The sequence below is a fragment of the Nothobranchius furzeri genome, chromosome 2 (genome assembly GCF_043380555.1).
Source record: "Nothobranchius furzeri strain GRZ-AD chromosome 2, NfurGRZ-RIMD1, whole genome shotgun sequence".
Classification (NCBI taxonomy): Eukaryota; Metazoa; Chordata; class Actinopteri; order Cyprinodontiformes; family Nothobranchiidae; genus Nothobranchius; species Nothobranchius furzeri.
Genome location: NC_091742.1, coordinates 95,557,070 through 95,680,590, shown reverse-complemented (window position 1 = coordinate 95,680,590; position 123,521 = coordinate 95,557,070). Strand labels below are relative to the sequence as shown.

The 123,521-nt window shown below is 43.9% G+C and overlaps 8 protein-coding genes and 1 long non-coding RNA gene across 15 annotated transcripts in view; 4 read left to right on the top strand and 5 right to left on the bottom strand.

Annotated features, from left to right (window-relative positions):
- Positions 1-5,880: 5,880 nt before the first annotated feature.
- LOC107395478 (zinc finger protein 250) lies at positions 5,881-11,565 on the bottom strand. Of its 2 annotated transcripts, none has more exons than XM_054737408.2 (10): positions 11,116-11,565; positions 10,606-10,689; positions 10,395-10,533; positions 10,095-10,321; positions 9,938-9,988; positions 9,678-9,834; positions 9,305-9,435; positions 8,958-9,193; positions 8,710-8,777; positions 5,881-7,436 (listed from the first exon to the last, which is right to left on the bottom strand). In XM_054737408.2, the coding sequence occupies exons 1-10, from the start codon at positions 11,342-11,344 to the stop codon at positions 6,215-6,217; spliced, it is 2,544 nt and encodes an 847-aa protein (XP_054593383.2). In that variant the 5' UTR covers positions 11,345-11,565; the 3' UTR covers positions 5,881-6,214. The 2 variants fall into 2 exon arrangements, with proteins under 2 accessions (XP_054593383.2, XP_015830358.3); XM_015974872.3 differs by having other exon boundaries at positions 10,095-10,285; positions 11,116-11,563.
- Positions 11,566-12,648: 1,083 nt separating this feature from the next.
- LOC129160562 (uncharacterized) lies at positions 12,649-14,402 on the top strand. The gene is made up of 2 exons (XR_008561153.2): positions 12,649-13,844; positions 14,261-14,402. It is a non-coding gene; the product is annotated as an uncharacterized lncRNA (long non-coding RNA).
- Positions 14,403-21,769: 7,367 nt separating this feature from the next.
- Positions 21,770-40,753, top strand: LOC107395475 (uncharacterized). The gene is made up of 11 exons (XM_015974870.3): positions 21,770-22,169; positions 25,174-25,306; positions 25,394-25,503; positions 31,949-32,175; positions 32,324-32,379; positions 34,213-34,325; positions 34,597-34,829; positions 34,914-35,055; positions 35,227-35,456; positions 35,537-35,592; positions 38,929-40,753. The coding sequence occupies exons 1-11, from the start codon at positions 21,947-21,949 to the stop codon at positions 40,013-40,015; spliced, it is 2,610 nt and encodes an 869-aa protein (XP_015830356.3). The 5' UTR covers positions 21,770-21,946; the 3' UTR covers positions 40,016-40,753.
- A 132-nt stretch (positions 40,754-40,885) lies between these two features.
- LOC107395477 (uncharacterized) lies at positions 40,886-60,012 on the top strand. Its single transcript, XM_015974871.3, has 10 exons — positions 40,886-41,566; positions 41,663-41,716; positions 41,784-41,952; positions 42,425-42,552; positions 45,667-45,902; positions 46,043-46,152; positions 46,217-46,335; positions 46,408-46,652; positions 56,987-57,069; positions 57,140-60,012. Exons 1-10 carry the CDS (start codon positions 41,338-41,340, stop codon positions 58,365-58,367), a joined length of 2,601 nt encoding a protein of 866 aa, XP_015830357.3. The 5' UTR covers positions 40,886-41,337; the 3' UTR covers positions 58,368-60,012.
- A 225-nt stretch (positions 60,013-60,237) lies between these two features.
- LOC129164253 (uncharacterized) lies at positions 60,238-67,236 on the bottom strand. Of its 2 annotated transcripts, none has more exons than XR_008563856.2 (2): positions 61,105-67,236; positions 60,238-60,918 (listed from the first exon to the last, which is right to left on the bottom strand). XR_008563856.2 is itself a non-coding variant. In XM_054743732.2 (2 exons), exon 2 carries the CDS (start codon positions 65,778-65,780, stop codon positions 61,629-61,631), a length of 4,152 nt encoding a protein of 1,383 aa, XP_054599707.2. In that variant the 5' UTR covers positions 65,781-66,603; positions 66,790-67,236; the 3' UTR covers positions 60,238-61,628. The 2 variants fall into 2 exon arrangements, 1 of the variants encoding a protein (XP_054599707.2); XM_054743732.2 differs by having other exon boundaries at positions 60,238-66,603; positions 66,790-67,236.
- Positions 67,237-70,658: 3,422 nt separating this feature from the next.
- On the bottom strand, positions 70,659-74,716 carry LOC139062092 (uncharacterized). The gene is made up of 4 exons (XM_070542415.1): positions 74,615-74,716; positions 72,242-73,357; positions 71,637-71,924; positions 70,659-71,582 (listed from the first exon to the last, which is right to left on the bottom strand). The coding sequence occupies exons 1-4, from the start codon at positions 74,714-74,716 to the stop codon at positions 70,659-70,661; spliced, it is 2,430 nt and encodes an 809-aa protein (XP_070398516.1).
- Positions 74,717-76,125: 1,409 nt separating this feature from the next.
- LOC139062091 (coiled-coil domain-containing protein 1-like) lies at positions 76,126-85,091 on the bottom strand. The gene is made up of 5 exons (XM_070542406.1): positions 85,001-85,091; positions 83,920-84,045; positions 83,140-83,630; positions 77,010-77,631; positions 76,126-76,801 (listed from the first exon to the last, which is right to left on the bottom strand). The coding sequence occupies exons 1-5, from the start codon at positions 85,089-85,091 to the stop codon at positions 76,797-76,799; spliced, it is 1,335 nt and encodes a 444-aa protein (XP_070398507.1). The 3' UTR covers positions 76,126-76,796.
- Positions 85,092-89,475: 4,384 nt separating this feature from the next.
- sgms2b (sphingomyelin synthase 2b) lies at positions 89,476-99,380 on the bottom strand. Of its 2 annotated transcripts, XM_070548659.1 has the most exons (8): positions 99,154-99,380; positions 97,906-98,047; positions 94,534-95,316; positions 92,075-92,192; positions 91,763-91,820; positions 91,488-91,583; positions 90,720-90,886; positions 89,476-90,287 (listed from the first exon to the last, which is right to left on the bottom strand). In XM_070548659.1, the coding sequence occupies exons 3-8, from the start codon at positions 95,064-95,066 to the stop codon at positions 90,114-90,116; spliced, it is 1,146 nt and encodes a 381-aa protein (XP_070404760.1). In that variant the 5' UTR covers positions 95,067-95,316; positions 97,906-98,047; positions 99,154-99,380; the 3' UTR covers positions 89,476-90,113. The 2 variants fall into 2 exon arrangements, with proteins under 2 accessions (XP_070404760.1, XP_015831717.3); XM_015976231.3 differs by lacking the exon at positions 97,906-98,047.
- Positions 99,381-108,408: 9,028 nt separating this feature from the next.
- The window catches only part of LOC107396468 (zinc finger protein 665), a 23,905-nt gene continuing 8,792 nt past the window's right edge, over positions 108,409-123,521 (top strand). For 2 of the 4 annotated variants that reach the window (XM_054734359.2, XM_070548518.1), the window contains exons 1-2: positions 108,608-109,529; positions 109,661-109,727. Coding sequence is in view for 1 of the 4 variants with exons in the window: in XM_070548520.1 (XP_070404621.1) it covers positions 115,828-116,181 (354 nt within the window). In the remaining 3 variants the exon portion in view is untranslated. Of the gene's footprint in view, positions 109,530-109,660; positions 109,728-110,256; positions 112,260-112,387; positions 116,182-123,521 lie in introns of those variants that run through there. The other 2 variants (XM_070548520.1, XM_070548519.1) reach the window with 2 other exon arrangements.

Sequence of the window (123,521 nt, the reverse complement as noted above, 5' to 3'; positions counted from 1 at the left end):
CTCTTCTAGTGTCATTTTAAAGGATTTTATTTATTTATTTAACTGTTACTAGATTACCAGCAACAGAAATGCTACTAAAAACACGCAATTATGTGAAGCTGGAAAAATAAAAATGCTGTACAAATTTACATCTATTTCTGTAATTCAACTAGACTGAGAGACCATTTAAAGGCTCGGGAACCTTTACAGGTGTTTCTATTTGCACTTTTTAATTTTAGCTGATTGGGGTCTTGTTAAATATCACACAGTGACCTTTTAATAGTCTAGATAAGTGCAATGCTCCTGTTAGTAGTTCCTCCTGTTAAGTGCTTATTTATTAAAATTATTCAGGTTTATAAAAACATTTTGACATACATTTTATTATGTTCCAGTCATTAGTCATTTATATTTCACTATTGTAGTAATTCTTGCATGCTTTAATGAAAAAAGTAACTAAGTAGTTATATTTCTTGGTAATTAGTTACTTTTATAATCTTGTAACTCAGTTAGTAACTTAGTTACTTTTTTGACAAAGTAATCAGTAACTATAACTAATTACTTTTTTAAAGTAACGTTCCCAACACTGAAAATGGCGAAATGGCCATTCTGTAGATGCCTCTTCAGATTTGTTGTGTTCTTTCTTCTGAAGGACAGTCCACTCTCTCGGCACAGAGTTTTGGTTTCAATGCTATCATAAGAAAAATGACTCCACACATCTTCTCTTCTTTTTCGCCCAGCTGTTAACATTTTCCTCTACTCCTTCTTCTCGTGCTGTCCATATATTCAGTGAGCTTGGCTCCCGCCGGGAGCTGATTTAAAATGGTAGGCCTAGCGTCACCTCTAAACAAAGCGGACTCTGGTTCTCTTCTCACCTAGTCCCGCCTGTTCAGTTTGTTCATTGGTCCTTTTATTTGCGTCAAGCGTGTTTCCAGTCTTCTGATTGGATATTCGTCATTGTGGATTTTCGTCTCGTCTTTCATTCGTTGACTAAAATTGTCAATCAATTTAATTACTGTCTTCATCTTTTTCCAAGCTTTTATTTTGAAATTTTGTTTAATTTTCGTCTGTAAATATATTTTCGTGACGAAAAAAGACGAAAATATTTTGTCAACAAAATTAACACTGCCTTGGAGACAGTGTCCTGCTCACGGCCAAAATCACACAGATTAAATATCAGGCTTAATAAAGCAAACCATGGAAATCTCAAAAATATTAGAACAAATTCAACTGAGCAGAAAATTAGAAAAATTAAATGTGGGCTATTGAACATTAGGTCTATTTTTTCCAAGACTTTGTTAATGACTTGATTGGTGATAATCATATTTCTTTGCTCTCTCTCACAGAATCCTGGCTGCAGCAAGAGGACTATGTTAGTTTAAACAAGTCGACCCCTTATAATTATTTAAATCATCATATTGCTCGACATACAGGGCGAGGAGGAGGAGGAGTAGCAACCATTTTTCATTCTGATTAATTAATCAATCCCTTACCAATTAATAGCTACAGTTTGTTCGAACATCTGATTCTTAGTTTTCCTTATCCAGATTGCAAAACTGTAAAACCACTCTTGTTTGTAGTTTTATATCGTCCACCAGGCCCTTACTCTGAGTTTTTGGATCAGATTTGATTTTTTATCTGATTTGGTGCTAAATACTGAGAAGGTCATTGTAGTGGGGGATTTTAATATTCATGTGGACATTGAAAATGATAGCCTCAATGTAGCCTTTAGTAATATCTTAGACTCAATTGGTTTTACTCAAAGAATACATAGCTCCACCCACTCCTGCCATCATACATTGGACCTTGTGCTGACTTATGGCATAGAGTGTGAGGAAATAACAATCTTTCCACATAATCCAGTCCTCTTGGACCACTTTCTGATAACCTTTGAGTTTTTTATAACTGAGTTCTCGAGACATGAAAGTACATTTCACTATAGTCGGTCTCTATCTGACAACGCAGTTGCGTCTTTTAAATCAACTGTTCCATCTTTACTGTCCTCAGCATCTCAGAGGAATGTAGCAGAGGGCAATATTTTCATTTCTAGCCCCTCACAAATTGATGCCTTAGTTCATAATGTTACTTCCTCTTTACGTGTGGCATTAGATGATGTTGCCCCTTTAAAAAAGTCAAGTCAAGTCAACTTTATTTATATAGCACTTTATAACAGCATAAAAGCTGACCAAAGTGCTTAACAGACAAAATGAACAGAATTTCCTCAAAAATTCTAAAAACAAGATAAAAAGTTCATCACAAGGTAAAATCATGATAAAACAAACATATCAAACGGACATAAAAGCTACTAAAAACAGATGCATTCTCAAACTGAATTAAAAGCAACTGAGAACAGATGAGTCTTTAAAAGTGATTTAAAACCCGACAGTGATGAAACCATCCTAATCTGAATCGGGAGTGCATTCCACAACCTTGGAGCTGCTACTGAGAAAGCTCTATCACCCCTGAGCTTTCTCTTTGTTCTCGGCACCTCCAGGAGAAACTGGTCGGCTGACCTCAGTGACCGAGACGGGGACAAAGTTACTAAAAGCTCACACAGATACTGCGGAGCAAGGCCATGTACAGCTCTAAAAGCCAATAAAAGAACCTTGTACTGGACCCTAAAAACCACAGGCAGCCAGTGCAGCGAAGCTAAAATTGGGGTGATGTGCTCCCTCTTCCTCGAACCCGTCAATAGGCGTGCTGCTGCATTTTGCACCATTTGAAGACGGGACAGGTGAGACTGAGGAAGACCAAGGTACAGTGCGTTGCAATAGTCTAGACGTGATGTAATAAATGCGTGAATCACCGTCTCAAAGTCATGACTTGAGAGCAGACGCTTAACCTTGGCAATCCTCCTTAACTGATAAAAACTGGCTTTGGTGACAGCACTGATTTGCTTTTCCAGAAGCAGATCACTGTCAAGCCGGACTCCCAGACTGGTCACTACAGGTTTCAAGAAAAGGGCTAGTGAGCCAAGGTCAGCAGAACATGGCCCACTGGACACACTAGGACTAAAAAGCATGACCTCAGTCTTGTCATTATTAAAATGTAAAAAATTTGCAGACATCCAGGTTTTAATCTCATCTAGGCAGTTTAGAAGAGGATCCAAAGAATTGGGTAGGCCATGTTTAATGGGAATATAAACCTGGGTGTCGTCTGCATATAGATGAAAAGAACACCCATGTTTTGTAAAAATAGAACCCAGAGGTAGCAAATACAGAGAGAACAATAACGGACCCAGTACCGATCCTTGTGGAACCCCGCAAACTAGAGGTGAGGGAGATGACGTGAAGCCACCTAATGACACACAAAACGACCTCTCAGCCAAATAGGACTTAAACCAGTCCAAAGCAACTCCTCGAATCCCAACAGACTCTGCTAACCGTGAAATCAGGAGACTGTGATCCACGGTGTCAAAGGCTGCTGACAAATCCAATTGTACCAGAACCACAAAATCCCCAGAGTCAGTAGCTAAAAGAATGTCGTTTAAGACTCTGAGCAATGCAGTCTTTGTGCTATGTCCCTTCTTAAAACCTGACTGGAATTTTTCACAAATATCATTTGCATGCAAAAACTCCGTCAATCGCAAATACACCACCTTTTCCAGAACCTTTGAAAGGAATGGAAGTTTTGAAATAGGCCTGTAATTAGACACAGTAGAGGGGTCAAGACTGGGCTTCTTAAGTAGTGGCTGAACAACAGCATGTTTCCAAGATTTTGGAACCACACCAGATGACACTATAGAACCCAAAAAAGAAGGTAATTAGGGACAGGAAGTTGGCTCACTGGTTTAATTCTCATTTACGAGCTTTAAAACAAAACTCTAGAAAATTGGAGAGAACATGGAGCTCTACACACCATGAGGAGTCCTACTTTTCCTGGAAAAATAGTCTTGTGCTTTATAAAAATAAGCTTCAACAAACTAGAACTGCTTATTTCTCAGCGTTATTGAGAATAAGAATAATCCTAAATTTCTTTTCAGTACAGTTGCCAAACTTACACAGACTCATAGCTCTGAACCACCTATTCCCTTAGCCCTCAGCTGCAACGACTTCATGGGATTTTTTACAAGTAAAATTAATTCTATTAGAAACAAAATCTTTAGCATCCTCCCTAATGCGATTTCTTCTTCCTCAGTAAGTGAGGCAGCATCAGAGGTAACTGTAGAACCTCATCTGTGTTTGAACCGTTTTGATCCAGTTGAGCTTTCAGAGTTATCAAAAATATTAGCTTCAACTAAACCTTCCACTTGCATTTTATAGCCAATCCAAACCAAATTATTAAAAGATGCATTTCCTTTGGTTACTGCCCCCATTCTAGATATAATCAATCTATCCTTAGTAAATGGATATGTACCACAGGATTGTAAGGTTGTTTTAACCTAACCTTCACTTAAGAAGCCTTCTCTGGATCCAAATGACCCAATGAATTATAGACCAATATCTAACCTTCCATTTTTATCCAAAGTCCTGGAGAAAATAGTGGCCATCCAAGTATGTGAGCATCTAAACACTAATGCTCTGTTTGAGGAATTTCAGTCTGGTTTTAGAGAGTATCACAGCACTGAAACTGCATTAGTGAGAATTACAAATGATATTCTCATGGCCTCAGACAAGAATCTTGTGTCTGTTCTAGTCTTGTTAGATCTCAGTGCTGCCTTTGACACAGTTGATCACAATGTTCTTTTAGAAAGACTTGAACATGTTGTAGGGATCAAAGGAACAGCGCTAGGCTGGTTTAAATCCTACCTGTCTGATAGATTTCATTTTGTAAATGTACATGACAAATCTTCTTCATACTCCAGGGTTACTTGTAAATCCCACGTTAAACAGGTTTGTAGGATTTTCTTTTTCCACCTTTGGAATATTGCTAAGATTAGAAGCATCCTTTCCAGGAGTGATGCTGAAGAACTAGTTCATGCATTTATTACATCAAGACTGGATTACTGTAATTCATTACTCTCAGGAAGTCCACAGAATGTAGTTAAAAGTCTTCAGCTTGTCCAAAATGCTGCAGCTAGAGTTCTGATGAGAATTAAAAAGAGAGATCACATCTCTTCTGTCTTAGCTTCCCTACATTGGCTACCTGTTAAATTCAGAATAGATTTTAAGATCCTTCTTCTCACATAAAAAGCTCTTAATAATCAAGCTCCATCTGAATCCGTCTCAAGTTGTAGAAATGTTAGCTGTAGCTGCTGACACATACCAGGCTGCTCCTCTTCCTCACCAGCAGCCACCACCTCATGGCTGCGCTGATCTGGGACCAGCTCTTTGTGTTTTCAGACACAATAAAACAACATGTCAGATGAAACGTTTACCTCCACGTGTCAGTAATGAACCTTCAGAACAGTCTCTCAGCACCACCTCCAGCCTCCCACTGACCTTCTGAGGAGTTTGACCCGAGGCTGCAGGAGCTCCAGCTGCCTCCTCTGGCGGTCCACCTGCTGCCTGAAGCCTGAAGCCTCCGCCTCGTAGTCGGTTACGATCCTCTCCACCACCGCGAAGATCTCCTGGGCGGCTGTGGTCAGCTTCTCTGTGATGTTTGCTCTCACAATATCGGTTTTAGACCCGCTGAGCGGCTCCGAGCCGCCGCTGCTGCAAAGAAACAACTTCGCCTCTGTCAGTGCGCCCCAGGGCAGCTGTGGCTACATTGTAGCTCATCACCATCAGTGTGTGAATGTGTGTGTGAATGGATGAATGATACACTGTAAAGCGCTTTGGAGTCCTTACTCTGAGAGGCGCTATACAAGTGCGGGTCATTTATCATTCTACACGCTGGTCGGAAGCGGAGCGACCTACTTCCGGCTTTTGGTCCGACCGGTAAAGGCGTCCGTAAGCAAACACGAACGATGACTCAAAATTACCCCGTCTTCACGCCAAACGAGACAAATTGAAAGGACAAGAGTTTAAAACATAATTTTAATAAAAGTTTAGCCAAGTACAGCACGATGTCACCTGGAACCAAAGACGAGGTTAGTTGTAGAGCTGGAAGGAAGGTAAAAATAAACTAATATTAGGAATTGTGTTGAATGCACGGTTCTGTTTAAAGTCTCGGTGCCTCGGCCTTCAGGAGGAATCCAACCTACGGACCGATTATATTATGATCTTTAATTAGCCTTTCCAACATTACAGGTACAAACTGAAATTTGAACAATTTGAATTTAAAAAGACAAACTTGATGACGTAAACTAACTCGGACTTAATGACGTAAACTAACTCGGACGTGAACGTCGAGTCTGTCACTTGCTCTCAGGCTGACAGGGTTCAAGACTCGGTTGGATGGGGGTCTCCTGAGGATCCAGGACCGGGACTTCTTCAGTCTGGTGACTCTTGGCGTGGGTTTTCAGACAGTGGCTCTGGGTGAAGGTTTTGTCACACAGGGGACACTTGTAGGGTCTCTCTCCGTTGTGGGTCCTCATGTGGACCTTCAGGTGTTCCCGCCGAGAACACTCCTTCCCACACATGGAACAGACGAACTGCCTGATGCCTAAGTGGATCTTCATGTGGCTGTCCAGGTTGGCCTTTTGTCTGAAGAAGCGCCCGCAGTCCGTGCACTCGTATGGCGTCTCCCCGGTGTGGATCCGCGTGTGTTTCTTCAGCTCCGCCTTGGCCACGAAGCTCTTGCTGCACACGCTGCACACGAAGGGCCGGTTGCTGCTGTGGATCTTTATGTGGGCCATCAGCGTGGTTCTGGAGAGGAAGGTTTTGCAGCAGACGTGGCAGAGAAAAGCCCGGTCTCTGACCGTGTGGGTCGCCATGTGCGCCCTTAGCGTGCCCTCCAGTTTAAAGTGCTTCTGGCAGACTTTGCAGCTGTAGAGCCGCTCCCCCGAGTGGATCAGCCTGTGCTGGGTCAGAGATCGGCGCAGATTGAAAGACTTGCTGCAGATGTCGCAGTGGTACTTGTCTCCGCTGTCGTGCGCCTTCCTGTGCGCCGTCAGCTGCGACAACACCCCGAACGTCTTCAGACAGACGTCACACTTGTGAGGCTTCTTTTCCACGTGGACCCAGCGATGCAGGTTGAGGGCGGACAGGTTGGTGAAGGCCTTTCCACAGACGTCACATACGAACAGACTGTTTCCTGTGTGCTTGGCGATGTGCTGGTTGAGCGTGGCGATGGACACAAACGTCTTGGGACAGTGGGAGCAGCTGTGGACCGGCTGGTGATTTTTCAGGTGCTCCTTTAGCTCCTCCACGGACTCTGACTTGTCTCCGCAGACTCCACACACGTCCCGCTGCTCCTCCACGTGACTCCAGGTGTGTTTGATCAGACTCCCGAGGAACCTGTACCAGACTCCACACACCTTGCAGGCCGTTTTAGTGTCCTCGCTCTTCTTCACGCCGCTTTTAGCCCTTTTCTTCTGGGGTGGTTGGAGCTTCTGCTCTTCAGGGTTCCCGTCGTTGCTGGAGTCCACGTCTCTCTCTGCTCCAGCCTCCGGGGTCTCCGGCACTTCTGATGTCGAGCTGCACGACAAAAACACCCATTCTGTTAATGGTGGACGAGGCTGGAAGAGGAACACGAAACCTGTTTCCTGCTGCTCTTCAGCGTCGTGTGGACCCGGACACGGTAAACGTTTTACAGACACGAAGATACGTTGAAGCTTCGTGTCTCACTGGTACTTTCTTACAACCGAAGCAGCGCCAGCTGGTCCTAGCTTAAGCTCGTCCTAACTCGTACGCCAGACTTAGCCAAGTCGGACGTAAGGACTGGAGCTCGACCCGAGTGCACCAAGTCAGACCAGGACCACTCGCGGCTGCGCCTGGGCGTATCGTGCACGTTCACGAGGATACAAGCGTAGCTGTGCTCGTTGCCTAGCAACGCATCGCCCCAAGCGCAGCAATGATGGAAGAGGAAGTGTAACACCACACATACGAAGCAAAGCGAGCGCCGCCTGGAAGATGGCGGCAGCCATCAACGACGAGTCTGACAGCGGAGTGCGTACAGGCGAGGGACAAAACCCCAGAAACGTCCGGATGAGCGGGGACAAGTCTGCTGACTCAGAGGAGGGCTGAACATGACGGGAGTCTTACTTCCTGATATTTGGACATCTGGTCTCTGATTGGCTAACAGCAACACGCCTTTACCACTGACCCAGTTTGCTCTGCGACTCGATGCTTTAACGCCGCCTCCCGGTCCGCGTCAGGTCGGGTTAAACTCACAGCACATCACTCCGAAGGTCAGACGACATCCAAACGCTTTCTAGTCCGTATTCGTTGGTCCAACAGAAGATGATGGGCGACACGGGTCTGACATGCGCCGATCCACCAATCACAGCACTCTCATTGGCCCTGGGATGCACCAATCAACAACATGCTGCGCTGTGATTGGTTCGAGCTACACATGGGGAAAGGGGGCGGAGCTTTTGACACATCACCCAAACAGATGACGGATTTGCATACGAGTGTGAGGCCAGCATTACGACGATGCTAATGGACGTTAGCGTGAGAACATCTGAAGCAGCTTTGTGACGTGTTAGCGGTAGCTCTACAGCGTGGGACTGTGGACAGAAGACCTGCTGTGGACCAACTCTTATAGGACAGTAGCTGGACCCTTGTGGACGCTCCAGATGGTTCTGTTCTGGCATGAGGGTCGTAACGCTGCGTTAGACTTTACTTTCCGAGTTAAAGCGTGTCTACGGGTGTGGTTGTCCCCTAGATTAGCACAACCGCGGTCATCCGGAGCGCCCGAGCTTTCTAGAGATGCACGAGTACGAACATCCTGATGAGTAGGTTCTACCTGGGGTCGGGTCCAGCCGCATCCTTCTGCAGAACCGAAGAGTCCGAAGATGGACCGTCGTCTCCTTTCTGAAAGAACAGAGTTAAACAATACCACCTTAAATCAGGTCACATGTTCTGGGTTCTCCCTTAAAACATCAGGCTTTACTGCGACTGAGGGCAGGTTCTTCTGCAGCTTCAGAGGAACTAAAGCAGGATGAACCCAGAGCACCGTTCATCTCATCCGTTCCCAGAACCCGTCCAACACACCTTGAGACGGATGTAGATGGACAGCTTCCCCGTGGACCTGATGGTGGAGTAGATCTCCTCTGGAGTCAGGGCTTTGACCCTAAGGGGCAGCAGCCTTCTGCTCTGGTCCGTCATGAAGATGTCAAAAGGTTCTCCGTCCTCCAGCTGAGGGAAGGTGGACCTCAGCAGGTCCAGGAAGTCCGACTCCTGCAGATCCCGAGGACACTTCAGACTCTGGACTGGACTCCTTTTGTAGACTGGCACAGAGGAAGGAAAACGTTTATCCGTCTGACCAAACGGGTTCTGGTTCTGTTTAGAAAGTGGACCCGAGGGGTCCAGAACCCCGCAGCAGGACTTCGGAAACCCACCGGCCTTGCAGAGCACCTCGACCCGCGGGTCCTCCAGCAACCAGATCCTCAGGTTCAGATGGTTCTGCCGATCACTGATTCGGGGTCTGCCGGGCCTCTTCCTGACGGGGTGGAGTCTGGAGGAGCCCGACCTGCAGGAGGACAACAGGTCAGATCTGACTGGACCGACGTCTCGAAGACTCTTCAGTTCACGTTCGAACATCCGTGGAGCAGGAAGCAGTTGGAACACGGTTTTCCTCTCCACTGTCGCTACGTGGACAGCTGCAGACTCAGACACAAGTCAGTGACTCGATGCAACCTGCTGGGTTCCTTACATAAGAACTAAGGAAGTCAGGTGGACCGTTCACGGTGTGAAGAACCTTGAGACGCTGACCTCGACGGGGTGTCATGGTTGGGGTCGTAGTCCGGGTCATCCAGGTCTTTCTGACTCGGTCTGAAGATGGACTTGAGCGGTTTCCCCTCCTCCTCCTCTTCTTCCTCCTTGGTGGTCACAGGCGGCAGGTCCAGGCTCTCTGCTGCTTCCTCCTTATCTGGACACCAAACAGCCAGAGTTTGTCTCTGATCTCTGATGTGAACAAACATCTGAGTCCGTCTCCAGCTGTAGAAATGTTAGCTGTAGCTGCTGACACATACCTGGCTGCTCCTCTTCCTCACCAGCAGCCACCACCTCATGGCAGCGCTGATCTGGGACCAGCGCAATAAAACAACATGTCAGATGAAACGTTTACCTCCACGTGTCAGTAATGAACCTTCAGAAGTCTCTCAGCACCACCTCCAGCCTCCCACTGACCTTCTCTGAGGAGTGTGACCTGAGGCTGCAGGAGCTCCAGCTGCCTCCTCTGGCGGTCCACCTGCTGCCTGAGGCCCGAAGCCTCCGCCTCGCTCTCCACCACCGCCAGGATCTCCCAGGTGGCTATGGTCAGCTTCTCGTTGATGACGGCCCTCAGCGAGTCGGTCTTGGACCCGGAGTCGCCGCCGCCGCTACGGAACCGCAGGATGTAAGAAAGAGTCGATACACTAAAACATCACCATTGACTTTTAATAGCAGCACATTGATTACTGTGTTGAGAACTTTACTAGGACTCGTCACCTGGGTGGGATCTGACCGTCTGGGTCCTTCGGGTCATCTTGGTTTGGTCTGGAGGTCGCTGTAAGCGGTTTATCTCTTCCACCTTCCTCACCATCGCTGGTCCAAGGTGGAGGGTCCTGACACTCGGCTTCCTCCTCACCTGGAAACAAAGCAGGTAAAGCCGGTCTCTGGTCTACAAGCTGTTTTCCAGCGGCTGAGCTGCTGAGAGTACCTGGCTGTTGAGTCAGCTGCTGCTGCTGCTCCTCTTCCTCGCTCACCACCACCACCTCATGGCTGTACAGATCTGGGACCAGCGCTTCGGGTTTTCACACACATGGAAAGAAGACACGGTCATATCTCTGCTGCAAAATGATGGAGCCTCCAGGTTTTCTAACGCAGATTTCAACATCCAGCCCCTCTGGGCGTGATAAACACCGGAAGGCTTTCATTTTGAAAATCCCCAGACTAACAAGGGACGTCCCAGCGCATCATTTTGTCGGGATTTTATCACATGAAACCGTCGGTGAAGACGAATAAAACCCGAGTAGGACCATCGCACCGCCAGGAGACGTTAGCTTAAACATTCACCTGCTAACCGGCGCGCGCCTGGGACACAAACACCAGTCAGACATGTTGGACTCTCACTTGTTCACAAGCTCGGCCCAAACGGGCCCGAACCAGAACTTTACTGAACATTTCCTGACGTACGCTTTACTCTGAACACGCGACGAGCTCAATCTACCTCCTTTGTTTGGTTTGACCCGAAGCTGCAGGAGCTCCAGCTGCCTCTTCTGGTGCTCGAGCTGCTGCCTGAAGCCCGAAGCCTCCACCTCGTAGTCGGTGACGACCTTCTCCACGGCCGTGAAGATCTCCCGCGCGGCCGTGGTCAGCTTCTCGGTGACGACGGACCGCAGCATGTCGGTTCTAGACCCGCAGAGCGGCTCCGAGCCTCCGCTGCTGCAGCAAAACATCGTTATCTCTCTGTTCGGAAGAAGTTTCGCTCAGTGGCGACGCTGATCTACTTCCGGGAGAAACGTCTCCTTCCAGGAGGAGGGTATCACCTGCAGACCGGAGACCGCAGATTCAGGCCGCTGCAGATTCAGGCTTGTACTGTTTCGAGACAGCGCCGCCCACTGTTTGCTAGCGTTCCCAGATGGAGCACGAGCGGATAGAACGTGGAGAACAGTATTGTTTAATTGGTAAGAAGGAAGAAAACCAAAAACCTAATGCAGCTTGGTTTTAAATAACGTTTTACTTTAATAAAATGTATTGAAGTAGCCATTGCAAAGTTCCACAGCATTCTGCATTTAATTAAAGGGCAGGTCAAGCCTGCCTCAGAGGCCTTCTCCACCAGTGTTGCCAGATCCAAAATCCCACAATATCGTACAGAGAGGCCTAAATTATCGTTTTTCAGTACAAATTATCGTACATTATAAATTTGATAATAACGTTCTATAAACAACTTCTCACTCCAATATAATATAACAAAGAAGGTGTTTTATATTGCCCTGTTTAATAAACATCTTTAAAACCAGTAATATAATGCCTATAAACATGCAGAGTGTGTTGGCACCACTCTGTCCTATTTATGTCATTTCTACATAGGTTAAACGCACGCGACAAAACATCACAGCAGTGGAAAAACTGACCCAATAAATGACAAAGCAGCCTACTCACCTAATTGCTGATCTCGATCTCCATTTGATTCACTGTCTGTCGCAGCAGAATGCCTTTAATCACCTGTACTACGTGGTCTGTGCTTCTCATTGCAATGTTGTGCTCGGCTAAAAAGCCACATAGCTTGATTTCAGCATTTTTCACATAATTTTCAAACTTCTCTTTTTCATTAGTTTGCTGGAGACATTTAAGTATAGATGTCTGGTTTGGCGCAATGCATTTTACCCGTTCTTTGTGTTTAGCTCCTTTTGCGTGATTCTTGAGAACGGTGATCTCTGATACCATCTGGATGTTGCAGCAATGACAGAAAGCCTTGGTTTCGTTCCCTGTAACAGGTGCAAGCCATCCTTTGAAAATAGGGTCCAACTCCCACGCAGGACGATAAACTTGTGTCCGGTGTTGCTTTGCTTTACCTTCATCCGTCCCTTCTCTGGTTTTTCTTTTAAGATTAGAAGCCATTGTCTCATCGCTCTGTCCTCCTAGCTTAGACCTAACTCGGCGCGCTCGCGGGCAAACAGCAAAAACTGGCGGGACACTGCCACATTATATAACATTACAGTTTCTCGCTAGAGTAGGCCCTATCGATGTGATTGGGCTATTTATTGTACAGATCCAGTCAGTTTTTGTAGTAGACACAATAGCATAAACCTGTAAGCACTGAGGTGAAATCTGACTTCAGAACAGTTTAAAATTATGTAATTGACTTGGGAAAGCCACAGCAAACGACGGTGATACTAGATGCAATGTGAAATTATCGTACATTTGAGGATTTTTGAAACTATTGATCGTACATCGTACAGAGCCAAAAATTATGGTACAAATACGATAATTATCGTACATCTGGCAACACTGTTCTCCACCCACATATCAATTTTGAAAACTGCAACATTGGTAGGCGTGGCCTGGCGGACCGAGAGGGCAGCGCGGCAGTGACGAACACGGATGGGTAAAGCCGGGCGTACACTGCAGCATTTTCACTCGTAGCACTCAGCTTCAGCTCAAACTGTACGACTTCCTCGCAGGGCAGATCTCACGAGTCATGCGCTCACACTGCACGGCCCAGTTCTCGGATGCAATCTGACTGCTCACACTGTACGTCTGGTAGCAACACGTCGGACCTAAAATATGCTAAAAAAATAGCAGTTTTTACTCAACACGTCAGACTTTTTGGTCTTGTTTCGCCTGTTGTCCTTCGGGAGTGCTGCAGGAGGACACACAGGGATTTATGGGGGTTGGATGAGGAAAACAAAATAAAGTAAATCTGTGTTTTGTGATCAGTTTAATTTGACATGAACACGACAAACACGCTTTCTTGACAATCTTTGTGAGTAAAAAAACGTGTAGAAATTAAAACGAACAGCGTGTTTTATTAGGGAAATAGCGGGCGAGCGGTGTTGATGCATGATTGCGCATGCGCCGTGAGCGGTTCTGATACATTTTGGGTCGCAGCTGCTCGCAGCGCCGCTTCAACAGTGCGATACCCTCACGACTGCTGATCGGTAGCTGGTCACGTGGTGTTAATCGTCTCTCGTAACCCCCTGTACACTACACGACGCTCGGCGCAAAACTCGCCCCGATCTCGTGGATTCTCGCACGAGTGGAAAATCGGCTCAAAAAAGTGAAAAAGTCGCACAGTGTAGCCCGGCTTAACCAGACCAAGCTAGCTCCCTTCACTCTGAGCAGTCATTAGAAGCGGAGGACGTTTCTCCCCCTCCTTACCCAGACAAGGGAGAAGAAAGGGACCAAGTCTATTTGGAGGAGACAAGCGGACCTGAGCCTTATTGTTTTGAGCTTGTGAGTTGCTTGAAACTACTGGAACCGACCCAACAGAACCAGTTCTTGGTAGCCGTTAGCCATAGCATTAGATTAGCTGCAGGGTTTGGTTCCACAGCCTTGGAGAGCTGTTATCAATCATGTTTTAGAGGCTTATCTGCTTCAACACACCTGATTTTAGTAAGCAGCAAATAACTGAACAGCTAATCTAACATGTTAAAGCAGGAAAACCACTGAAACGTGCTGGATACTAGCTCTCTAGGACACGGCCACCTACCTTGGGCTGAAGTTACTTTCTGCTGCAGAAAAAGTTATAAAAATACCTCATGAGAAAATTATTCTGTCATGTCTTCATTTTTGTTACACAATCACAAACATCCACCTAAAATTGCCCTGATTTCATTATTTACTGATACCAGCTGCTCTCTTGGTCGTAGGTGATCCTCTGGTGTCTGCAGCTGGTCTCCTCTGGTGGTGTCGTCAGGATCAGGAGCTTCCAGAAGAATGTGCCATTGAATGATTCCTTCCCCCTCTAAACAGTTATTTGTTATATTAATTAAATAAATCACAACTTATATATTTCCTGTTTTTGTTCATGTCTATATTTAAACACGAGTTCAAAATGAGCTTTTAACAGTGAGGTGCAAATTTAATTCATCACAATAGAGCTAGTTAAACGTGCAACAATGGGATAATTCAATTAATGTAATTTATAAATATCCATTAAAATATAAAAACTGGAATCAAAATGAGACATTTGGCAGCACAAATAACTTGTCAAACACAATATTTATTATAATAATTGTAGGCAGACAGGAGACAGAGCTGATGGAGGTTCTCAGTCATCGAAGGATGGCTGAAGGCTTTCCAGGAAGAGGAGATGTGGTGTTGTCTCTTCTCTCTCTATTCTGCCAGATGAGCTGATAGGTTACAGGTGTGTGAGGACATCCTCATGCGGTCATAACCAGATGACATGAGTTATCAGGTGATCAGCCAGGCTAATGATGAAATGCAGAAAGAAAAATTCAGGACAGTGTACAGTAATAATAATAATCTGTGGTGTTGCTCACCTCATGTGCTCTTATAGAATATTAACGCATGCCTGCCTCATGGTGTCTACATCAGAGTGAAAGTCATCGCCTCTACCAGCTGAGCCATGACAGCACTTACTAAAGGTTGAATCAGATTTGTTCTTTAGCTATTCCCATTGTGCTCCAAGAGGAAACCAGTGGGCCAATGAGGTAGAAGGTAAGGAGCGGAAAAAAACTTGCCAATCAGAGGACAGAAAAGATCAGCAACAGGCCACGCCTCCAGAGTGCCAAAACTCCCCACAGCCAAGCGAGCAGAATCAGAAACCAGCGTGCAGAAAGGCTGCCACACGCGCAGTAAGGCTGCCACACGTATGTTTTCCTCTGCCGTGTGCTCGTTGGCCAACGCGCGCACGCAAGTTTGTCACTTGTGCACATCCTTGTGAGCTCACAGACACAGTTTGCTCCCTCTCAGTATACAAATAACCTCTCGCCATGTATATTTTCACTCGAGAGGTTCTAACTTCCAAGCGCGAGTCCTGTTCGCATGCGCGGTGTGGACCCATAAATGTGTATTTTGGCACCCATCTGACGCCATAACTCTGACTCAATGCTAATGCTAACTACAGCACAACTCACTTGCGGCTAATCTGAGCCTCGACTGCTGCTACAAGGCTGGCTGAGACCGGTTGAGACCGCGGTGCTTATATAACCTACAGCCAGAGCTGCTACGTAGTATGTGTGTTTTGGTCCATCAAGGTGTTTTGAAGTGGTTGATCTAAGGATGTCAAGAACCAGGAAAATTGGAAAGTTTTTTTTGTTTGTTTCTACAAACATTTTCAATTAAATAAATATGATTAAAAACTTTTGTTATTAAAAGTTACTCAGAAGTTTTCTAATTTTTGTTCTGATAACTACTTCACTGAAGCTTTAACAACGAATAAACTATTTTTAATAAGCTTCACCAACAATTACACATTTTTATATGTAACTGTTAAACAGTAGAAGCTTGAATCTGCAGCTGGCGTGAATCTGCGGTGTCCAAGTCTGCAGCTTTGAATCTGCAGTTAGTCTTGAATCTGCAGTTGCAGTTACACGTTAGTCCTTTAGAGGTCGCTGTCTCAAATCCAGTACAAGCCTGAATCTGCAGTCGGCCTGAATCTGCGGTCTCCGGGTCTTCAGGACAGCGATTGGCATCACTGAGTTTGCGGCCGCTGCGCAGGGGGAGGGGGGAGAGGGCTGAAGCAGAAACTACCGTTGTTAAAAGAAATGTGTTTAACTTTGAAAATGTGGGCGCAATTTTAATTGTCAAAAAAACAACCAAAGCGAACCAACCGAACCCCCCCCCACCCCCCGCCGCTTCAGGTGTATGACGTCATCAACGACTAGTCAAAGTCGACTCGATTTTCATTACTTGACAGTCGACTTTTAAAAGAATTAAGTCCTGCAGCCCCTACGTGCTATAGTGTTAGCTTGTGCATGCAGCTTACAGCCCGGTCTATGGATGTCAGCAGCATCACGCATTTGATCAGTTATAAAGTGGCCAAGGTATTTCACCTTCTCACACACATTAAGATCATTATCAGACAGTTTGAACACAGGAAAGTTTAGCTTTTTATCCTGCTTGGTTCTACATATCAAGATAGCACTTTTAACAGCATTATACTGGACATCATACTGTACACCATATTCAGAGCAGATATTTAGGAGCTGCTGTAAACCAGCACTACTTGGACTGAAGACCACCAGGTCATCAGCATACATCAGATGGTTGATCAGAGTTTACCAACCAAACACCCTGTGTTACAGGCTCTCAGCTGCACTGACAGATCATCACCATACAAATTAAATAAAACAGGAGACAAAATTCCACCCTGCCTGGATTCTCACAATAAACCCAGGGACCCCCCGTTGCTTTAAAGTAATAAAAAGTTTTCTGTGGTTTACACGATCAGAAGCCTTTTACACCGGGGACACACCGGCCGACGAAGCGCCGCGAATCGGGGACCGCCTTCAATAAAACACATAAGGACAGAAGAATTTCTTTTTCTATACCAGTTGACCATTTCTTTAAGTGCGTATGTACACATGTCAGTACCATGTTTTGGCTTAAAGCCAAACTGATCATCCAAGGAACTGAGGTACACAGTGATTCTATCAAACAGGATTCCTTCCAAAACTTTAGACAAAACACCGGCTAGCGGCTAGTGCAATCGGCCCATAATTATCCACACTGGTCACCTTCCCAGATTTGTTCTTAATGACTGGAACAAGCAGAATTGCCATCGAGTCTGGTACTATGCCATGAATCATAAACCTTGTAAAAGAAAGAGCTAAAAGGGGAGCTAGTCTAATGTGATCCAGACCACAAGCCTTATTATCAGCCAGCTTCATGCACCTCATGGGTCGTTAAACATATAGATTCATCGTTAATAACAGAGCCATCCTCACACCCATCACCATGAACAATGCATAATAATGTTGTCTCCATAATGCTGCAATATTATCTTCATCAGAAACACCTTCAACAGTACCTGGCAGAGATGATTTGCAATTATTAATTGTTTTCACATCTTTCCAAAAACCATTGACATCATTACTCATAAATTTCCTGGCCATAGAATCTGCTCTCATGATCTGCTCATTTTCTGATATAAAACGAACAGCGTACTTATATCTGGCATTTGCACGTTTTTTCTGTTCACATTCCATACCCTGCCTAGGTCTCCCGACCATATCCCAACATTTAAAAGCTACCTGTGCTTCATCCTGATACATGGCAACATGTTCTTTCCAGCCAGGCCTGATATGAGGTTTCTGCTTATTCTTACCTTTGACATGAAATGGTCTACCACTTTCATACAGAATACATAGTGTTGGTCTTTTCTTCTATGAGACCAGACAGGTTCGGAGTAAATGGAGAGAAAAACCTATCATTGGTAGAGAGTGGAGACAAATAATCAGAAAGATCGATCTGTTTTTCGCCGCTGCAGAGGGGAGAACACGCAGCTCTTTAGCTGAATCCGCATCCAGCTCTTACTGCTGCACCCCGTGTTCTGAAGCTCTCTGACCATACAGCTGTATTTATTGAGAAATAATGGAATGTAACATACGCAGTTTGCCATTTGCACACGTCATTAGTCTTGATAAGCAGGAGCTAATTGCCTTGTTAGTCAGGAACTAATACATCACAAGGACATGTAATTCTAAGATAAGCAGGAACATCCTTGATAACAAAGACACACGCTGGTACCGAGAGGAACTAAGAAGAGATGGAATGTTTTCACTCCCTTTTTGTGCAGGAGAAAATATGCAGCTGTTCAGAGCTTGTGCAGAAAAATACTGAGAGGCACTTGTAACGTGAGGAAATATGGGTTTTCTGTCACAATGGTGGTGTTGGACTCAGCTGTGTCAAAGCTGGGTCGCTGAGAACTTTCACCCACAGATTAAGACCTGAACGCCAGCGAGTCTGGGAGGAAACCATAACATCAGCCACCTGCGGTACCAGAAGATGTGTTTACATGAGTTGTACCCAGACCAAGTCAAAACATAAAGTTTAAACTTCTTTTTCTTGATTTTAATGTTAAAATAACATTATCATTTTGCTCATTATAAATGTGTTTAATCAAATGAATGACTATTTAGCTTTGGGGTAATTATAATGGATTAATGAAGCCATTCTTAAATAATGTTGAGAATGTTTGTTACTGACCTTCACACACACTCAAGCACAAACATTCACACACATCCACACACACCTTCCCACAGTAAACTCCAGACACATTTGATGACGCACATGTTTTGCTTTGAGAAGAGAAAGGTTTTTGGTAAGTTTCAGTCTTTTGATTCAGTTCGTGTTGGGCAACGAGAGAGAACAGACCTGAAAACCAAAGGGGGGGCAGAGCCTGTTGGCTCGTTCTTCCCCCCTTTCACGCTGTTTCTGCCAAGCCAGGCAGAATAGCTGAACCGCGACTTCTAACGAAGACTCATTACCGAGTCTTTTGATTTCTGAGTGAATTAACTTAAGAAAGCGCATCGATAAAACGCTCTACCATCCACGTGTACCGAGGGCAACTCTGGACCGGTTCCGTTCGACACCTATGTCTCCTGGCTGGCTCGCCATTAAATGTAGCGTTATGGATTTATGCTCTTTTATGAAAGAGAAACCATGCTACGTATTAATTCGGAATATTAATTTTAATAAATCAATAACCAAATTTTATATTGTTCAGAAGACTCAAAGGTTGTTTTCATCGATAAACTGACGATAATATCTGAGTGTCTGTGTTTCAGTTCAATGAGGAAACAAGTTTGAAGGATTAAAAGTTTTAATTCTTCAAATTAAACTAATGATTTTGAAAATTGACAAACAGGAAATAACAATCACATTGGCAACTTTGTGGGACAATCTTTTAACAGTTTATATGCTGTTCTTGCTCAAATAGACCTTCTGGTGAATTTATGAAGATTGAGAATGTTGTGACATGAATGCGTGTGTGAGTCTGATTTTGCTTCAGGAAGAAACAGGTGTCTGAGTGAAGTGATGGTTTGGACAAACTTAGGTCTTATCAGAGAACTGCATCAAACGCTAAAACCGTGCTCTGTCTCACCGAACTCTTGTGGACCCTCTTTCGGATCCGGGCCGTGGAGGATGTTGTGGTTCATCCAGATGACACCGGCGGCTGACAGGAGACGAGGTGTCGAACGGAACCGGTCCAGAGTTGCCCTCGGTACACGTTGATGGTAGAGCGTTTTGTCGACGCGCTTTCTTAAGTTAATTCACTCAGAAATCAAAAGACTTGGTAATGAGTCTTCGTTAGAAGTCGCGATTCAGCTATTCTGCCTGGCTTGGCAGAAACAGCGTGAAAGGGGGGAAGAACGAGCCAACAGGCTCTGCCCCCCCTTTGGTTTTCAGGTCTGTTCTCTCTCGTTGTCCAACACGAACTGCATCCAAAAGACTGAAAACTTACCAAAAACCTTTCTCTTCTCAAAGCAAACGTGCGTCATCAAATGTGTCTGGAGTTTACTGTGAGCAGGTGTGTGTGGGTGTGTGTGAATGTTTGTGCTTGAGTGTGTGTGAAGGTCAGTAACAAACATTCTCAACATTATTTAAGAATGGATTCATTAAACCATTATAATTACCCCAAAGCTAAATAGTCATTCATTTGATTAAACACATTTATAATGAGCAAAATGATAATGTTATTTTAACATTAAAATCAAGAAAAAGAAGTTTAAACTTTATGTTTTGACTTGGTCTGGGTACAACTCATGTAAACACATCTTCTGGTAGACTGCAGGTGGCAGATGTTATGGTTTCCTCCCAGACTCGCTGGCGTTCAGGTCTTAATCTGTGGGTGAAAGTTCTCAATGACCCAGCTTTGACACAGCTGAGTCCAACACCACCATTGTGACAGAAAACCCATATTTCCTCACGTTACACACTTGATATTATAACAGGATTCCATAATGTATAAAAGAGCATATATGAGAGATACATATATTTTCAATAGAGCATAGATCACTTTTATGTTTGAGATTCTTACAATTGACATCTTTACACAGGATAGCCTCTTTAGCCACAGAGATATTGATTGGATATTAATCTGTATTATTACTATAAGACAACATGTCTTTGTCACTAAATGCTGCCCATTCTAATTTTATATTATTATCATTACTGACATAATTAACTCCCATTGTATCAGGCAGCTGTTCCAGATTTATAGAGAAAGCAAGAGGTATATGGTCTGACACAGCTACCCCATACTTTATAGTCATGCTATCCAAAGCTGCATGTCCATCAGGTGTACTAATACAATGATCCAGCCATGATGTAGTATGCCAAGCCTCACTAATATATGTGTAACTGTCTTTTGGCAACAACACTTTGCTAGATAGAATAAGATCATTGTCTTCACACAACTGTGTTAAGTGTTTAGCAAACTGAGATTTTTCATCTGAGAGATCAGCATTAAAGTCGCCCACAACATATATACTATAAGTACTGTGGCTTTGAATAAATGCATTAATAATTGCCAACCTACCAAGATATTCCCCTTCATTTCCAGCAGCTTCGTATGGAGTATAAATATTAAGGATAACAAAACTGATGTTATTCAGGATATGCCAATACACCAGTCTACATCCAGTCTAATTGGCTTAATTACAGCTTCAATTGTTTTGTTCCAAAGCACAGCCACTGCTCCTGATATTCTGCCTCTGACTACAGCTGTGCTGAGATCAGTAGTTGATTCCCCCACTCCGAAAAATTTGGGATTGAGGTAGTTAAGTTTGTTTAGGTCTTGTTTAGGCAGAAAAGTCTCTTGTAAACACAATATTTCACATTCTTCAAGCAAACTGTCTACAACAATACGTCGAGCTCTATCCCCTGCATCCTGGCCCAGACGCAGGCCACGACAGTTACAGGACAGCACCCGAAGAGACATGAAATTACACTTAAACAGAAGAGTTACAAAAACATCCACCCCCTCAGAGTTATCATGGATGTAAACTAGATCTATTAAACCTAAAATGATTTTTGAAAAAGGCTGTAAAGACGTTTATTTCTGCTGTGACATGAATATATTTAACATGAGAGTCCATGAGGACTTGCTCACTTCTGGTGCCAGCCCCTAGTGGATGAGGGTGAAACGGCTTGGTACCCTTGCCCTAACCATAACCCTTTAACAAACATAAAAGTCATCCCACACAGAGTAATTTCATACATTAAAATTGTGTGGTTATGGTTAGCGTAAGGGTTAGGGTTATTTTTTTGTAAGAGGGAACTCAAATTGACATAACACCGGCGCGTGACGCAGGGGAAACAAAATCTAGTGGGGATAACTACAGTGCTACAACACCGGTGTTTGAACCGTAGGCTCTAAAAAAACGGGCATATTTGCTCACCCTGTTGGCTCCTGTTGGGTTTGGAGAGTGAAGAGACCTATCCAAAATGGCGGCAACGCTGTAACGCTTTCCGTCGTCGTCGTCGTGGCTTTGCCGTTTCCTTCCGCGGGTCACGTGTTCACTTCCGGCTCGCGCCTGTTTTGGTGCTAAGCTAAGCAGCTAAACTGGAGCTACACAGACATCACCATGGAGCTCGTCTCTTCCGTCTGGGCTGAGAACGTTTCTAGGACCGACCTCATGAGAGGAATCATCACCGAGAAGCTGACCACGGCCGCGCGGGACATCCTAGCGGCCGTGGAGAAGGTCATTAGCGACTACGAGGCGGAGGCGTCGGGCTTCAGGGAGGAGATCCAACGGCAGAAGGTCCAGCTGGAGCTCTTGCAGCCTCGGGTCAAAGAGGAGCCAAAAGGTGGGATCAAACATGCTCTCTGGATGTAATTCTTTAAATTAAAAACAGAAAAGTTTGAATCAGAACTTTATAAAAAGCACAGAAGTCGTGACGCAGACCACGTTGGTGCAGCTTCTCTAATGTTTAGTTGGTAACATCTTGACTTGATACAGTAGACATTTTTAATAAAACAGCAGAGAGACCACCACGCCAGAAGCTCGTCCCACAGCGGTACAGACCAGGACACACAAGGGAATCCAGATGCTATTGTAGTTCAGGTTGTCAATCAATCAATCAATCAAAGCTTTATTTATAAAGCGCCTTCCGCAACCCTGTCAGGAAGCCCAAGGCGCTGAACATGGTACAGTAGAAGTACAAATATAGTGAATAAATCAAAAATAAAAGCAATTCAGAAATAAAAGCTATTCAAATTACAAAATACAAATTACAAAAAAAGGTGAAACATTCTAGTACAGGACAGATGGGTAAAACAAGGGATAGAGTGAACCAATGAAAACTGTCAAAGAAATTCAAGATAAAAGAGGGCCGAATCAAACATATTCAGGAAACGCCAAGCGGAGGAGGTGTGTTTTTAGGTGACTCTTAAAGGCTGGCAGAGATGGGGACAGCCTGACTGAGGGTGGCAACTGGTTCCAGAGTGACGGTGCTAGGACTGAGAAAGCCTGGTCACCGCGAGTACAACACCTAGAACGAGGGACAGCGAGCAGGCCTTGTTCAGAGGAACGCAGAGCGCGTGATGGGGAGTGTCTGTTCAGGAGTGTGGCTAGATAAGGGGGACCACCACCCTGGAGGAAATGATAAACAAAGACGAGGATTTTGAATTGTGAGCGATAGCAAACCGGAAGCCAGTGCAGCGAGGCCAGAACCAGACTGATGTGGTCCCAGTCAGGAACCTGGCTGCGCTGTTCTGCACAACCTGTAGGCGAGGCAGTGATGACTGACACAACCCTGCATATAGAGAGCTGCAGTAGTCAAGCCTAGAAATTACAAAGGCATGCAGTACCCGCTTCAGGTGGGCTCTCGACAGCATATGCTTGATTTTTGCAAGGCGTCTCAGGTGAAAGAAACTGGACCGGATCACAGAATTGACGTGAGCATCAAATTTAAGTCCTACATCAAGTTTCACCCCCAAACTGGTAACAACTGGTTTTGAGTAGGGAGAAAGAGGGCCAAGATCAACATAACGATCCACATTCCTGCTGTTGGGGTGAAAAACAATGAGCTCTGTCTTTCCCTCATTCAGATGTAGATAGTTGGCCATTAGCCAAGACTTCACCTCGTTAACACAGGAGACAAAGGACTGGATAGAGTGACCTTTCTCCTGACACGATGGAGAGTAAATCTGGCAATCGTCAGCATACAGATGGAATGATAGGCCATGTTTACGAAAGATTGACCCCAGAGGAAGCAGATAAATGGCAAACAAAAGAGGACCAAGGATAGATCCCTGCGGGACCCCCCAGCGGAGCCCCTCCCAAGAAGAAAAAACATCACCCAGTTTAACACAGAATGTCCTGTTGTGGAGATACGATCTAAACCAGTCCAGAGCTGACCCTTTGATCCCAACCCATCGTTCCAAGCGATCGAGTAGAATCGCGTGGTCAACTGTGTCGAAGGCTGCTGTCAGATCTAACAACAGAAGCAGCACAGGTGTTCCCTGATCTAGTGATAGATAGATGTCATTTAGGACCCTCAGTAGAGCTGACTCTGTGCTATGGCCAGACCTGAACCCTGATTGGAAAACCTCAAACAGATCAGAGTCAGCTAAATGTGAGACCAGCTGCTGATAAACGACTTTCTCAAGCAGCTTCGATGTAAAAGGCAGGGTAGAGATAGGCCTGTAATTTTCTATCACAGAGACATCAGCACCAGGTTTCTTCAGGGTCGGCCGAATAACTGCTGCTTTCAAAGCAGCTGGGACCACACCTGTGCTGAGGCTCCCATTGATAATCTGACCAAGTGAAGGGCCAAGACACGGAAAGGCAGCCTTCCAGAGACGAGGCGGCAGAACGTCAAGTGGAGAGCCAGATGGCTTCTGCCTCGCAACAAGCTTACTCAGCTCAGAGTATGAAACAGTATTGAGGGAGCTCAGGGTGGGTGGTGATGGAGGAACTGGAACAGGGGCAACAGAGTTACCAGAAATAGCTGCTCTAATGCCTGATACTTTGTGAACAACGAATTTGTGAAAATCTCCAGAGTTTCCAGCAGCTGTAGGAGACATGAAGCTAGGCTCCTGATACACCAGAACAGTGTTCAGTGTTTTGTTGAGAATCTTGGATTCTTAGAATTTGTTTCAATGATGTCTGCAAAATAGGCCGTTCTGGCAGCCCTCACAGCATCCTGGCAAGCAACCAGAGAGGCTCTGAACAACTCACGCGAGACCTGTACGCCATCCTTTTTCCACTTTCTCTCAGGTATTAGTAAACAAAGGTTCACACTCAGGTAAAGTAAACAAAGGTGAAAAAGTACATGTAAAAGAAAAAACCTAAAAGTCACACAAGCCCAGACAGTCCAACAGCGCCCACACTCCAGTCACGATATCACCAACACCGTCTGACCCATCATCTGTGAACTCGCAGTTTTATTTTCTGTCAGACTTGATCGAGTCCCACAGATCTCAGAAGACCCCATTGCCATCGTAGGGCTCTGTTACCATCAGCGGTGGTGTTCTCCATCCTCACACCTAACGCAGGACCTTTATTCTAACAATGCGGCCTTCAGCGTTTCCAGTGCTGCCCATCACCTGGAGGTTTGTGTTGGTTCTCGTGAGGTCCCTGTCCCAACGCTGCTTGCCTCCAGCCTAGGGGGTATAGATTGTTTAATTAGGTAAATTACAGTAAATCGTTTTTGCAAAAAAACATATTGGTTTTATCCTGAGAGATGGTTTCCCAACTCATCACCGGGCCTAGAGTAGGACCCTGTGGTACACCAGACCTTGTCACAGACATCACATGTTGTTTCTGTCACATAATGAGGCCATCTTAGTGGTGTTATTGTCTTCTAGACAACATGGAGATCACCCAGAGCTTTGGGAGCTTCTTCAACACCAAGTATGCTGTGAAGGAGGAAATCCACACAAACTTCGAGGGAGTGGAGAGTCAAAGTGTCACGGAGCAGGATTACGACATGGATTCAAGGTGAAAGAAACATTCTCATCGATGGATGTCTCCTTTGTAAGTCTTATTTATTCTGCTATGAATTGACGATGATCTTTGTTGTTGTAGGTTCTCGACTCCAACATGTCAGACTGATGTGGTCAGAAGCTTGGACAGTCCCATAGATCTCAGGATCTGCTTCCTAAACGACTGGAAGATCGAGACCATTTCAAAGAAAAGTAAGAGCTGAGGAACTCAATCCAATAATCGATGCGTAGATATTTGACTGCAGAGCTGCTCTGAAGACATTAAAGGCTAATATAAGGACCCATAACAGGTTTAATCCTCTACGTGGAAGAGAAGACTCGGGCGTGTTTGATAGGTTTTCAGTATTTCATAAGGGTTTGTCAGCGTCTGCAGAGCAGGTCTGAGGAAATGTGTTGTTCTTTGACTTTGTCCTAAGGACTGTTGTGAGTGAAGAGCTTTTGGCGGTGGCATGTTGGGTCCGACATGTTTTTAAAATAAAATAAGAAGCATCTATTGGTGAAAATGAACCCGGATGAAATCATGGTGATTAGGGCTGCTGCTATCAAATATTTTTGTAATCGAGTACTTTATCGAGTCTTATCGATTAATCGAGTACTCTAATAAATTACCCTTTTGTGTTTGTAAACCATTATATCAAATAGCATGTTATAAAATATGAAAGACCTCTCAAAATGAGCAAGCAATTGCCAGTTATTCTTCAAGTTTTATTCAAAATTAGTTTTCAAAACTTCAGCACTTTAACTTTACTTCACAGTAAACAAATATCTGTGCAAAACATAAGTATACAACCTGAGCCGATTTTCCCCTCGTGCGAGAATCTGCTAGCCTGCAAGCCAGACAAAAACTAGGAGGATAACTGTTGAAGTAGCGCTGCGAGCGGCTGCGGCCCAAACAGAACCAGAACTGCTCACGGCGCATGCGCAAACATGGCTCGCCGGCTGTTTCCCTATTAACACACGTCTGTTTTAATTTCTACACTTTTTTTTGTCTCACACAATAACAAGGATTGCTGAGAAAGCGTGTTTGCCGTGGTTTTATCAAATTATACTGATCACAAAACATTTATTTACTTTCTTTCGTTTTCCTCCGTCACTCATAAACACCCGTGTCCTCCTGCAGAAACCCCGAGGGACAACAAATATCAATAACAACACGGTAAAAAGTCCGTCGTGTCGTGTAAAAACTGCTATTTTTAGCACATTTTTAGATCCGACGTGTTGCTACCAGACGTACGGTGCGAGCTGAAACTGAGTGCTACAAACGAAAAAGTCACGCAGTGTCTGCAGAATATATAGCGGACCTCCGAGTCCGCTTGCAGAAGAGACATTTACATGTGGATGTTTCCTGGTCATGTGCGGCAGCACGGAGGATGTGGTGTTGTGGTAGGCTAAATCCATTTTACAGTATTTATACTGGACTACGTTTTCCGCCTTACGGCGTGAAAAATGGTCCCACACCTTTGACATTCTCTGTCTTTTTCGCACTCCACCGGGGTCCACGTTGTCCGCCATGGCTTAAGAGAAAGTAAAGTTACATTCGCTACTCGCATGTGCATTCAGTGCCGTGTGTATGTATGTGCCATTCGAGGCCGTTTGCTCAGCAGATTGCTCTCGTGTGCGGCAGGCTTTACACACCCACCCTAAAACACCGAGCCAGCAGCCTGGATGACTTCTACTTCCTCTCAATCTGTCTCCTCCCTTAACACTGATCAGAAGATCAAAGAACCCCTCAACTCAACTCCACCACCCCTGCCACATCAAAGATCTGTTGCTCCCTCCACCCGTTGTCACGCACAGCACCCCGCTGGGCAGCTAGACTATTTGCCCCTCTGAAACAATCAGTGCATTTACATGGAGCGTCAGAGGACCAAATCACTGCCTGAAGTCAAACGCTTCACATGCCTGTTTACACCTTGTTCTGGCTGAAGTTGAAGCTAGCTGACCTGGGGCCTCATTCATCAAGCTTGCTTACGCACAAAATGGGGTCTGAAAACTGCGTAAGCAACTTTCCACGCAAACTTTGGGATTTATGAAAGAAAACGTAGTAGAAAAATGTGCGCAACTTTAAGCTGACTAAGGACCTGGCTTACACACATGTTGGACATGGAGAGCACCTGCAGTGCTGCTGCTGAGTAGATACAATTATGAAATCCTGCAGCATTATCACTTGTACCGCTTCGTTTTCACACAGAGCAAGACCCCCCCCCCCCACACACACACACACACAAACACACACATACACTGGTTAGCATGCGCGACTTTCACTCGGGAGTCTGTGGATCGAATCCTAATCTGACCATATTTTATATTCGCCACAGATCTCTCTGACGAACTCACAACTAGGGCTGCAACTAACGATTATTTTCATAATCGATTAATCTGTCGATTATTTTTTTCGATTAATCAATTAATCGGTTTGTTATTGTTTAGCTATTTAACCTATACAAGTGATGAATACATTTCAGTTATGAAAAAGAAAAACATAAGAGAATTGTGCAGTTGACTGCAATCTATTTTATTGCACATGAACACAGTCAGCGGTGTAAAATGAGCTAAACAGTGCAAAATATCAGTCCAGAATAATTTTTTGGCATCAAAATATAAGAGGTAAATTCCATAAAAAATAATGTAGAATCTAGAATAGAGTTTGTAAGTGGTATGCATTTCTGGGGGGTGAGTGTCTTGTTCCCCATGTAGTTGTCCATCGCTACTTGTTTTTTTCTGCATAAGAAACACAAATAAACTGAAATAAGTACACATATAAAATAAAGCAGCACACACACTACAACACTAAATCCATATTACATTATTTGAATTAATTAACAATATACAGTGATCATTTATTTTGACAAAAATGTGTTGTGAGGCGTTTTAAAGCGTTAGTAAAACAGCCTTTTAATAGTAAAAAAAAATGACTTTCTGAATTTCTCCTGTATTTAAAAATTGAAAGCGTACAACTATGCCGCGTTATATTCGCCTGGACACAGCTCGTCTGTATATTTTTCTCCGCGGAGTTGTCCTTTTTTGAATGAGGAACATAGTTATGGGTTTGTGCCGTTTTTCTGTTAACGAGAACATTCTTATAAACAGACGTGCTAAATTTGGCAAGCGCATGATACACAACACGGAGGAGATTCACGATTGCATCTAGTCAATCAGAAGTAGAACACGGTAGACTGACGCGGCAAAAAAACATGTTTAACATCCACTATAACGAACTCAGCTCCCAAATTTGATCTGCGTTAGCTTGTTTATTTTCTGTTACTTACCGGACTTTCCTCTGCTGCATCAGCCCCCACATGTTTTCGTCTCAAATGTTCACTTAGGGAAGTCGTGCTTCTGTGCCATGCTAGATGGTTTTTGCATATTTTGCAGGTCACCCGTCTTTTCATGGCATCTAGAGTGAAGTGCTCCCATACTCGTGAGGTTTCTCTTGTTTTGTCGCTTCTATTTTTCTTCCGTATTTCTTCTTGTTCTGCCATCTCTCACAGCAAGATGCGCGTCAGTAACGTGTTACGTCGTGAAAACCGAGGGCACTTACTGGCTCGTTTCTTCTTCTACGGCTCCACTGGTAGATCAGTGGCTCATTACTGCCACACACTAGCGGCAAAAAAATAGACTTTATGCGGTAAAATATGATTATTAAACAACTAATCGATGACTAAAAAAGTTGTTAACTATTTTAATAATCGATTATAATCGATTAAATCGATTAGTTGTTTCAGCTCTACTCACAACTTTGACGGCTTGAGCAGCGCTGTGTCACTCCATGGATTTTCATTATTTGTTTTGCAAAAGCACTTCCTTTTGGTTTTCCACCTCACCCACAGGTACCTCAATTTCTGCTTCTGTGAAATTGAGCTTCCTTGATCTGCCTTGATCTACGGTCGCCATCGTCATTGGCGGAGCGCTGCAACAGCCGGCTTATGTATATGCACGAGATCCACAAGGCACTTTGCATTGACTATTTATGGCAGTAAGTGGGCGTGGTGAGGGCGGGATGTGACTAAAATGCAGCTGAGAATCATTCTCGTTAGTCTCTGATTTATGAAATGGAGATTGCGTGCAGCTGTGCTAGGGCTGGGCGATATGGCAAAAATAGAATATCACGATTTTTCCAATATTTTATCACGATTTCGATTTTATCACGATTTTTTATCCATGAATAGCATAACTTCAATTGCGTATTAAAGAAGAGAAACATTGAATGAATAAACATTTATTCATATTAGGGATAATCAGCACAGTGCTAACACACTTATATTTTAAACTCACACCAGAGATGATAAAAGCCCTGAGAAACAATTACAAAAATCAGTTGTCCTCGTTTTTCAAGTAACTTAACATAAATTAAAATCGTAAACATATTTAAAGTGCAAACATGTCAATTGCAAACGTATTGTGCAAACATTTAACTTGTTCAAAATACTATGTAGCTCCCAGTTGCTCATGTAGTGGATAGTTAAGCTCAAATACGGCTCTGATGTGCGGCTGGACCAGAGATCGCTTGTGGTAGCAAATAACTGCACATTCTGAATATTTTCTGCAACAAGTCTCTAAATAAAGTAAAAAATTTTCCAGTGCAGAGTGGAGACAACCCATAGAAGCACTGATTTGATCTCATTTCAGAGAAAAATAGAACAGGTTAGATGCACCTAATAAATAAAATTACTAACAAACTCAGGAATCTTTCTTTGCTTCACTGTTCTGATGCTGAAAATATCACTAATGCGGATCAAAGGAGATACACAGATGAATGCACCTCTTATTTATTATTTGGAGACTACATTTACTGCAGCTGGCAGAGGCAGATATTGTTTCTATTGATACACGAATTTACAGAATCATTTTAAATGTTAATAGGGGAAGACTGCAGGAGGGAGCGGTAAAATACAGGGGGTCCCCAACAAAAACAAGAAACTACGAGTCTGATGAAACCCGCTGGTTTTCCATCAGGCAGTCACGGGGCAGCTCCAACGACCCAGTGACCGAGCTCAGTCCGGTACCGACACCGGCTCGGCAGAGGGTGGACGAGCCGAGGCGACGTCGTGCTCTGCTTAAGAAGCGGTGTTATTTTCCTGCTTCAGAAGAAGCGTCCAACGTGTTTTTACGCTTTCTCCGAGACATGTCACGTCACTAAGTTGTTAGCGCCGCGCGCTAAGGAAACCCTGCGTTCCTCTTCGGAACGTGTCGCTCAGCCGCGGCGAAGCCATGTTTGTTCACACACAAATGAAAACAAGCGGGGCACTAATATATTACTATGACTCACTCTGATTGGTTAAGGGTCAAACAAAGGCGTGTCATTCGCCTGAGGTAAGTTCCATTTTCATTCAGAGGCAGAAATTCAACAGCAGAGCTGTGAATCGTGATAAAAAGGTCTCTCAAAAATGACAGACCGTCAGATGTGTAGATCGTAAAACGGTCTAAAATCGTCATATCGCCCAGCCCTAAGCTGTGCGTACTCCATGTTTGATAGATCACAAACCTACTTGGCGTAAGTACATTTTTTGCTGACCTTCAGTACGGTTTTAGTAAGGATTCTACCAATGTTTGATAAATGAGACCCCTGCTCCTAGTCGAGCTTAGATACCCAGATAACGCATTCTGGATAGAAACAATGTTCCCCCTTAGCCGAGCTCTGGGGCCTGGGCACTGTCCCTCCTAGAAGGGACGGGACCATGGAAGCGGTCTTCTGATGATGTCACAACTACAGGTCTCTGTTTAAGTTTGACTTACAATTTGACCATTGTTCACATCCTGTTTTACTTTGTTTACCACACGTGCTGCTATAAGCTAACCTGGAGAATACCAACATGAAAGGGGGCGTAATGCCACCTACTGTTTTACGCAAACTAGTATAATAGCTCCAAGTCTGGGGGTGGTATTAGCTTGATTATTATTATAGCCTGACTTGGATATACCTGCACTGACTGTGCTGAGCAGCTGTCTCCAGTTTTCATGTCACAGACCCTCTACTGGCCTGCTGCAGGTTGCCTACAGGGCCAACGGGTCTGCAGACGATGCCTCCTCTGCACAGACACCCCCACCCCCTGTTCAGCATCAGCACTGCTCAAATTGCAGAGCTTAGTGACCCTTTGAGCCGTTTACAGACAAGCCACTTTCACTTTGGGGAGGCACGAACCAGACCCGAAAGAGTACGTTTTGTTCAGATCTCGGTCATTGTTTCGTTTTCCTGTCTCCTAATGTGGCCCCGCCCACACATTAGAGACTGTTTAGCTGAAATTCTCGCCTACTGCCTCCGATTGGCGAGTAGAATCAGCTAGCGGGGGCTTGAATCCATTTTGTTCCCCTTAGCACACAACAGCTTGCTGTAGCGTCACAAACGCTAGTCTTTAATGATGCTACATGGTTAAAGAAGCGTCCCGATACGTGGACGTCCTTGTTACCACATCTACGCGCCTGTCCTGGACATCGGCACACCTGTTGCTGGCCTGGTGAAGAGCATTGGGAGAACCGATGTCAGCAGGAAACGAGCGCTTCAGCACCACCCTAGACCAGTTGTGGCATATTGACGACTTTGGGATTCTGGTCCCTGGGATGTCCTCAGCTGTAAGGCGTATGTGTTGTTGGACAGTTTTGCTCCAGCCACTTGAATGACGTTTCCTTTGTGTTTCAGTGATGAAAAGCCTACCGTTTCAGCTGCTGCAGTGTCCCGCGGGCCTACAGGAAGCAGAGTTTTTTAGCCTGTTGAGGTCCAGCTTTCCTCTTCTGGCAGCTGATGGACCCTATGACTTCTTTGTAACCAACAAAAGCGGGAAACTACAGCTTCTGACAGTGGGGTCCATGACACCAGAGCAGGTCTACGGGGCTGCCGGGACATCTGACCTCTACCTCCGACCTAAGGTGACTGTCTGCTCCACACCAGCTTTGAGGACAAGCCTCGGGGCCTGGCTTAGGGGCCCAGAGGCCTCGGGGCCTGGCTTAGGGGCCCAGAGGTCTGCAGACGGATGTTTAAGTAAAAACTCATGAAATAATGAAACAAATGTTTCAGCTTCCAGAGAGAGTCCAGGCCCAAGGGGACGATGCTCCAGCTTCACCCTCCACCAGGTACGCTGAGCACCTTTCTCCTAAACCTGAACAGGATGGTCGCTTACTCGGGGTATCCGCAGGGTCTTAAAAAGTCTTAAAAGTCTTGAATTTAATTTTGAGAATCCTCCATATACAGTCAGGTCCATAAATATTGGCACAGTGCTAACATTTTTGGCTCTATACACCACAATGGATATCAAATGAAACGAACAAGGTGTGCTTTAACTGCAGACTGTCGGCTTTTATTTGAGATATCTACATCCAAATCAGGTGAACGGTGTAGGAATTACAACAGTTTGCATTTGTGCCTCCCACTTGTTAAGGGACTAAAAGTAATGGGACAATTGGCTTCTCAGCTGTTCCATGGCCAGGTGTGTGTTATTCCCTCATTATCCCAATTACAATGAGCAGATAAAAGGTCCAGAGTTCATTTCAAGTGTGCGATTTGCATTTGGAATCTGCTGCTGTCAACTGTCAAGATGAGATCCAAGGAGCTGTCACTATCGGTGAAGCAAGCCATCATTAGGCTGAAAAAACAAAAGAAACCTATCAGAGAGGTGGCAAAAACATTAGGCGTGGCCAAAACAACAGTTTGGAACATTCTCAAACAGAAGGAACGCACCGGTGAACTCAGCAACACCAAAAGACCCAGAAGGCCACGGAAAACAACTGTGGTGGATGACGGAAGAATCCTTTCCCTGGTGAAGAAAACACCCTTCACAACAGTTGGCCAGATCAAGAACACTCTCCAGGAGGTAGGTGCATCTGTGTCAAAGTCAACAATCAAGAGAAGACTCCACCAGTGTGAATACAGAGGGTTCACCACAAGATGTAAACCATTGGTGATCCCCAAAAACAGGAAGGCCAGATTAGAGTTTGCCAGACAACGTCTAGAAAAGCCTTCACAGTTCTGGAACAACGTCCTACGGACCGATGAGACCAAGATCCACTTGTACCAGAGTGATGGGAAGAGAAGAGTATGGAGACAGATCCTAAGCATACCATCTCATCAGTGAAGCATGGTGCTGGAAGTGTCATGGCGTGGGCATGTATGGCAGCACGATGAATTCTGAAGTGTTTCGGGCGATATTATCTGCTCGTATTCGGCCAAATGCCTCCGAACTCATTGGACGGCGCTTCACAGTGCAGATGGACAATGACCCAAAGCATACTGCAAAAGCAACCAAAGGCTTTCTGAAGGGAAAGAAGTGGACTGTTTTGCAATGGCCAAGTCAATCACCTGACCTGAATCCGATTGAGCATGCATCTCACTTGCTGAAGATAAAACTGAAGGGAAAGCACCCCAGGAACAAGCAGGAACTGAAGACTGTTGCAGTAGAGGCCTGGAGAGCAGTACCAGGGATGAAACCCAACGTCTGGTGATGTCTATGTGTTCCACACTTCAGGCTGTAACTGACTGCAAAGGATTTGCAACCAAGTATTGAAATGTATACGTTTGATTTATGGTTCTTATTCTGTCCCATTACTGTTGGTCCCTTAACAAGAGGGAGGCACATATGAAACTGTTGTAATTCCTACACCGATAATCTGATTCTGATGTAAATACCTCAAATAAAAGCCGACAGTCTGCAGTTAAAGCACATCTTGTTTGTTTCATTTCATATCCAGTGTGGTGTGTAGAGCCAACAATGTTAGCATTGTGTCCATGTCCCAATATGTATGGACCTGACTGTACTACTCCTCTCCATGTTGTCCCAATATGTATGGACCTGACTGTACTACTCCTCTCCATGTTGTCCCAATATGTATGGACCTGACTGTACTACTTCTCTCCATGTTGTCCCAATATGTATGGACCTGACTGTACTACTCCTCTCCATGTTGTCCCAGATTTGAGGGGAACCTGAGGAAGCGTTCCCAACGCCGGATCACCACCGAGAGTCTGATCGACCTGGAGGTCCGCCTGCTGGAGGAGAGCTGCAGCGCTGCTGCCTTCCCACACGGTGTGTGTGTGTGTGTTTATTATGACTGTGTGTACCATGACTGTGTGTGCGTGCGTGCATGCATGCATGTGTGTGTGCGCGTGTGTGTTTATTATGACTGTGTGTACCATGACTCTGTGTGTGTGTGTGTGTGTGTGTGTGTGTGTGTGTGTGTGCGCGTGTGTGTTTATTATGACTGTGTGTACCATGACTCTGTGTGTGTGTGTGTGTGTGTGTGTGTGTGTGTGTGTGTGTGTGTGCGTGCGTGCACCATGACTGGCTGGTGTCTCAGGTTGTGAGAAGTTCCAGCTCCATCAGCTGAAGTGTTCTGCTGGCCTGAAGGAGGAGGAGTTCGTGAAGCTGCTGAAGTCCACCTTCCCCCAGCTGGCTGAAGATCGACCTTTTACGGTTCTCGCTGATCAGGGCAGGAGGAAACCTCCTGTGGAAGTAGACCGACTGACCCCAGAGGACATCTGTAGGAGCTGCTGTTCCACCAAGAGTCCCACCATCTACATCCAGCTGGAGGTACCGAAGCATCTTCTAGGTTTCTTCTAGCTGAACCCTCTCAGAGGAGCTAAGCTTTTGTTGTTTCTGTGGGTGAACCTCCAGGAGACGCCTCCTCAGGAAGGAGCCACTGCTCCTGCGGCTCTCCCTTCCACTTCACACCCAACCACCCCTGAAATGGAAAACCTGGTGAATCTGAAGATCTGCATCCTGGATGGACCGTCCTCTGATGTCACGCCACCTTCTGGTACTTCTAAAGCCTGGTTCAGATCCTCAGTCAGATCTGGGTCTGAGGGAACTGTTTAGCCTCTCATTAGCAGCTCTGGCTAGGAGGCTAATGCTGGTGTTTGGGGTTCTGATGGAACCAGTGAAGGTCCACTTCAGACTGGTTCTTGTTGTAACAGAGTTTCCCTCTCAGAGTTTCAGAGTCAACAGATCATCGAGCTCCTGTGTCCCAGGAACCTGGGGGAGCTGGAATTCTTCACCCTGTTGAGGGCCACCTTCCCTTTGCTGGAGGACAAGGACTTTGACCTTCTGACTGGTCACGGCTCAAAAGTGAGTCCGATCAGAGTAAAGAACCTGACTCCAGAGAAGATCAACCACATCACCACTTCTGCCGGGGGTTCTGTCCTCTACGTCCGCCTCCAGGTCCGCTTCCTATGTGCGTGAACGTTTGCTGCTAGGAGACCGAACTCTGGAATCTCATTTGGGAATCTTAACTGTTTCAGGAACAACAGAACGCCCAGGAGAGCGATGAAGAGGTTCAGTCCAGGCTTTCCCCCACGTAAGTCTGAGCCAAACCCAGTTTGGTTTGAGGAACGGTTTTGAGATCTTGGTGGTAAAATCCAGACGGTCGGCTTCTCTCCTGGACGCTAACGCTAGCTGCTAGGGTGGAGCGCTCTGAGGTCAGAGGTCAAACCCAACGTTGCTGCTGAATGAGCTCTGTCGTTTGGGTCGGGAGAATTGGATTGGTCCTGAAATCTAGTGATGTTACCTGTGACACGCAGGATTCGAAGCTTGTATCACCAAAACGAACCACCGCAGAGCAAAGCACTGTGTCGGAGCTTGATTTGTTTACTGAAAGTCACGTGACCAACGAGCAACGATGCTTCGTTCACCCTTCCACCCGCGTGACCGCTTCACACGTTGTTTCAAACATTTAAAGCAACGCAAACCGAGAGGTGCAGGTTTATGGCAAGCCAAATGAGCATTTATTCTGATGTCAGGATGTCAGCCAGAATTGTCATGAACATGTCAGCCATTTCTGTCCACTAGTTAACTAGTTAGCCATGTTTGTGTCAACTAGTTAAATAGTGACAGCCTAAATGTCAACTAGTTAACTAGTAAGGCCTAAATTCTCTCTAGTTAACTAGTTAAAATGTTTCATATCTTACTAGTTAACTAGTATTGCTCAGTGTGTTAACTAGTGCGCATTTATGTCTACCACAAGTTAACTAGTGTGCACATTTTGACCCTCACTAGTTAACTAGTGAGACAAATACCTTCAAGTAGCTGACTGGTATGCATTTCTGCTTTTACTAGTTAACTAGTGAGCAGTTTTTGTGTCAACTAGTTAAATAGTGACAGCCTAAATATCAACTAGTTAACTAGTAAGGCCTAAATTCTCTCTAGTTAACTAGTTAAAATGTTTCATATCTTACTAGTTAACTAGTATTGCTCAGTGTGTTAACTAGTGCGCATTTATGTCTACCACAAGTTAACTAGTGTGCACATTTTGACCCTCACTAGTAAACTAGTGAGACAAATACCTTCAAGTAGCTGACTGGTATGCATTTCTGCTTTTACTAGTTAACTAGTGAGCAGTTTTTGTGTCAACTAGTTAAATAGTGACAGCCTAAATATCAACTAGTTAACTAGTAAGGTCTAAATTCTCTCTAGTTAACTAGTTAAAATGTTTCATATTTTACTAGTTAACTAGTATTGCTCAGTGTGTTAACTAGTGCGCATTTATGTCTACCACAAGTTAACTAGTGTGCACATTTTGACCCTCACTAGTTAACTAGTGAGACAAATACCTTCAAGTAGCTGACTGGTATGCATTTCTGCTTTTACTAGTTAATTAGTGAGCAGTTTTTGTGTCAACTAGTTAAATAGTGACAGCCTAAATATCAACTAGTTAACTAGTAAGGTCTAAATTCTCTCTAGTTAACTAGTTAAAATGTTTCATATTTTACTAGTTAACTAGTATTGCTCAGTGTGTTAACTAGTGCGCATTTATGTCTACCACAAGTTAACTAGTGTGCACATTTTGACCCTCACTAGTTAACTAGTGAGACAAATACCTTCAAGTAGCTGACTGGTATGCATTTCTGCTTTTACTAGTTAACTAGTGAGCAGTTTTTGTGTCAACTAGTTAACTACTGAAGCCTAAATGTGTGCACTAGTTAACTAGTGCACATTTCTGCTGTCACTAGTTAACTAGTGGGCACATTTTCACCCTCGATATTTAACTAGTTGACACAAACATGGCTAACTAGTTAACTAGTGGACAGAAATGGCTTACATGTTCATGACAATTCTGGCTGATATCCTGATATCAGAATAAATGCTCATTTGGCTTGCCATACAGGTTTGTTTGACCTGACCCCGGCTTTCCACGGGAGCCATCAGCAGCACGTTACTGCAGCAGCACGTCATAGCTGCTGATAGGAACCGCTGTGGTCAACAGAACCTTTTCCACCGGAGCCGTCAGCAGCGCGAGTCGGCCGCGTCTCAGGAGCAGCATGTCGCGGCCTTTACGCGCCGGTTCTATTTTCTACGCGCGACGCCTCTGAAACGGGTCAAGTTCGACATTTTTGGGGAAGGAAAGACAGAAAATCTGACGCGGAAATGGAGAGAAGCTCCCGAGATTTTCAGAATAAAGAACGTACTGCCTTCCGGTTGCTTTACTTTAAAAAAGGTTACTAACTGCGTCCCCGTGAGAAGTTATCACCTAGCTAGCGGTCTCCTTTGTTTTTCAGGTCCGTATTGGCGATTATAAAACGGACAGAACATAAAACACAAACCATGTTGTAGTTTTCTCCTGCTTGTTGTTGTGTTTACTGACGAAGTCACTCGTGTGACTTCGTGCTCTGTCGGTGACAGCTGCTCCCCTGCTGCTTCGCGTCTCGTGGGAAGGGCCGAGCAGCAGCTTACGCGAGCAAGACGTGCTGCTGACGGCTCCCGTGGAAAGCCGGGGTGAGATTGACGGTTCAGGATTCAGTATTCAGTGATTAAACACCGAGCCGCAAAAATGGACCCTGTAGCAAAAAGAGGGCGTTCTGAGATGTGGGAATGTTCCAGTTTAATCTCTCCAAATAAGGTTTGAAAATGTATTTGGTCTAGTCTAGTAAATTACCTTTATAGTAGTAATACTTGGTGCATGTTGTAGGGCTATAGCTTTTAGACCGTCTGTCATTTTCCTTTAATTAAATTAAAATCTCGTTTGGTATGATTTTTCTTCTTTTATTGGTAATTAGTATAATAGTTGATGAGCTTTTCAGTTTGGTTGTACGTGTAATGGAATTTAGTATGTCCTATCCTTATGTGAATTCTCTAATCTTCATTTTGTTACTCTATTTCTAAAAAAAGATACATAAATTGAGCTAATTATTCCTGCCTAATAATCCAATAGAAATGTGAAAAGTAAAATATTTGAATATGTAGAGAATGTTAACATGTGTAAATTAGATATATTTCATCACGTATCCCATAAAAATAAACATTGTTTCATTTCAAGTATTCACACCAAGAAAAGCAATTTTAGTACATTTAATGTAATGTTCAAATTCAAGATACTTTTATTATATGATCCTGAGGAAGCTTTTTAATGCTTTATTTGTCCATAAAGTTCAATACACCATTCGTTTTCAGTAGAATTGGCTGACAATACAATGAAATACAAACTTTTACCAGCAGGTGTCCTCACAGAGTTTTGAAGCATCGAACCTTGAACCTTTTTTCAATACAATTGGATTGTAAAGCTTTGTTGGTTCAAAAGGCTTCACATCATCATCACTACTGAAATCCCTGGTTTTACTACCTGCTGGTGGGCGGAGCTTAAGCCAAACCGTTGATTAATGTGAAGTTTGGTCTAACGAGCCTTCCTCGTCTGTTCCAGATACGTTCAAGAGAGCACATCCACGTCCCGTCAAGAGGACACGGAAGACAACTCGGCCAACCACCGTACGAAGGACGAGACGAGCGCTGCACCTGTGAGAAGGATGGAGGAGAAACGTGTCCACCGTCCAAACGTCCGCAAGAGCAGGCAGTTGGAGGGCGATGAAACTGAAGACAGTGAGGACAGTGATGGTTCAGATGTACTTACCCGGGTGTCTTCGCACTGCCTGTCTACTGCCTACAAGCCAGATCGACCCAGGAGCCCGCCTCCCAAGGTGGAGGAGGAAGAACAAGTCCATCTTTTACACAAGGATGTGTTGGACGATGACGAGACAGAGGACAGTGAGGACGGGGATGATACCGACTCCGTTTCCACCAGGCTGTCCACTCAGAAGCCTCTGGTGTCCAATCCCAAAGCAGCGCAAAACCCAGAGCCTGCCAGTGTCAAGGAGGTTCCTGTGAAGGCCATCAGTCAGGACACCGCTAAAGACGATGGTCAAGGTAGCCGTAGCACCAGAGATGGGCCCTCGTCTCCGTCGCCTCCAACGTCTGATCACAGGTCGGGTCGGAACGAAGGCGTGGAACCGATGGAGGTGACGGAGAGGGAAGGTGTCACAAACCCAAACGGTCAGGTGCCTCGGCGTTTGGGCTGGTCCTGTCGCTTGTGTCGGTTACACCATGGCACCAAAAGGATGCTGGTCAGACACGCCTGGACCCACATCGGGGACGTCAAGCTGCTGTGTGGGGTGTGTGGAGACCAGTCGCACTCTTCACACGCTCTACGGACACATCTACAGACTCACCAAAAGGTCTTCGCGTGCAAGATCTGTACCAAGGTGTTCCTGTCCATCAGGGGCTTCGAGGAGCACAAGGAACGTCACAAAGGTCACACGTCTTCCCACAGGTGCAGAGTGTGCAGCCAAACCTTCACAAACGCGTCAGAGCTGCAGAAACACAAGGAAGTCCACGCCGACGAACCCCAAGGCAAATGTGAGACCTGCCAAAGGTCGTTCAACTCGAGTCTTAAGCTCAAACTCCACCTGCTGACCCACAAGGGGATCAAGCAGGGGGAGCCTGGGCCCCAGTAAGCACCGGCGTTGGGTTCTGGTGAACGAGTTCAGCTGTGACGTCTGCAGCAGGAGGTTCTTTCTCCATAGCGGCGCAGCAGGCGCACACGCAAAAGCACGGCCAGCAGGGGGCATCCTCCTGATGGAAAGGCTCCAACGTGTGTGTGATCCCTTCCACAGGGTCTGAAAACTCTCCATGATCTCAATTATTTTCTGTGACCGGAAGCCCCGCCCCCTGGCTGAGGCTGGACTGCAGCATCCGTCTGTTCTGATGACATCATCTGATCTGTCTGGGTCGGAGGTGGTTATTTTAGATATTTTATAGCTGTTACATCCTTCTCCCACCCAGCAGCTCCTTTCAGGATGTTAGCTGCCGGTTTTGTTCCGAGCCCTCTTGGCTTTGTGTGTCTGGTAAAAACCAAGTCGAGACTTTTTTCAGGAAGTTCGTGTTTGTAGCAGAACCCAAACATCTGGATTCCTCTAAGCTTCTGTAACAGGAACCCTAGACTTTGATCTTCTGAATCTGAAGCAGTTTTGTTCAACACTGGTACTTCTATTTTGAAAATCTAGAACTTTTAGGTGATGTCTAATAACTTTTCTCTGTGGAGAAAATCGGGTTGATTCAACAGTTTGCTGTTGTTTCTCCTTTTAGCCTAAATACCAGACTTAGGAAAAGCTGCTGCTTCAGTCCTGTTATTTAAACGTTCCGATTCATGTAACTGACACGGTTTTATTAACCAATAAATTTGTCACGTTTTTCTTTGGCTCTCTCTCTCGGTGTGTGCGTGTAAACGTTTGGATTTAGTTGCACATTAAATGATTTCTAGATCTGAGACTAAATCTATTTTAATTATATATTTCCTCGTGTTAACTTTGAGAGGTAACCTGTAACCGGGAGACAGAGACGTGGTCGCAAAGCTCCACCTGGACCCGTGAAGCCAAACTGCAACAGTAAATCTATTGAACTCTTTTATTTTCCTAAAACCTTCGAGTGTTTTTGTAACATTTAGTACTTGTGTGGTTTGTTGTAGATAGTACTTGTGTGGTTTGTTGTAGAGGAAAGTTCGCAGACAGGAAGTGGGTTTGTCTATGCGGGACGCCCAAATGGTTTATCTTCATCTTCTTCAAACTCTTGAAATTAGTGTTAAAATCAATGAAACTACAAACTTCATCAGTAATGATAAAAGTTGTGTTCTGTGGCTGAAACTACACAAAACTTTGACTTCACCAACGGGAGAACTTTACTTGTTTTCACCCGGACTGTTTTCGTGGCTGCACCGCAACCCGGAAGCAGCTTGTTTAGATGGACGCGGGGAAGTTTTTAGGCCAGAGGAAACAAAACCATGTTTTACTGCAGCAGCGGCGGCTCGGAGCCGCTCAGCGGGTCTAAAACTGATATTGTGAGAGGAATCATCACCGAGAAGCTGACCACGGCCGCGCGGGAGATCTTCGCGGTGGTGGAGAAGATCGTAACCGACTACGAGGCGGAGGCTTCGGGCTTCAGGCAGCAGGTGGACCGCCAGAGGAGGCAGCTGGAGCTCCTGCAGCCTCGGGTCAAACTCCTCAGAGAAGGTCAGTGGGAGGCTGGAGGTGGTGCTGAGAGACTGTTCTGAAGATTTATTACTGACACGTGGAGGTAAACATGCTGTTTTATTGTGAATAAAACAGAGGAGGTCCCAGATCAGCGCAGCCAGGTGGTCGTTAGTGAGGAGCAGCAGACAGGTGAGTCCCAGCAGCTTCACCCCAACCATCGTCCCACTCACCCGTTGAACTGACATGTCCTGTTCAGATGTAGAAAAACCTGGACTCCTGGACTTTCTCTGGTACAACGACGATGAGGAGGAAGAGGAGGACGCTGCTGATCAGGATCAAAAGGAACAGCTGTTGGCTCAGCCCACTTCCATCTCCAGAGGAAAACAAGATCACCTGAAGGATCCAGATTACGAAATCCCGCCAAGGTTACTCATCCCAGTTTCCTGCTGTGGCCGTTCCCTTAAAACTGGTCTGAGACCAGCTTGGCTTTGGTGGTTGTGTCCGGGATGAGAGGACCTCCCGTCTACTGGAGTCAGATTAGAGTTCAGCACCCATCTGTTTTCATTTTCTATGGTTCTGACCTCAAAACACCAGGAAACAAGTATAATCCTAATCTAGAAGATCAGGAGCACAGGTTACATTTAGTACTGGATCACGTTACCGTGGAGATGAGAGTTCAAGGTAAAGTCTCTTTAGTCATCGCATGCTGGTGAAACTACCGATTTGACTCATCTCGGAGGGAAGTGGTGAGCTGGAGTCGAACCCCGATCTCCCAGTCCCAGGGTGGACTTTACCTCGAGGCCAGAAGAGAGGGAGATGTAGCGATGTCATCTGCGTAATCTAGCACCAAATACATACCAGAAGCAAAAAGGTAAAGTGACTGCTCCTCTCCTTCAGATTATCGTCCAGACCTCCATCTGAGAGGACCTGGCCCGGCAGACCTCGGCTCAGTGACACACAGAACCACCTGGACCTGCGGGTGCGGCTGCTGGAGGACTCTCACACCCAGGTGCTCTCCAACATCGGTACGGTCTGAAGACTCCACCCAGATGGAGATTGGATTAATCTGGATTATGAGATCCCTTTTTTATTTCCTCCCAACTTCTGAGTCTGTGATCATAAAGTAATGATTCGTTAACTTTCACAGCTCTAACAAAGTTTTGATCCGTGGAAAAATCTAGACCAGGGGTCGGCAACCTGTTCCCATCAAAGAGCCATTATTACCCGTTTCCCACAGTAAAGAAAACACTGGGAGCCACAGCAGCCGCGGTGTTGTGGGCGGGGCCTACCCTCAGACAGCAGAGAGCTGATTTAACCAATCACAACAGGTGACAGCAGCTGGTACCGGTCGCTCGTGTACGTCAAAGTTATCTTTCATAAGAAGATAATCAATAAAACGATTTATATAAAGTGGATCCAGAAGTTGTAGCCCGTCTCTGCTACAATATTTAGATATTTTTCACCCTGTTGGTGGTTTTACTGAGCAGATGCCACTTTTGTCATACGTTTCTTTTTAAAACATGTTTAGACTGTTCAGAATACAAATCCAGGCTCTGTCACGTTTGATTGTTGTAATTAAACTTTGTAGGTGGGGAAGGTCAGAAAAGGATCCGATCATTTTGTTTTTCCCTCATTTACAGTGACGGAGATAACGGCGCAGTGCACCTGGCTCTGGTGTTAATCAAGTTTAATTTGTAACAATTATCACAAGAAAACAGAACAGTTAAAAGCAGGACATGTGTTGACCGGATAGTTCCCATATTTGGCCGTTTATTTTGACGGAGAAAGAATAGAAAGAATTACCCCGACGCGTGCAGACAAACTGACATTTTATTTGTTTCGCACATTGCAGATGTAGCTAAATCACTCAAGAAAAGATTTCCTTCTGAACATCTGAGCTGGACGTTGCTCAGCGCAGCTCACTGTCAGCGTGTACTACATAAGGTCCACAGCGAGCTGAAGATGTGGAGAGGGGCTTGGAGCGCGTCGCAGAACCAGAGCGCATGCGGGAAGATTCCTCCAACTGAAGCGAGTGTTTTCCAAACCCGGTCTCTCAGAGAGACTTGTCACTTAGAAAATGTTCCCTGATTATGAAACTTTGGCTGAATAGCGCTTGTTCCTGTCTCCAATGTGGCGACACATCCAGGAACCGTCTGAGGAGAATCCCAGAATCTCACATCGTCTTCAGCTCAGTCTCAGAACACGCATATGATTACGCACAAGCGTGACGCGTCAACCCGGTCTCACAGTAAGACCGGGTTGGACCTGTTCAGGTTTACGCAGACAATCTTTACATTTAGAATTGGCATACAGATGTAAAATTAATGCAGTAAAATATAAAGCATTTTATTTAAATATCCATTCATTATTTTACAAGCACAGAGAGCCGCATCAGATGGATGGAAGAGCCGCATGCGGCTCCAGAGATGCGGGTTGCCGACCCCTGATCTAGACTATCTGACCTGTATGGAATACACCAGATTATCAGAGGAGATCTGAGGCTCAGTCACGCATGCGTTCCTGTCCCGACTCGCTGTGTTTGGTCCAGAAATCCATTTTATTTGTTAAATTCTGATTTCCCTACCCGGTTGAGCTCATCGGACCCTAAAGATGATGCCTTCTTCTATCGGGGCTGCAGATGTTAGTGTTAGATTAGAACCAGCATCAGGTGTTGGATTAGGACCTGCATCAGATGGGAGATTAGGACCTGCATCAGATGGGAGATTAGGACCTGCATCAGATGGGAGATTAGGACCTGCATCAGGTGTTGGTGCCAGATTAGGACCTGCATCAGGTGTTAGATTAGGACCTGCATCAGGTGTTAGATTAGGACCTGCATCAGGTGTTAGATTAGGACCTGCATCAGGTGTTGGTGTCAGATTAGGACCTGCATCAGGAGTAAGATTAGGACCTGCATCAGGTGTTAGATTAGGACCTGCATCGGATGTTAGATTAGGACCAGAATCAGGTGTTGGTGCCAGATTAGGACCTGCATCAGGTGTTAGATTAGGACCTGCATCAGGTGTTAGATTAGGACCAGCATCAGATGTTAGATTAGGACCAACATCAGGTGTTAGATTAGGACCCGCATCAGGTGTTAGATTAGGACCAACATCAGATGTTAGATTAGGAAGAGCATCAGGTGTTAGATTAGGACCAACATCAGATGTTAGATTAGGAAGAGCATCAGGTGTTAGATTAGGACCTGCATCGGATGTTAGATTAGGACCAGAATCAGGTGTTGGTGCCAGATTAGGACCTGCATCAGGTGTTGGATTAGGACCAGCATCAGTTGCTAGATTAGGACCAACATCATATGTTAGATTAGGACCCGCATCAGATGTTAGATTAGGACCAACATCAGGTGTTAGATTAGGACCCGCATCAGGTGTTAGATTAGGACCCGCATCAGGTGTTAGATTAGGACCAGCATCAGATGTTAGATTAGGACTAGCATCAGATGTTAGATTAGGACCCGCATCAGGTGTTAGATTAGGACCAACATCAGATGTTAGATTAGGACCAGCATCAGGTGTTAGATTAGGACCTGCATCGGATGTTAGATTAGGACCAGCATCAGGTGTTAGATTAGGACCTGCATCGGATGTTAGATTAGGACCAGAATCAGGTGTTGGTGCCAGATTAGGACCTGCATCAGGTGTTAGATTAGGACCAGCATCAGGTGTTGGATTAGGACCAGCATCAGTTGCTAGATTAGGACCAACATCATATGTTAGATTAGGACCCGCATCAGGTGTTAGATTAGGACCAGCATCAGATGCTAGATTAGGACCTGCATCAGGTGTTAGATTAGGACCAGCATCAGGTGTTGGATTAGGACCAGCATCAGTTGCTAGATTAGGACCAACATCATATGTTAGATTAGGACCCACATCAGGTGTTAGATTGGGACCAACATCAGGTGTTAGATTAGGACCTGCATCAGGTGTTAGATTAGGACCAACATCAGATGCTAGATTAGGACCTGCATCAGGTGTTAGATTAGGACCAGCATCAGTGAGGGACTGTTCTGGTCCTTGGATGGTTTTTCCTTGCTGGAAATTCTGACGTCCAACTAAACGGTTACAGAAGTTTATATTTAATTTTCCTCACAGGAAGTGTTATTCCTTTCATTCCAGTGTTTCGGACCACTCCGGTCCGGGACCTGAAGTGTCCCCGTGGTCTACAGGAGTCAGAGTTTCTGGACCTCCTCAGGTCCTCCTTCCCTCAGCTGGCTGATGGAGAACCTTTTGATCTCTTCACCACCGACCTCAGCAGGAAGCTGCTGCCTCTGAGGGTCAAAGCTCTGACCCCGGAGGAGATCTACTCCACCATCAGGTCTACAGGGAAAATGTCCATCTACGTTCGTCTGAAGGTTTAAGTCTGAGTAATTTCTTATCTAATGGAACCTACATGGTGATGTTCTCTAGAAGAAATCAGAGATTTCTTGTGTTAATCTGCTGGAACCATCTGAAGGTTCCAGTGTTTGTGTGTCTCTGAACTCATCTTCTTTAGTCCTCAGGGGGCAGCAGAAGTGAAGATCTGCATCCTCCTGAGAACCCTGATGATGAACCCAGATCCAGTTGTGCATCAGCATCTTCTGGTCCCACCAAAGGGATTATGAGGTAATCTTAATCCAGACCACAACTCTCTGGGATTAGAGGATAGCTTCATCACCTTCTGTGTCAGGTTGGTGTCTGCTGGCAAGAGGAGACGTGGCAGACCTCGCCTTGGTGAAGAACCTTCTCACCACCTTCTCAGGCTCTGCTTGTTGGACAATCCCAACTCGATCAAGCTCCCTAATCCCGGTGAGGATGGAATCAGAACTCACGGTGAAGATGCTGCTGCAGGAACTCTAGCTAAATTCCAAATCTTTGCAGAGTTGCAGAAATCTTCGGTGCTGGACCTGAAATGCCCCCGTGGTCTTCAGGAGGAGGAGTTTGTGCATCTGCTGAAGTCCACCTTCCCTCAGCTTGTTGGAGATGACAGAAGATTCAGCATCTATAAGTCGGACCGAAACAAAAAGCTCCAGAAGGTCAGAGTGAAGAGCCTAACGCCAGAGGAGATCTACAAGAACATGAAGTCCACAGGGATCAGGAAGAACTTCATCTACATCAAAGTGAAGGTAGAATAGAGAAGAAGTTTGTTTAGGGTTAGACGTCTCCAGCAGAGGGAGGGGTGGGACCAGACTCCAGTGAAGCTCTGATGTCACAAATCTGGAGGGGGAGTCTTCTCCCCTCACATTATGTCACGCATCTGGGGGCAGTCTCCCCCTCCCCCACATTATGTCACAATCTGGGGGCGGAGTCTTCTCCCCCTACATTATGTCACGCATCTGGGGGCGGAGTGTTCTCCCCCTACATTATGTCACACATCTGGGGGCGGAATCTTCTCCCCCTACATTACGTCACACATCTGGGGCCGGAGTCTTCTCCCCCTACATTACGTCACACATCTGGGGCCGGAGTCTTCTCCCCCTACATTATGTCACACATCTGGGGGCGGAGTCTTCTCCCCCTACATTATGTCACAATCTGGGGGCGGAGTCTTCTCCCCCTACATTATGTCACGCATCTGGGGGCGGAATCTTCTCCCCCTACATTATGTCACACATCTGGGGGCGGAATCTTCTCCCCCTACATTACGTCACACATCTGGGGCCGGAGTCTTCTCCCCCTACATTACGTCACACATCTGGGGCCGGAGTCTTCTCCCCCTACATTATGTCACACATCTGGGGGCGGAATCTTCTCCCCCTACATTACGTCACACATCTGGGGGCGGAATCTTCTCCCCCTACATTATGTCACACATCTGGGGGCGGAATCTTCTCCCCCTACATTACGTCACACATCTGGGGCCGGAGTCTTCTCCCCCTACATTACGTCACACATCTGGGGGCGGAATCTTCTCCCCCTACATTACGTCACACATCTGGGGCCGGAGTCTTCTCCCCCTACATTATATCACACATCTGGGGGCGGAATCTTCTCCCCCTACATTACGTCACACATCTGGGGCCGGAGTCTTCTCCCCCTACATTATGTCACACATCTGGAGGCGGAGTCTTCTCCCCCTCGCATTAAGTCACACATCTGGGGGCGGAGTCTTCTCCCCCTACATTATGTCACACATCTGGGGGCGGAGTCTTCTCCCCCTCACATTATGTCATGCATCTGGGGGCGGAGACTTATCCCCCTACATTATGTCACAATCTGGGGGCGGAGTCTTCTCCCCTACATTATGTCACACATCTGGGAGCGGAGTCTTCTCCCCCTCACGTGATGTCACACATCTGGGGGCGGAGTCTTCTCACCCCTGCATTATGTCACACATCTGGGGGCGGAGTCTTCTCCCCCTCACATTATGTCACACATCTGGTGGCGGAGTCTTCTCCCCCTACATTATGTCACACATCTGGGAGCGGAGTCTTCTCCCCCTCACGTGATGTCACACATCTGGGGGCGGAGTCTTCTCACCCCTGCATTATGTCACACATCTGGGGGCGGAGTCTTCTCCCCCTACATTACGTCACACATCTGGGGGCGGAATCTTCTCCCCCTACATTACGTCACACATCTGGGGCCGGAGTCTTCTCCCCCTACATTATGTCACACATCTGGAGGCGGAGTCTTCTCCCCCTCGCATTAAGTCACACATCTGGGGGCGGAGTCTTCTCCCCCTACATTATGTCACACATCTGGGGGCGGAGTCTTCTCCCCCTCACATTATGTCATGCATCTGGGGGCGGAGACTTATCCCCCTACATTATGTCACAATCTGGGGGCGGAGTCTTCTCCCCTACATTATGTCACACATCTGGGAGCGGAGTCTTCTCCCCCTCACGTGATGTCACACATCTGGGGGCGGAGTCTTCTCACCCCTGCATTATGTCACACATCTGGGGGCGGAGTCTTCTCCCCCTCACATTATGTCACACATCTGGGGCCGGAGTCTTCTCCCCCTACATTACGTCACACATCTGGGGCCGGAGTCTTCTCCCCCTACATTACGTCACACATCTGGGGGCGGAATCTTCTCCCCCTACATTATGTCACACATCTGGGGCCGGAGTCTTCTCCCCCTACATTACGACACACATCTGGGGCCGGAGTCTTCTCCCCCTACATTACGTCACACATCTGGGGGCGGAATCTTCTCCCCCTACATTACGTCACACATCTGGGGCCGGAGTCTTCTCCCCCTACATTATATCACACATCTGGGGGCGGAATCTTCTCCCCCTACATTACGTCACACATCTGGGGCCGGAGTCTTCTCCCCCTACATTATGTCACACATCTGGAGGCGGAGTCTTCTCCCCCTCGCATTAAGTCACACATCTGGGGGCGGAGTCTTCTCCCCCTACATTATGTCACACATCTGGGGGCGGAGTCTTCTCCCCCTCACATTATGTCATGCATCTGGGGGCGGAGACTTATCCCCCTACATTATGTCACAATCTGGGGGCGGAGTCTTCTCCCCTACATTATGTCACACATCTGGGAGCGGAGTCTTCTCCCCCTCACGTGATGTCACACATCTGGGGGCGGAGTCTTCTCACCCCTGCATTATGTCACACATCTGGGGGCGGAGTCTTCTCCCCCTCACATTATGTCACACATCTGGTGGCGGAGTCTTCTCCCCCTACATTATGTCACACATCTGGGAGCGGAGTCTTCTCCCCCTCACGTGATGTCACACATCTGGGGGCGGAGTCTTCTCACCCCTGCATTATGTCACACATCTGGGGGCGGAGTCTTCTCCCCCTACATTACATCACACATCTGGGGGCGGAATCTTCTCCCCCTACATTACGTCACACATCTGGGGCCGGAGTCTTCTCCCCCTACATTACGTCACACATCTGGGGGCGGAGTCTTCTCCCCCTACATTATGTCACACATCTGGGAGCGGAGTCTTCTCCCCCTCACGTGATGTCACACATCTGGGGGCGGAGTCTTCTCACCCCTGCATTATGTCACACATCTGGGGGCGGAGTCTTCTCCCCCTCACATTATGTCACACATCTGGGGCCGGAGTCTTCTCCCCCTACATTACGTCACACATCTGGGGCCGGAGTCTTCTCCCCCTACATTACGTCACACATCTGGGGGCGGAATCTTCTCCCCCTACATTATGTCACACATCTGGGGCCGGAGTCTTCTCCCCCTACATTACGACACACATCTGGGGCCGGAGTCTTCTCCCCCTACATTACGTCACACATCTGGGGGCGGAATCTTCTCCCCCTACATTACGTCACACATCTGGGGCCGGAGTCTTCTCCCCCTACATTATATCACACATCTGGGGGCGGAATCTTCTCCCCCTACATTACGTCACACATCTGGGGCCGGAGTCTTCTCCCCCTACATTATGTCACACATCTGGAGGCGGAGTCTTCTCCCCCTCGCATTAAGTCACACATCTGGGGGCGGAGTCTTCTCCCCCTACATTATGTCACACATCTGGGGGCGGAGTCTTCTCCCCCTCACATTATGTCATGCATCTGGGGGCGGAGACTTATCCCCCTACATTATGTCACAATCTGGGGGCGGAGTCTTCTCCCCTACATTATGTCACACATCTGGGAGCGGAGTCTTCTCCCCCTCACGTGATGTCACACATCTGGGGGCGGAGTCTTCTCACCCCTGCATTATGTCACACATCTGGGGGCGGAGTCTTCTCCCCCTCACATTATGTCACACATCTGGTGGCGGAGTCTTCTCCCCCTACATTATGTCACACATCTGGGAGCGGAGTCTTCTCCCCCTCACGTGATGTCACACATCTGGGGGCGGAGTCTTCTCACCCCTGCATTATGTCACACATCTGGGGGCGGAGTCTTCTCCCCCTACATTACATCACACATCTGGGGGCGGAATCTTCTCCCCCTACATTACGTCACACATCTGGGGCCGGAGTCTTCTCCCCCTACATTACGTCACACATCTGGGGGCGGAATCTTCTCCCCCTACATTATATCACACATCTGGGGGCGGAATCTTCTCCCCCTACATTACGTCACACATCTGGGGCCGGAGTCTTCTCCCCCTACATTATGTCACACATCTGGAGGCGGAGTCTTCTCCCCCTCGCATTAAGTCACACATCTGGGGGCGGAGTCTTCTCCCCCTACATTATGTCACACATCTGGGGGCGGAGTCTTCTCCCCCTCACATTATGTCATGCATCTGGGGGTGGAGACTTATCCCCCTACATTATGTCACAATCTGGGGGCGGAGTCTTCTCCCCTACATTATGTCACACATCTGGGAGCGGAATCTTCTCCCCCTCACGTGATGTCACACATCTGGGGGCGGAGTCTTCTCAACCCTGCATTATGTCACACATCTGGGGGCGGAGTCTTCTCCCCCTCACATTATGTCACACATCTGGTGGCGGAGTCTTCTCCCCCTACATTATGTCACACATCTGGGAGCGGAGTCTTCTCCCCCTCACGTGATGTCACACATCTGGGGGCGGAGTCTTCTCACCCCTGCATTATGTCACACATCTGGGGGCGGAGTCTTCTCCCCCTCACATTATGTCACACATCTGGTGGCGGAGTCTTCTCCCCCTACATTATATCACACATCTGGGGGCGGAGTCTTCTCCCACTACATTATGTCACACATCTGGGGGCGGAATCTTCTCCCCCTCACATTATGTCACGCATCTGGGGGCGGAGACTTATCCCCCTACATTATGTCACAATCTGGGGGCGGAGTCTTCTCCCCCTCACGTGATGTCACACATCTGTGGGCGGAGTCTTCTCACCCCTACATTATGTCACACATCTGGGGGTGGAGTCTTCTCACCCTCACGTGATGTCACATTTGGGGGTGGAGTCTTCTCACCCACACATTATGTCACACATCTGGGGGTGGAGTCTTCTCACCCACACATTATGTCACACATCTGGAGGCGGAATCTTCTCACCCACACATGATACCATGCATATGGGGGCGGAGTCTTCACACATCTGGAGGTATAGTCTTTAGTTGTACAGCAGAACTGCTTCTTCCCACTGCACATGAAAGCGGCGCGAAACGGAATGCGTGGCAGTTGGTCGCCTTCATGTGGGATAAGTTTCTTTCCTCGGCAGCAAAGTGTGCCATTTTGGACACGATCTAGAATAGACCTTTCAAGTCTATTTTTTTATGCGCTACACTTCCAAAACACGTCAAACTCTGCAGTTTAGATTGCTCCAGACAGGAAGTCAAACACAAAAGCAGTGTAAAACATCCTGAAACTTTCTATATAAGTCACATGCAGGTAAGTGTTCGTCATTTACTCTTATAACCTCGTAGCCGATGTAAGCAACCTTTTTTGATTATTGCAGCTGTTTTTGTTCTTGATTGTTATTGTATGTGGACCTCTGAAATCACGAGCGGTGTTGCATTTCTCCCGTGATTTTGTGACATCACGGGATCAGTTGTGTAGAACACTTTCGCTCCCATTTCACGTCAGAATGGCTCCCGGTTGGGAACGAGCTTGTGGGTAAAGCGGTGCTATTATGTTACCCGACCGCTTTCACAGTCGGTGAAAAGAAGGGGCCATGTTGACGTGTTCCATAACCAGACACTGGGGGCATTGTTTTACCCCGGTTTCACACTGCAAGCATCAGCACAACGGAACGGCAACGGAGGGGCTCACTCGCGAACTTCAAAGCGGTCCTTTTCACACCGGGAGAGTCTTGGACGCGGCACGGCTTCCTCACTGCGCCTTGCTGTACTCGCGAGATTCTAAAATCCCTCGAGACTTCCGACACCTTCCTCTTGGGCTGTGCGACATGACGAAATATTTCGCCTGGACGTTAGGAAATGTCTATCATTTTATATGAAGCTCTATCGTTTACGTCACGGTTAGGAGTTTTATGGCAGTATTTTACGTCAAAAATCACTTTATGGCATGCCCCTGCACACTGCAAAACAAAACAAACGAGCATTGAGGAAAACGGCAGGGCACGCGTTCTACACCAGGTTCAAGAAGATGACCAGCTAACCCAAACTGAGGAGCTTGTAGGTAAAAGAGGGGCAACAACGTCTGTCGTATGGATGTGGTTTGGGTATAAAAAGACTGACATGGACCAGACAGCATATATTTATGGGCCGCATGGTGGCGCAGTTGTTAGCACTGTTGCCTTGCAGCACAAAGGTTGCAGGTTTGAAACTCGGCTGCGGCCTTTCTGCGTGGAGTTGCGTGTTCTCCCCATTCATGCGTGGGTTTCCTCCGGGTACTCCGGTTTCCCCCACAGATCACAACATGCCCTATAGGTTATAAATTGTAAGTCGTTTTGGATAAAACTTTCTGCCAAATAAATAAACATAATAAAGAAACAAACAACAGTTATTTGTAAAGTTTGCCGCCTCCCAGTCCCAACAACGGACTCCAACACCACAAATTTATTTTATCATCTGCGCAAAAACCATGACAACGAAAACAGGGACAGTTAATGAGCAAAAACTGCGTCGAGTGTTGGTTGGCGTAAGCGCTCATAATAAACTACAGACACAGATGCTGCAACAGGCTTTTACTCGTGGCACGCCATACAGCCATAGCTCCCACAGATGGAAGGAGATTACTGCTGCGGTCGCCAAGCACATCTGCAGAGATATGGTGCCAGTCTACGCAGTCGAGGAACGTGGGTTTCGTGAGTTGGTGCAGACACTCGATCCGAGATAACGAAATGCCCAGCTGAAAACACATGACCAAAGTCGTGTTACCAGAGTTATATAATGCATGTCGGGCCAAAGTGGAGGCGGAGATTCACAAGGGGGTGTTTTATGCTACAACAGATATGTGGTCAAGCCAAACGACACATCCATATATGAGCCTGACGATACATTTTATTGACCAAGATTGGAACCTCTGCAGCCGGCATTTACAGACAAGTTATTTCCCAGAAGACCACACTGGGGAAATGAAAGCCAAGGGACTCAGAGAAGCACTTGACTTGTGGGGACTGCAAGAATATCGCCTCGTCTGTGTCACCACTAGAGCTGAAACAACTAATCGATTTAATCGATTATAATCGATTATTAAAATAGTTAACAACTTTTTTAGTCATCGATTAGTTGTTTAATAATCATATTTTACCGCATAAAGTCTATTGTTTTACCACAATCTGACATTGGTTACAATCTGTTAAATTTGCCGCCAGTGTGTGGCAGTAATGAGCCACTGATCTACCAGTTGAGCCGTAGAAGAAGAAACGAGCCAATAAGTGCCCTCGGTTTTCACGACGTAACACGTTACTGACGCGCATCTTGCTGTGAGAGATGGCGGAACAAGAAGAAATACGGAAGAAAAATAGAAGCGACAAAACTGAAGAGAAACCCCGGATAAAAACCTCACGAGTATGGGAGCATTTCACTCTAGATGCCATGAAAAGACGGGTGACCTGCAAAATATGCAAAAACCATCTAGCATGGCACAGAAGCACGACGTCCCTAAGTGAACATTTGAGACGAAAACATGTGGGGGCTGATGCAGCAGAGGAAAGTCCGGTAAATCCGGTAAGTAACAGAAAATAAACAAGCTAACGCAGATCAAATTTGGGAGCTGAGTTCGTTATAGTGGATGTTAAACATGTTTGTTTGCCGCGTCAGTCTACCGTGTTCTACATCTGATTGACTAGATGCAATCGTGAATCTTCGTGTTGTGTATCATGCGCTTGCCAAATTTAGCACGTCTGTTTATAAGAATGTTCTCGTCCTCATGTCCTCATTCAAAAAAAGGACAACTCCGCGGAGAAAAATATACAGACGAGCTGTGTCCAGGTGAATATAACGCAGCATAGTTGTACGCTTTCAATTTTTAAATACAGGAAAATTTCAGAAAGTCAATTTTTTTTTACTATTAAAAGGCTGTTTTACCGTCTAACTCTAAAACGCCTCACAACACATTTTTGTCAAAATAAATGATCACTGTATATTGTTAATTAATTCAAATAATGTAATATTGATTTAGTGTTGTAGTGTGTGTGCTGCTTTATTTTATATGTGTACTTATTTCAGTCTATTTGTGTTTCTTATGCAGAAAAAAACAAGCAATGATGGACAACTACATGGGGAACAAGACACTCACCCCCCAGAAATGCATACCACTTACAAACTCTATTCTAGATTCTGCATTATTTTTTATGGAATTTACCTCTTATATTTTGATGCCAAAAAAATATTCTGGACTGATCTTTTGCACTGTTTAGCTCATTTTACACCACTGACTGTGTTCATGTGCAATAAAATAGATTGCTGTCAACTGCACAATTCTCTTATGTTTTTCTTTTTCTTAACTGAAATGTATTCATCACTTGTATAGGTTAAATAGCTAAGCAATAACAAACCGATTAATCGATTAATCGAAAAAAATAATTGACAGATTAATCGATTTTGAAAATAATCGTTAGTTGCAGCCCTAGTCACCACAGACAATGCCTCCAACAACATCCTTGCCCTTCAGCTGAATGAAATGACACGCCTACAGTGTTTTGGCCACCGTCTTCATCTAGCTATTGGTGAGTGCTTAACTCTAAATCGATCTAAAATGCACACAAATATATTTCAGTACACAGTAATCCCTTAGAGCAATGTTTCCTTGAAGGTTCTTCCCCCAACTCTGACAATGGTCAACTTCAGAGATCCCAGGAGGACTTCATTATATTTATCTGTACTGCTAGAATATTTTAACCTAAACTGTAGATGCTAACATCAGCTTCATAATGTCTATTTACTAAAAATGTAATAAATAGTTTAAAAATAAAGTATTCAATATAGTTTAATTACTCCAATGTCTGTTTAGATTTTTAAAATTTACAGAGATAAAAAAAATGTTTGTTTAGACTTGGCATACAGCCTAAAAGTCATAATTATATGATTAAATACTGTAGTATTTAGTCATATAATTATGACTTTTAGGCTGAGATAAAATCAAAGTTCTGTGATAAAAATGTCAATCAGGAGATAGACTTGTACAGTTAAAAAAAATTGTAATTGTGAAATAAAAATCTGCATTATGGGATACAGAAGTCATATACTTGAATGTATAATCTAATTTATTTATATAGACATTGATTAAAAAATGTAATTAATACATTTTATTAGTCCTGTACACAGTGTAATATTTAAAAAGTACATAATCTTATGTACACAGAGAGGAGTATGAAACTAAAGGAGGTGGCGCGAGCAGTCGGCGTCTGCAAGAAGATCGTGGCTGCCTTCTCCAATTCATGGAAGAGGAGACGGGAACTGGCCGAGGCTCAAGCAGATCAAGATCCACCCTTGCCACCTCATCAGCTGATCACAGAAACCCCTACGAGGTGGCGCTCTATGCAAGCAATGGTTGAAAGGGCGATCGAGCAGGAGAAAGCTCTCTCACAAGTCCTCCGAGCCGACAAGAAAACTCGTCACCTGGTGCCAACTTGGCAGGATATGGAGGTTCTGGAGTCCATGAACAAGGCGCTGACTCCTCAAGGAGTTTACAGATGCCTTGAGCATATCTGCCTCTACATGTAGATGGTGGTGCAGGAGAAGTCTGGGTGGCTACTCTTGAAGCTGGCTGCTGCTACATGTTGAATTATTTTACTGGCAGATGTTAACATGACCAACATGTCTTGCTTGGAGAAAAAGTTCTAAATAAAATAAATATTTGGTTCCTACTACCTTTGTTTGGTATATCGTTTCAAACTGCATTGCCACATTGCAATTTTATATAAACTATTCATTCATTGAAATAGAATTAACAGAAAAATTGTTGTATCGTGATGTATATCGTCATATGAAATTTTGGCCATATCGCCCAGCCCTACCTTCCTGGCAAGACAACGAATTCCCTCGAGATTTCCGCCATCCTTCCTCATCGAGAGATCACAACCCCCCGTGAGGAATCACACCGTTGCACTTCTCGAAAGAAACTGGAGGTAATCAAAGCCGTTCGGTCACTCGTGCTGATGTAAGTTATATATAACGTTGCATTTTATTTAGAAAATAACTGGGGATTTTACACTGAAACAGTGTGGTTTCCTGTCTTGCACTATGTGAACTGCGGATTTTGACGTGTCCCAGAAGCGGCTCGCGGAAAAAATAGAACTTGATCCCATCTTTTTCGGCGTCGCACAGCATGCCGCTTCTGCGACGCGGCTGAAAATTGCAGCTGGTTTGAAACACTCCATAGACTATAGTTGGATTCTATTTGAAGCGGTGCCGCTTCGCTGCCGCTCCGTTCCGCTGATGCTTGCAGTGTGAAACCGGGGTGAGTGTTGTCTCCAGCCTTGTTTCTGTCTTCCTGACATTCCCGACTCTTGTCCCTGATGCTACGTTTTACCAACATCTCAGAGCCTCCTGACTGGGTCATTGTTGCTGATCTGTGAGGCTTTTCATGGCTGACGGGAGGCTCCATGTTGTCCACAGGCGTTGGGTCATACATAAGATACTTAAGTATGTTTCTGTCCAGACAGGAGATGATGAGGAGAGTGAGGAGGATCCAGAACCAGCTGATGGTGCAGCGACGGAGCAGGAAGCTGGTTTAAGTTCAAGGTAAATTACCAGGAGGCCTCAGAGCTGATAGAAACCAGCATTCTAGCTGAAACGTGTTTTGTCTTTGCAGCTCTGCTTCTGAATGTCGTAAAAGACGGAGCGTCCTCTCCGGCTCATCGGCATTACAGCAACAGGACGTGGATCCAGATCAAGGCGGAACGGGGAGTGGAATGGAATTTCATGTTGGAGAGCAGGCTTTAGATGGAGATGACGACTGCAAACCGGAGCTACAGGAGAAGGGGAAGGCCAGTAAAATTCCCTGTAAGGTGTGTGACCTGCAGTTCCTGGTCCTGGGGTCTCTGACCAGACACGCCTGGCGTCATCTGGATGACCCTCTGAGCATCTGTGGGGTGTGTGCAGAGGGCTTCCCGTCTTCAGAGGAGCTGAAGAAGCACCTGTGGTCTCACCAGAACACCATGGACTGTTCCTACTGCGGGAAGACCTTCTTCTCCATGAATGGACTCAACAACCACATCTCTCTGCACACGGGCAAGCGCTTGTTTAAATGCAACATCTGCAACAAGAGCTTTCCTTACTTGTCGGTGCTGAACAACCACCACTGGGTCCACGTGGAGGACAAACCGCACAAGTGTGACCTGTGTGCTAAGGCGTTTGGGCTGAGGGCTCAGCTGCTGGCTCATATTAAGACTCACAACAAGAGCGACAGGTTCAACTGCAACATCTGCGGCAGGTCTCTCTACGACCTCCGGTCTCTGATGCGCCACAAGATTACCCACACTAATGAGCGGCGTTACGGCTGTGACGTCTGCGGCAAACGCTTCAAACTCCAGGGGACGCTGAGGGCCCACGAGAAGACCCACACAGTCCGAGAGCGGTCCTACCTCTGCCACATCTGCTGCAAAACCTTCGTCACCAACTCCTCCCTGACCAGTCACATGAAGACCCACAGTGACGCCAGGCCCTTCGTCTGTACCGTCTGCTCTAAAGGCTTCCTAACCAACACTGACCTCAGGAACCACATGCGCGTCCACACGGGGGAGAAGCCGTTCAAATGCACCAAGTGTGGACGCCTCTTCAAACTCAAGAACACCCTGAGGAACCACATCCTGACCCATACGGGCATCAAGCGCTTCATCTGTAGCGTCTGTGGGAAAACCTGTTCTCGTCAGGAGCACCTGAACGTCCACATGAGGACACACAACGGAGAGAGACCCTACAAGTGTCAACTGTGTGAGAGAGCCTTCACCCAGAGCCACTGTCTGAAGACACACATGAAGAGCCACCAGACTGGGAAGGACACTCTGGAGGTGTCAACATCACAAAGTCCTTCAGTCTGATGAGGACACGATCCGTGTTTGATACAAATCACTAAACAAATAGGGCTGGTACTCAAGGATGTAGAAGGTTTACGTTGGACGTAGACTCTGTCCGTCCTACAATACCTGTCTCACACACGTAGGTTTACATTAGACGTAGACTCTATCTGTCCTACAAAGACTGTCTAACAGACTCTTGTAGAGATGCTGGCAGTGTTGGACCAGCGTTATTCTCTTCCGCGTTCCCAGACTTTGTAGGATAGAGGTTCTGACTCTGTGGAGCTTCCTGATCCCGATAATCCCAATTTAAATGAATGTCCAGACAGCGACTCTATTGGACGGCCAGAGGATGTGTGGGTAACGACCAAGCCCCCACAATGCGGGTCTGAAATTGAGGCCAACGCGGAAGTGAAATAAATTGCAGTTCTCATCCGCTCAAAAGTGCTCATCCGCTGGGGGCTGGTGTGTGAAACGAGCAAATCCTCATTGACTGTAATGTTAAAAATACCAATTTCACAGCAGAAATAAACATGTTTACAGCCTGGTACCAAAACATGTTTTTGGTTTAATTGATCTAGTTTACACTCATGACAACTCTGAGGGGGGTGAATTTTTTTGGCACTCTTCTGTTTAGGTGTATTAAAAGCCTCAAATTCTGACTAATTGATGAGCATCAGACCCACGTGACCACAGAGCTAGCTCCGTGGAAAGGCCTCAGTCTCGCCTGAAAACTGTTCCGCGATTTTTAGTCTCTGAACTTAGACCAGCTAATCAGCTCTGGCTGATTTATTGTTTGGATCACAGTGAGTTACACTAATTCTAATATATTTTTATTTCTATTATACATACAAACTTTTTATTTTTTAATTTTTATTTCCACATGACTGTTATCAGGCTCTCTTGTTCTGGTTCTGATGATAATTCCGTGTCTTCCAGTAAGTTATCTTGTGCTTACTTCATCTGTATAATGTCTCTTTACTTTTGGTGAATTGTACTGAGTCCAGAATAAAGGCTAGTTGGCTTTACTAGATACAAACAAGTATTACGTTTTAGAAATATATGAAATGTATTTAGCCTGCTAATTTATCTCAAATATTAATAACTACCGTATTTTCTGGACTATGAGTCGCACTTTTTTTCATAGTCTGGCTGGTCCTGCGACTTATACTCCGGCGACTTATGTACCAAATTATGTAGGCTATACCGCGCTGCTGCGGGCCGGCTCCGGACCAGGAATGAGCTCCCCTGCCCTGTAGGGAATTAAAAAACACACAGCCATCACCTGCTTGAGACTGTGACGCGCAGCTGCGGGCTGGATCCGACCCAGGTTTCAGCTCACCTGCCCCGTAGGGAATTAAAAGACACACAGCCATCACCTGCTGGAGCCTGTTGCGTGCCGTTGCACACTGGATCCGGTCCAGGTTTCAGCTCCTCTGCCCCACCATCACCTGCTGCAGCCTGTGGCGCACTGCTGCGGGCCAGCTCCGACCCAGGAATGAGCTCCCCTGTCCCACTGAGAGGGTTTCAAACGCCGCCATCCTCTACTGGTGACCGTGGTGCGCTGCATTTTTTATTCTGTTATTGTTACCGGTACTTGTCTTGCAATGTGAAACGCTTGGTCTCAGATTTTGTAAGAAAAATAATAAAATTTCCCCCCAAAATGCGACTTGTAGTCCAGTGCGACTTATATATGTTTTTTTCTTCTTCGTTATACATTTAATGGCTGGTGCGACTTATACTCCGGAGCGATTTATAGTCCGGAAACTACGGTTCGTTAAAAATATTGAAAACTTGCTCAAAGCAAAATATATTTTCATTAAGGAAATAACTTATAAACTTACCGATTTAATACTTTTTTATTCACAGAAAGATAGTTTTCATGAAAAAGTGCCGCAAACCTCCACACAAACTCCGTGTGAGCTTCAGGTCACTGGTGTTCCATAGAGTTAGCTCCGGTTGTAGCTAGGTAGCTACCTCCATTAGCTTAGCTCCCACATCCTCGTTAGCTTCAGGTTAGCTTGTAGCTAGTTCAACCGGGTGTCGTCAGTTGATCCCAGCCTTACAGCCCTACCTTCAGCTCCACCTCTCTTCCCTTTTGTGGAATTGTCTGGGCTTGACGGAACCTGTGACATGGTCAAAATGGCGGTGGTGGCCACCTCCCATTTTTCTTCAAAAACGTGTTATTAGAGCCTATGGAAACCCATTGTCCAATATTTATATGTCAATAGTAACGGCAGAGTAATGCTGCCTCTTTACCTGGGGACATGTGACTCGTCTTCTGAAGCTTAAGGATTGTTTTAAGTTGTCCTTTCTATCTATTACTTTTTTCTATCGGATGACTTTTTTCATTTTTCTGTTTGACGGGGTGAAAACCATCTCACCTGTGATGCAGGTATGAATAAACATTCTCTCATTGTGTAGAAGCCAGACTAAGTTTGTTACTCCCCTCGAGTCTTAATAAAGCTCAACTTGTTCTTTGGTTTTTACTGACATTTATTTCGGACAGGAGGATTCTTCGACATGTCTTAACATGTAATGATGTCCAACCACAGCCGATACAATGCCGTCAGAACTAAAAAGAAATACAAACTTAAATGAATATTCTTAATAAAGTCCTTAAGCATTATATGACGAACATGTCAACAAATCGATCAATAAAATACACGTTACACTTAACACTGCGGTAACTGCACTAGAATATCATGCAAATTTACATAATTTACATATACAACGATAATAAACAAAAGAAAACATTTACCTCATTGGCCTCACTCAAAGGGAATAAACTTTAATCCGTACACCGTGAGGTAGTCCAAAAAAGGCACTCTTTATTTAACTTACTGCAGACGTACAACCTCGTGGCTCGTCTCTTAATTGCTTGCTGAGTGTGCCAAGAAAAATGCCCCCTTAGCAACAACGGATGGAACTATAGAAAAGGTTCCCATCTAATTGCACAGTTAACACAAATACACATTTAAACATAAATCTAATGAACAGAATATGAATTGCTATTGAAATATTATTTCTCAATCTTTGAACTACTAATTGTTTCAACATTAAATCCAATAAAATGAACTTAAATGCGAGAGTTGCCTTTGACGGCAGCTACACTCCCACCAATCACTTGTGATTTTTACCCATGAACTTATGAAATGTACACTAATCTGCTTCTAACAATGTCACAGTCTTGTGTATAGGTCTGTCAAGTAGAACTGGTTTACTCAGTCTCTTTCCATGATCATCTAACAATGAGTCACTCATTAACAGTTGTACTTTGCGTATTCAACCATATTCACTTGGGTGTATGGCAACAACTTTGGCCAACTTCCAGTCGTTTCTCGATGCTTGGTCATTTTGTACGATCACTGTTACTCTGGACTTGGCAAAGACGAGAGAGCAGTGGACTTGTCCTGCTTCACTGACAGCTCTCAGGTACGTACAAACACCATACCCTGAAACACTTGCGTCTGAGAAATGGTGAAGCTCGTACTTCTGAACTGTTTGAAAATCTCTGGGCAGGTAACATCTGTCAATCTTGACATCTGCTAGATTTTTTAGATCCAACAACCAGCACTCCCACCGTGACTTCAGATCGCTTGCGAGTGGTTCGTCCCAATCTGCTTTCTCACAACACATCTGCTGTAGTATCTGCTTCCCAAGTAGAACAAAAGGTGCCACAAAGCAAAGTGGATCGTAAATAGAGGCTACTGTGGACAACACTCCTCTTCTGGAAAGTGGCTGCTCGTTCACAACTACTCGAAACTGGAAATGATCCGAGTCAATGCACCATTTGACACCTAGGGCTCTTTCAATTTGTTGCTCGCCCAGTGACAAGTCTTTTCTTACTGTATCTGCACAATCTTTTTCCGGCAGCGAATGAAGTACTTGCTTACTGTTTGAAACGAACTTATGAAGTCGCAAGCCTCCTGTGCTGCAAAGTTCCTTTGCTTCCTTCACCAAATGAATTGCCTCATCTTCTGAGTGGAAACTGATAAGACCATCGTCCACATAAAAATTTCTCTCAATGAACCTTATGGTAGCTTCACTGAACTTGCCTTGACCTTGTGCAGCAATATACTTGAGACCAAAGTTTGCACAGGCAGGGGAAGAAGCAGCTCCAAACAGGTGTACGCGCATGCGATAGACAGATGGAGTAGAGTTGAAGTCTCCATTGTCCCACCACAAGAAGCGAAAGTAATCTTGATCTTCTTCTCTGACTCTGAATTGATGGAACATGCGCTCAATGTCGCACATCACTGCAACTGGACCTTTCCGAAATCGACACAGGACCCCCACCAGAGAGTTGGTTAACTCTGGCCCTGTAAGCAGGTAGTCGTTCAAGGAAGCTCCTTCGTACTTTGCTGAACAATCAAACACCACTCTTATCTTGCCAGGCTTTTGTGGATGATACACTCCATGGTGTGGAATGTACCAGGCAGGGCTTTTGTCCAGGTCTACAGAGGGAACTCTTTCAGCATCACCACGCTCTATAGTCTCTCTCATGAACTCTGTGTAGTCTTTGTGGTATTGCTTGTCCTTCTCAAATCTTCTTTTCAAATATTTGAGTCTGTGTTCAGCACAACTCCGGTTGTTTGCCAGACTTGGTCTGTCTTGCTTAAATGGCAAAGGTAACTCACAGTGTCCATCTGATTTCATCTTCACTCCTTCTTCCAATATGGAGATGAACCTCAAATCTTCTTGAGAGAAGTGTGAGTCTTCCACCTTTCTTTCATTGAAATCGGACTCGAGCACCTTAATTACATCTGCGGATGTGACCACCTCTTTGACTTGTGTGCGACAGATGTATCGCACTTCTTTGACCAACTGCTTAGCTGACTGATTAGGTGTCACTTCCTTGACAATGATTTTGTGGCTACATCCTATGGCATCCCCATAGTCAACACATGGATTAGTTCCTCCTACTATTGTCCAGCCAAGGTCTGTTCTTTGGGCAAAAGGTTCATTATCTTCTCCTGCCACAACTTCTCTGGGTACCAACACTTGTGAGCAATTGTAACCAATGAGCAGGCCTACTTCACATTCAATCAGTGGAGCGATTTCTTCAGCCAGGTGCTGTAAGTGTGGCCACGCTCTTGCTGTCCTTAGTGTGGGAATATGACTCAAATTCGCAGGAATAAACTCTCTTGTGTATGTCACAGGAAGAGGAATTCTCCTTGAAGAATAGAAACCTCTGACCTGTAATCCAAACAACCTTTGACTTGGTACTAAAGTATCTTTAGAAGACATTGTTGAGAGCTTTAACTGCACACATGTCTTCTCTGCATCTAGAGCATCTGCCTTTTCTTCCAAAACGAATGTCGTGTCACTTTGGCTGTCAAGAAGAGCATAGAGAAGAATCTCATGTTCAGGATTGCTTATTGTGGATAACCAAACTGGAATGATTGTAGATGTGAGATTACTTCTGTCACTTTGAATCACACGGTTTGATATTGCTTCACTTGGTGCTTCCTTGGGTTTGGTTTCTCTACTCTCTTTCATTTGTGGTTCCTTGTCACTTTCTTCCTCTTTCCTTTTCCTTGAGGATTTGTCTCGTTCTTCATGCAAACATGTCGGGTGTTTCCCTTTACATGTGTCACACATCTTTCTCTTTTCACATTTCTTGGATTGGTGTCCAAAGCCTAGACATCCAAAGCACAGTCCCCTGGTTTGCACAAACTTGACTCTTTCACTCAAGACCTTGTCCATAAACTTCCTACATGTGTGAATGCTATGATTTGAGTTTTCACAAAACACACATTTTTTTGTGTTGGACGTCTCTTCTGCAGCACTCACTAGCACCTTTACTCCAACACTTCTTGTCTTGGATGATTTCATTTTCTCTGAGTCACCTGCTTTGAGTGCATGAAGCGATGTTACTGGATTGCACGCAATCTTGGCCTCTCTCGCAATGAAGTCAACAAAGTGGCTAAATGTTGGAAAAGAACCATCTTGCTCTTCAATTTCAATGACCTTTCGATTCCATCTTGCTGACAACCAATCAGGTAGCTTGCTTAGCATTCTCTGATTCTCATGGCAGTCGTTCAAAACTTCAAGACCTTTAACCTGAAGCATGGCCGCTTCACATCCTCTGAGGAAATCTGAAAATTCTCGAAGTTCAATGCTATCCTTGTTACCAATCCTTGGCCATGATGTCAACTTATCTCTGAAAGCTTTGGTGATTACAAATGAACTTCCGTATCTTTCCTCCAAAATATTCCATGCTGAGTAATAAGCACGCTCTGTTCCCAACAGAAAATAACTCTCAACAGCCTTTCGCGCCGGTCCTCCAACATACTTGCGAAGATAGTAAATCTTTTCATTCACTGGGATGTTCTTTCTGTCTATCAGCATTTGAAACGACAATTTCCAATCCTTGTACTTGAGAGGATCTCCGTTGAAGACTGTAGGCTCTGGTACTGGCAGGCGACTTATGTGAATGGACTCAGCTAGAGCTTGGGCCAATGTTATGGTACTATCTTCATGTTTGCTTTCTCTTGTTTGTGCCCTTGAGTTGGCTTGTGGCATATCAAACGGCTCTGCATTTGCATTAAGTTGCAAATGTGCAAACTGATTATTCGGTTCGGATGTAACATTTCTCCGTTTACTCCTTTCGTGCAGAATGTCTGATATTTCTTCATCTGAGTTTCCTTCTTCATTGTACACTTTCAGACGTGCTTTAGCAGCATTCATTTTCTTTACTGTTTCTAGCCTTTCAAGCTCTCTTCGCTTTTGCTCTAAGGCCTTCTGTTTCTCAGCATTCTCTGCTTCAAGGATTTCAAGTGCCTTTCTTTCACTTTCCATTTCCTCCATAATCTTCAGAGTTGCTTCAGTAGCCGCAAGCTCTGCAGCTGCTTCTTGCCTCTTTACAGACAACTTACTTGAGCTTCTTGATTGCCTGCTATTTGAACTCTTGGATCTTTGAGAGGTCGCAGAATTAAATGATGATCCTTTATCGCTCCAGTGAACTAATATCTCAGAAAGTTCTTCGTCTTCTTCTGCTGCTAATTTTTCTTGAGTTAGCCTTATGATCTTCTGCGAAACCGCGTCACAGGTATCCACTCTGCGGCGAGTGTCTGCATCAGGAGTTTCATGACTGCGCAGCTCATCATAAACTTGTTTCACTTCTGCTGAGGCATATTCGACTCGGTCAATAAGCTCTTTAAGTTTTGCACTAACAGGTTCCTCAAGTGCCTTTTTGCCTTGTTTTGCAACAACTTTCCACCTTTCATAACGGACTTTAAAGCAAGCTTGAAGCTTGTTCACCTTTTCATCATGTAGTGCTTGGCCCTTTTCAGTGAACCTCTTAACTCTTTGACTTTTCCTCAAACTTCCTTCTTTAGTAGCTTTACTTGTGCATGGTTCTTGCAAACTTTCTTGCTCTTCAAAAGCTTCTTGCTGCTCCACAGCTTCAGTGTTACAGCCTTCTTGCTCCATGTCACAGGCAGTCAAAGGTATAATACTGAATTCACAAGTCACCTAGGTCCACTTAAACACGTGAATGGTCACCTTATGAAGCACCTAAGAACTTTAAATTGCTTTACTTTAAAGAGTCTGCTTAAATATATGTCACCATCACTTAAACCAAATAATAAATTGTTCTTCACTTGTAGTTTAACAGAAAATAACCTTCAAAGTCAAACAAAATACTATAATGTGACCTTTAAATATCTAATGCAGTCTTAAAAATAAGCAAAACCCTTATAATCAACTTAAACGTGCCTTAATTGCAGTTACTTAACATAAACGACTAATAACATGAAGTTAAACTTTTACTCTCAACCACCACACTTCCCCTTTCACTGCTTGACAGAGTCCCTTTAAGATGAGCTAAAGAAATCTTCTCTCCACATTTAACTTGTATAAACGTGTTACTTATTTCTAGCTTAAAAAGCTGCACCACTGGACTCTGGTTGCTTTATGGGATGTCTGTGTGTGTGTGTGTGTGTTTGGGTGTCCTTGATGCTTGAGAGCGAGACGCGATCTTAACCACGTGACCCAGCGCGCTGTCGGCTCAGCTTCGCTCCCACTCGGCTCCGCTCGTTCAGCTGTCGGCTCGGCTCTGCTGCGGCAGACTTCTTTCTCCTTCTCTCTCCTCCAGCACGAAGCAGGCTGAGTTCTGACTGTTACTCCCCTCGAGTCTTAATAAAGCTCAACTTGTTCTTTGGTTTTTACTGACATTTATTTCGGACAGGAGGATTCTTCGACATGTCTTAACATGTAATGATGTCCAACCACAGCCGATACAATGCCGTCAGAACTAAAAAGAAATACAAACTTAAATGAATATTCTTAATAAAGTCCTTAAGCATTATATGACGAACATGTCAACAAATCGATCAATAAAATACACGTTACACTTAACACTGCGGTAACTGCACTAGAATATCATGCAAATTTACATAATTTACATATACAACGATAATAAACAAAAGAAAACATTTACCTCATTGGCCTCACTCAAAGGGAATAAACTTTAATCCGTACACCGTGAGGTAGTCCAAAAAAGGCACTCTTTATTTAACTTACTGCAGACGTACAACCTCGTGGCTCGTCTCTTAATTGCTTGCTGAGTGTGCCAAGAAAAATGCCCCCTTAGCAACAACGGATGGAACTATAGAAAAGGTTCCCATCTAATTGCACAGTTAACACAAATACACATTTAAACATAAATCTAATGAACAGAATATGAATTGCTATTGAAATATTATTTCTCAATCTTTGAACTACTAATTGTTTCAACATTAAATCCAATAAAATGAACTTAAATGCGAGAGTTGCCTTTGACGGCAGCTACAAAGTTACTGATGTTGAGATGATTCATGGATCAGTGGAGAGACTCCCCTTCACCAGGACAGGTTCACACATGTGGGTACATGATAAAAATACTCCATTACTCCCAAAGGGAAACTTGAAGGTATGGTAACTGGTCCAGCTGGTTTGCTGAGGTAACAAAGCCAAGGGAATCGATGCATCAGGACATGTCGGGAGAGTAGTTTGGATCCTTTGTTCTGATTGGTTTAGAAAAGCCTCATACGTGAGGACTAGCTGTAAAGAGGAGGAGGTCCAACCCAAAGCAGGTGTGGGTGAGGAGATGTTTCTGTCTGGTTCAACATCTGGTTTGCATCCTTTACGTGCATCTGATGAGGAAGAGGCTGCAGACGGACCAGCTGCTGCTCCGCTGGAGAAGATCCAGGACCACAGTCTCCACTCTGCAGCTCTTCATGGTTTCTAACTGAAACATGACTCCTCCATCTGCAAACAAACATTGACGAGTCCAAAAAACCGAATGTTGAGTAAAAATGTCACAAAGTTACAGCCGTAATAACTGAGATGTGTGTGTGTGTGTGCGTGCGTGCGCATGTGTGTGAGAGAAAGATCTGCTGTGGCGACTCCTGAAGGGAAAGACCCAATGACAAATGTTTGATCTACTCAGCCAATCAGAATCCTCTCCTGCCCATGTGAGGGTTAGAGTTGGTTATAATGGTGACCAGTGATAACACAGAACATCCACCAGGATGTTGTGACATCATCAGACAGGAAACTGGGCCGTTTGTCAGCCGTGCTTCAGTTTGAGATTCTTCTCTAAAACATACTGACAGTCAGGGGGGGGGGCAGACCCACTGGGCCACTGACCTCTGACCCCAGCACTGTCAGTGTGTGTGTGGGCTTGTATTTGTACCCTTGTGAAGACCGAATTTGGGATATTTACTAACCTTCTTACGAGCGATGGTCCTTGATAGGACCAAAACCCGGTCCTAATACGGAGTACTCCCTAGGGATGAGGTGTACGGATAAGATGTGATTTGAGTTTTTGTTACACATAACTTTAGGAATACACTGGTTAGGTTTAGGGTTAGGCATAGTGGACTCACTAAAATGAATGGAAGTCAATGCAAAGTCCTAACATGGGTACACATACAAGTGTGTGTGTGTGTGTATGTGTGTGTGTGTGTGTGGGTGTGGGTGTGTGTGTGGGTGTGTGTGTGTGTGTGTGTGTGTGTGTGTGTGTGTGTGTGTGTGTGTGGGTGGGTGTGTGTGTGTGTGTGTGTGTGTGTGTGTGTGTGTGTGTGTGTGTTAGAAGGTCACGAGTGGATCCAGCTCAGTGGTCACTCTGATGTTTGCTGTGTGTGTTTCGACACACAGATTAATCGTTTAAACAAAAGTGAATGAGATTAATTTGCTCCTGCGGATCCGAGGATGGAGTGGACCCCCGCAGCACCAGTGAGTGTTTTTGTTATTGTTTAAATAAAGTTTAGAATATTTTTACTGCTGCTTACAGGGAGGATTCTGTTTACTAATGAATTTACTTGATTGGATCGTCCTTTGCTTATTTAATCCAGTTAAGGGTTTACATCGGGATCAGCTAACCCCGGTCCTTAGATCAGGTGTGTCTGAGCATGTGGGAAATATGAACCCAGTAGTTATTATAGAACCCATCCAGATAAATAACCCCTATCATCAGTGTGTAAATAACAGGTTAAGTAATCCCAGATATCTGGATGATTTGATAGCAGATGTCCTACAAGTCTGTCTGCATATGTGAGTGAGATCTACGGCTGTTCGTGGACAATTAACCTGTCCAAGTGTGTAGATCTGTGATTCATAGAGCAGTAATAATCTGGATTACACGACCGACTGTGGTGACTTTTAAAAAAGCTTTTAAAATGTTTATTTTGTTTGGTTTCTAACCGATTATGGGTGTTTTTATTGTGATAAAAGCCTGTAGTTATTTATTCTAATGTATGTAAATTAGGATTTTATAATTGAGTGAGCTTGTATTAGTGAACGGTTAATGAAATTATAGGATTTTTGTTTTGTGTCCTTTTTGACTTGCATGAATTATTTTGCTGAAGGACCCCATGAAGAGTAGTTGTCAAGTTTACCTAACGGGGATCCAACTAATAAACAGTAAACAAATAAACAGTCACCTGGTTGGAATCCATTCCACAGGTGTGCCTCTGATGAGCTCAAACTGTTCCTGAATACCGAGAATAACTACTTACAAAATAAAACTCTGTTTTCATATTAAAACACTTTTTATAATATTAAATCATGAATGTAATAATTTAGTTTCAGGAGGCGGAGCCAGTGGGTCAGAACCGGTCCGGACCGGGCTGTGGTGAGTACAGACAAACTACAACAACAATAATAATAATAATGTAAAGCATCTAACAGCTCCTTCACTCGCCCAGGTGACCAGCAGGTGATAGGGTGGAGTCCACCTGTGCAGCAACAGCAGTACCCCGGTCTGACCAGTGGGGGGCAACATAACCCATCATCCACACACACCACAGCAGCTGTGAGTGTTCTTATCTAACACACATCATTGTTTTAATAGATAAAGACACCAGCCAAGTTCCTGTAAACTTATATTTATGATATATTTAGATGGGGGTCCAGTTTATCACCAGGAATTAGCCTGCAGCATAATCAGACCAGATTAAAGATTAGGATTAGATTATTTCAGGTTTTAGGTTATGGGAAGGATAAAACTTTATTGATCTCATGATGGGGAAACGTGTCGGCTACCACAGCTCAGGTCAGATAGCAAGAGAGTGCCCAAGAAATAAAAATACACCAACAGTAGACACTTACGCAGTAATCGTCATGGATACGGGTTATCATCATAGTCTTCATCACCCTCTATCATCATCACCCTCTTTATCATCATCACCATCATCATCTTCATCACCCTCTTTATCATCATCACTATCATCATCATCTTCACCGTCATCATTATCATCCTCTTCATCACCCTCTTTATCATCATCACCCTCTTTATCATCATCACCATCATCATCCTCTTCATCACCCTCTTTATCATCATCACCCTCTTTATCATCATCACCATCATCATCTTCTTCATCACCCTCTTTATCATCATCACCCTCTTTATCATCATCACCATCATCATCTTCTTCATCACCCTCTTTATCATCATCACCCTCTTTATAATCATCACCATCATCATCTTCATCACCGTCATCATTATCATCATCTTCATCACCCTCTTTATCATCATCACCATCATCATCTTCTTCATCACCCTCTTTATCATCATCACCCTCTTTATCATCATCACCATCATCATCTTCTTCATCACCCTCTTTATCATCATCACCATCATCATCACCGTCGTCATTATCATCATCTTCATCACCCTCTTTATCATCATCACCATCATCATCATCTTCACTGCCATCATTTTCATCATCTTCATCACCCTCTTTATCATCATCACCATCATCATCATCTTCACTGTCATCATTTTCATCATCTTCATCACCCTCTTTATCATCATCGCCATCATCTTCACTGCCATTTTTCATCATAATCATCACCCTCTTTATCATCATCACCATCATCATCATCTTCACTGTCATCATTATCATCATCTTCATCACCCTCTTTATCATCATCACCCTCTTTATCATCATCACCATCATCATCATCTTCACTGCCATCATTTTCATCATCATCATCACCCTCTTTATCATCATCACCATCATCATCATCTTCACTGTCATCATTATCATCATCTTCATCACCCTCTTTATCATCATCACCCTCTTTATCATCATCACCATCATCATCATCTTCACTGTCATCATTATCATCCTCTTCATCACCCTCTTTATCATCATCACCCTCTTTATCATCATCACCATCATCATCCTCTTCATCACCCTCTTTATCATCATCACCCTCTTTATCATCATCACCATCATCATCTTCTTCATCACCCTCTTTATCATCATCACCCTCTTTATCATCATCACCATCATCATCTTCTTCATCACCCTCTTTATCATCATCACCCTCTTTATAATCATCACCATCATCATCTTCATCACCGTCATCATTATCATCATCTTCATCACCCTCTTTATCATCATCACCATCATCATCTTCTTCATCACCCTCTTTATCATCATCACCCTCTTTATCATCATCACCATCATCATCTTCTTCATCACCCTCTTTATCATCATCACCCTCTTTATCATCATCACCATCATCATCTTCTTCATCATCATCATCATCACCGTCATCATTATCATCATCTTCATCACCCTCTTTATCATCATCACCCTCTTTATCATCATCACCATCATCATCATCTTCACTGCCATCATTTTCATCATCTTCATCACCCTCTTTATCATCATCACCCTCTTTATCATCATCACCATCATCATCATCTTCACTGTCATCATTTTCATCATCTTCATCACCCTCTTTATCATCATCGCCATCATCTTCACTGCCATTTTTCATCATAATCATCACCCTCTTTATCATCATCACCATCATCATCATCTTCACTGTCATCATTATCATCATCTTCATCACCCTCTTTATCATCATCACCCTCTTTATCATCATCACCATCATCATCATCTTCACTGCCATCATTTTCATCATCATCATCACCCTCTTTATCATCATCACCATCATCATCATCTTCACTGTCATCATTATCATCTTCATCACCCTCTTTATCATCATCACCATCATCATCATCTTCACTGTCATCATTATCATCATCTTCATCACCCTCTTTATCATCATCACCCTCTTTATCATCATCACCATCATCATCATCATCATCATCATCATCTTCACTGTCATCATTTTCATCATCATCATCACCCTCTTTATCATCACCATCATCATTTTCACTGTCATCATTTTCATCATCTTCATCACCCTCTTTATCATCATCACCCTCTTTATCATCATCACCATCATCATCATCTTCACTGTCATCATTATCATCATCTTCATCACCCTCTTTATCATCATCACCCTCGTTATCATCATCACATCATCATCATCTTCTTCTTCACCGTTGTCATTATCATCATCTTCATCACCCTCTTTATCATCATCACCATCATCATCATCTTCACTGTCATCATTTTCATCATCTTCATCACCCTCCTTATCATCATCACCATCATCATCATCATCTTCACCGTCGTCATTATCATCATCTTCATCACCCTCTTTATCATCATCACCCTCTTTATCATCATCACCATCATCATCATCTTCACTGTCATCATTTTCATCATCTTCATCACCCTCCTTATCATCATCACCATCATCATCATCATCTTCACTGTCATCATTTTCATCATCTTCATCACCCTCCTTATCATCATCATCATCATCTTCACCGTCGTCATTATCATCATCTTCATCACCCTCTTTATCATCATCACCCCCTTTATCATCATCACCATCATCATCATCATCTTCACCGTCGTCATTATCATCATATTCATCACCCTCTTTATCATCATCACCCTCTTTATCATCGTCACCATCATCATCATCTTCACTGTCATCATTTTCATCATCTTCATCACCCTCTTTATCATCATCACCCTCTTTATCATCACCACATCATCATCATCTTCACCGTCGTCATTATCATCATCTTCATCACCCTCTTTATCATCATCACCCTCTTTATCATCGTCACCATCATCATCATCTTCACCGTCATCATTTTCATCATCTTCATCACCCTCTTTATAATCATCACCCTCTTTATCATCATCACCATCATCATCATCTTCACCGTCGTCATTATCATCATCTTCATCACCCTCTTTATCATCATCACCCTCTTTCTCATCATCACCATCATCATCATCTTCACTGTCATCATTTTCATCATCTTCATCACCCTCTTTATCATCATCACCCTCTTTATCATCATCACCATCATCATCATCATCATCATCTTCACCGTCATCATTATCATCATCTTCATCACCCTCTTTATCATCACCCTCTTTATCATCATCACCATCATCATCATCTTCACTGTCATCATTTTCATCATCTTCATCACCCTCTTTATCATCATCACCCTCTTTATCATCATCTTCACCGTCGTCATTATCATCATCTTCATCACCCTCTGTATCATCGTCACCCTCTTTATCATCATCACCATCATCATCTTCACCGTCGTCATTATCATCATCTTCATCACCCTCTTTATCATCATCACCCTCTTTATCATCATCACCATCATCATCATCTTCACTGTCATCATTTTCATCATCTTCATCACCCTCTTTATCATCATCACCCTCTTTATCATCATCACCCTCTTTATCATCATCACCATCATCATCATCTTCACTGTCATCATTTTAATCATCATCATCACCCTCTTTATCATCATCACCATCATCATCATCTTCACCGTCATCATCATCATCTTCACTGTCATCATTTTAATCATCATCATCACCCTCTTTATCATCATCACCATCATCATCTTCACCGTCATCATTATCATCATCTTCATCACCCTCTTTATCATCATCACCCTCTTTATCATCATCACCATCATCATCATCTTCACTGTCATCATTTTCATCATCTTCATCACCCTCTTTATCATCATCACCATCATCATCATCTTCACTGTCATCATTTTCATCATCTTCATCACCCTCTTTATCATCATCACCCTCTTTATCATCACCACATCATCATCATCATCATCTTCACCGTTGTCATTATCATCAGCTTCATCACCCTCTTTATCATCATTACCATCATCATCATCTTCACTGTCATCATTTTCATCATCTTCATCACCCTCTTTATCATCATCACCCTCTTTATTATCATCGTCATCATCATCATCATCTTCACTGTCATCATTTTCATCATCTTCATCACCCTCTTTCACATCATCACCCTCTTTATCATCATCATCATCATCATCATCATCATCATCATCATCATCATCATCATCTTCACCGTCGTCATTATCATCATCTTCATCACCCTCTTTATCATCATCACCATCATCATCATCATCACCATCATCATCATCTTCACTGTCATCATTTTCATCATCTTCATCACCCTCTTTATCATCATCACCCTCTTTATCATCATCATCATCATCATCTTCACCGTCGTCATTATCATCATCTTCATCACCCTCTTTATCATCATCACCATCATCATCATCTTCACTGTCATCATTTTCATCATCTTCATCACCCTCTTTATCATCATCACCATCATCATCATCTTCATCACCCTCTTTGTCTTAATCATCATCTTCATCACCCTCTTTATCATCATCACCCTCTTTATCGTCATCACCCTCTTTATCATCATCACCATCATCATCATCTTCACTGTCATCATTTTCATCATCTTCATCACCCTCTTTATCATCATCACCCTCTTTATCATCACCACATCATCATCATCATCATCTTCACCGTTGTCATTATCATCAGCTTCATCAACCTCTTTATCATCATCACCATCATCATCATCTTCACTGTCATCATTTTCATCATCTTCATCACCCTCTTTATCATCATCACCCTCTTTATTATCATCATCATCATCATCATCTTCACTGTCATCATTTTCATCATCTTCATCACCCTCTTTATCATCATCGCCCTCTTTATCATCATCATCATCATCATCATCTTCACCGTCGTCATTATCATCATCTTCATCACCCTCTTTATCATCATCACCATCATCATCATCACCATCATCATCATCATCTTCACTGTCATCATTTTCATCATCTTCATCACCTCTTTATCATCATCACCCTCTTTATCATCATCATCATCATCATCTTCACCGTCGTCATTATCATCATCTTCATCACCCTCTTTATCATCATCACCATCATCATCATCTTCACTGTCATCATTTTCATCATCTTCATCACCCTCTTTATCATCATCACCATCATCATCATCTTCATCACCCTCTTTGTCTTAATCATCATCTTCATCACCCTCTTTATCATCATCACCATCATCATCATCTTCATCACCCTCTTTGTCTTAATCATCATCTTCATCACCATCTTCACATCATTATTATCATTATCATCATCATCATCATCATCATCATTATGTTCATTACCCTCTTCATCATCATCATCATCATCACCCTCTTCATCAACATCCTCCTCCTCATCATCATCTTCACCATCATTATTATCATCATCATCTTCATCATCATCATTATCACCCTCTTCATCATCAACATCATCACCATCACCCTCATCATCACCATCATCATCACCATCACCCTCATCATCACCATCATCATCACCATCACCCTCATCATCACCATCATCATCATCACCACCATCACCCTCATCATCATCATCATCACCATCATCATCACCCTCTTGATCAACATCATAATCATCATCATCATCGTCACCCTCTTTATCATAATCTTCATCTTCATCATCATTATTATCATCATTACCCTCTTTATCATCATCATCATCATCATCACCACCACCCTCTTTATCATAATCTTCATTTTCATCATCATCATTATCATCATTACCCTCTTTATCATCATCATCATCATCATCATCATCATATCACCATCTTCACCATCATCATCACATCATCATTATCATCATCTTCATCACCCTCTTTATCATCATCACCCTCTTTATCATCACCACATCATCATCATCATCATCATCATCTTCACCGTTGTCATTATCATCATCTTCATCACCCTCTTTATCATCATCACCCTCTTTATCATCATCACCATCATCATCATCATCATCATCATCATCTTCACCGTTGTCATTATCATTATCTTCATCACCCTCTTTATCATCACCACCATCATCATCATCTTCACTGTCATCATTTTCATCATCATCATCACCCTCTTTATCATCATCACCCTCTTTATCATCACCACATCATCATCATCATCATCTTCACCGTTTTCATTATCATTATCTTCATCACCCTCTTTATCATCATCACCATCATCATCATCATCATCATCATCATCTTCACCGTTGTCATTATCATTATCTTCATCACCCTCTTTATCATCATCACCCTCTTTATCATCACCACATCATCATCATCATCATCTTCACCGTTTTCATTATCATTATCTTCATCACCCTCTTTATCATCATCACCCTCTTTATCATCACTACCCTCTTTATCATCATCATCATCATCATCATCATCATCATCATCATATCACCATCTTCACCATCATCATCACATCATCATCATCATCATCTTCACCGTTGTCATTATCATTATCTTCATCACCCTCTTTATCATCATCACCCTCTTTATCATCACCACATCATCATCATCATCTTCACCGTTGTCATTATCATTATCTTCATCACCCTCTTTATCATCATCACCCTCTTTATCATCACCACATCATCATCATCATCATCTTCACCGTTGTCATTATCATTATCTTCATCTTCCTCTTTATCATCATTACCCTCTTTATCATCATCATCATCATCATCATCATCATCATCATCATCCTATCACCATCTTCACCATCATCATCACATCATCATCATCATCATCTTCACCGTTGTCATTATCATCATCTTCATCACCCTCTTTATCATCATCACCCTCTTTATCATCACCACATCATCATCATCATCATCATCATCTTCACCGTTGTCATTATCTTTATCTTCATCACCCTCTTTATCATCATCACCATCATCATCATCTTCACTGTCATCATTTTCATCATCTTCATCACCCTCTTTATCATCATCACCCTCTTTATCATCATCATCATCTTCACCGTTGTCATTATCATTATCTTCATCACCCTCTTTATCATCATCACCATCATCATCATCTTCACCGTCGTCATTATCATCATCTTCATCACCCTCTTTATCATCATCACCCTCTTTAACATCATCACCATCATCATCATCTTCACCGTCGTCATTATCATCATCTTCATCACACTCTTTATCATCATCACCATCATCATCATCTTCACCGTCGTCATTATCATCATCTTCATCACCCTCTTTATCATCATCACCCTCTTTATCATCATCACCATCATCATCATCTTCACCGTCGTCATTATCATCATCTTCATCACCCTCTTTATCATCATCACCCTCTTTATCATCGTCACCCTCTTTATCATCATCTTCACTGTCATCATTTTCATCATCATCATCACCCTCTTTATCATCATCACCCTCTTTATCATCATCACCATCATCATCATCATCATCATCTTCACCGTCGTCATTATCATCATCTTCATCACCCTCTTTATCATCATCACCATCATCATCATCATCATCATCATCATCTTCACCGTCGTCATCATCATCATCTTCATCACCCTCTTTATCATCATCACCCTCTTTATCATCATCACCATCATCATCATCTTCACTGTCATCATTTTCATCATCTTCATCACCCTCTTTTTTTTTTTTTAACTCTTTATTTATGTTTCTTTTTCTTACATCCAAACAAATTACAAAGAAAGCCCCCATAAAACAAATACTGAACAGGTGGGGGTCAACACCTTACTGTAGGAGTGCTCATCATGTTTATCTTTCTCTTCCGTGTGAGCGTGTCTATGCTTCACCTATTAGTCCATCTTATACTCAGTCATTTGGCGAGACTTATACGCAGTCCATTTCTTCCAGCGGATTATAAACTTTCCCATTTGCAGTCTCATATAGTGGGTCATTTTCTCCATGATAAAGATTTCCTCCATCAGCTTCCACCAGTGCTCGAGCCTCGGGGGGTCACTCTTCAACCAGTTCCTTGTTATCACCTTCTTACATGCCACTGTCATCACTTTGAACAGGTATGAGTCCCCGTCATGAATACATCCCGCCGGCCATAGCCCCAGATACAGCAATCGTGCGTCTGTAATGATTTTATAATTCAAAATGTCCTCAAATATTTTTACCATGTTTTCCCAAAATGGTTGAACCTTTCCACATTGCCAGAAGATGTGAGAGTGATTGGCGTTCATGTGGCCGCAAAGCCTCCAACATTGTTGAGGCTGCCCCGTCCATTTACTTTTAAGTTGCGGTGTGATAAAGAATCTCACGAGGTTCTTCCATCCATATTCCCTCCACTGTCGTGAACTAGTTGAAGTATGTTGTACTCGGCACATCGAGTGCCACTCATCCTGAGATATCTCTATCTGCAGTTCTGATTCCCACTTTTTTTTTATGTATTGAGAGTCATTTCCATTGCATCTTTGCAAACATTTGTATATCTTTGTGACGACCTTCGTGGGTAACGTTTTATGAGCACCTGTAATCAATCTTATTAACTCATTCCCCTCCTGAGATAATGAATTTCTAATCTCTGAATTGTAGAAATGTCTCAATTGTAAATATCTGAAGAAATCCCCGTTATCCAGATCAAATTCCCTTTTCAGTTTGTTAAATGTTTTAAATTCTCCCCCCTCTGTTAGCACGTGCACTGCTGTGATTCCCCTATCTCTCCACTTCTCAAAGGTGTTATCCAACTTGCCAGCTCCAAAACTTGGGGAGTATGATGGCCAAATCAATTCCTTATTATCTCCCATAATTTTGTATTTGATAATCGTATCCCACCAAATCTTTAATGTTGTGGATATTATGTGATTATGACTGCTAGAATTTGTGGAGGTCTTCTCTCCTAGTTTTGTTTGTGGGGGTTGTGTGTCGTAATTGAGCTCTATTTTCTTCCATTTGGCCTGGTATTCTGTGGAGCACCAACATATTACATATCTGAGCTGTGCTGCTATATAATATTCCCTTAGATTTGGGACAGCCAGCCCTCCCTCATCTTTCCTTAGCTGGAGCGTTTTCAATTGTATCCTAGGTTTCGACCCTTTCCAGATAAAATTGCTCATTTGTTTTTCCCACTTGGTAAATTGGACATTTGGGACGGTTACCGGGAGAGAGAGAAATAAATACATTACCCTTGGAAGGACATTCGATTTTAGCACTTCAATTCGCGAGCTGATGTCTAACCCCAGGGTCTTCCATTCTCTTAGGTCTTTAAGTATCCTGTTATTTAAGTCCTTATAATTGATCTCATATAGTGCGTTGAGGTCTCGTGTTAGGTAAATCCCTAGGTATTTCATTTTGTCTGCATCCCAGTTGAGTTTGAATTCCTGTCTGCATGATTGTGAGGGCCTGAAGTGCAAAGTCAGTATTTGGGTTTTTGTGATATTGAGTTTGTATCCCGATTTACTGCCAAATTCTTTTAGGGCCGCCATAAGTTTTGTGAAAGTGGTGTCCGGGTTTTGAAGATATATTATCACATCATCCGCATAGAGTCCTATTTTATGTTCATTCTGTGCTATTGTCACCCCCTTCAGCTCCTCATTCTCTCTTATGTGTTGCGCCAGCGGTTCAATGAACAGTGCAAAAAGGTAAGGGCTCAGACAGCAACCCTGCCGCGTTCCCCTGAAGAGTTCGAATCTATCCGAGAGATTTCCATTTATTTTGATTCTGGCCTTTGGCCTGTTATATAATGCTTTTATGCAATTTATAAAAATGTCGTTAAAGCCCATTCTTTTCAGGACCTCAAACAGGAAAGCCCAGCTGACCCTGTCAAAAGCCTTCTCCGCGTCTAAACTTATTAGCGCTGTGGGAGTTTTATGTTTATTGACTTCGCTGATTACATGTAATGTGCGTCTTATATTGTCCTGAGTCTGTCGCCCTTTTATAAACCCCATCTGGTCTTCGTCTATCAGATCCGGGAGGAAGAGTTCCAATCTTCTGGAGATTATGGATGTGAATAATTTGTAGTCCACATTTAAAATCGAAATGGGGCGATAAGAGTTGCAATATTCCTTATTTTTCCCTTCTTTTGGCAGGACCGTAATTATAGCCTCTTCCCACGACATAGGGCTTTTAGCATTCTTTAGCGTCCAATTGAATGAGTCTAATAGCTGTGGGGAAAGTTCCTCTTTAAAAAATCTTGTACCATTCATTTGGATAGCCATCGCTTCCTGGGCTTTTGTTTGATTTCAGCCTTTTAATAGCTCTATCTAGTTCATCCTTAGTAATTGGTGCATTTAAGATTCCATTCTGAAATGTTCCAATGGAGGGGAGATCGAGTTTTTCCAAATATTCTTCTATTTCTTTGTTTTTGGTCATTTCGGGCTTCGAATATAGTGTCTTGTAGTAATCTAGAAATATATTTAATATATCGTTTGGGTCGTAGCTTAAGTTTTTAGTCTTTGAGTTCCGAATTTTATTGATTGTGTTCCTCATTCGTTGTGTTCTCAAGCGTTGTGCTAATATCCTACTTGCTTTTGGGCCCGATTCGTAAAAGATTTGCTTAGTGAATCTCATTTTCTTTTCTATCTCTTCCCTTGATAATTCTAATAATTGTTTTTTAATGTCTCCAATGCTTTTTCTTAAATCCTCACTCTTATCTCTGTGCTGTAATTTTTCTAATTCCCTAAGTTGCTGCTCCAATTTATTTTGTGTTAACTTCTTCTCTTTTTTCCACCAAGACATCCTTGATATTAAATTATCTCGCATCACTGCTTTGACTGTGTCCCATATAATTGTTGGCTCTATTATCCCATCTTTATTGTTTTTTATACAGTCCTGTATTTCTTTTTTAATGTCTTGTACTGCGGATGCCTTATTGAGAATGCTGACATTCAATTTCCATTGTGTGCGTTTATTTTGTTGTTCTAATTTTATTATCATGCTCACCGCATTATGATCAGAAATTTCTGCTGTCCCAATTTTACAGGCCTGCACCCGGTAAACATCATAATTATTTATCAGGAAATAATCGATTCTCGAGTGTACTTTGTGAGCTGCTGAGTAATGAGTAAAATCCTTCTCTAAAGGGTGCATCTTCCTCCACACATCACATAGCCCAAATTCTTTAATCATATTATCAAGTTTTCTAGATCTATTATTTCTACTTTTTTTTGTGCTTGTGGTGTCTCTAGCTTTGTTTAATATTGTATTCCAATCCCCCCCACTAATCAAGATCCCCTCACTGAAGGATATAATTCTATCCATTAATGTTTGCAGAAATTTCGGGTCCGCCTCTGGGGGAACATATACATTCACCAGTGTTACCACCGTTCCGTCAATTCTCCCTTTAGCTAAAACATATCTGCCATCCTTGTCTCTCACTTCTTCCATCAACTCAAAATTAACCTTATTAGATATAAGTGTTATTACACCTCTTCTCCTGCTATTTTTGCCTGAGCTGAAGAATGAGTTCTTATACCCCAAATTCTTAAATTTTTCATGTTCGTTCTTTGTCATGTGCGTCTCTTGTAAAAAAGTCACCTGCACATCCTCTCTCTTCAGCTTTGTTAAGACTCTACTCCTCTTAATGGGGTTACCCAAACCGTTCACATTTAAAGTCATTACTTTCAAATTAGCCCGCCCACTCATTCCCTATGTACCGCATATCTGTAGATCCCTCAGTAAAAGCAACAACCACAGTAAGTTTAAATAACAAAAATGCTAGGGTCAGCAACCTTATAACCCTCTGACCCAGCTGTGCAACTTTAAAACCAAAACCAACAATATGAACAAAAATTAATCCTGGAACTCCCACCTTGTGGAAGGGATGCTTCTCCCTCCCTTTCCCCGTTGGAGGGTATAGGGCTAGTCCTCCCCTAATGGGCCCTATATAAGGTTTGGCACTTGCCTTCATCCTATCTGTCCAACTCATCTTCTCCTCCCGGTGCCGCTCTCCCCTTCCTCTCACCGTATGAGGATTTCTCCCTTCCCATTAGAAGATAATGAATTTCCTGCCTTTTTCCAAATTATTTGTCTCCTGGTCTCTGGTATCCTCTCAGCCTGTCCTTCGCCCTTTGTGCTGCCGATGATTCGCGTTGCCGTTTGGGGGGGGCTCGGCGCCAGCTAACGATCTCCTGCAGGCGGGCTGCGATCTCCTCCTCTTCCGTCGATGCTGCCGGTGTCTCCGCGCTTAAGCCTCTTTTTTGCAGCTCCCGCCCCGCCTCGTATGCGTTGCCGTATACTCGGGCTCCATCCTCCCAGTGGATCCGAATGCTTGTGAATGGGGTCTGGAATCGAATCCCTCTTTCCTTCAGCGCTTTCTTGATCCCTTGGTACTCTCTGCGCTTTTGGGCCACCTCTGTTGCGTAATCATGATCAAAATAGATGTTCTTATCCTTTACTTGAATCGGGCCTTTTTTCCAGGCTTCTTTTAGAATCCGTTCTTTAGTCGTGAACTCCTGGAAGTTTACGATGATTGGCCTCGGTTGCGCGCTGCGGAGAGTGGATGCAAAGACTCTGTGAGCTCGCTGAATCCGGAGATCCAGCTCAGCGGGTAGGGCCAGCTTGCTTTTCAGAAAGTCTGTTATGTATTGGTGCATCGATGTCCCTTCCTCTCCTTCAGCCACTCCAAAAATCCTAATATTATTCCTCCTCGATCTGGACTCCAGATCAGTCAGCTTATTTTGGATATTCCTTTGCCTTTTACTCCATGTGACCATCGCCTCCGTTAGCTCCACTGTGGCGTCCTCTACCAGCCCCACTCGGCTCTCCACCTCATCCACTCTCGATGTCAGTCCCTGCATCTCCTCCGCGATGTTATCGAGTTTGCTAGTCAACTCCTGGCGCAGGGAAGTGATGTCCTTCCGCAGATGTTCATTGTCTTCTCTCAGGTCTTTTTTAAGTCCCTCCAGGGCTTTCAATAAATCACTCGAGGTCGCGCTAGCTCCGTAGCCGGTGCTAGCTAGCTCCGCAGTGCTACTAGCTTTTGTTGCCGCGTTGTGTTTGTCCTGTGTTTTAGGCATTTTTACTTCTTGTCCTCCTCTTTTGCTTCTGTCCCCTTTCAATCGCGTGTTTTGCTCTGTTTAGTCTATCTAAATGCGAGTTTCTTGGGGTTTTATCCTTTTTATTTCGGAGAGCAGCCACCAGGCACGTCTACCCTACTCCATTTTCCCGGAAGACCTCCTTCATCACCCTCTTTATCATCATCACCCTCTTTATCATCATCACCATCATCATCATCTTCATCACCCTCTTTGTCTTAATCATCATCTTCATCACCATCTTCACATCATTATTATCATTATCATCATCATCATCATCATCATTATGTTCATTACCCTCTTCATCATCATCATCATCATCATCACTCTCTTCATCAACATCCTCCTCATCATCATCTTCACCATCATTATTATCATCATCATCTTCATCATCATCATTATCACCCTCTTCATCATCAACATCATCACCATCACCCTCATCATCACCATCATCACCATCACCCTCATCATCATCATTATCATCACCATCATCATCACCCTCTTCATCAACATCATAATCATCATCATCATCATCGTCACCCTCTTTACCATAATCTTCATCTTCATCATCATTATTATTATCATTACCCTCTTTATCATCATCATCATCATCATCATCATCACCACCCTCTTTATCATAATCTTCATTTTCATCATCATCATTATCATCATTACCCTATTTATCATCATCATCATCATCATCATCATCATCATCATCATCATCATATCACCATCTTCACCATCATCATCATCATCATCATCTTCACCATCATTATTATTATCATCACCATCTTCTTCATCATCATCATCACCATCATCATCATCATCATATCACCATCTTCACCATCATCATCATCATCTTCACCATCATTATTATTATCATCACCATCTTCTTCATCATCACCCTCTTTATCATCATTATCATCTTCACCATCATTGTTATCATCATCACCCTCTTCATCAACATCATCATCTTCTTCATCTCCCTCTTTATCATAATCATCATCTTCATCATCATTATTATCATCATCACCCTCTTCATCACTATCATCATCATCTTCACCGTCATCATTATCATCATCTTCATCACCCTCTTTATCATCATCATCATCATCTTCATCACCCTCTTTATCATCATCATCTTCATCATCATCATCATTATTATCATCATCACCATCTTCATCACCGTCATCATCATCATCATCATCATCATTTTCACTATCATTAGTATCATCACCCTCTTCATTACTATCATCATCATCTTCACCGTCATCATTATCATCATCTTCATCACCCTCTTTATCATCATCATCATCTTCATCACCCTCTTTATCATCATCATCTTCATCATCATCATCATTATTATCATCATCACCATCTTCATCACCGTCATCATCACCCTCTTCATCATCATCATTTTCACTATCATTAGTATCATCACCGTCTTCATCATCATCATCATCATTTTCATCATCATTTTCACCATCATTATTATTATCATCATCACCATCTTCACCATCATCATCATCATCATCATCATCACCATCATTATTGACCCAACTCAACCTTTATTTATAACACGGGCGCTACCCCTGGCCACTCCTGCAAAAATTGCTCGCCACCCCAGCAAAAGCCAGTTTTAATAAATCATATTAATGTTCAGTCAAACCATAAATTGATCTTGTTTATTCAAGACATAATTGTAAAACAAAATAAAAATAATACAATTAATCAGTTAAGAAATAATCAGAATTTTAAAAAATACACGTGTTTCTGCTGCTCACCCTTTTAAAATGTTTTTATCTCCATAGTTTTTTGTGAATACAGCAACAGGTGAATTACCCTAAAAAATACATTTTTAAATTAAATTTAGAATAACATTATAAATAACTGAAATGTATTTTCTGAAATGTTTGTAAAATTGAAGTTAATTGTTTTGGATACGTACTGTTTTTTAAATAAAAACTTATACGGGAGCAATGCAGCATATCGCTGAACACTCCCAGAGTTACCACAAGGACCAATTTGGTGTGGCACCCCAAAAATGTCTTTGGCCCATCTGGCCACCCCTATCAAAAATTTCTGGAGGCGCCCCTGAGACATGAAGCATGCCACCAAGGTGCGGTACATCAGTAAAATAAAACAATGTGAGAATTACAGAATAAGAGCATGTTGAACATCAGCAGGAGCTAACCCACAGAGTTACAAGCCAGATCACAAAGTAGGTCTTCAGACTCATTTTAAAACCCGCTACTGATGGAGAGAGCACTGTTAAGATAAGTGCGTTACATAGTTTAGGTCCTTCTACCGAGAACGCCCTATCCTCTTTATCTTCAGCCGAACTCTGGGAGCCAAAAGCAGCGGCTGGTTCTTGGAACGAAGTGCCCAAGCAGAAGCATATGGCTGCAACATCTCTATCAAGTAGGTTGGACCCAACCATTCAGTGCCTTAAACACCATTAAAAGAAGCTTAAAATCGACAGGTAGCCAATGCAGACCAGCCAGAATTGGTGTCACATGATCAAAATTTCTCTTGCCTTCCAGGAATCTCGCTGCAGCATTCTGAATGAGCTGCAGGCGAGCTACAGTACCCTGAGTTACAGTAGTCGAGGCGCGAGGTAATGGAGGCATGAACAACATCACAAGATCCAATCCTGACAGAAATGGCTTCACTTAGACAAGCGTCTTAAAAGATAAAAGGAAGAGCATACCGCAGTACTAACATGGGCATCAAAGCAGATTGCGTTGTTTATCTTCACGCCTAGATTGACTGCAGAAACATTTATGTAGGAATGTTAATGCCCACAGTCCACCTCAGGAAAATCACAGCATCTATTTGGTCCAAACAATGATGCCTCTGTTTCATTTCCATTGAGACACAAGAAGTCTTCAAGTTCTGTCAAACAGTCCATGAAATTCCTATCAAGTAGTCTCCAGCGCCATCCAAAGGTAGACGTAAATCCTTAAGATGGAAGTCAATTCCATACTTCCTCACAATGTCACCCAGAGGGAAAGTATGAATTGAAAACAACAGGGGACCCCGTATCGAACCATGCGGGACACCCTAAGACAGATACGAGAAGGTGGAAGAAAACCCATCCACCCTCACACAAACCATGGAGATAAGATCTAGACCAGCTCAAGGCCTGACCAGAAATCATCACTTAGTGTCCAAGACGATGGAGCAGCACTTTGTGGTCCGCTGTATTTATTATTTAACCAGATGGCGATCTTTCTCCTTTACAACAACTGTATCAACAGCTGCTGTGAGATCCAACACTGGATCACCCCCATCAGCTGCTAATTAAAAGCCTTCATCGGTGCAACATTTTAAAACCTCACTGGAAGATCTCTAAAATATTGAATTTATTAAAAAGTTCAGTAGTAGATTTGGACACATTTTTCTAGCACCTTATTCACAAAAGGAGTTTAGAGATTGTCCTGTAATCATCTGGCAGCGAAGCATCCATCCCAGGCTCCTTTAGAAGAGACGAACCGTCTTTAAAATCTGTTGGCACAAAACCAGAAGCCAAACTGCTGTTTTGCAGCGATGCAACTGCTAAACTTCCCAAAGCAGAAGTGGGGACAGAACACCCTCCAGTCCATGGGTTTTTGCTCCTCTACCAGCCTAGCTAAGTCATCTAGCGAGACCGGTGGAAAAGAGCTGCAGGTACAGGTCTGCACAAGGTTGGGATTAAAGGCTGTCTTTGCAGATTTAACAAGTTGCTGATAGGATTGCCACCTTTTCCTTAGGGCAGTCAGAGATACATGCAGCTTGTCCGTTATCCACCACCACCACCACCACCACCACCACCACCATTCTGCAGCGACTAAACAGTCGAGGGAGTTTAAGTGTCTTCCACAGTGCCTTAGAGCCAATATGCTCCCTGTCCAACATTATCAGTGTTAATGTGGGTCACTGAGGCGTCTGCTGTCCAGAGGCAGCATGCTTGTGTGATGATGTCATGACCCCCCCCCCCCCCCCCACCACCACCACTGTGGGTCTGCCCCCAGCAACTAAACAGCAGAAGCTAGAAGCTTCTGTCTCTTCCTGTTAGACAGCCGCTGCTGGAAAACCCCAGAGGTGTCCCCTCAGAGGGTGGATGGAGCAACTGTTGAAGCCTATAACCTAATGCTGACATCTAGTGGCCACTCTGTGAACTGCAGCTAACCCAGACTGAACCCTTTTCTGTCCCCAGTCCTCTGTCCATCCCCTGGTCCCCCTTCTCCTCTACAGCGACAGACACCTGCCTCTCGAGTCTCCGTACAGCCAGCCAATCAGAGAGCCTGCTGTCGAACAGGCTGACCCTTTCCTGTGGACGCGCTCATGTTTCCATGGCAACAGTGTCTCCAGGTGTGCCGGAGAGGGTCCAGGCCATTCTTAACTGTTTAGGAACAAGGATCAACCATTTACCTGGTTATTTGCCTGTTTACCTGGTTATTTACCAGTTTGCTCACCCGTTTACCTGGTTATTTCCGTTTACCTGGTTATTTACCAGTTTGCTCACCTGTTTACATGGTTATTTACCCGTTTACCTGGTTATTTGCCCGTTTACTCACCCATTTACCTGGTTATTTACCAGTTTGCTCACCTGTTTACATGGTTATTTACCTGTTTGCTCACCCGTTTACCTGGTTATTTACCCGTTTGCTCACCCATTGACCTGGTTATTTACCCGTTTACTCACCCGTTTACCTGGTTATTTCCGTTTACCTGGTTATTTACCAGTTGCTCACCTGTTTACCTGGTTATTTACCCATTTGCTCACCTGTTTACCTGGTTATTTACCCGTTTACCTGGTTATTTACCCGTTTGCTCACCCATTTACCTGGTTATTTACCTGTTTACTCACATGTTTATCTGGTTATTTACCTGTTTACTCACCCATTTACTCACCGGTTTACCTGGTTATTTACCTGTTTGCTTACCTGTTTACTCGGTTATTTACCTGTTTACTCACCTGATTATTTATGTGTTTGCTCACCCGTTTACCTGGTTATTTACCTGTTTACCTGGTTACTCACCTGTTTACTCACCCATTTACCTGGTTATTTACCTGTTTACCCACCTGATTATTTACCCGTTTCCTCACCTGTTTACCTGTTTCCTCACCTGTTTATTTACCTGTTTACTCACCTGGCTATTTACCTGTTTACTCACCCATTTACATGGTTATTTACCTGTTTACCCACCTGTTTATTTACCCGTTTACCCACCTGTTTATTCACCCATTTACCTGGTTATTTACCTGGTTACTCACCCATTTACCTGGTTATTTACCTGTTTACCCACCTGATTATTTACCCGTTTCCTCACCTGTTTACCTGTTTCCTCACCTGTTTATTTACCTGTTTACTCACCTGGCTATTTACCTGTTTACTCACCCATTTACATGGTTATTTACCTGTTTACCCACCTGTTTATTTACCCGTTTACCCACCTGTTTACTCACCCATTTACCTGGTTATTTACCTGGTTACTCACCCATTTACCTGGTTATTTACCTGGTTACTCACCCATTTACCTGGTTATTTACCTGGTTACTCACCCATTTACCTGGTTATTTACCTGGTTACCCACCTGTCCCCAGCAGCAGACAGCCCGTGAAGAAGCCTCTGAATGCCTTCATGCTCTACATGAAGGAGATGAGACACCAGGTCCTGCAGGAAGGACAGGAGAGGGAGAGCGCCGCCATAAACCGCATCCTGGGCCGCAGGGTGAGTCATGTGGTGATGTCACAGGGGTATTCACACCTGTCTGGCCATATTTCTAAGAGAAGCCCCTCCCCTTGTCCTTCAGTGGCACGCCCTGTCCCCGTCAGAACAGTCCAAATATTACGACCTGGCCCAGAAGGAGAGACGGCTCCACCTGCAGCTCCACCCTGGCTGGTCCGCCAGGGACAACTACGTACGTATGACACATATGACATCATCGTCATGGAGAGGAGATGAGGACGAGTCTCATCTTCTTCCGTTTCAGGGGAAAAGGAGGAGGAGGCAGAACCAGCAGCTCACTGGAAGCTCCGGGTCCAGGTCCTCCTGCAGCTCCGTTAGAGGAGATCAGGTTTCATGTCTGGGTGGTTTCCTCGTCTCCAGTTAAACACGACTCATTCCAGCAGCTCAGCGCTTCTCGTTCAGCAGTGATCCGTTCACTTCTGAAGCAACCTACAGCCCTCTGGTCTCAAAACGCATGACCAACACCAAGCTAGCAGCTGCTGACCTTTAACCTCTGCCTGTAGACCTCATCAGTGGTTAATCCTGACCGGTTGGACCTGTGCCCCACTAAAGCTTCCATTTGGAGTCCCATGACCTTCTTCTCCTTTAAAGATGGAAACCGGAACACGTGATTTATACTATCCACCGTTTTTAGATGTTCTGAAAGTTTAAAAGTACTTCATCTCTGATAAATGCAGCTCTCTGTAGCCACCCGTGCCTGAAAGGCACTTTAGAATAAAGGTTACAAAAACTACAGAGCTTCTCAGTGAGTCTTCATCATCATCATCATCAAGTTTTATTACACATCAGAAAAGGCTTTTTACACATTTACAATACTTCTAGAAAACCTCTGATACGGACAGTAAATCGGGCCTGTCCTCCACTCCAGAGGGACGTCTGGGCACTCGTGTCTGCGGCCGTCTTCCACACCGGCTGCCGAACATAAAGTTATGAAAACACAGAGTGAGCAGACACTTTTCTTTTGGCTCCGGCCCCGATCTTCCCAAGGCTCGTCGTTCCGTCTCTTCTGAGTGGATCTTTAGATGCTTTCTGGAATTAACCTGGTTGCTGAACTCCACTGATAAAATGTTTACAACATTCAGAACCGAGGAGGGCTCATCTTGTTGTAGAAGACGTGTGGATCTTTGGATTTATGATCTTTGGGTTTCTGCTGATATATCGGATATTTACAGAGCTGTGGGAGGGGGGCTAATGGAAAATCTCCCAGAAGGTTACTGCAGAAAATGGGCGCTAGCTTCTCTCCAGCTAGCGGACCTCATCCATCCAGCTGCTCCATATGTAGCTGTGAGGTCCACCATGAAGATGAGGTAGATGGTGGCTGAAGGTTGGTTGTGATCCAGGACATCTGGAACCTCTGCAGGCATCAGGGTGGGCGGACAGACGGTTCTGCTCACTCCACCCGCTCTCCCCCCACCACCCTGTACCTCTGCCGGCAGGACGACAGCAGCGCCAGCGGCGACCAGAACACCACCGGAACCGTCGTCTGGACGTTCTTCTCCAGGAAGTCAAAGATCGGGTTCCACCAGGTCCTAGACAGGAAGTTGTTGGGAGCTCGGCGCAGACCCTGAACACAGAAGAAGATGGAGATCAGCTTCAGGACTGGTTCTGGACAGAAAAACGGGACTAGTGGAAGAACTGCAGCAGGATCAGGAACCTGAAGAAAGCTGAACGTTACAGATTCTAACATTCTTCGGACTCTACAGATGTTAGCGTGATGCGAATTAAATCTACACACAGTTCTGCATCTAGAACAACACAGAAGTTGGTTTGAATTGCAGCTGCAGGAAGCAGAAAACATCGATCCACATTGACAATAAAAACTTAGAAGCTCCAAAACTAAACAATCCAGAAATATCAGAAAGCATAAAACCCTAAATGATCTGTTTAAATATAGCGGCAGGCAGATCAGAGGTTCGTTCACACATCCGCCTGACTGCTGCTCCTGCTTCACTTCTCCCTCCTCTGACCACCAGAGGGCGGCAGAGCCTCCACTTACATGAGAGTTAGCCAGAGTGTGGTACCACCAGAAGATCCTGGTGGTGACGAAGTAGGCAATCACCACGTCGATGCTGTAGTGCTCGTGACCTACGAGGATGCAGATGACTCCAGAGGCGCTGAGGGCCCAACAGAACCAGTGGTACCACCACATCCAGCTAGGTGAGTCTGGACACACAGAACAGGGTTCTTTTACTCTCCGGGCTCCGAGCGGCCGCTAACAGGAGCACCAGGGACTCGTTAGTAATGGAGACAGATGTTTGAGCTCATTAAACCTGCTGAGTCATGACTGGTTATCGCCTCACTTTTATAGAAATTAGTCCACTAAAAGAATTTTTACCCTAAAAATGAGAAGTCTCTGCAGCTCTGATGTTTTAGTTTAAACGGCTGTAAATGTTCCTCTATTTAAAGGTTTAGAACTACTTTGTTTTAATAAAACCGCAGATTAAATAATCATTTATCTAACTTTGTCAAAGAAAACCAACAATATCTCTTTAATTGAAGATTTCAGATGAAGATATTAGAATAAGTCCTGCTGACAGAACTCAGCTTCATCAGGATCAGAACCTCGGAGTGAACCAATTAAAACATTAATGTTCACACTTCATTCATCAACAAAAACTCCCCTTTTGTCCACATGGGGGAGCTGTTTGTTCTGCAGGAATTTATTACAGAGAGACGCTCTTCTGGATCTGATTGCAAGTGTGTGTGTGTGAGTGTGTGTGTGTGTGTGTGTGTGTGTGTGTGTGTGTGTGTGAGCATTCCTCACACTCTTTGATGAACAGGTAGGACAGCGTCAGCATGACCGTGTGACCGCTGTACAGGAAGTCTCCACACATCAGGTGTGACCCCGTTAGCGACAGACCTGAAACACCAAACACACACCTGCTGCTACTCATTCATGCAACACAGCTGGATGCTTTTCACAATAAAAGCCAATCAGTAAATGAAAAAATAAACAGAGGTATTATTGTGAAAGGAGAACTTTTATCAGCCAATCAGTGAGCAGGATCTCAGTGATGTTAAACAGCTGGTGGGCGTTACCTCCTCCTGAGATCAGCTGGAGGATCCTCCAAATCTTCCCTGTTGAGTCATTGTAGAGCTACACGCACACGCGCGCACGCACGCACGCACGCACGCACGCACGCACGCACGCACACACACACACACACACACACACACACACACACACACACACACACACACACACACACACACACACACACACACACACACACACACACACACACACACACACACACACACACACACACACACACACAGTTTATGCATGTCATGAGCTGTTAGGTGCTTAATTTAAAGAAGAGAGAGTGTGTGTGCATGCAGGTTTAGTACCTTGGGAGCACAGACCATGTGTTTCCCAGGCACGGGCAGCGTGGTTATGTACATGGTGACGCAGCGGTACATGTATAGCGTTCCGATCAGGAAGAAACAGCGACGGCCCACGATGGCCCTGGAGAGACCAGGACCGGGTCAGAAACACCACCAACATTATTTATATTTATACGTATTTAATGGTTTTAAACAGATGAGCTGGTTCTGGTTTTCAGGGCCGATACCGAGCCATTAGCATGAAGGCTAGCATGAAGGCTAGCGTGAATGTTAGCAATACTCTAGCATGAATCGGGCATGAATGTTAACAAGAATGTTAGCATGAATGCTAGAATAAATTTTAGCATGAATGCTAGCATTAACGTTAGTGTGAATGCTAGCATCAATGTTAGCATGAATGTTAGCAATACTCTAGCATGAATCAGGTAAAAAATTTAACAAGAATGTTAGCATGAATGCTAGAATCAATGTTAGCATGAATGCTATCATCAATGTTAGCAATACTTTAGCATGAATCAGGCATGAATGTTAACAGAATTGTTAGCATGAAGGATAGCATGAATGCTAGCATGAATGTTAGCAATACTCTAGCATGAATCAAGCATGAATGTTAACAGAAATGTTAGCATGAACGTTAGAAGAAGAAGAAAATATCATTTCTATAGCGCCTCTCAAGATAAAAATCACGAGGCGCTTCACAAAAACAAAAAAATGTAAAAATATTAAAAAGAATTTAGAAAATGTTTAAAAATATATTTAAAATGAGCAAAAAATAGACAATTTGTGATTAAAAATGTTAAGAGAGAGAGAGTGAACAGGAAAGAGGGAAATCAGTGGATCCTGAGGAAGATGGAATAGGTGGGGAGAGCAGAATAAAGAGAGAGTGGTGAAGAAGGTCATACAAAAGCCAGCTTAAACAAGTGAGTCTTCAGCTGCTTTTTAAAGGAGACCACTGAGTCCACTGATCTCAGGCTCAGGGGGAGAGAGTTCCAGAGTCTGGGGGCCACAGCAGCAAATGATCTGTCACCTCTGGTCTTTAGCCTGGTGCTGCACAACCAGTAGGCTTTGATCACTGGACCTCAGGGACCTGCTGGGGGTGTAGGGACTGAGAAGATCACCAATGTAAGATGGTGCTTGTCCATGTAAGGCCCTACAGACCAGAACCAGGATCTTGAAATGAACCCTGAAGTTGACTGGCAGCCAGTGAAGCTGGAGGAGAAGCGGGGTGATGTGGGTGTGTTTGGAGGACATGGTCAGAAGCCGAGCACAGGCGTTCTGAACCACCTGTAGACGGTTCAGGGAGGTTCTGCTCAGACACGTGAAAAGAGGGTTACAGTAGTCTAAGCGTGAGGAGATGAAGGTGTGGAGAACCTAAAGGAGCGCTTTATATATGATGATAAAGGAGCGCTTCTTCCACAAGCGCTCCTAGCGTAAACACTAGCTGATGCTGGTAGTGATGGTGCGTTTATGAACAAAATATAAATCAAAATTTTGAGTTTCAGATGGACTAATTCCTGATTACCGGTTAATCTCCTGGGTTCCTTCAGCTCTGCAACAGGACAGATTTTACTGTTTAAATTAGTTGTATTACTGCTGTCAGCTATACTTGTGAGGACATTTACCCGTTTTATTTACAGTAAAAACTGTAAAATTTAGTTCTAGTATAAAAATGCTTTACATGTAAAACTAGAATATGTTTAGTAACATTTTAACATGTTTTCAGTTATTTCGCCTTTTCTGGTTAAGTTCATAACTCCTCATGTGTTCATTCATAGTTTTGATGCCTTCAGTGAGAATCCACCAATGTTAATGGTCATGAAGGTAAAGACAACACACCGAATGAGAAGGTGTGTCCACACGTTTGGCCTGGACTGTAGTTACTCCAGATATTACCACGGGGTCCGGAGCTACCGTTCTGTTATTTGGATTCTATCTTGAGTTTATTTACGTGCTCTACATTGTTGTGTTTTCATTTTATCGACTAAGTCTTTTACCAAGTTTTATTATACAACCATGTTTGTGATGATGGAAACATGTAGTTACTGAAAGGGAAGGTCTCAGAGATTATTCACCAACATGAAAATAATACAGCTGCATTAAAGAATACTAATCAATATTTGTAGTTTAACCAACTATAAGTTAGTGAACCCAGTTTTTTTTTTTTAAAATAATCCTTAGTTACCTAAAATATGGTCGTACTAGTTTGGGGAGTTAGGGTTACAAAACACACAGAAACAAAGCTGCAGCACATTAAAATAGCAATAATAATGTTTGCTAACTTGGTACCACTTCATCACGAACCAGTTACCCAGGTACAGGCTCTAAAAGACAGCTGGGTCGTGACCGTTATCAAGATAAACTCATAATAGTTGACTGAAGTTCTGATTTCGTTTTCTGACGTACCTGACACCAGTTAGAACGGGTAAGGGTTAGGGTGGTACCAGTGGGATAACTGGTCTTACTTGTGCTTGAGGAAGACCCACTGGACCAGCCAGAGTCCCACCAGGATCAGTCCATTGACCTCGGTGACCGTGAAGGCCCAGGGAACGCGGTCCACATAGTCGAAGAACTTGTCGGGCAGTGGCGGGTTCAGAGACTTGTCCGGAACTCGCTCGTGGACAACGGTGATGATGACGGTGGTGAAGACCAGGTTGATGGCAGCGTAGAGGAAGGCCACGCCCGTCTTCCACCACTCGTTAGGGAGAGGGTTGTCGTGTTCGTCCGACCCGTTGATCTTATTGTATTCGCTGCGGTTCTTCAGACACCTGAAGAACCTGGTGATAGGGTCCTCCCTGAGCCGACGGCAGGGCCCGCACCACTTACCCCGGCTGTGACCTTCACCCTCGTCTGTGGCCGGAGACGTAGAGGCACAGCGGGTAGGGTTACCGTTGGCAACCCTCTGTGAGGTAGTCTGTGTCTGGGAGTTTGATGAGCTCACAGAATCCACGGTGATCTGAACATCATTATCAGCGCGGATCAGCTCTGATGCCGCCATAGATCCAGTTTCTCAACCAGAGTCTCCGTAAAAGTCAGCCGATGATGACTAAACTCACAGCTGCTCTGTTTGTTTGATCTAGTCCAAACGAGTGGCTGATAACCCAGGACCAGGGTCTGGCAAGTCCCAGTCAGTCCCGCAGGACCCCGGCGAAAGGTCCAGAGGAGACAAAAGGTCAATAATTCAATCAGAATCCGCTAACAAGGTTAAAGGTCGGCTCAGCTGATCAGGTCAGAGATCCAGCAGGAACCTGAAAACACAAATATAAGAATACGGCTAAGTAAAAACTACACTGGGTAGTAACAAAGACTGGCTAGTAACATAAATACTAGTTAGTAACAAAGACTGGTTAGTAACATAAATACTAGTTAGTAACAAAGACTGTTAGTAACATAAATACTAGTTAGTAACAAAGACTGTTAGTAACATAAATACTAGTTAGTAACAATGACTGGTTAGTAACATAAATACTAGTTAGTAACAAAGACTGGTTAGTAACATAAATACTAGTTAGTATCAAAGACTGTTAGTAACATAAATACTAGTTAGTAACAATGACTGGTTAGTAACATAAATACTAGTTAGTAACAAAGACTGGTTAGTGACATAAATACTAGTTAGTAACAAAGACTGGTTAGTAACATAAATACTAGTTAGTAACAAAGACTGGTTAGTAACATAAATACTAGTTAGTAACAAAGACTGTTAGTAACAAAGACTGGTTAGTAACATAAATACTAGTTAGTAACAAAGACTGGTTAGTAACATAAATACTAGTTAGTAACAAAGACTGGTTAGTAACATAAATAGTAACATAAATACTAGTTAGTAACAATGACTGGTTAGTAACATAAATACTAGTTAGTAACAAAGACTGGTTAGTAACATAAATACTAGTTAGTAACAAAGACTGGTTAGTAACATAAATACTAGTTAGTATCAAAGACTGTTAGTAACATAAATACTAGTTAGTAACAATGACTGGTTAGTAACATAAATACTAGTTAGTAACAATGACTGGTTAGTAATATAAATACTAGTTAGTATCAAAGACTGTTAGTAACATAAATACTAGTTAGTAACAATGACTGGTTAGTAACATAAATACTAGTTAGTAACAAAGACTGGTTAGTGACATAAATACTAGTTAGTAACAAAGACTGGTTAGTAACATAAATACTAGTTAATAACAAAGACTGGTTAGTAACATAAATACTAGTTAGTAACAAAGACTGGTTAGTAACATAAATACTAGTTAGTAACAAAGACTGGTTAGTAACATAAATACTAGTTAGTAACAAAGACTGGTTAGTAACATAAATACTAGTTAGTAACAAAGACTGGTTAGTAACATAAATACTAGTTAGTAACATAAATACTAGTTAGTAACATAAATACTAGTTAGTAACAAAGACTGGTTAGTAACATAAATACTAGTTAGTAACATAAATACTAGTTAGTAACAAATACTGGTTAGTAACATAAATACTAGTTAGTAACATAAATACTAGTTAGTAACAAAGACTGGTTAGTGACATAAATACTAGTTAGTAACAAAGACTGGTTAGTAACATAAATACTAGTTAGTAACATAAACACAAACTACTTAAACCCTAAAGTACATGAAATGAGCCACAGTTTACATTTATGGAATTGTAACTTTACTTTGTTGTGTGAAGTTTCATCCATCAGGTTACTCTATTATAATTATATCACACACACACACGCACGCACGCACACACACACACACACACACCCTCCAAGCCTAGGCTCCTCCACCCGTCGTCAACATCATGGGGAGGTTCTTCAGCACCGTCTGTCTCACCTGGGATCACCTGGGCTCAGGCGCTGTTTACTAAAGGCTGAACAAGTCCAGCTCTGACCTGCTTGATCTTCAGTTGTTTTCTCAGCTCAAGAATGAAGAACCTGGTCCTGGTCCTGGTTCTGATGGACTAATTTCTGTTTCTTGTTTGTTCTTCACTTTAAACTTTTCTCAGATTTAAAAATAACTTCCTTGAAACAACCCATCTGGGTTCCACGTAGAACCCGTCTGGGTCCCATGTAGAACCCGTCAGGAGTCCAAAGGGAGCCAGTTGCAAGTGGGAGGAGTTGGAGACCAAAAGAGAATAAAATCTGGTAAATAGAACCAGAAACCACAGAAAGATCTGCAGACATGTCCCCCGTCTCCCCATGTCCAAAACGTCCAGCTGAACTTCCTGTGACCCAAATATGAATCTGGTTTGTTACCAAACATGTCCACACATCTTCTGACCCTCATGAGTCTCCAACAGACATCATCCAGCAGGGTACTGGCTCCAGTTATGCACTCTGTCCGGCTCATCCCTTGAGTTAGAGTGAATTCTGATCATGTTTCTATACATCAGACAGTTACTTATGAGTCACGATTCTGTCCAATCAGAGAGCTCTGTATCTACCCCCTTTACCAGCCCTGGTTTGTTGTTGACACCTTTTCCACACAAACGTCCTTCCTCAGGATGATTTATGTCCCAGGAGGTTACAACATTTAACCCTTAAACATTTAGCTAACATCTTTAAACATTAACATCAGCTCCATTAATTAAATGATAGCTTTAGCTTTTCTCCACCTGCAGCTAATCCCAGGACTATGAATAATCCGTCCCACCATGGTTAAACTGCTGTAGGATCAGGTCTCTGTCTCCTGTCAAATGTCTCTGCTGTCTCCTACTTCTGCAGAGTCCATGTGTGATGTTGACGTGTGAGGCTGTTATGTGAGTGAGAACCTAGAACCCGCTGCTGCAGGACGAGGAAACACACCAATAAAGTCACGATAAAAACTTCACAAAACCACGAAACTCACCGACGCGTTGGCCTTTCACCACAGAGGGATGACGTCTTAACCTCCATACATCCCGACCTGCAGTAAACCCCACAGAAGTGTCTACAGCTGACGCCCCTTTTGGCTGAAACAGCTGGTAATCATCAGCAAACAGTCGGTGTTGCTGATGTAGAGCAGGATTAACGAGATTAAACAAAAACAGATTCAGCTTCATTATTTCTCTGTAACAGAAGAGTTCTTAACCAGCGTTCAGACTCAGGAATAAATAAAGATGCTAAAGTAAAACATCCAACAGACGTTTCATCTTACGGTTTTGTTTAAAACAAAGTTTTAATCTAATGAAATGTCAGCTTTTCCTAGGATGGAGGGATTTCTTTCTTCTCGCAGACAGAGTGAACGTTAACTTCCGGGTGTTTTTGCATTTGACAGCTGACCGTATCGGTTTAACCAGACTCGGCTTCTCTCAGGTTTCTGTGTGCGTCCATCTCAGCGTCTCTAAGCGGTTGCTGTTTGCTGCTGCTTCCTGTTTACACAGTGACAGAAACTCAGCTTTATTAAGTTACAAACTCGAGAATTCAATTTGCCTCAATTATGGCTGATTCATCAACTCAAGACAGAGGAGAGTCCCATCCCAGAGCCCTCAGACACTCCTGCAGCCTAAGTTTGGTAATATGTGGCGGTTTAATGTGGAAAATAAATAATAACAACAGCTGTTACAAGTCCTAATTATTACTGTTCTCTACTTAAGCAGAAAATAAAACTAATCCACAATTCCAGCTGGTTTTGTGTGACATAAACATAAAAATATACCTTTAAATGAACATCTGATGCCTGAAATATTAACTAAAGTGATGAATGTCACCCAAGCCTAAAAAAAAAGTTTTCAGTAAGAAGTTTTAAAACTGAGCTACAATAACCGGACAAATATTTATTTGGTCATTTTCAGACTAAATAACAACAAAATCGACCTAAACTGTAAAATAAACAATCAAGTTGTTTCTACTAAATAACTGAGAAACATATTTAGGTGCAGAGAAAAGCAGGGTTAAATTTAACAGAAAAACTTTTCTTTTTTTTATAAACTACCCCTTCAGGACCCAAAAACGAGCCTCAGAGCTGCAACAGCTGTCAACAGATCGATTAATCGATAGTTTCAGCGTCGTTGACGCACTTTAAATCAAACTTTCAGACGTATTAGATACAAAGTAGCTACAGCTTCTGGAGTTCACGTCCTTCATTTTGAGTCTTACGACATCCAGGTACACTCACCTGTCTGTAGACCGGAAGGAGCCATCTACGTCTTTGCCCCAAAAACCGGTAAAACGGTTCTGGAAACTGGTTCCCCTCCAGGACTTGAATGAAAGCTAATCTTCCCAGCTCGTTACCACACAAACTGGGATTTTCATTCTCTTTCTGCTAAACTTTTTCCTCTTCTTCTGCTCTGTTGAGTGCGAGAAACCAACCACGCAAAGCCCCGCCCCTTCCTCGTGCCTTTCCTTCAGGCCTGGTGTTGTTCAGATTCCAAATATGGCGCGTCTGATCCCGCCCACATCCGGTCTCTTCACCGCTGACTCACCGCTGGCCACCATGACTCTTCTGAGCTCGGATCCACTCGGGAATTCCCGTCAGTTCCGATAAACGGGTCTGTTTCAAATAAAACGATCTTTTAAAATTTAATCATGCTTAAAAAATAAACGTTTTGACTGGAAAAAACTGTAATATTTTATAACTTCTGACTGAAAATGTTCTGCTTTACGAGGTTTTGAGGTTCCAGGAAGTGAGTGATCAGAATGTTACGACTGGTCAACGATAACTAAACAAACGTACTTGAAAAAAGTTGAACTAAAATATTTCCATGCTTTCGTTCTTTTTTAAACACAGAAACAGTTTTGTTTACCTGTTTTGTAGCTACAGTTTCGCCGACGGCTGCCGGCTTCTTCAGGGCAGCCGTCGGCGAAACTGTAGATACAAAACAGGTAAACAAAACTGTTTCTGTGTTTTAAAAAGAACGAAAGCATGGAATTAGAACCACGACACAGTAAGAACACACCTAAGTTGAACTAAAATAGTTGAAGCTGAGTGACTGGAGGGTTAGGTCATTGGTGTAATTCAGAGCTACTCTTTCTAGAACACATTTCAGCAAAGTTGGAAGGCGTTCCACTAAATGCCCAGGAGAAGCTGCTGACATAAGGAAGCCCTCTGTACAGCTAGACATGAGTTTTATTCATCATCAGGACAATGGACCAATGGTTAGTTTAGCCAAATGGTCATGGAAGCGTTTATCCAGCAGCAATAGAAGAAGCTGGATGGCATGGCATGAAGCGCATGTCAGGTGTGTAGTAGACAAGTGTGTAAATAACTGCAGACGTGGGACGGTGAGCATTGCATCAATGACCACGACTTCCTGAGTGGGGATGGCGGTCGCTGCTCTGCTGCTTGAACCGATATAAAACCTGAACGTTAATAAAACAAGTGATTAGATTACTGGCATATCGTGTCCACGCATACCCACCAGCACTGCTGTCAGTTACAATAACTTTATAAAATGATCCATGTTTCCACAACCATACTGGAAAATACAGAAAAGGCCCTTCTGCTGGCTCGGTCCTGTCAGGTTTCACACAAGCTGGGCTCTTAACCCTCTCAGGCTCAAAGTATGTTTTGATAAAAGGACGAACAACTAAGTCCTTCAGGGGAACTTCTGAGTAAAAACATGCTCATGAAATACGTGTGTGGAGTAACCAGGTAGGTTTTAACGTTGCTAATCTGCAACGCCTGCCTCCAGAGGGTTAAGGATTCAGAATGTCAGCATATCGCTATTGCTTCAGCAGTGAGTGACATCACAGATCAGTGATGTCACAGATCAGTGATGTCACAGATCAGTGATGTCACTGATCAGTGCCAAAAGATGTCCACGGTCATGATAACAACAGTTAGAGCTTTTATTGTGTGAAAGTACACTTTTACATCATTCAGGGGCGTGTTGTAGTCTCAGACGGTGGACCGGTGTCTGATCTAAAGTCTAAACCGTCCTGTTGGATCAGAACTTCCAGGATGGTCGGAACGGGCTCACCAGCCACTGAGCTGCAGTCAGACTCCAGCAGGAACACGAGTCCAGAAGCACCAGAACTCTACATGAAACTGGACCTGTTGGTGGTTCTGGTTCTGACCCGACCCAAATATAACAGTCCTCTCTTGTTCTAACTGTGGGAACGTCAGGATCTGGATCTCCTTCACTTTTCATGAATCCAAGCTCCTGCTCTTTAGGAATGAAGTCTCAGGAGTCCTTTTTCATCCATCATCCATCAGATCCTTCACTCAGAGTTTCTCTCTGGTCCACAATCAGATGGATCAATAATCAAAGATCCATCAGCCATCAGAGGAGTTCTGGTCCTGATGTCCTCTGGTGGATCAGGAACCTGGACTCTCCCTGCAGATTGGGAGGCAGAGCTCTGAAATGTCTGATTAACTGTTTTAGTGTTCAGCATCCATCTTTTGCTCCAGACCCAACATCGGTACCTTCTACTGTCTCTCTCTGTGGGACGTTTCCGAGTCAGACTGAAGTCTCTAGTTGTCATCGGGTCTTTATCCACCGTGGTTCTGGTTTTGTAGAGCTGGTGCTGTTTGTCAGGTTCATCAGAACCATTCTTATATAGATGGGCGGTCCTGTCCAGGTTGTCCACCCACTCTTCTGTATTCTCTTGTTTGGCATCAGCTGTTGTTCTGAAGGGCAACACGACATACCCCACCTCTTGCTTCTTCACCTGTTCGACCGAGTGAACAAAGATCATCATCATCCACACACACACACACACACACACACACACACACACACACACACACACACGGGACTGTTTCAGCTGTTATTTTCGTTAAGGAGTGTGCACGTACAGCATGCGCGCCTCGTGCACGAGCCTACTATTGAAGCTGCCGTTACGCTTTTGGCCTGAGGGGGCAATCGCGAGCATAAAATTTCAAAACTCCGTAAAGTCCCTTTAAGTGTGTTTTTTAAAAATACCTTCCAAAGATCTCACACACCTGTTGTATGAACTTTTTAAAATTATTTTAATTCTCATTGTTTAACTGATTTTTAGTGATTGATTCTTTTTCTATAAGTTTTGATCTAAGCTCTGGACAAGAGTCACACAGGGGCGTGTCCAGAGAGTGGTCTGGGGTAGCACATGCCACCCTTAGAATCTGATTGGCCACCCCAGGTGCCACTCCACTAAGTTCCAGTTTAAATTGACTTTACATTGTCGACAAAAGGCTTGGGTTGTAAACTCCAAAACAGTGTGTGGTTGCATGCACCTTTCACCTTGTTTTCTAGCCCAGGCATGTAGTATTAATATTATTTAATTTTATTTTCATATTCACATACATAGTATTTAGAGTCCCACTCAACTCCAGTTGGTGGCAGTAATGCAACTAGAAGTGACTTGCTAACCACCACAAAAGTAGAAGATGAACAGGAAAAAAATGGTGATTTTGCAATGTGAAACTCAAAAATTCACTAGAAAGTAAATAAATAAATAAACGATTTGTGTAAATAAATAAATAAGCATAACCACTGGTGCCACCCATGAATAAACAAGTGTCTCACATGGGCCACCCCATTTTAAAAGTCCTGGACACGACTCTGGAGTCACATATGTACCCACAGCAAACCCACTATGATTAAAAACACTAAAACATGTGTCCTGTATCAGAGCTACATGTGTGATGTTTGCAGGAAAAAAATCGCATCCAAATCGGTTCTGAATTCATGGAGTTATGGTTGATTTAACATGCTGACACTTCAATGCTTCTGTTGGGGGGGGGGGGGGGGGGGGGGCTCAACCGATCCAAGATGGCCGCGCCACCGCTCGTCAGCGCCCATAGAGCTCCGGACCCCACGTGACTCTCAGTTAGTAGACGCCATATTGGCAGGAAAAAAAGGTAAACAAACACGGATCGTAAACATGAACGTGAACGGGATCGGCTTGGATTTTACTTCGTCGGAGTTTACTTCACACTTTAAAACTGAAGAAATCGTTTTATATAGTCAGAAATTAAATAGACTAAACATCTCCGACCCTTACCGTGCTCCTGGGATACTTTTTAAAAATACCAGAAGCTGTTGGAGCGGACTTCTTACCGGACCTGGCCAGGGAACCCCTTGGGATTTACCCGGAGGAGCTGGTTCCGGCGGCTGGGGAGAGGGAAGTCTGGGCCTTTCGACGCTACTGCCCCTCAACCCGACTCTGGATAAGCGGATGAAAATGGATGGATGGATGGACAAATAACATAGATTTACATGTAAGTAGTTTAAATAGAGTGCTGTGCTGTTTGAATGTATAAACTGAACGCCAAGAGAAATCACTAGTCTGATTGTTTTTTCCGTGAATAAAATAAATATGTCAGGCAGGAGCGTCTCAGGATCTGTCTGAGATCTGTCTCGGTGAGACTGATAACAGCAATCCAAAGTGCTTTTTATGTGTGATCTGACAATTGATCAACCATTGCTTAAAAATTAAATACAGCTTAGCCGGTTAATTGCTGTGATCATAAAACACGTAAACGGCAGCACGCAGAACTCACGAGGCAACGTTTTACGTGATGTTTACTTGTTGCTATGAGTAATAAGACAGAAAAAGCCCCGCCAAAATAAGTTTAGGAAGCCCACTAAGAATTATAATAAAAGCATTTAAAATAAATACCATACACAGTTGAGGAAACATTGGTTTAAGTACCTGATATGAAGCGGTCGCTGCATAAGCAAAAACCTTTACTCTCGGGATCCCACAGCTTCATTTTAGCCCGGTCACTAGCGCGTTTTATTACAATGATCCAACGTTTGCGGCGCTCCGGATCTTGTGGAATCCTGTAGATGGCTCATTCCTTATGTCGTCCGTGTCTGTTCTGCATCCTGGGGCACAACAGGAATCTACCATATTTCCCGTCTGATTGAGTTTTCTGACAATAACAAATAGTCCAGCTGCGGGCTTCTGCCTGCCAAGATGGCGCCATTTCGATTTGAACTGTTGCATGCCGGGAGATGTGACGTCAACTCCCGGAGCTCCCAGTAGCGGTCACGCGAGGTCTAATCCAAAACCCTGATCCGCTCCGCCCAGGCGCCAGAAAAACTCCCGCGCTCCAAGCACGCTCACGCATTGAGGGGGGACACAAAATAACGGTACACCAGAAGCTGCTAGCAGAGAAAACCACCATCGAGGGTGGCGGAACTGTTGGGGGAGGATCGACAGACGAGTGGAGCGAAATTTGAAAGATTACCGTTTGTTTCTGGATTTTGACGACGGATTTCGGATCACGGACTTTGGTGGTTGGCATAAGCTGGAGTGTGAATGGCTGGAATGGCGTCTCAGGAGGAGGATGAGGACGAAATGGATTTTGGTGAATGGACCCAGGTTTCTAATGGAGGAAGAGCAGATAGAGGGAGGAGCAGGAGAGATGGGGAGAGTGTGTTTGGCTCACAGACCAGTAAACGGGGTTTGGAGGAGGTCAGTTCTGATGAAGGTACAAATGTTGTCTGGAAAAAGATAGTTAGAGAAGGTTTCAAAATAATCGCGAGGTTCAGAAAGGAAGATGAGAAGGTTCAGTTGAGCCCAATTGCTTTGTCAAGAGAATTGAAAAAGAAGTTTGAGGAGGTTCAACTGGCCAAAATTCTAAGGGATGGGAACCTGCTGATAGAAGTGAAGACGGACGAACAGAAAAGGAAAGTACTAAACGTTGTTCGTATTTGTAAGAAGATAGTGAGTGAAAAGAGGGTGCTCGGAGAAAATAAAGTGACACGGGGAGTGATTACTGGAATACCGGTGGAGGAAGATCTGGATAAACTTAAGCTGAGTATTCGGGGTGGTGAAGTGAGCCGGGTGAAAAGACTGTTAAAAACAATAGCTGGAGGGAAGGTTGAAAGTTTGTCCATACTTTTGGAGTTTCAGGAGGATGTCCTTCCGGAGAGAGTTAGAATAGGGTGCATGAGCTTGCCTGTTAGAGCTTATGTCCCTCCACCCCTCAGATGTTATAAATGCCAGAGGTATGGACATATTGCAGCAGTTTGCAAAGGGAAACAGAGGTGCCCTAAGTGTGGAGGTGATCACAGATATGAGGAATGTGGAGGGAATGTACAAGACAAATGCTGCAACTGTGGGGGGCAGCACAGGGTGAGTTATGGGGGCTGTGAGGTCAGAAGGATGGCAGTGCAGGTTGAACAAATAAAGGTGGTTCATAACATCAGCTACGCAGAGGCTCTGAAAAGGGTGCAGATTGGAAAGGATGAGGCTAGAAAAGTTCATACACAGTCGCCATCAGGTTTTGTGCAAATACAGGAAACTCACGCAGGATTGACAGTGGAGAAGATGATTTTGTTTATGGCGTATGTCATAAACTGTACGGATCAAGTGAAACACAAAACAGAGAAAACAAAAATAATTGTGAAAGGAGCAGAGAGATTTTTTGGCATTAAAGACATTTCATGGGAACATGTCATTAAAAGACTTGGGGAGGAAGGGAAAGCGGGAGGTCCTAGTGACAGGACAGCATGATTATATTACAATGGAATGCCAGAAGTTTGATTGCAAATGGACAGGAATTTCAGGGATTTATCGATAAATACAAATTAAAACCTGACATAGTATGTGTTCAGGAGACATGGCTAAAACCTAATTTAGATTTTGTTATTGCAGGTTATGATGGTATCCGTAGGGACAGAAAGGAAGGTAATGGAGGAGGATGTATGACGTTTGTGAAACGAGGAACTCGGTATAGGACTGCAAATACAGGATCACAGTTGGAATACATAGTCATTGAAATCTGGTCGAGAAATTGTAATTTTAAAGTAATCAATTTTTATAATCCAGGCAACAGGGTGTTGAATATGGATGAACTAGATACACAGTTAGAGGGAAAAGTAATTTGGTGTGGGGACTTCAATGCACACAGTTCCTTATGGGGCAATAGCGATGATAGGAATGGGGAAGTTATTGAGGAACTGATGGAAACAAAAAATTATGTATGTTTGAATGATGGAAGTGGTACAAGATTAAATATTAGAGCTGGTACAGAATCAGCAATTTTAGTGTCGGATTCATTAGCGGGTTTTTGTTTGTGGCGGGCGATTAAAGACGCAACTATTGGTAGTGACCATTATCCCATAATGACTGAACTTGAGGTGAATGTAGAACAATGTGATACAGGGAATGTATAAAATTGGTGTTTTGGTAAGGCAGATTGGGAAAAATTTAAAGTTATTTGTGACCAGGAAATGGAAAAAATAGATATGAATGATGCTGTTGATGCATTGAATTTTTCTGTTTGTACTGCAGTTTTGAAGGCAGCAAACCAGGCGATAAGGAAGAAGGAAGGTATGAGAATAAAGAAGTAGTACCCTGGTGGACAAAGGATTGTGATGAAATTATTAAGGGTCGAAATAAGGCTTTTAAAATTTTAAAGAGGAATCACAGTTTAGTTAATTATATGGGATATAAACGATTACAGGCTGAGGTAAGAAGAACTGTTAAAAATGCAAAGAAGGAGTATTGGAGGGGCTTTTGTAATTCAGTGGAGAGGGGGACAAAATTACAAAATGTTTGGTCGATGGTTAGAAGAATGAATGGCATAAGAAAAGAGTATGGTTATCCGATATTAAAAGATGGTGACGTACTAGCAGTAACAGACGAAGAGAAGGCTAATTTGTTAGCTAGGGCATTTGTTAAAATTCATAGTTTAGATAATGTTAGTGTAGAAGGTCAGAGAGGCAGAGAACGTACATTTCTGGAAAATGTAGAGTTGTTGGAACAGAGCAAGGATGATGATAACTTGTTAAATATTTTATTTAAAAAAACAGAATTAGATTGAGTTTTGCAAAAATCCAAGGTATCAGCACCAGGAAAGGATCAGATCTGTTATATTATGATAAACCATTTTAGTGATACGGCTAAAGAAATTCTATTAGGACTATATAATAGAGTTTGGGTGGGTGGGATATTGCCACAAAGCTGGAAGGAAGCAGTGGTTGTACCCATAGGAAGACCAGGAAGAGATAATACCAATCCAGGAAACTATACACCTATAGCGTTAACGTCTAATATTTGTAAGGTAATGGAGTGCATGATAAATGAAAGATTAATGTACTACATTGAAAGTAAGGGTTACTTGTCTAACTATCAAAGTGGTTTTAGAAGAGGAAGGAATACAATGGATCCTGTTTTGTTTTTGGAACATGAAGTTAGGAGGGCACAAATAAACAAAGAGAGTGTAGTTGCTGTCTTTTTTGATATTGGAAAAGCTTATGATACATTGTGGAGAGAAGGCCTTTTAATTAAGATCAAACAAATGGGTGTTGATGGGCGTATGTTTCAGTGGATCAAGAACTTTTTAACGGGACGACAAATTCAAGTGAGAATTGGGAAGATTTTGTCTGAAAAGTTTCCTGTGGAAAATGGTACACCACAAGGTAGTATCGTGAGCCCATTATTGTTTTCTATAATGATAAATGATGTTTTCAATGGTATAAGAGATGGGATGGGGTTTTCACTTTTTGCAGATGATGGGGCAGTATGGTATAGAGGGAAAAATGTAGAGTTTATTGTAAAGAAACTTCAAGAAGCAATAGACGAGGTGGTGGAATGGTCATACAGATGGGGTTTTAAATTCTCGGTGGATAAAACTAAGACGATGTTCTTTACAAGGAAAAAAGTAAGAGAGGATCTTAAACTTGAATGATATAGTCAAGAGTTAGAAAGGGTACGTAAATTTATATTCTTGGGTGTATGGTTTGATGAAAGGTTGACTTGGGGTGTTCATATTCAGAGTATAATGGATAAGTGTAAGAAGGTTCTAAATATAATGAGGTGTTTAGTTGGGTGTGAATGGGGTGCGGACAGGAAGTCTATGAAGGCCATATATGTTGGATTGATCATATCAGTATTAGATTATGGGTGTGTAGCATATACTTCAGCAGCAAAAACTACTCTTTTAAAATTAAATTCTATCCAGAATCAGGCACTGAGACTCTGTACAGGAGCATTTAGTACAACCCCAATAGCAGCTTGGTTGAGATGGGTGAGATGCCAATAGAAATCAGAAGGGAACAAATGGCTTAAAATTATTGGGCAAATCTTCGGGGTCAGAAGGACGATCATCCAACATAAGACATACTGAAACCTTGCTGGGAGAAAGAAAAGAAGGATACGAAAAGTTTTGGATGGATGATGATCAAAAAACCAGTAGAACTTAAATTAGATCTGTTTAAAATCAGTCGAAGAGTTCCATTACCTGCTATTCCGCCATGGATTCTTCCTGAGGCATCTGTTGATTTATCATTGTTAGAGAGAAAGAATACGGATGAGTCATTCATACTAAACTCACATACAGCACAGGATTATATCGATCACTATTATAACTTTGTAAATATATATACAGATGCATCTAAAGATACTGCGGATCGTATTGTTATAGCTTTTATTGTTCCTGAGTTTCATGTTACAGTTAAAAAAGGGTGAGTGATGGATTGTCAGTATACACAGGAGAAATGCTCGCAATACTGTTAGCTGTTCAATGGGTGGAAGAACACAGACCATTATTCTCAGTTATTTGTTCAGACTCCAGCTCTTCATTGACCAGTTTACGGTGCAGCCATTCAGAAAGCAGACCTGACATACTCATAGAGATTCAGCAGACACTTTATAGAATACACATGATGGGACTTACAATACGTTTTTTATGGATTCCAGCTCATTATGGAATCAGAGGGAATGAAGAAGTCGATAAGGTACTGTAGCTAAGGAAGCCACAATAAGTACATCGGTTCAGTTGGATATTCCATCTTGTCGAAAAGAGGTGAAGAGCATTATAAGGCAAGAGATGTTGAAAAAATGGCAAAAACAATGGGAGGAGGAAAGGAGGGGAAGGTGGCTGTATAAGATTCAAAGAAGGGTAGGTGACATGAGAAACACTGGACGGAGTAGGAGAGAGGAGGTGATCATTTCTAGACTGAGGTTTGGACATACTGGATTAAACAATACATTATTCATAATAGGGAAACATAACACAGGGAAATGCGATTATTGTGGAGAAGAAGAAACTATAGGTCATGTTATGTTACAATGTCAGAAATATCAGTCAGAAAGGAGGAAAATGATTCAAATTCTTAGTCGGATGAAAGTGACACTCGACCTTATTGATTTATTGAGACGTAATTCCAAAAGTGACTGTTTTCAGGTTTTATTTCAGTTTTTGAAGGAGATACGGGTGTTTGGGAGAATTTGATGGATGTGTGTGTTTGTGTGTGTGTATATATATATGTGTGTGTGTGTTTTTGAGCGCTATTCCAGACCACACTCCACACTAGTTGATGGCGGTAATGCACCATTCGTTGTGTACCAACTGCCATTTAAACCCCAGAAGAAGGAGCTGCTAGCAGAGCTAGCTCGTTGTTGTCCTGGTGTCTCTCTGAGAAACGCGCTCGTTTTGCTGCTTTCATCAGATTGAAGAGGTTCCCTCTATCAGACTCGCTCATCTGAGTTGGTCATGATGCAGGATCGCTGCTCGCTCTCTCATCCATCCTGCTCACACTCTCCGACGGAAAAGCCCCGAATCTGAATGTGACTCTGGAGGAAAAAGAGGTTAGCTCTACTCCGTGAACTCTGGTGAGCAAAGGTCCTCTTTTCCAGACTGGATCTGTCCTCAGCTGATCAGAACCAAAGCGTTGGATCTTTAATCTCCTGCGTTGTTCTGAAGCAGCATCTTAATCAGCTCTCCTGCTTTGTTTCTATTGCAGCTGTTAGCTAAACACGGCTAAAGAGAACCTGCTACCACTTCAGGATCATCCATCAGCATGGACACAGGTACTGGTGTGTGTGTGTGTGTGTGTGTGTGTGTGTGTGTGTGTGTGTGTGTGTGTGTGTGTGTGTGTGTGTGTGTGTGTGTGTGTGTGTGTGTGTGTGTGTGTGTGTGTGTGTGTGTGTGTGTGTGTGTTTATATGTTAAGGTGGTCACATTTGGACTTTAACCTGTAGCATGTGGACATTCTTACATTGTGGGAACATTTTGCTGGCTCACACAATGCTAAGCACCCTAAAACTTAGTTTTAATTAAATTCACTTCAATTCAAGTTTATTTATAAAGCGCCAAATCACGACACGAGTCGTCTCAAGGACCTTCACACAGTAAACATTCTAATACAGGTCAGTTCATTAAGCCAATCAGTAAAAAGTTTCCTATAGAGCTCCGGGAGTTGACGTCACTTCTCCCGGCATGCAACAGTTCAAATCGAAATGGCGCCATATTGGCAGGCAGAAGCCAGCAGCTGGACTATTTGTTATTGTCAGAAAACTCAATCAGACGGGAAATATGGTAGATTCCTGTTGTGCCCCAGGATGCAGAACAGACGCGGACGACATAAGGAATGAGCCATCTACAGGATTCCCCAAGATCCGGAGCGCCGCAAACATTGGATCATTGTAATAAAACGCGCTAGTGACCGGGCTAAAATGAAACTGTGGGATCCCGAGAGTAAAGCTTATACTGCGACTGCTTCATATCAGGTACTTAAACCAACATTTCCTCAACTGTGTATGGTATTTATTTTAAATGCTTTTATTACAATTCTTAGTGGGCTTCCTAAACTTATTTTGGCGTGGCTTTTTCTGTCTTATTACTCATAGCAACAAGTAAACATCACGTAAAACGTTGCCTCGTGAGTTCTGCGTGCTGCCGTTTCCGTGTTTTATGATCACAGCAATTAACTGGCTAAGCTGTATTTAATTTTTAAGCAATGGTTGATCAATTGTCAGATCACACATAAAAAGCACTTTGAATTGCTATCATGTGTCTCACCGAGACTTCTTACGTGTAAATCTGTTATTTGTCCGTCCATCCATCCATTTTCATCCGCGTATCCGGAGTCGGGTTGCGGGGGCAGTAGCGTGACTTCCCTCTCCCCAGCCGCCGGAGCCAGCTCCTCCGGGTAAATTCCAAGGGGTTCCCCGGCCAGGTCCAGTAAGAAGTCCGCTCCGACAGCTTCTGGCGTCGGAGCGGGCAGTAGAGTCGAGAGTCCCAGACCTTCTCCCCAGCTCCTCCGGGTAAATCCCAAGGGGATCCCCCGGCCAGGTCCGGTGTTGTGCCGGTAAGAAGTCCGCTCCGACAGCTTCTGGCGTTTTTAAAAAGTATCCCAGGGGCACGGTAAGGGTCGGAGATGTTTAGTCTATTTAATTTCTGACTAAATGAAACGATTTCTTCTGTTTTAAAGTGTGAAGTAAACTCAGACGAAGTAAAATCCAAGCGGATCCCATTCATGTTCATGGTTACATCCGTGTTTGTTTACCTTTTTTGCATGCCAAAATGGCGTCCACTAACTGAGAGTCACGTGGGGTCCGGAGCTCTATATAAGGAACCCAGCAGGTTGCATCGAGTCACTGACTAGTATCAGAGTCTTTACAGCAATCCTCATACTAAGCAAGCATGCAGCGACAGTGGAGAGGAAAACTCCTTTTTAACAGGAAGAAACCTCCAGAGGATCCTGGGTGTGTCCGAATCCACGGGCAGGATGCTTATGAGTACGGGTCCTAAGACCAGAACCCAGCGGCTCCGAATTCGGACAGTCTGGCCTTCACCTCTACGGTGGCCCGTAGGTCCAGTCCCAGCTGTGGCGGCAGCTACACGCAGAGGAAAAATGCTAAAGCTAGCGAAAATGGAGCAGGAATATTAAGGAGCTGTAGCAGCTTCACGTCCATCAGCAGCGTTTGTTCACAACCGTTTTCAGGTAAAGTAACTTTGTTTGTTCTAGAAGCTTTCAGGACTTACATGTTAACTTTAGATGGTTTCATGTATGTTTTAAGCTACAGAATGAACTTGTTAAATGTACACAACACATTTCTACAGAGTATTATCATGTAGGTAATTAATATAAACCAAATGCATTATAAATGTTGAATGCAGCGGGATGTTTTCTAATGTAAATTGGACCTTAGAACTTCTTATTTAGCATCAATTGAGGATAAAACGTTTTAAAAAACAGTCTTTTTAATAAAATAGCACTGAAGTGTTTTCAATGTGCATTTGTTTATTCAACTTAAGCCTAATAATGATTAGATCTGTCTTAAAAATGTAAATTCTCCGTAGTTTTCCCTGCTGCTTTTCTTTAAACTGAACAGAATCAGTGTACTGCAGGTTTTATGTTTGTTTTACATTTTTCCATAAAAAAAACAAACAAACTCTTATTTAATCTATTACAGGTCAGCATGCACTGTGCTGCACATCTGCCTCTGTGCTGGTGAAGTTGTGGGTCTGCAGGATGAGCGTGAGGAAGATGTGTGTGGAGGAGGTCAGCGGTGCTCTGTCCTGCAGGAGGTACCAGCAAACCACCACTACTGTTAACAGGCAAGTCATTCATGTAGGAACCTCTATTTAAAAACAACACTGTGGTTTTATTTGCTGAAGAGTCACAATTGTTATACCAGTGGATCCATAAACCATCTCCTCATTTCATATTTCTGAATACGTCTTAGAGATGTAACAGCCGTCGTCTGAGCCAGCCCAGCAGTCCCTGTAGATGGACGATGGAGTGGACAGTGAGAGGAAGCGTCCCAAAGCTCTCTCTGCAGACCGTCCTGTATGATGTTCCTCTGACCAGAAACGTCCAGCCACGGGTCTGCTCCAGCCTTCCATCCACGTCTGGATCCTCCTGCAGCAGATCCAGCTGCACTGTTAAAGACTTCCTGCTCAGTCAGTTTAAATAAAGGATCCAGGAAGAGTCACTCAGGTTAATCCTGCTTTAACCGTACATAACCGGTCCATACTGGTTTTGATCTGTAAATAAGTGTAACCTATTATAAATAATCTTGCCTCCTTACCATCTTTTCATTTTCTGTTCATGTAACATGTTCAAAAACATCTAATAAAACTGGTGATAAAATCAATGACCAGAAAGAGTTATCAGTTAGTATTTGTTTTAATAAATGTGTTCAAATATCAAACAGCTAAATAACATTAACATGATGGCAGTAGAAGACCTCTCGCACAGCAGAACACAGAAGAACTACTGTACTCGTAAACAGCTTCACTCTTCACCTCTAAGCTTAATAAAAACGCTCTGTTGTCCCTAAAACAAATGACAAGTTTAATTCGCCACACACACACACACACACACACACACACACACACACACACACACACACACACACACACACACACACACACACACACACACACACACACACACACACACACACACACACTCGGGAATAACTGGGACCTACGAAACAAACTCGTTCTGGCTGATTTCTGCCTAAAATGTAATTTAAAAAACTAAAACATACAAACAAAAAATGTCTATAACCAGAACCGCTTTTTAGGTTTCTACGGCTAGTTTTTAACAAACTTACGTTTATAACTTCGTAGCTTTCCCCATTTTCTCTTCCTGTTGAAAATCCAGAGCCGGCGCGCAAAGCATGCTGGGATAGCCTTGTTCTGTGAGGATACAACAGACCCGTGATGTCATGCTAATTACGAACTTTTACAAGCTGATAAATGTCAACGTACGTGACTGGCATGCTGCCTCACTTACTGAGGAAGAAGAAATCACATTAGGGAGGATGCTAAAGATTTAGTTTCTAATAGAATAATTTTACTTGTAAAAAATCCCATGAAGTCATTGGTGCTGAGGGCTAAGGGAATAGATGGCTCAGAGCTATGATTCTGTGTAAGTTTAGCAACTGTACTGAAAATAAATTCAGGATTATGCTTATTCTCCTCAGTTAATGCTAAAAATAAGCAGTTCTAGTTTGTTGAAGCTTATTTTTATAAAGCACAAGACTATTTTTCCAGGATAGGTAGGCCTCCTCATGGTGCGTAGAGCGCCATGTTCTCTCCAATTTCCTAGAGTTTTGTTTTAAGGCTCGTAAATGAGAATTAAACCAGGGAGCCAACTTCCTGTCCCTAATTACCTTCTTTTTTAAAGGGGCAACATCATCTAATGCCACACGTAAAGAGGAATTAACATGATAAACTAAGGCATCAATTTGTGAGGGGCTAGAAATGAAAATATTGCCCTCTGCTACGTTCCTCTGAGATGCTGAGGACAGTAAAGATGGAACAGTTGATTTAAAAGATGCAACTGCGTTGTCAGATAGAGACCGACTATAGTGAAATTTACTGTCATGTCTCGAGAACTCAGTTATAAAAAACTCAAAGGTTATCAGAAAGTGGTCCGAGAGGACTGGATTATGTGGAAAGTTCGTTATTTCCTCACACTCTATGCCATAAGTCAGCACAAGGTCCAATGTATGATGGCAGGAGTGGGTGGAGCTATGTATTCTTTGAGTAAAACCAATTGAGTCTAAGATATTACTAAAGGCTACATTGAGGCAATCATTTTCGATGTCCACATGAATGTTGAAATCCCCCACTACAATGACCTTATCAGTATTTAGCACTAAATCAGATAAAAAATCAGAGATCTGATCCAAAAACTCAGAGTAAGGGCCTGGTGGATGATATAAAACTACAAACAAGAGTGGTTTTACAGTTTTGCAATCTGGATTAGGAAAACTAAGAATATGTTCGAACGAACTGTAGCTATTAATTGGTAATGGACTGATTAATACATCCGAATGAAAAATGGTTGCTACTCCTCTTCCTCACCCTGTACTTTGAGCAATATGATGATTTAAATAATTTGAAGGAGTCGACTCGTTTAAGCTAACATAGTCCTCTTGCTGCAGCCAGGATTCTGTGAGAGAGAGCAAAGAGATCTGATTATCACAAATCAACTCATTAACTAACAAAGTCTTAGAAAAAATGGATCTAATGTTCAACAACCCACATTTAATTTTTCTAGTTTTCTGCTCAGTTGGATTTGTTCTAATATTTATGAGATTTCCATGATTTGCTTTATTAAGCCTGATATTTAATCTGTGTGATTTTGGCTGTGGGCAGGACACTGTCTCTATGGGGTAGTGGGTGGGTAACAGTACAGAAGCTGCAGAGGGGTGGGTTAAACTACGACTCTGCTTCCTGGTCTGGACCCTGGGTAGTCATGGAGGACGAATAAAACTGGCCATATTCCTAGAAAGAAGAGCTGCTCCATCCAAAGAGGGATGGATGCCGTCTCTCCGCATCAGACCAGTTTTCCCCAAAAAGTTTTCCAATTATCAATATGGTTGGAGGGTTGCAGTGACCCTGGAACGTTTCAGCGGCCTTCCCGCAGTCCCGCCCAGGCTGGGATAGGAGACAGAGTTGAGTTGCCATAGCGACGGCACATTCCACATATCTTCTGAGGGGGGTGTTATGGTTGTAGCCTTGCAGGCTCAAGGGCACCAGATTTCAATAAGAAATTGTTTGTGCGCAGACAGAGATAATTTCCTCTCTGTCTTAATTTGTTGGTCCTCAACCTCTCAAAATCCCAATAATGGACATTAAACTATCCCAATCCGTGCTGATTTGTCCACTCTATCCTTGATGGCATCCATCTTCTGTGCTAATGAATGAATCTCGGCCAAAGTTCCAAGCTTACGATTCATCTCGACATTTATGTGAGACTGTGAATTCACAGCGCGGTGCAATCCATCTCTGAGCTCGGGGATCAGGCCAATATTCCTCGACACCTTGTTAATTTTCCGGTATGCCAGGTAGCCTCCAATGCCGATCAGCAGAAAACCCGACACCAACACCACAAATATCCACACATCTTCAGAGTCCTCCACAGACATTTGAGATAGACAAATCAAGTTCCACTGTTTCCAGGAGTCAATGATGTGTCCAACTGGGTCTGTCCCGGAGGGGCATCCGGGAGCCCCTTCTCCCGTTCTCATAGTTGAAAAATTTTTACCAACCGCATTGAGTGACCAACTGACGAGATCCATTTTAGTGAATTTCAGTTTCCAGAAAAAATGCAGAAGCAGCCGTGCACCCAGCACACACAGACAGACAAAGGCCTTTAGGATAAGATATGGAGGAGAGGAGAAGAAAAGCGTTTGCACCCTCCAAGAGCCGGAAGAAGTCACCCACTTCAGGTTTAGAGGTCATCAGCACCAGCTGTAGTGGAGCAAGGTCAGTGATGGCGTCGGCCCCCCTTTTGGTATGTGGTGTTCCCACCGCAAAGTACTGGGCTTCAGCTGTCAGTGTTCAGTCTCAGTGCCACTATCATCTCTCCCTGCGGCAGGTGGCGTTCCCACTGCAGGGTGTGGAGTCTAAGGCGGAGCGTTGCTACAAGCGTCAGCCTCCCCTGGGTCAGGTGCCTTTCCCAACTCAGGTAGGAGTGGTTCTGCTGCAGGGACAACACAGGCACTGTGGACATCAATGATCTTAGAGGTACTGGATCCCCTGGTCAGTCCGGCGCCGTTGTGGTCAACAACACCTGAAAGAGGAGTGACACGAACACAAAAAAGAGCATGCAGCTCAGGAACGTGGTTAAACTCCAGAGAAGGATGTAGATGAGCTTTTGGATCAGAAAGGTGCAAGATCATCCTGCTGATAGCAGGGTCCTGGATCTGAAGACTGACAAGGTCATTTATAGAAAAGACAAGTTGAACAGACACAAACCCATCAGATGGTTGAAAGATGGACACATCGTCTGGGGGCCACAAGGGTTTGAGGGACCATGGGGTGCCCACATCTTCACCTTGAGTGGCAAGAGGGTCTGTAAAGTTGTTGAATGAGAGCACCGTTAAGGAAGTTCACTGGCGGAAGTCGAGTCTCAAAGATGAGTTTCTGGCCAACGATGCAACTGGAAAGGTGTTTACCTGCCCACATGGTGGAAAGAGAAAGATTACTGCAATCAGAATATTTTAACATAAGTTGTTGTTTGTCTCGCTCGACTACAGTGGTAGGAGCATCAGCTAGGTCCATGACTTGATCATTGTTAGAGAAATCAACAGAATGTGACTCTGATGAAAGCTGAATCTGTGGTGGCAAAGGTTCAGGGCTAGGTGGTGAACATGTTGTTTCCCCCTGCTCAGAGTTACCAACCGTGAGACAGTGGAGGTCAGGAGGCAGAACGATAGGAAGAGGTTCTTCAACCCCTGACCCCTGACCAGAGTTTCCCCCTACCACATCAATGAAGGCATCAGTGCACCTCAGAAAGTCCATGCCAAGGGTGAAGGGCATCCTTGCATGCTCGGAGATGTACACGAGGTGTGTCAGAGTCATGGGACCGATCGAGAAGTGGAGGGCAGACCTAGAAGACATGATTAAGTCATGAGAGAAAGTCTTGACAGTACAGAACATGGAACAAGTTCTGGGAGTCTGACCCCCGCTCCACAAGAAATGCAGATGCGGTCGAACATCGCTCGAGTTATCTGTGTAAAATCAGAACCTGTGTCTAGAAGTGCGTTGCAGGATAGATTCTGGGTCAGTTTGACTGACACCAGAGATTTACCAGCTTTCTCCTGGAGCACTAGGTGTCCCAAGAACATTTTGGCAGACTCAACGCCAGGGTGGACCAGAATTTCGTCCGTTGTGGATGTGTCAGTCTCCAGTGTGGCAGGAACAGGTGGTTCTGTTTCCTGAAGGTGAGAATCAAAAGGATGATCCTCTGTTTGCTGAATTTGTTCTGGAAGCAGATCAACAGCAAAAAGATTGAATTCTTGTACAACATCAGGATCTTGATCAATTACATCCAGCGTGTTACTCAGAGACGAGACAGTTTCTTTCTTTTTTTGGAATTTCTGGTTCGGAGTGGAACACTGCCGCTGCATGTCAGCTTTCCTTTCCTCTGCCATTCCAATGAGGAAAGAAACCAGATAGTTCTGCTGGTATGACATTGTGATGATGCACTAGAAACCTTGTTTTGAGGAATAAGAAATTAGACAGAAAGAAAAGCTTTGAGCTTTTTTGAGCCGGGTGAAAAACCCGCCAGTAGATGGCAGCACTGGACTAAAGGAACGTGATTACTGGGGAGAGGCACGGTTGCGTCACTCCCTTTAATCAGATCCACAGGAGAACTTAGCTTTATCAGCTGAGCTCTGGTTTTTGGCTAAAAACACGGTGGTTGTAAGAGCCAAAATGTTTACCCAAAGGGATTTTAATGGCGACACAGCGTGTCTGCGGCGGAAATCCCGCTTGGTTCTGACGTATCAGATCCTATCTCCAGCATGGCGAATTCTACAGCTTGTCGGCAAGGCCTAGATTTGAGCAGAATCAGGACTTAATAGGTTAGTTTACATCCAATGGGACAACCTCTTCGACTGCAACAGACCTGTGCACTGGTTCTTGTTGTCTTAGGCCAGGTTTTAGCGTATATTTTGCGTGTTTCAGACGCAGACGCTACCAATATTGTGGCGTTCGGACGATGGCAGGCTGTGCTAGTCACTAGCTAAGCGGATTTAAATGCGCGCGGGTTTGAGCACAATCACTCTTCAGACCACAGTCTGGTTGTTCCGAAGGCTTGGAAGATTCCGGGTAGTTGCCAGAAAAGTACTATTTAACAGTTAATCGGACTGTCTAGAGATTAGCTTTGTGCTAACGTGAAGAGACAAAAACAAGTTTCTCTGACTCAGTAGTGACACACCGTATACAGACAAGGTGACGAATAAACGAATAAACACACAAGTAACACACATTCACTTACTTTTAGGAATTGGAATGTAATTTGAAGCAAACGCTTTGGGTGTAGGCTGGTTGGTGTTGTTTATGGGAGCTGGTGTCACTGACAAGCTTCCCTTCCCGTTTAACCGGGGTAAGAAAAATAAAAGGACAACTTCCGGTTTAAATTAATGAATTAAACACAAAGTAGAGTGCTTTAATTTGAACAAAATCGGGTTGGCTCATGAGTCAAGGATCAGGCCATTCAGTGAAGCTACAATATGTATATGTATGTATATATCAGGGGTGGGGAACCCTGGTCCATCAAGGGCTGCTATCCAGCATATTTTAGTTTCAGCCCTGCATTATCACACCTGATTTCAATCAGCAGGTGATTAACAAGCTTCTGTAGAGCCTGATGAACTGCAGAACAGGTGAACCAACCACTGAATCAGAAGTGTTGGAGCAAAGACATGCAGGATACCGGCCCTCGAGGACCAGGTTTCCCTACTCCTGGTATATATGTATATGTATATGTATGTATATGTGTACATGTATACATATGTGTATGTATACGCATATGTATATATGTATTGTGTATATATGTGTAAGTATATGTATGTATAAGTGTAAATGTTTGTATTAATGTATATATATGCATATGTATATATATATATATATATATATATATATGTATATGTACATATATATATATATGTATATATATATATGTGTGTGTGTGTGTGTATGTATGTACATGTGTGTGTGTATGTATGTATATATATATATATATATATGTGTGTGTGTGTGTGTGTATGTATGTTTATGTATATATATGTGTGTATGTATATATGTACACGTATGTATGTATAAATTTTTGTGTGTACATTTATATATATATATATATATATATATATATATTAGAGGTGGGAAAATTGATAGATTCTAAGATGCATCGCGATTCAGCCGTGCATGATTCCGCATCGATGCAGCAACGTGACATAATGAGATTTTCTCCCTATGTCTATGTCGGGGGTCGGCAACCCGCGGCTCTGGAGCCGCATGCGGCTCTTCCATCCATCTGATGCGGCTCTCTGTGCTTGTAAAATAATGAATGGATATTTAAATAAAATGCTTTATATTTTACTGCATTAATTTTACATCTGTATGCCAATTCTAAATGTAAAGATTGTCTGCGTAAACCTGAACGGTTCCAACCCGGTCTTACTGTGAGACCGGGTTGACAGGTCACGCTTGTGCGTAATCATATCGGTGCTGTCTGAGTTGACGAGGATGTGAGATTCTGGGATTCTCCTCAGACAGCTCCTAGATGTGTCGCCACATTGGAGAAAGGAACAAGCACTATTCAGCCAAAGTTTCATAGTCAGGGAACATTTTCTAAGTGACAAGTCTCGCTTCAGTTGGAGGAATCTTCCTACAGGCGCTCTGGTTCTGCGACGTGCTCCAAGCCCCTCTCCACATCTTCAGCTCGCTGTGGACCTTATGTAGTACACGCTGACAGTGAGCTGTGCTGAGCAATGTCCAGCTCAGATGTTCAGATGGGAATCATTTCTTGAGTGATTTAGCTACATCTGCGATGTGCGAAACGAATAAAGTGTCAGTTCGTCTGCTTGCGTCGGGGTAATTCTTTCTATTCTTTCTCCGTCAAAATAAACGGTCAAATACGGGAACTATCCAGTCAACACATGACCTGCTTTTAACTGTTTTGTTTTCTTGTGAAAATTGTTGCAAAGAGATATAATTAAACTTGATTAACACCAGAGCCAGATTAACACCGTTGTCTCCGTCACTGTAAATGAGGGAAAAAAAAAATTGATCGGATCTTTTTCTGACCTTCCCCACCTACAAAGTTTAATTACAACAATCAAACGTGACAGAGCCTGGATTTGTATTCTGAACAGTCTAAACATGTTTTAAAAAGAAACGTATGACAAAAGTGGCACCTGCTCAGTAAAACCACCAACCAAAATATGGTAGCAGAGATGGGCTACAACTTCTGGATCCACTTTATATAAATCATTTTATTGATTATCGTCTTATGAAAGATAACTTTGACGTACACGAGCGACCGGTACTGGCTGCTGTCACCTGCTGTGAGCAGCTCTCTGCTGTCTGAGGGTAGGCCCCGCCCACAACGCCGCGGCTGCTGCGGTGTTTTCTTTACTGTGGGAAACGGATAAAAACGGCTCTTTGATGGGAACAGGTTGCCGACCCCTGGTCTATGTCTATGCGAGGACAATTAAGTTTTGAGGTTTTATAATTACTTCTGGGGGCAGAGTTGCAATGACATGCGCACTGCGTTGCCCTATAGTGCCAATGTAAAACAGACAAGGCGGACAGAGATACAGGGCCAACATTACCAGTAATCAAAGATGTACCCGCTACATTTAAATCAGATGTCTGGGCTAATTTCGGTTTTGGGATCCTGGACGTGAAAGAATCACTTAACACAGTATTTTTTAACTATTTTTAAGTTCAGTAATATTCTATCTCATAGCTGCTCTACCGAAAACATTTCTTAAATTATTTAAGTAATTATAGGCAGCACACTTTAAAAAATATTGCTCACTATAGTGAATAGATGAATGTTCTGTTTTTCAGGGACTTTGAAATCAAAAAGAAATTGAAAACTATTCTACTGCTTTTATTCAGTAATGAAATTTTTTGTGTGAAGAGTCGTGATGCATTTCAGACTCAAATCGAATCGTTAGGCAGATAATCGGAATCGGATCAAATCGCGAGGCAGGTAGAGATGCACACCACTAATAAATAAATAAATAAATATATATATATATATATATAATATATATATAATATATATATAATAAATATATATATATATATATATATAGTCTGAGGATGGACTCTTATGGAGTCGAAGCTGTTAGCTTTGCAGGTAGGCTTTGATGGCTCGTCAAATGTTTTGATGGTTCAAAGAGTTTCCTCCGGATTGGCCACTCCGAAGTTCTGCTCAAAAAACTGACTTATTTTGGGAAGTGACCTTAGTTTCGGGCGTGGGAGGAGTTTGGTGAGGCCATGGAGAAAGACTATCGATCGGCTCCAAAGAGGTTCTGGCAAACTGTCCGGCGCCTCAGGAGAGGAAGGCAGCAACTCGCTCACACTGTTTACAGTGGGGATGGGGAGCTGCTGACATCAACTGAGGCTATAGTCGGACGGTGGAAGGAATACTTTGAGGAGCTCCTCAATCCCACCAATGCGCATTCCGAGGAGGAACCAGAGCTGGGAGGCCTGGGGATGGACTGTCCGATCTCGGGGGCAGAAGTTGCTGAGGTAGTCAAACAACTACACAGCGGCGGAGCCCCGGGGGCGGATGAGGTTCGTCCTGGGTATCTCAAGGCTATGGATGTTGTAGGACTGTCATGGTTGACACGTCTCTACAACATTGCGTGGTCATCGGGGGCAGTTCCTAGGGAGTGGCAGACCGGGGTGGTGGTCCCCATCTTTAAGAAGGGTGACCTGAGGGTGTGTTCCAACTATAGGGGGATCACACTCCTCAGCCTCCCTGGAAAGGTCTACTCCAAGGTACTGGAGAAGAGGGTCCGATCGATAGTTGAATCTCAGATAGAGGAGGAGCAATGTGGTTTTCGTCCTGGCCGTGGAACTGTGGACCAGCTCTATACCCTTGCAAGGGTGATGGAGGGGGCATGGGAGTTTGCCCAACCAATCCACATGTGCTTTGTGGATTTGGAGAAGGCTTATGACCGTGTCCCCAGGGGCACCCTGTGGGGGACGCTCCAGGAGTATGGGGTGGGTGGCTTTCTGTTAAGGGCCATTCAGTCCCTTTACCAGAGGAGCGTGAGTTTGGTCCGCATAGCCGGTAGTAAGTCGGACCTGTTCCCAGTGAGGGTTGGACTCCGCCAGGGCTGCCCTTTGTCACCGTTTCTGTTCATCACTTTTATGGACAGAATTTCTAGACGCAGCCGTGGTGTGGAGTGTGTCGAGTTTGGTGGCAGGAGAATCTCGTCTCTGCTTTTTGCGGATGATGTGGTCCTCCTAGCTTCATCCAGCTCTGACCTTCAGCTCTTGCTGGGTAGGTTCGTGGCCGAATGTGAAGCGGCTGGGATGAGGATCAGCACCTCCAAATCTGAGACCATGGTTCTCGACCGGAAAAGGGTGGCTTGCCACCTCCGGGTCGGGGGAGAGGTCCTACCTCAAGTGGAGGAGTTTAAGTATCTCGGGGTCTTGTTCACGAGTGAGGGTAGGAGGGATCGGGAGATCGACAGGCGGATTGGTTCGGCGTCTGCAGTGATGCGGACGCTGAGCCGATCTGTCGTGGGGAAGAGGGAGCTGAGCCAGAAAGCCAGGCTCTCGATTTACCGGTCGATCTACGTCCCAATCCTCACCTATGGTCATGAGCTTTGGGTAATGACCGAAAGAACGAGATCGCGGATACAAGCGGCCGAAATGAGTTTCCTCCGTAGGGTGGCCGGGCTCAGCCTTAGAGATAGGGTGAGGAGCTCGGACATTCGGGAGGGACTCGGAGTAGAACCGCTGCTCCTCCGGATCGAAAGGAGCCAGTTGAGGTGGTTTGGGCATCTGGTCAGGATGCCTCCTGGACGCCTCCCTGGGGAGGTGTTTCGGGCATGTCCTGCCGGCAGAAGGCCCCCGGGTCGACCCAGGACACGTTGGAGAAGTTACATATCCAATCTGGTCCGGGAACGCCTTGGGGTCCTGCCGGAGGAGCTGGTGGACAAGGCCGGGGAGAGGACGGCCTGGAGCTCCCTAGTTGGGATGCTGCCCCCGCGACCCGGACCCGGATAAGCGGAGGAAGACGAGACGAGAGACGAGAGACCTTAGTTTTATTAATTCCTATGTTATGATTTTCTGGCAAATCACAACGTGCCATGTTCAGCAGGTTTTACCAAACAAACCTCAGAACACTCCTCCAGATAGAAGATTCTCTGATTTGTGGATAAGAAATCTCTATGTGACATGACATTTAACTGTATGTTGTGTCTGTTTTGTGTCTGGAAGATACGTGTGTGTGTGAGTGTAGATCATGATTACCTTGTCATATCGAACATTACTGATCATAACATATACAGTAAATACTGTATTTCAATGTAATAATATTCATTT

Bases quoted from the DNA above. Each gene is read 5' to 3' on its own strand.
- LOC129164253 (XM_054743732.2), bottom strand. From the start codon at position 65,780: ATGGAGCAAGAAGGCTGTAACACTGAAGCTGTGGAGCAGCAAGAAGCT.
- LOC139062092 (XM_070542415.1), bottom strand. From the start codon at position 74,716: ATGATAAAGAGGGTGATGAAGATGATGAAAATGATGACAGTGAAGATG. The intron at 73,358-74,614 runs GTGAAGATGATG...GATGATAAAGAG, and splicing joins AGCTGATGATAATGACAACG to GGTGATGAAGATGATGATAA. The intron at 71,583-71,636 runs GTGATGATTATG...GATGATAAAGAG, and splicing joins TGGTGATGATGATAAAGAGG to GGTGATGAAGATGATGAAAA.
- LOC107395478 (XM_054737408.2), bottom strand. From the start codon at position 11,344: ATGTTTTGCTGCAGCAGCGGAGGCTCGGAGCCGCTCTGCGGGTCTAGA. The intron at 9,436-9,677 runs GTCAGCGTCTCA...GTCCTCCTGCAG, and splicing joins AACCATGACACCCCGTCGAG to GTCGGGCTCCTCCAGACTCC. The intron at 8,778-8,957 runs GTGTGTTGGACG...CTGTTCTTTCAG, and splicing joins CCATCTACATCCGTCTCAAG to AAAGGAGACGACGGTCCATC.
- sgms2b (XM_070548659.1), bottom strand. From the start codon at position 95,066: ATGGCGGCATCAGAGCTGATCCGCGCTGATAATGATGTTCAGATCACC. The intron at 92,193-94,533 runs GTAAGACCAGTT...TGGTCTCTCCAG, and splicing joins TGGGTCTTCCTCAAGCACAA to GGCCATCGTGGGCCGTCGCT. The intron at 91,584-91,762 runs GTAACGCCCACC...TTGGTGTTTCAG, and splicing joins CCAGCTGATCTCAGGAGGAG to GTCTGTCGCTAACGGGGTCA.
- LOC139062091 (XM_070542406.1), bottom strand. From the start codon at position 85,091: ATGTCTCAGGGGCGCCTCCAGAAATTTTTGATAGGGGTGGCCAGATGG. The intron at 83,631-83,919 runs GTGAAGATGATA...ATGAAAATGAAG, and splicing joins TGATGATGATAACAATGATG to ATTATGATAAAGAGGGTGGT. The intron at 77,632-83,139 runs GTGATGAAGGAG...AAAAAAAAAGAG, and splicing joins GGGTGATGATGATAAAGAGG to GGTGATGAAGATGATGAAAA.
- LOC107395475 (XM_015974870.3), top strand. From the start codon at position 21,947: ATGGAGCTCGTCTCTTCCGTCTGGGCTGAGAACGTTTCTAGGACCGAC. The intron at 25,307-25,393 runs GTGAAAGAAACA...TTGTTGTTGTAG, and splicing joins GATTACGACATGGATTCAAG to GTTCTCGACTCCAACATGTC. The intron at 34,830-34,913 runs GTACCGAAGCAT...GTGAACCTCCAG, and splicing joins CCATCTACATCCAGCTGGAG to GAGACGCCTCCTCAGGAAGG.
- LOC107395477 (XM_015974871.3), top strand. From the start codon at position 41,338: ATGTTTTACTGCAGCAGCGGCGGCTCGGAGCCGCTCAGCGGGTCTAAA. The intron at 41,953-42,424 runs GTTACTCATCCC...CCTCTCCTTCAG, and splicing joins GATTACGAAATCCCGCCAAG to ATTATCGTCCAGACCTCCAT. The intron at 57,070-57,139 runs GTAAATTACCAG...TTGTCTTTGCAG, and splicing joins GAAGCTGGTTTAAGTTCAAG to CTCTGCTTCTGAATGTCGTA.